At 41.7% G+C, this 124,567-nt stretch overlaps 1 protein-coding gene and 1 non-coding gene across 2 annotated transcripts; one reads left to right on the top strand and one right to left on the bottom strand.

The window, feature by feature from the left end:
* Positions 1-20,892: 20,892 nt before the first annotated feature.
* Positions 20,893-20,965, top strand: Trnat-agu (transfer RNA threonine (anticodon AGU)). The gene has a single exon. It is a non-coding gene; the product is annotated as a tRNA-Thr (tRNA).
* Positions 20,966-30,323: 9,358 nt separating this feature from the next.
* LOC126268286 (5-formyltetrahydrofolate cyclo-ligase) lies at positions 30,324-104,605 on the bottom strand. The gene is made up of 4 exons (XM_049973898.1): positions 104,357-104,605; positions 35,928-36,055; positions 35,718-35,851; positions 30,324-30,663 (listed from the first exon to the last, which is right to left on the bottom strand). Exons 1-4 carry the CDS (start codon positions 104,471-104,473, stop codon positions 30,440-30,442), a joined length of 603 nt encoding a protein of 200 aa, XP_049829855.1. The 5' UTR covers positions 104,474-104,605; the 3' UTR covers positions 30,324-30,439.
* Between the last annotated feature and the right edge of the window lie 19,962 nt (positions 104,606-124,567).

The following is a 124,567-nucleotide window of genomic DNA, read 5'->3' as shown; positions in this document are numbered from 1 at the left end:
GAGCAACTTCAGTTGTGCCTACATGACACAAATTGCCTGTGTTTGAGAACTGAGGCAGTTCTGTCCAGTTAAAGCTGCTGACAAGAGATGCCTTGAGCCCCATGCTGAAACTGCTAGCAAATAAATGCCATTGATTTTAGTCAATAGCGTATGTGGGATACAGGTCGTGTGGGCACTGGAGGATTCTGGAGTGCAGAACACAGTTGTTTCTCTCTCTCTCTCTCTCTCTCTCTCTCTCTCTCTCTCTCTCTCTCTCTCTCTCTCTCTCTCTCTCTGTCTCTTGCGATTCAGACCTCGAGCAGAACAGAAGTATTCCTTGGGGAGCAGAGCCTCTGGCTGTGTGTTCCATGATCGGCCACCAACATAAGTTAACATGAACCGCCTCGCCATCCATTGCCCACTTATTTAGTTGTGTATCCTCCTAGACTGGCCTACACGTGGTAACTTCTGTCCTTAGGTGCACTCTTCATATACCATACAATGAAATATATACTATTTATTTTACCTAATTTCCTGTTCTGTCATTTAACGGCAGGCCTGGATGTCCACTTACAAGTCCTGACTGCTCAACCTCCTGTTCATTGTCGTAATAGGCTGGTTGCCACAACCTTCTTCCCTCTCCTTGCCCATGTACAAATGTTAAGTTGCCGACATCTAACCTAATATAAAAAAAGAGTGTTAGAAATAAACAGTACCAACTGTCTCTTTGAGCCAGTATTTTCTTGTGTAGTAAAAACGAATGTACAAACCTTGGGAGTTTTATTTATTTTAATGTTAACTAAATATCATTTGTCAGTTTAAAAGTAGGTGTGTCTTTTTTGTCACTCCACAGGTGTCATTTTATAACAACCAACGTCAAGTTTTGCAATTTTATTTCAGTGTGACTAGCATTTGTGATGCAACAGACACCACACTGGTAAATCAGTTTCTTCCTACACTTGTTGCAGCAGTGTAGATTCAATTTTTCAGGTCAGCTAAATACTTTGATAGGGGAGTAACATGCACACTGTCTTTAACAAAACCTCAGAGAAAGAAATCCAGTTGTGTCAAGTTTCGGGAGTGAAGTGGCCATGCATTTGGCCCTTCGTGGAACCAAGGAAGCAATTATCGAAGAAACCTTGAACTTCCGTAAGTGAATGTATTAATGCACTACATGAACCAAACCTGAAGTTGTTTGTAAGTTATCTCTATAAGCTTCAATATGATTCCAAAGTTGTAAAGACGTTTTTGGCTCAACCTGTATAGTTTGTTTGTAACTCATTTACTGATGTCTAGCTTGCTGTTTCTATTCTAAATTTGGATCACTGCAGTCACTAAATACGGTTCGAAGAACGATGTTATGAAACCAGTAACACTAACATAATGCTGATATAATTTTCTTTTTGAGACTGGTTTTCGCCTTAGAGATTACCATCTGGTAAATATATTGATAGACAGCAAATATTTAGACGCACGCACGCACACGCACGCATGCACGCGCGCACACACACACACACACACACACACACACACAGTACAGGCAATCTTCTTCTTCATTTTGATTGTTCAGCTTTCTTCCCTGTTATTCAGGGGCTCTAATAAGGTGAGATGGAGCAGGGATTGGGGATGGGCGGGAAGGTGCTTAAGCCCAGCTCTCCCTCCCAACTTTTTAATGAAAATTAATAGTATCAAAATAACTCTGACACATGTAGATGTTGACATGACTGTACATAACCCAGATCCTCTGAAGGACAGCATAGAACTGACTGAACAGCCGCAGCAGGGCTGGGGACCTTTTGTGTTCGAGAGTTTAAATGTTTAGTGGTTGTTTTCATTGTGCTTCTCTGTGACTCAACGGTTCCTGTATAGGTTTAGTGGCAATCTGTCCTTTTCCTACTGTTGTTATTCCATCCTGGGGTTTCTTTTGTTTTATTTTTGCTATAATCCATCATTTATAGTTTGAAGAGTCTTAATCATACTAGTAATCTTACGTTGAACAGGGAAACCAGTGGCGGCCTCATGATTCTATGAAATTTCTCCTGTTGTCATTCAGTACATGATGTTCCTTTGTTTGGCTATGTGATTTGTTGTGTACCCAATTTTTGCAGTCTGTGGATGCAGTTAAACAAACACTGCTCTTCATATTGTAAAGTAGCAGAATGGGATGACTCTCAACGAAAACTGTGATTCTAACTGTATTGAAGTACCTCATGCTATACCGCGATGTTTACACAAAGTAGTACAAACACTTGAGCATCCATTATTACACTGTAAACTTAATATATTAATGTGATTGGACTGTGCAACAGATGTAAACAAATGTAAAAGCCTGCACTTACAAAATTAGTACTCAGAAACAGAATGTAATTATTGTTCAGCTAAGTTTAAAGGTGCAGGATTCTTGTTAGTATCTACATGAAGTCTGGGAACACATTCAGTTATTTATTGCATAAGAACTAAACATCATACAGATGTCATACAATTGCATTTTGAAGAGAAGTTTTGAACGTTGTTTTTATAAACTTTCGATATGCGATCCATGAGTGACCTGGTAGACGTCAATACAGTAATCGAACTTGTGCTATACCTGTCCCAGCATGGAATCGTCGACTGTGGCAGTCGCTTCCCGTATTCTCTCCCAAAGCTGTGCTACATCATGTGGTAGAGGCGGTACATACACAATATCTTTAATGTAGCCCCACAGAAAAAAGTCACACGGGGTTAGATCTGGTGATCGGGGAGGCCGTTTCATGAAACAGCTCTCCCCTTCAGTAGCTCAGCCAGACCATTGCTGCGGCAGCTCCGTCTTCAGGTACCCATGAACTTCACGATGGAAATGGGGTGGAACCCCGTCCTGCTGAAAGATGAATGGAGAGTTTGATTGCAGTTGAGGCATCAGCCATTGCTGCAACATGTCCAAGTAGGAATATCCAGAGGCAGTGCACTCAGCAAAGAAGAATGGCCCATACAGTTTTCGACGTACCTTTGGTGAATCACACTCAAATTCAATGCATTGGTGTGGATGCTTTGTACCCCAGATTCGACAATTATGCCTGTTCACTTTCCCATTAGTGTGAAAAGTGTCTTCATTACAAAAAATTAAGCGATCAGCAATGCCATCCTCATCCTCATTCAATTGTTGCAACTGCGAACAAAACTCAAATTGCTTGCCGTTGTCATCATCATTGTGCTTCTGCACTAGCTCTAATTTGAATGGTTTCATAGACAGCTTCTGTCGCAGAGCTTTCCAAACTGTCATTGGAGCCATTTTGATTTCATGGGATGCATGAGGCATGACGGGGCACAGCCACCATTTCTTTGGACTCCTTGTGAATGTCTCTCGCACGCGCTTCACATTCACTTCATTCACACAGGGACGTCTGCTTCTCTTTGCCGGGCAAAATCAACCCGTTGTTGTGAATTTGTTGTGCTAGTGGTAAATGGCCTTCCTTGTTGGAGCTTCTTACCGTACTTGGTTCTAAACATCCATTGAACAGCTGTAGCACACTTGTTGTTGTCGAACTCCAACACCCAGAAAGCTCGCTCTGCACCTGAACTCAACACCCAGAAAGCTCGTTCTGTACCTGAAGTCACCATGTTTGCGACTAGCACAGACTATTGGCAAATTACCAAACTACGCTATGGCGGTATACATGGGAAAAAAAAAAAAAAAAAAAAAAAAAAAAAAAAAATTTGTACAATGTTTGGTTCTTGTGCAATAAATAATTAAAAGTGTTCCTGGACTTTATGTACATTATTTTGGTGATAATAACTGTATTATTTTGGCATGTTAACCATTTTAGAAAGATTGTGACAGTTTTAAGTATAAATTCTGTAAGTTGTTTTAGAAACCCAATCGACTTTTAATTGTAAACTTCAAAATTACTGTTTGAAACAATAAAGCCATGATGTGGCTTATATTGTCTCAGACTTTGTAAGGTCAATGTCAGTTTATTAGGCTAAGACAGCAGCTCTTCTGGGATTTGTGAAGAGTAATCTGCTTTTACAAAAGGTGGGTGTATATGAAATTCCATGTAAGTGTGGTAAAAGGTGCATAAGACAAATGATACACACTGTAAAAGAAAACTGCAGTGAACACAAGTAATACACCCATCTTCTACAGCTGTGGCTGAATATTGTATTTCAACTTTAATTCCATGGATTATGGGTAAATTAAGATACTGGTCACAGCCTCCTCGTACTGAGATTCAGTGGCCAAGAAAGCCATGGAAATACAATTAGCAGACAACTGGCTCACCTGAGACAAGGTTTTCCAAATCGACAAATCATGGTAAGCATTTTTTCATGTCTGTCTCTCAAACAAAATATTGAAAGTCTTCATGCCATCTATAATTATCAACATCACTTTAAAAGTGCTGTGGATTCACTGAATCTACACTTGCTTTGTTTTACTTTTATATCCATCAAGTTTTATCTATGACATGATGCCAAGTGCGTTTACTGCACAGTGTGTAAAGAGATTTTTTAAAGAAAATGATCGTGCAGCATTGGTGGCTGGAACGCCATATCCAAGGGAGTTCGGCCACCTGAGTTGCAAGTCTTATTTCAGGTGACACCACATTAGACGACTTGCATGTCGGTGATGATGAAAAGATGGTGATGGTGGTGATGATTTTGATGATTATGATAACACAAAACCAGTCCACATACGGAGGAACTCTCAACCGTGGCCAAGAATTGATTGTGGGCCTGCTGCGTGGTAGGCAAACGTGTTTTCACTCAGCTAAGCAGGCAGACAGAGATTTAAAAACTTCCAAGTGAATCACCTTGAGAATATTTGAAAGATTCTCAGCCAGAACATCGGAACATCAGTTGAAAATATCTCGGATACATGTCCAAAAGAATGAGGAGAGATTCAAAATTATTGTTTGAAACAATGAATGCTCTCCTGTTTCAGTTGTTAAAACACATACAAGGTACAGTGGGAGCATCCATGGTAAGGGTACTGTTGGCTCAAGATTTTGTATAGTCAGTGTTAAGTCATCTTTATGGCGCAAATAAACAAATTATTAAGTTCATTTACGTTTTGGCTATTTCAGTTACTAGATTTGATAACCTGACATGTTGATCCCGACATTACAAAGAGCCCAGACTTACTTTAAGGTGGAGACAGTTTACAGCAGCCTACACATCTCGAAATATGATCATCAAGAAATAGCGAGTTAATTATCCAGTTTGGATGCCATTAAAGGGGACTATATTTTAACACCTCAAAAACAAGCATTAATCTGTTTCTTGTTACAAACTAAATATTTTCATAAGTTAAATCTTATGTATGCTATTCAGTTGACCATTCTCAAATTAATCGACTTAGATATTTTGTTGAACATTTTCTCTTGACAGACATAAAATTATGGAGAATAACTAGCACTCCAGCTGTGACAATATCGGTTCTGCATGACAGAAACAAACAAACAAGCAGTGTGGCATGCACCAATAAAACAAATATGGCAAGCCATTCAAGGATCATGTAAGTAACATATGTTTAGTTACCAGATATTTTCACAGAAGAGTCTGGTATTTCATTTTCCATTGTCTTAACATAGCAATATCTCTTGTGTTGTGCTATGCTTCAGAATGAAACAAACAATAAAAACCAGGGCCCTGTAGCACTATTGTGTTGGCAACCATTTGCTCACCACATCTTCCTTCTTTAGCATTACCGTCAGCTTATTCCAAAACCATGGCTGCGTTTCCCATGTCAGCTAATAGGACCATGAAGAGAGGCTCACTGCATAGCATGCAATGACCGTTGTGCTCAGCCCTAATTAACTCATTTTGGGTGGGTGCAGTTTCGATTTTGAAAAGACAGACTCATTTCATTCACAGTCATCATGAACACCTGCATTGTAGAGAGGGTGATCTGATGGTCAGTCTTATTGTCATCTAATTATTTGTGTGTACTCCAGTCAAAGACTCTGTACACATGTTCTCCCAATTCTTTGTCAGCATAGGTTTAAACAATTGAAATTCAGTTAAATGGAACATGCAGAATATGACTCCATCTGAAACAGTTTAATGTTGACTCAATTACCACTAAATTGTAAACAAGATCTCAGTTCAGGAACGATAGTTATCTCCAGAAGACTTTGCAGTGATTTAAAGACTTGTTGACCAGAAAATAATGACTTCACAATTATGAATCTGCAGAACTGGAGTCTGAGTGATCTAAAATGTGTTAGATGACCATTATAAAATAAATAATTTCTGGATAAATTTCTCTCCCCCCATAACAGAAACTTCCCAATGAAAAATACGAAGTGTGCCAACAATATAAAATTATATATACTAAGGGAAATGGAACTATAAATAACGACTAGGACAAGTATAGATCACATAATATTGAAAAATACAGCTCATTTTGTTCTATGGCAACAGCTTCATGGAAAAGTTGTTTTCTTAATTTCTTCAAAATACTAACAACAAATGTATAGTTGATAATATTTCAAGCAAAATTCTAAAAGCTTGTTCTGACATAATTGTTACATTCTGTTATATATGTAATGATAAATTTCAGAAGGAGTTTTTCAAGAAAGATTTGTTTGTTGCTTTTGAACATGTGGCAATACAGTCAAGCCAATAGCCTGGTCATGAGCTTGAACCACAGACTTTACCTTTTGTTGTTGAACACAGCTGTGAAAACTGAAGTAATGCAGATATGAATAATTATTGACTCGTTTCATAGTTAATACATCCGTGTTCCAAAAAAAAACAGAACACCTTGAATGACTAAAGATAGGAAGTTCATATTCACAGGACATGTACATTAGTATGTCCTGCAGGAATGATCAGCGTTTCTGTCACCTCAGTTCAGCATGTGTCCTTTTGCCTAGTAGGCACAGGGTCCGCCATGGATCCTGATAACTTGTTCCATGCGTGATGGTATCAGTGCATATAAGGCGCAAATGGAGTCCTGTTGTGTAGCAATCTGTGCTGCATTCACCTAGTTCCGAAGTTCATCTGTGGTGGTTGAGAGTGTGTCACAGTGCTGCACCCCTCATTTCACCATATCCCACAAATTTTCAATTGATGATGAGTCTGGTTATCTGGCAGGTCAGGGCAAAAGGCTGATATTCTGTGACACTAAGAAGGCACATGTTAATGCAGCAGCACGTGGTCATGCATTGTGTTGCTGAAAACTGGCGTCTCGGATGATGTGCAAAATGGGTTTGACTACGGGTTGCAGGATGTCATTCACGTAAGTCACACTGGTCACAGTACCTTGGACACACAGCAACTGTGATTTGTGGTTTTACCCAATAGCACCACACATCATAAGGCCTTGAGTTGGCGCTGTATGTCTGGTGAGAATGCAGTTACTGTGATGCTGATCCTCCTGTCTGCAATGAACAAAAACGTGGCCATCATTTTCAAACAACAGAATGTGCATTCATCCGAAAACGCTATATGAGGCCTTTCCTGTCCCCACTGACATCGTTCCATACACCATTGCCATTTAGAATGTTTCTGCAGATTCGTCAAAAGTAGGCAGGTAAGTGGATGACTCGCACATAATCCATGCTGTAACCAACAGTGACGGACTGTCACCCCCCGATAGTGTACGGTGTGTTCAACTGTTGCACCATAACCGAGGAGGACGCAGATCTGTTCTGCAATGCCATTCAGATGTGGTGTCGCTCTTCTTGGGTGGGGGGTGGGGAGGGGGGGGGTAGGGGCTGGGTGATACGACCTGACCCATCTTGTGTTCTATGACCTTCGGCGAATCATTCTGCACACATTGGTTGCACTACCGAGATAATTCATCCCACATGAGCATTAGTTTGCCCCGATGGATGCATCACATTATCTCAGACCAATGATGCCCCCTCTCTCAAACTCACTGATTTGGTGGTACCGTTCACGCATACATCTGCGAGGCATCCTGCATTTCTACTCATGTCGCACTGATCCATTACCTCCAGCTGCAGACACATTTTCCTCAATGGTGCTGTGCTGCAATATTGATGTTGACCTTGAACCTGTGGGCCGACGTGATCCATATACTAATCATTTCTGCAGAGTATACTAATGTACGTGTCCTGTGAATAAGAACATCCTATTTCTAGTCATTCAAGGCATTCTGTTTTTTCTAAACATGGGAGTATATTTTTCACAACTTTTTAAAAAGGTAATTTATCCAAGATTGCTTGAGCGTTTCTACATTGCATAGTAATACAGGGTGTTTAAAAAAGAATGTATGTATTACAAATTATTATATTGTCAAAACTATTGATTGCTGTGCCATGGCTCAGTTATTGGAAAACCAAATTCATTGTCTAGTCCATATTCATTGCCACAATCAAACTAGGGAAAATGTAGGATGGAATAATGGCAGTGTTAATGTAAAGGACAGACTTTTGTTCATCATATATAGATGTTGAGCCACAGATAGGCACAACAAAAAACTGCTAAACATGTGAGCTTTTGCCTGAGAGGCATCCTTCTAAAGTAGACAACATGTGTTATCTAATTTAGAACAGTGTTCATATTCATTGCTGCTAGATGACAGTTGTCTTCTGTTTACTTGGTTACCATCACCTGTTGCAAAATGGCTTCCCCATGCAGAAATCATTGTGTGTTCTCGAATTTGGAAAGTCATTTCAAGTTGGGGTACCAAACTGACCCTCCAAATGGATGGAACATTCACAGATGATATCAACAGATTTTAATTATCTTGTGTATGTAAAGGGAAGAGTCTTTTGTGTTCCCAACAAAAATATCTTACAAATTCAGACTGCTTTTCAGCATAGTACTACAAAAGTCAAATATCATGCCAGTGGGAGTTACAACTGCCTACAACTTCAGTTAGTGTGTTTTGAGATGTCAGTGGGTTCTGAAGTTTCAAAAGTTCAGCTGTTACAGTATCTTTGTCATGGCAACAAACTGAAGTGTGTGGCGTTTTCTGACAAACTTCAGAATGCTATTGTTAATGATAAAACTTTTGCACAATCCACTGTGTTCAGTGATGAGGCAACAATCCACTTTAGTAGAAAAGTAAACAAATATGATGATTGAATTTGGAGCCTACAGAACTCGCATGCACACAGTAAACGCATACGAAATTCACCCAAAGTCAATGTGTTTTGTGCGATAACCCATTCATTTGTTTACAGCCTATTCTTCTTAGATGGAAGCACAGTTAACAGTTAGCAGTATCTTGCTATGGTGCAAAACTGGTTGTTTCTGATGCTGAATGAGGACAACTTAATTTTTCAACAATATTGGGTAAATCCCACCCTCTCACCACTGAAGTCACCAAGTGTGTGAATATCTGAATGAAACTCTACCCCATGCCCGGGTTCCTGGGTTCAATTCCCGGTGGGGTCAGGGATTTTCTCTGCCTCATGATGGCTGGGTGTTGTGTGATGTCCTTAGGTTAGTTAGGTTTAAGTAGTTCTAAGTTCTAGGGGACTGATGACCATAGATGTTAAGTCCCATAGTGCTCAGAGCCACTTGAACCATTTTTGAAACTCTTGGATTGGTTGTCAAAAAGCCAGCGACTTGGCGCTTAGCTGGCCTCTGTGGTCACCAAATTTGACATCCTGCAACTTGTTACTGTGAGGTTTCATTAAAAACGTTTCTACACCATCACAACCACAGAACCCAGAAGAGTTGAAGAACTTGATCCATACAGCCTTAACATCAGTGACCGAGCGAGGTGGCGCAGTGATTAGCACACTGGACTAGCATTCAGGAGGACGACGGTTCAATCCCGTCTCCAGCCATCCTGATTTAGGTTTTCCGTGATTTCCCTAAATCGTATCAGGCGAATGCCGGGAAGTTTCCTTTGAACGGGCGCGGCCAATTTCCTTCCCAATCCTTCCCTAACCCGAGCTTGCGCTCCGTCTCTAATGACTTCATTGTCGACGGGATGTTAAACACTAACCACCACCACTTAACATCAGTGATGATGGACATGTTTATCTGAGTACGGGAGGAATTCAGGTATCAATGTAATATTGATTGTCTTACTGGTGGAGGACATATTGAATGTCTGTAATCTAAACTTGAGAGATTCAAAATATGTATCCCAAGTTTCATAGTTGTACGACTTACACTTTAATAAATACATGCATTTGAAATATGTATATTCTATTTGAAACATCCTGTATATTTCATTAGTTGTATTCCACAGATCCAATGGAAGGAGGTCTCTGTGATGTAAATAGATGGCAAGAATGTATGTGCAGTTCAATGAAATGACATAACATTATAAAATATCATTGTATCACAGTACTAATTTAACTATAAAATAACACAAAACATTAATTTTAGTAGTTTCCGTAAAGATAATGTTCAGCCATGTAGAAAGAATTGTCTGACACAAAAGAACAGAGCTGGTCCCACTGGCATGGTAGCAGAATCATCAAAGGCATTTTTTTCCTCAGGATTCATGGTGAAGGACTAGTTATCCACTTCCTGCCACAACTCAATTACTTTTCCCAACTCAAATTTACCTGGTCATTTTCCATATCCTGGACATTTACCTCCACGTCACTGAAAATGACATCGCCAAACCACTGTTCGTACATGATGGTTCCTACCTGTGCAATAGCAATAGTTTCCACTGTAAAGCCTGCCCAATGCAACCTCCCCTCCCCCTCCTGCCCCACTACCACCTCTCCACCCCCACCACTGGTAACTCCTACAGTATCCAAGACAGAGTAACTTGTGGAACCACACATACTGTTTATCAACTAACTTTTTTTCCACTATACAGTTAGTGCTGGGTGGGATGGTTTGTGTGCATCAGTGACTCTGAGGGTTACGCCATATTTCATATGAACCCGAAATCTTTGAGAGGCTGTTACCAACAGACCTGGAACTTCAAACCACATACAGCTGTACACCATCAGAAGACCACTATGCCATCCTCTTTACCAATGTGAGCAACTGTTCACATAAGTTAGGAAAAACAGTACACAGAAAGTTGTTCCAAGTCAAAGAAAGTGGTAACTAATGAGCCTTTTCCCTTTCTGATGGTTATTTTACTGTCGAGAATATTAAGATCCACGTGGAGGAACCAGAGAGCCGGGCACCGCCTTATGTTCCCCCCTGACCTCTCGGATAAATTACCTCCACCGAGGAAGGAGGACAAAGACAATCATTGCTAATCAATGGCTCCCATAGGGACTTCTGTGTTGCATGGAACTTAAGTGATTTCCAGTCATATTTGGAAGAAATATAGCTCCCAGCCCAGCAGAGACCATTCGGCATCTCTTACAAGAAACTCCTTTTAAAGTCATTGATACACTTGCATTAAGAGGCTATCACCACTACAAGAAGCATTTATGTTGATGAGACAGGACTAAGGGTAGTGTGTGCGTTTTTTGTCGATGTCAGAGCCATTCCTCTCCTGTCCTTGTGCCAGGGCCACACAAGCAGTTGCAGTGGAAGTTCTCACAACAGTTAAAATCATAGTGTGTTCTCCATATCTTCGGCCTCATTATTTGTTGGATGCAGGTACACTGATAGAACTCTTCTGGGCACTTCTCTGCCCATTCCTCCTTGTGGTTGATTTCAATGCACACAATGTACTGGGTGACTTGGCTACCACTTGCTCCAGGGTTCGAATTACCGAGTGTCTCATCCATTCAGAGAATATCTGCCTTCTGAACTAAGAGGAACTCCTGGAAGGAATTTGTGAATTCCATTAAGTGGATCATTTCCACTGCTCTAGTTTGAGACTCAGTAAGATGAATTCCAGGCAAAGGCAGCTTACATCCCCTTACGGCCTTGTTGAGAAATAGGGTTTTGTAGACACACCCAGAAGACATGGCTCAGCTTTGCACTGATCATTTTTTTACTGTCACTGTGTCATTGAGATGAACCAGAGTATTCCAGGTGTTTCGTAGGACTGTGGAGATGAGGAGGCTCCAGTACATTTTATGTAATGAGCAGGTATGCAGTCTTAGAACTGGAATCAGCTGTGTCCACAGCTGGAGACAGTGTTCCAGAACATGTAGTCAACCACAGCCTCATCTGTCTCCTTGAATATCCGCTATCAACAGGGGATCTCAAGTTGATTCCGTATTTCTAGATTTCCGGAAAGCTTTTGACACTGTTCCTCACAAGCGACTTCTAATCAAACTGCGGGCCTATGGGGTATCGTCTCAGTTGTGCGACTGGGTTCGTGATTTCCTGTCAGGAAGGTCACAGTTCGTAGTAATAGACGGCAAATCATCGAGTAAAACAGAAGTGATATCAGGTGTTCCCCAGGGAAGTGTCCTGGGACCTCTATAAATCTATATAAATGACCTGGGTGACAATCTGAGCAGTTCTCTTAGGTTGTTCGCAGATGATGCTGTAATTTACCATCTAGTAAGGTCATCCGAAGACCAGTATCAGTTGCAAAGCAATTTAGAAAAGATTGCTGTATGGTGTGGCAGGTGACGCTAAATAATGAAAAGTGTGAGGTGATCCACATGAGTTCCAATTCGATTACTCGATAAATAGGACAATTCTCAAGGTTGTCAATTCAACTAAGTACCTGGGTGTTAAAATTACGAGTAACTTCAGTTGGAAAGACCACATAGATAATATTGTGGGGAAGGCGAGCCAAAGGTCGCGTTTCATCGGCAGGACACTTAGAAGATGCAACAAGTCCACTAAAAGAGACAGCTTACACTACACTCGTTCGTCCTCTGTTAGAATATTGCTGTGCGGTGTGGGATCCTTACCAGGTGGGATTGACGGAGGACATCGAAAGGGTGCAAAAAAGGGCAGCTCATTTTGTATTATCACGTAATAGGGGAGAGAGTGTGGCAGATATGATACGCGAATTGGGATGGAAGTCGTTACAGCAAAGACGTTTTTCGTCGCGGCGAGATCTTTTTACGAAATTTCAGTCACCAACTTTCTCTTCCGAATGCGAAAATATTTTGTTGAGCCCAACCTACATAGGTAGGAATGATCATCAAAATAAAATAAGAGAAATCAGAGCTCGAACAGAAAGGTTTAGGTGTTCGTTTTTCCCGCGCTCTGTTAGGGAGTGGAATAGTAGAGAGATAGTATGATTGTGGTTCGATTAACCCTCTGCCAAGCACTTAAATGTGAATTGCAGAGTAGTCATGTAGATGTAGATGAATGCAGAGGTCATCTGTGCTGCTCCAAATACGGTTTCAGGTGCTTCAGTTCTGCTCTTGACAACTTAATTGTACTGCAGACAACACCACCTGGTTGGTGCTTCTTTTTACCTTGAATAACTGTACAAAATCACTTGGAGGTACAATATTCTTCATGGATGGGGTCCACCTGCTTCTTATTCAATCTTTTCAGTGCTTTCAATGTTGCACTGGTGATCCCTTGTCTGATTGCTGTGTTAAGGAGAGTGGGGTTCCCAAAGGAAGTGTACTCACTGTCGCATTGTTTGCAGTCACTATCAGTAACACCACCTCTACAGGTGATAGTCCTATTAAATGCTCATTGTTTGTGGATGACTTTGCAGTCTTCTACTCTGTCTCAGATCTTACAATGACAATGAGGTAATTACAGTTGACCACCAGGAGGCTGGAAGCTTGGGCCAGTAAAACTTGTTTTAGGTTTTCATTAGAGAAGACTACATGTATCAGTTTTAACTGTGCTCGTTGAAGTTTAAGCAACCAGAGCTCACAGTGGGAGACAATATTTTCATTTTAAGGACAATGTGCACTTTTTGGCCCTACTGCTTGATTCTAAATTAACTTGGCTACCACACCTCAAAGACCTGTGGACAAAGGGCTTCAAATCATTGGATATTTTAAAATGCCTCGGCAGAAAATGTCGGGAGCTGGCAGGTCCCTCTTCTTTCAGTTTTACAGGGCAGTTGTCAGTCCACAGTTACTTTATGGCAGCATGGTTTATGGATCAGTCCTTATTTCCTACCTCAAGATGTTAGACTCTCTCCAACAAGAAGGTATTTGATTATCGACTGGAAGCTGCCGGACCAGCTCAGTTTAGAGTATGTGGGTGTCTGGACCCCACCCCCAATGAAATTACAAGTGACCTAATTGCCATGTAGTGAAACTGAAAAAAGATATTTTAATTTTCAGTCATATAATTAGAAAGGGGTATGCACTGTTGATAAGCCACCAAGACCATCAATACATTTAAACTGTTGATATATCAATAACCCCATCAGCTATCGTTAATCCCTACTTTAGCAAGATAAACTACTGTACATTGTTGGCCTTGCTTGAGGTCAGTTATTGTTTTGTTGATCAGTTTGGTTCTTACTTGCTGTTGAATTTAATGTAAGTGCTGCAATTTATTGTTTTCGTGCTGTGTGCTGTTATGATAGTTTCTAATTATGCATAAGTTCATGACAAGAAAGAAGAGGAAAACCAATTGTGATTCATCTGCTAGCATTATGGTAGATTAAAAATATGTATGCCCTGCTATAATAGCCTAACTCCTTGAGTGTTGCAGTTTAAAGTTAGCACTGGAGTCATAATTAGGAGACTGGTAGAACTTTTGGGTTGAAATATTTCAGTATTTCATGAGGCAGCATAGTGGTAAACATCATTACAAATAGCATTAAACTAGTCAGTGCACAAAAATACACTCCAATTTGCCTGTGTTGCCCAAAAATCACACTGAACAACAAAAATATCACCCAAATGACATAGTTACATTTATTTTAAAAAAAGTTGCTCAGAATTTCATCATTAGTGGCCCAAATAGATAAATGTCACCCAGTCTGCTCACCTGTGTGGCACTCTGTTATGAAAAGCAGTTCTGGTTTGGATCATTGGGGTTTTTGGAGACTGGAAGAGGTATGTGATGATAGCACATTCTATAATTTTTTTTGTTACAAAAATACAACAGCCTGTGGTCGGGGGGGGGGGGGGGGGGGCAAGCGTCTTTGATTAATAATCAAAATGTCCTTGATCCTGCGTTCGAAACCTGCCTCTGCTTAAATTTAGATAAATAATCAGCATTGGCAGATGAAGACTTCTGGCATAAGAAGTCAGTCTCATCCTGCCAACGGCCTTGTCAAAGAGTTGGAGGAGTGCAGAGGTCCTTGGGGTGGAAACTGCCCCTAAAGCTGGAGGAATCAGCAATGATCAATGGCACGACGTTGCAGAAGGCAATGGAAACCACTGCATTAAAGACACATAACGTATATCCACAGAACATGTGACCTGTAATTGAAAAATTGTCATGACAACCTCTCCATTCTGGAATGGTCCCCCATTCAGATCTCCAGGAGGGGACTGCCAGGGTGGAGGTGACCAAGAGAAAAAGATGGAATAACCAAAAAAATATTACGTTCCATGAGTCAGGTTGTGGAATGTCGGAAGTTTGAATGTGGTAGGGAAGCTAGAAAATCTGAAAAGGGAAATTCAAAGGCTCAATCTAGATATAGTAGGGATCAGCGAAGAGAAATGGGAAGAAGACAAGGGTTTCTGGTCAGATGTGTATCAACAGCAGCAGAAAACAGTATAACAGGAGTAGGATTTGTTATGTCTAGGAAGGTAGGGCAGAGTGTGTGTTACTGTGAACAGTTCAGTGATAGGGTTGTTCCTGTCAGAATTGACAGCCAACTAACACCGATAATAATAGTTCAGGTATACATGCTGATGTTGCGAGCTGAAGATAAGAGATGGAGAAAGTGTGTGAGGATATTGAAACGGCAAATAAAAATATGTAAAAGGAGATGAAAATCTAATAGTCATGGGGGACTGGAATGCAGTTGTAAGAGAAGGAGTGGAAGAAAAGGTTACTTGAGAATTTGGGCCAGGGACAAGCAATGAGAGAGGAGTAAGATTAGTTGAGTTCTGTAATAAATTTCGGCTTGTAATAATGAATACTCTGTTCAAGAATCACAAGAGGAGGAAGTACACTTGGAAAAGGCCAGGTGAGATGGGAAGATTACAGTTAGATTACATCATGGTCAAACAGAGATTATGAAATCAGATACTGGATTGTAAGGCATACCCAGGAGCAGATATAGACTCAGATCACAATGTATTAGTGATGAAGAGTAGGCTGAAGCTTAAGAGATTAGTCAGGAAGAATCAATATGCAAAGAAGTGGGATATGGCAGTGCTAAGGAATGACAGGATATGCTCAAAGGATATAGATACAGCAATAATCAATAGCTCAGTAGGCAGTACAGTTGAAGAGGAATTGATATTTCTAAAAAAGACAAATACAGAAGTTGGAAAGAAAAACATAAGTACAAAGAGGGTAACTGTGAAGAAACTGTGGGTAACAGAAGAAATACTTCAGTTGATCGTTGAAAGAAGGAAGTATAAAAATGTTAAGGGAAATTCAGGAATACAGAAATGCAAGTAACTGAGGATTGAAATAAACAGGAAGTGCAGGGAAGCTAATATGAAATGGCTGCATGAAAAAATATGAAGAAATAAAAAAAGAAATAATTGTTGGAAGGACTGACTCAGCAAATAGGAAAGTCAAAACAACCTTCGGTGAAATTAAAAGCAGGGGTGGTAACATTAAGAGTGCAATGGGAATTCCACTGTTAAATGCAAAGGAGAGAGCAGATAGGTGGAAAGATTACATTGAAGGCCTCTGAGAGGGGAAGATTTGTCTGATGTGATAGAAGAAGAAACAGGTGTTGGTTTAGAAGAGATAGGGGATCCAGTACAAGAATTGGAATTTCAGAGAACCTTGAAGGACATAAGATCAAATAAGGCAGAAGGGATAGATAACATTCCATTACAATTTCTAAATTCATTTGGAGGAGTGACAACAAAACAATTATTCATGTTGGTGTGTAGAATGTAGGAGTCTGGTGACATACCATCTGACTTTTGGAAAAATATCACCCATACAATTCTGAAGACTGCAGGAGCTGACAAATGTGGGAACTATCACACAATCAGCTTAACAGCTCGTGCATCAAAGTGACTTACAAGAATAATATGCATAAGAATGAAAAATAAAATTGAGGATGTGCTACATGATGAACAGTTTGGCTTTAGGAAAGATAAAAGTGCCAGAGAGGCAGTTCTGATGTTGCAGTTGATAATAGATGCAAGACTAAAGAAAGATCAAGACACCTTCATATAATTTGTCGACCTGGAAAAAGTGCTTGACTATGTAAAATGGTACAGGGTGTTCAAAATTCGGAGAAAAATAGGAGTAAGCTATAGTGAGAGACGGGTAATATACAATATATATAAGAACCAAGAGGGAATAATAAGAGTGAACGAACAAGAACGAAGTGCTCTGATTAAAAAGGGTATTCAATCTGTACATTGAACAAGGAATGGTGGAGATAAAAGAAAGATTCAAGAGTGGAATTAATATTCAAGGTGAAAGGATATCAACGATACAATTCGTTGATGACATTGCTGTCCTGAGTGAAAGTGAAGAAGAATCACATAATCTCCTAGATGGAATGAACAGTCTAATGAGTACGGAATATGGACTGAGAGTAAATTGAAGAAAGACAAAAGTAATGAGAAGTAGCAGAAATGAGAACACCAAGGAACTTATCAGGATTGATGGTCATGTGTAGATGGAGTTCAGTGATTCTACTACCTAGGCAGCAAAGTAACCAATGATGGATGACCAAGGAGGACATTAAAAGCAGACTAGCACTGGCAAAAAGGGCATTCCTGGCCGAGAGAAGTCTACTAGTACCAAACACAGGCCTTAATTTGAGGAAGAAATTTCTGACAATAAGTTTTTGGTGCACAACATTGTATGGTAGTGAAACATAGACTGTGGAAAACCGGAACAGAAGAGAATTGGAGCATTTGAGATGTGGTGCTGCAGATGAATGTTGAAAATTAGGTGGGCTGATAAGGTAAGGAATCAACAATAGAGGAAGACAGAGATTGGAATACATCCAGTAGATAATTCAGGAGGTATTTTGCATTTGCTACTCTTAGATGAAGAGGTTGGCACAGGAAAGGAATTCTTGGTGGGCCGCATCAAACCAGTCAGAAGACTGATGACTCAAAAAAAAGTTTTTTAGTTGGATGCTTGAATTCATCTTAGCCGTCTGTGGCCTGCATGTTTTTATGATACTAATTATGAAAGTTTTTTGAAATTTGTTACTGTTTGTTGGACAATTAACTCATAAAGGCACTGAAACAATGATAATGCTTCACTGATTATCAATTAATTGTTGTACATGGTGAAGAAAGGGACTGATTGCGTAAAGAAGAGGAGACACTCATTATGATCGAAACTCAGGGTTGAAATATCACCATATTAGGAAAAGGATAGATTGTACTCACCATAATGATAACAAGTGACAGTCTGACTTTCATGTATCTTGAAATAGTTTCTAATTTGTTTGAAGACCTGAAAGTGTTAATAGATGTGTTTCTTATATGTTAAGTTTGTGATATAAACTGTATGCTTGTATATTTTGAATGGTTTGTTCCATACGAAAAAATTGTGTGTCATTCTGTGACATGGCAGAGGTTACAGAACACCAAAAAGTAGTGGCCACACCTACTGGATGCCATTTTTCCCTGTCTGGCCTATTTCTGCTCTGGCAGATGGCACCCTATCATGACCATATGTCTCTTGTCTGGAAACTCCATGAACTCCATGTTACTCCATGTAAAAGTTGTCACAATGTATGTACGAGGGGGCACTCCTTAAAGGTTTATGCTATTTTCATTTGTGAACAAACTTAAACAAAAAGATAACAGTTTGTTTAATAAGACAAGATGTTGTTATGATTTAAAACCAGAATGCTCAGAGTAGTGTACAGCTTATTATATCAATATTTATAAGTTTATTTTTGAAACTCTGTTGATATTCTGATGTTACTAGTAACTCATCATGTAGGAGCATTTAATTTTTTAGGACAACAGTGTTATTTGCGTCATTCCAGTCTGTGTTTTGTAAATACTTCTTTAATTCCTCAGTCTGCAGCTTGTGGTTGTGTGGTAGCGTTCTCACTTCCGCGCCCGGGTTCAATTCCCGGCTGGGTCAGGGATTTTCTCTGCCTCGTGATGACTGGGTGTTGTGTGACGTCCTTAGGTTAGTTAGGTTTAAGTAGTTCTAAGTTCTAGGGGACTGATGACCATAGATGTTAAGTCCCATAGTGCTCAGAGCCATTTGAACCATTTGAATCTCAATTTCTTTTTATTTATTTCTCTCACATTTTCCCAGCTCTTTTAACGTCTTCATGGAGCCTCTTGGGTATTGTTTGTGTATTTTCTCTGATGCATTACCAAATCTAATGAGGTGGATGGTGCAGACCTGCTTAATTGCCAGGCTGGCTACCCCTTAACACAGGATGGCACATGCAGGGCAAAGGGCCATAAAACAGCAACAACTCGACTGTCATGAAATAAATTGAGCTCAGTTAGAAAATATATTTTCATATTTAATAAGATGTTCATATAGTGATTGAAGGTGGTGACTTGATGCTGTGTGGTGGTCTCGAGGCAACAGTGACTACCTCAGCATAATTGAAGGCGATATGTTTGACTGCAGCAGTTCACGGTCACCAGGTAGGAGTGCTGACTCTGCGAAGTGGCAGTGTTAACATGCACATTGTGGACCTGGGGCAAACATCAGGTGTTGATAGCTAGCAATGACGTTTGTGTGGAGAGGACAGACAGCTGCTCAAGCAGTCAGTCTAGCTTGCCCTGCACCGACACACAGGCTCCAACCCCAAGATCTTTTGGAAACACTCAGACTGGATGAAGTCACACTGGAGGTGGTCCCTCTTGGTAGCTCTGACTGTAGGCTTGTACTCATCAGGTTTAACAGCAGCTTACAGATTGGCAGCTAGTGGATGTAGTGGCTTGACTTAGATGAAGGTGGTTGACCCACTTGGGTCCGTCGGTTGGCACGTAACATGGCTTGGCGTCAGTACTAGTCGGAAGACAAAATGATACTGGGGTCTGAGCTGTGAGTATTTCTGGTGGCTGTGCCAAACTTTGTTGTGACAGGGACCCCCTTGGCCATGTACAGGATCAGTGCACTGCAACATTAGCTCACTACTTCAGCAGACTGCTGTTTACAGCATGCTGCCTCAGCAGTGTTCCAGCCCTGGCACTAGGATTTAGCTAGCTTGCCTGCCTTGATGCAGTTTATGAAGTCTGCATGGAGGAATGTTGTCACAATGCAAGGGTGTGAATGGATAATATCCCACTGAGTCCAATAATCAGCAGGTCTGTTACCTCAGTTTACCAGACAGCACTTTGCCCCTGTTTGAGGAAGGCTGCTACCACAGATGCAACTTGATGGTCAACATCCAGTACTTTAATGAATTATGCATTGGTGCTGCTGATGGAATGGTAAGATTTAATTTAGTTTACCTGTTCATCTTGAGAGATATGATCTGAGAAACCATCAGTTATAGAATAATTTGTCTTGATACTTCCATAAAAATGTTATCAATAGTGATGCTGTTGGCTCAAGTAACTCCTGCTGCAGATTGGGTGAGAGGAATTTGATTACAGTATGTGGAATGACAAAGGACTCAAGTATAATTCTAAAATATTTAAATTGAAAAATTTACTATTTATTACTATACCTCTTTTTGTGTGGAAGTTAAAAAGTTCAGTTACACATAAAGTTGTTTCATGAATAACTAGGGTATATGACTTGGGTAGTTTATGCAGCTCTGTTGACCATAATGCTGCGATGGTGTAATGGTCAGCATATCTGCCTAGTAAGTAAGAAGACCCAGGTTCGAGGCCCGGTCAAAGCACAAATTTTAATTCACTTCTTCAGCTTCCACTGCTATTGAAGACAAATTAGAGATTTAAATGTCTCAGGGAAAATTTAATTGAAGATCTTTATGACCACATGTAGTACTGCACTTTTCCATTACTTCCAATGCTGGGGTGCTATGCCAATGTCAGAGAGCCTTGGTAATAGTGACAATATAAGGGGAGCTGTGAATTGGAGTTTGTGGTGGAGAGGGTATTTGACTTGGGTAGTTCGTGCAGCTATGTTGACCATAATGCTGTGGTGGTATAGTGGTCAGCATATCTGCCTAGTAAGCAAGAAGACCTGGGTTTGAGTCCCAGCCACAGCACAAATTTTAATTAACTTCTTCAGCTTCCAATGTTACAAAATTATTTACTGGTGTCCTAAATATTATGAGTTTTGCTGTCAACTTTACATGCATTTCTTGCTCTGTGCACAAGCTTCAAAACACTGTTCAAAGGAAAATCTAAGAATAACAGTGTTTCTATTTTTATGTTCACCTCCCTCTTTTAATGAAAGTGGCAAATCCTTTCTCCATATGCTACCTGCAGTAACTGGATAATGAGTTATATCCATTCATATTCAGCTTTCTTGTTTTAGTGGTCAATCTGGATTCTGGAAAGGTCCTTTCACTGAAAGTGTCATTTATCAATTTACAAACAATATAATAAAGTATTTAAATGATAAAATATCACCTATTAGTATATTCTGTGAGCCATCTAAGATACTTTTTTACACATATTAAAACATTCTTTTCGCAAAATGTAGTTTTATTGGCACTATAGGCATATGTAATAATTGGTTTTCTTCAGATTTAACTAGTAAAGATCCAGGGACTCATGTAGGGCAGGTCATATTTGGACGGGGAAGGGGGAATCTACTTTCAAAGAGTTTGATACTGGTCAGTGTGTTATATTTAGACAACCTGCTGCATTGTACCACTGAAACAGAAATAATTGTCTTTATTGATGTAGGTGCAGTAATCAGGGCCACTAAAGATGCACTGCCCAAAGAGAAAGTGAATTTTTCAGCATGATAGGTTAGTAACAGGACAGCAACTTATGTTAACCAGTTTGATATAGAAACAGCCAAAGGTGCAGAATTAAGTGTTTTTTATTTACTTGATGACTAGTTTCGGGTTACGTTGAACCAATTATCAAATCATCCACACAGGGAAAACAATATTTTTCTGTAATAGCATGCAAACCATGTTGAGATTGTACCTACAAGTATATCAGTGTCAGGTAATTCTATGAACAGTGGGAATTGCCTTGCAATAGTTAATAGAAAAACTTCATTTTCATATACATGTACATGCAATTTTAACATGGTTTGCATGCTATTATGGAAAAAAAACACTGTTTTGTCTACCTGGATTGTTGAAAGTGGTTTCAGGTAAGTTGAAGCTAGTTGTCAAGTAAATTTTAAAAAAAAGTGAGTTTTGCAACTTTGGCTGTTAGTATATTAAACAAAGGAAAACTATATTAAATTTGCTCTAAAATAATTGCATGACTTCTGTAAGTGGACTGTCATTTAATTTAGAAAAAACACAGTTCTGCATGCAGCAGGTTGCAACCTTCACAGCAGGTAGTAGAATACAGGATGACAGAAAATGTAAATTGGAATGTTCAAAGTTTCTTGATACGCATATTCATAAGAACTTTCTCTGGAAACGACTTGCATTTGTAATTTAATTAACTTTGCCATTGCGAGTTAATGCTGATTTTGTTATCAGAAGTTAAAAATTTTGTTTCCTTTTCAAATATACTTTCTTTAATGTCACTTGGAACAATACTCTTAGGTAATTCTATTGATATGGTATTACATGTCTCCACAGCCTTGAGTCTCCTGGAGATAATTCTTGCAAACAACTCAGGAGACTGACAACTCTATAACACTTTTAGCCCTTTGTAATGTTTGTGTGACGTGGACAACTTTTTCACGTCACACAACTATCGAGTCAGGTATTTGCAGTATCTCCTTTTGTAGACAAATTGTGATCAGCAGTTCATGAAACAAAGACCAATATGTTTTTACAACTTAATTGACTACTACGAACAGGAATACATTTTTAAAGTTGAACTATGATTTCTTTTGCATCAGAATAGCAGATTTCTATGAGACAAATTCTGCAATATAACTTTTTAGTAAGTACGAAAAAAGATTTCAGAATAAAAATGCATTTAATATGGGGATTTTTGTGCTGTTGTTGAAGCCATTTGAATGGTGTGCTGCCTGATAAAACATTATGCTCCTTTCCATATAAACTTGGGTGATTTTGCTAAATGGAGACTAATGCAGGAAATGATCCCTGAGAGGATGAGGAGAGAAACTGGTTATATGGACACTATACCAGAAATGCTTTCCAAGGGAGACGCACCTACTCGAGGGTGGAGATAAATGATCTTCGACAGTGTAGATTTCAAATATTGACAGCACAAATAAGAACACACCAGGCAAGTGAAAATTTTCTTTCAGTACTAGTGTTTTAGCTACACTCTCAAGATGGCTGTGTGTTGTAGCAACAACATGTAGCAATTGCATTACCCTTTGCACCAGTAAAGGCAGCTCTTCAGTGGGGAGGCAGTCACCCACATGTAGTGCAGATATTTCTCACCTGTGAGATGTTGTGGAAGGACAACTGGTCCCACGAGACAAGTCACTAGTGATCCCTGCTCACACAAAAACATCCAGGAAACATGGGCTCTAAAATGCGTACCTTACAAGCTATGAGCACTTGTTCATTTTCACTACTGTGAAACACATTTCATTTACTGTGCCCACTGAGCTAATAGCTCTATGGTCCATTGGCTGCACTCTTTGGGCAGGGGTGATCAAGCAGCTTGATGAACTGCAGAATGCGCACAAAAGTGCCACATGGTGGGTAGCCCACATTACCTGTGCTTACCGGCTAACACAGCTATGGGCACCTAAAGATGCCTTTGCCCTGTGAAGCAGCATTGGAATAACTGGTGTAGTAAACAAAATTCCACAGTGGTACAGAGCAAACTGAGAATGACTGCATGAAGGCCAGAAATGATATACATATGGTTCACACATTCATGGTTTGCCTAGAGATAGACATCCACCACCATCTTTAAAGGTAGGCATGGGAGACAAGTTATTGGTACCAATATAAGAACGAAGGGAAAATGAAGTTTCTGGATCACCGCAGCAGTCTGAAGAACCTGAACAGCAAGAAACTGTTGGTCAAATAGTTTATTATTCACTAAGTAGTAGCAGTAGTGACAAATGAATACAGCTATTAGAGAAGACACAGTGACATCAGTACCAGACAAAATGCCAAGCACTTCTTGTGGAGGTGCAGGACATCAAATAATAATGAGTCCTGACAGTGATGGTGGTCCATCTGAAAAGAGCTAAAATAAGTGGACCTTTTAAACTTGCTGTTAAGGTGGCAATCAAATTAGTAATTCCTCAAATACCAGAGACTATCCATTACCTGCACCCCCATATCCTCCTATTGTAAGTGGTGACTTTGTAGTAATGGTGGTTTCGTATTAATGGTGACCACTAGCTGAAATACTTTTGCTCGACCATTTTTGTATATGTCATCTTCTCCATTTGATTTATTACCAGTGGTGTGCCAGTAGAGGGGATGCTAGGGCAGATAACTCACATATAGCATTCCCCACAAATTCCTCATTTTGAAATCTTGCAACACTGGATCAAAATAAAAATTTGGTAACAGACATTGGTTTGAATTTACAAATGCCAAGGATTAGTCTTCAGCCTGTTGCATTTGAAGCTACTAATATTGTTGTAACAACTGTTACTAGTAAAGCATGAGGTACGGCATTAGTAGGTTATATGTGAATACTTGGTATGGATTTAATAATACACACAACAGCTTCTCAGCAAAAGTTGAAAAGTATAAAACGGGTCTTTATTTTAATAGAAAATTTTATTATGCTTTCATTAATATGCTGGAACTAATAACATACACACACATGGTGTTGGAGATGATTACAGAGTTGTCTCAGAAATTGACACTGATGTAATGACATATAGTTCTATTATTCATTCTGAGTACTCTCCATAACCTGATTTAGTATGTAATCCATACCCATTGCTTAATGTTATTTTTCCAGCTGTATTAGAAAGTCATATACATATTACATACTTGAATAAACAAGGACCTTATATTAATCCACATGTGGGTAAGTTAAATTTTGGTATAAACCTAGCGTCTGTATTAACTGCTACAGAATCTGCCTTAGCAACTGAAACGTTACAAGTGTTGGAAGTTACACTGATCTCACAGGGAAAGCTGACATATAAAATCTAGGAAATAGAAATAACAGTGACCCATCTTTGCAGTCGAGTGTATATGTTGGCATAAATCCTACGTACTCCTTATCCACATTAACTGCTCCAAATGAAACTTCATTTACAGATACTATGATGTTGTTGAAACAACTGCAGAATGTACTGTGTACTGTGACTGACAAGGAACACTAGCCAAGAGCATATTAGTAGTGTGAATAGCTCAGAAACAGTACTTGGTCCAGTCAGAGGCAGTCATTCAACTATGTTCAGTAACCAGTATGATATATATAATATACCATTCCAAAAACAAATAACTAATTTTTATAACATTTATTGTAAATATGGATTGGGACTGATAAATAAAACAAGGTTTTAATAAATGCGTTTTTTTATTTATAATTCCAAAATCGCCTATTACCACATCAGTATTAAGTAAGAGACTGAAGAAGCAACACCTTTAAAATCCTCTATAGAACCATCTTCCACTGCAATTTCATTATCGAGTATAATCCTTCTGTTTACAGCATCTCAGAGCACAAACTGATTTGTTTATTATTGTACTGGTTAATATGTCCATATTGTTAGTCCAATGATAATTAAAGTATCTAACTTTCTGTTGAATCTGTTATCAGAAACTCCACTTTTGACATCCATTTATTCCAAGCATTTTTATTGAACCACAGAACTAAATTATTAAGAAACATCAGTGTTATCTTTAAACTGAAAAAGAAGAATTTTATTCAACTATGTTAAGCTATCAAAAAGAGTATAGTAATAGTTCCAAATTTCATTTAACCCTTTAACTGCTCTGAACGTGTTTACGCGTGCCACCAGTCCTTCTACCTACACGTAGACACGTTCAGAGTACCAGGTAGAAGGATTGGTGGCGCGTGTAAACACGTTCAGAGCACACAGGGACAGGTACAAAGGCGCGCGCATTAACACATCCAGAACAGTTAAAGGGTTAAACTACTATAAAAAGCATTACTTTCACCAGCTGATGTTAACAGTTCTTCAATACCTTTTAAGTCAAGTTCATTAATTTTGCATATATATAGTTCTAAACTAACATCCCACCATTTGTCATATCTTGGATTTATAAGTATCTCAAAGGTAGATTGATTCATTGGAACAATTATATTGAGATTTTCTGGTGGCATACAGTTGTACTAAATTAGTATGGCCAGAAGGGTCACCTTGATCCCTGATGCTTCACACCATTTTCTTTTAAGGTCCAAGTACTATAGACTGTCAGTTCCATGATGTGCTGGAAGTGTCTATTAGCCATAAGAAAATGTCCACCTCTTTCCCCTTCCATTCATTCATGTACTGCAAGAGACCATGGAACCACTCTAAGACTTCAGCCCTTCTAGGTGTTCCGTGGGAGACAGTTCGATATTGTACTTGCTTGTGGTGGTGTTGGGTTGTGTGTTCACATAGGAGCTATAACATTCAACTGGCTGTTTCAGGTCTTGGGTGACAAAGATGTCTGAGATATAATAGTAGGGACTATTTTTAACTTCTAATTAAACTGCTATTTTTTTAACTTCTAACTAAACTTAGCAGCTTACCAGAACTGAAGCATCTTCTGTATACTCCTCATGAAGTTAAGATATCTGAATCTTCATTTGGCCACAATAGTATCCTACTCAACACCAACAACTTAGAGAGATCCACTTGCTTGACCTGACACATTTCATCCAAATAGTTGGTGGGAACATGTGTCATGTAGTACTGTAGTGTACTGTACAGGTGGCCCAGTACACTAGTCAGGAACAGGTCAATCAGGTCTTTACATATGGACATGTAAATGGCAGCAAGACTGAAGTATCCCTGCTAACAGCAACCATATCATAAACTGTTTGCAGCAATTGTTTGTGTGAGGCAGGCTCCTTTATGAGAATGGGTAACCATCAGAGGAAGTGCCTGGACGTACGCAAGCTTTGTAGGAATAGGCATTGAACATTATAGAATATGGCACAAGTATGAGCACAAGGCTGATGGCCCACCAGCTTGGGGTAAGATGGCCAGCCATATAGAACATTCTGCATGACAGTTGCCACTATCTATATCACTTAAATGTGTGCATGCTTTCTTATCTGTGGACTTGCCTTCACAGTGACTGTTTTGTTGTCAGTTCACTACACAGACTGTCATCCACACTATTCACAAATGAGGCGACTTTATGAGAGGCAGTGTTGGCAACCTACACATCACCTGTGGGCTATGGAAAACCCAGTGGTATAGTGACAGTGAACCATTAGAACCCGTTCACTCTGAATGTGTGGGTGGGGATTGTTGGTGACTGTCTCGTAGGACCAATCATTCTTCCACAATGCCTCACAGATGAGGCGTACTTGCACTACCTACCAGTGACACTGCCTCCGCTGCTAGAAGACTTGCCTTTGATGGTACAAAAGGCAATATGGCTACTACGTGATAGTGCCCCAACTCACTTCCACATTTCCATGCAGAGACATCTTGGCAACATCTAGTGTCGCTGATGGAATGGGTGAGCTAGTCTAGTTGCATGGCCTGCCCTATCACTGGTTCTCAGCCTTTTAGATCTCTTCCTGTGGGGGTACCTGGAAGAAGTTGTGTACGCAGAACAATCCTGGACCAGTCACTGCGGAATTGTGTTCACACGTGCTTAATAGGCCTATGGATATCACATTGAACAGTTTGTGTAATGGTGGTCTCATCACAGTATGGTGTGCACTGTTTTGCACTGAACAGGCATGAAGAATTAATTTTTGGCTGTATGTCCATGTAAGTCCACAGCTCGTGGTAGTGTTCTCGCTTCCCAAGCACGGGGTCCTGGGTTTGATTCCTGGCGGGGTCAGGGATTTTCATCTGCCCCGAGGTAATTGGGTGTTGTGTCATCTTCATCATCATCATTCATCCCCATTAGGGTTGGAGGAAGGCAATGGCAAACCACCTCCATTAGGACCTTGCCTAGTACAGTGGTGCGAGTCTCCCGCATCGTTCCCCTACACTCTGTCAAGCAGTATGGGACTTCATTTCCATGTACATGTATCCTTTCTTGCTTCTTATCTTCTAAGGGGCTGTTTTGTGCAGTTTGCCCCCATCAAGAAAAATCACCCATTATATTTTGCATAATAGGTATTCTTATTGACCGAACTCACTTAGCTGGTATTAAAAGTGAGACAGTTGTCTTTTTACCTCCTATAATGTTCAACAAATGGTCAGATATCTGTCATGACATCTGATGCTTGCACTGAATTGTTGTTCATGACAGAGTTCCAGAATTTGATGGTAAATTATATTATTTTACTTGAACATCAAGTGAGTTCATCTTGTTAACGTTTTTACAGAATGGTGCCACATTTGCATGCAGGTAAAATATCGTACATTAAATAATACATGTAAAGAAAACTAAATATTGTTCACAAAAAACCAGACATGATTTTTCTGACACACAAATATTAACTCAGTTTAAAAAAAATTGCAAATCAGAAGTATTTGACGCATTTCTATTTGTAACATTATGTCACTACCTGTCAATCTAATGTACTGCATGTATCAAAAAGAATCATCCAAATTGGATGATTCTTTTTGATACACCCGGTATGCCGATTTGGCATGTCTGTATTTCTGAAACTAATAAACATATACAATGAATTTTGTTTTTTTGATGAATGGGAAACTCAAAAAAGTTTTTTTCATGCCTTTTCATAGGTGTTTAATATGCCCACCTTGGGAGGCACAGCATATGTCAGTGCAATATTCAAGTTGTTCCCACACTGCAGCGAGTGTCTTGAGTTACAGCTTCAACAGTGCTGTTATCCGATGTCTCAGTTCATTTGCTGTTGTTGGTAATGGAGGCACATAAACAGTCTTTTATAAACCCCCACAAGATATAATCACATACAGCCAGGTCTGGTAACCTTGGAGTCCAGTAATGTAAGGCTGAATCATTTGGTCCAGTGCAACCGGTCCATTGACCAGTTATCCTTTGATTTAAAAATTCCCGCACTTCCAGATGCCAGTGAGGCAGAGCCCCATCCTGTTGGTAGATGGAGTTGTTTGAAGCAGTCTCCAACTGTGGGAAGAGAAAGTTCTCAACCATATCAAGATATGTGCTTCCTGTAACAGTGTGCTCAGCAAAGAAAAATGGACCATACACCCTTATCCTGTGAAGCTGCACAAAACACAGTAAATTTTGGAGAGTCCCTCTCATGTTATACAACTTCATGTGGAACCATGGAAAACTTGAGAGTTTGCTCTTTCCAACAGTACAGTGTTCACGCCCATATCTCAAACAACATAATAATTATGATTTTTTAAAATTGGGTGGTAATTTTTGACACACCCTGTATTACTGGTGTGATTTTGGATGACTCCATTCCACTTCCTAATATTCTGAAAAATTGCACTCATGAACTGGATTTTGGCTTCTTAGATCAGCTTCACGTTGTCACCAAAAGCAAGTTTATTACCAAATAAATATAATTTTTCAAAATATTAGGAAGTGTTTCCTTATCTAATGTTATCACGTTTTACAAAGCACTGATGGAAAATGTAGTTCATGTTATTGCCAGTTGATGTTTATCTCAAGATCTTTAACTGATGTTTGTTTCTATAGTTAAAGTGTCAGAAAAATCATTAAGAGAATGTCAACTGGGGATCCTGTGATGAAAGTTAAAAAGAAGGTCTTCAACAAGTTTCCAAACAAATCTCAATTTTGTAATAACCATAACATTGGAGTATTATTATTGTGTACTGACTTGAAATTTCTTGGTAGATTAAAACTGTGTGCCAGAACAGGAATCAAACATAGTTTCCATGTCTTTGAAGAGCAATGCTCTTTCTGGGTCAGTTATCGAGGCATGTCTCTCATTTAAAAAAAGTTGACCAACATAAAAATTTTATTAGTGGCAAGCAGATGCAGCTTATTGATTGAAACAGAGTATTTTTCCTTAATGGAAAAAGAGATCTATGGAGACAGCTGTCTTGGGATTTTGATAAATATGTATTTTCCATCTGTAAAGGGTATTGACTCACTTGTTTGTATATATAATTTCTGGTGATGATGTGTGTCGAAAGCAGGCTGCAGTAGCTATTTAAAGTTTCAAAATTATAAGAAGTAAGAAAGAATGGTAAGATCATTGTTGTCCTTCACTTTAACCCTTTAAATAACACTTGTAAATATATATATACCACTGAAACTACCATGCAATAATTTTTTCTCCTTGTGCATTGGTATGAATATTTACCACCTGATTACTCATGTATTTCTAAATACATTATAAATTGACCAGTTTTGCCACTTACTGGGAGAAAAATCCTTGCTTAAATTGACACATATTATAAGTAAGCAACCATTATAGTGGGCTTTTCACATCTGTATCCAGTAATAATGTAAAGAGAGAATATTTTCTTTGGAAAAATAATAAAACGTGTGTTTATTGCAGTATGGAAACATTAGTTGCATCACATTATTCTACATCTTCCTTATAAGAGTATAAAAGTACTGTTGAGACGGAAAATATCATTTGTCTTCAAAGAGAACTTCATCAAGAGCAACATCAGTCTCAGTCTGTGGAATTTCAGGTACAATTTGTTCTTTAAATGCTAGTCCTAATATTGTAGGGCGTTTCTCCAGTTTCTTGAAACACTTGGCTAAAAACTTATCATAATAGCCTTTTCCTCTTCCTAATCTGACTCCATCTTTGGTGAACGCCTGCCCAGGAGCCAGAACTAAGTCCAAAGTACCTGTAATCATATTTTGTTAATTTCAGTGACTGAATAAGGAAAATGTAGTAGAAATCAAGAATTATTTCAGTATGATATATCTATACTGAGCTTATCTATTGGAGTAAACAACTTTACACTTGTAAACTTTCCAGTATGACAGAAAAAACTTGGGCACTTTAATGCTAGCAATATGACAGAACAAATTTATCCAACTGGATGTTGCCAATGTACAAGGATGGCTGAACTCTGACAATGTGGATACCAATTAAGAATCACCTACCTCTTACACTCTCACTTTGTTTTATTCACGAGGACTGTTTTTTAAATTCTCACAAAATCAATGAAATAAAAATATATTTACGCTAGATTTCATTTTCCCGTTTCTTAAAATAAACACCTTCAAAATTTATATATTTTTGGATGTGTTTGAACAAATTATGCTCAACATTTATTTCATTCTGATGTTGGAAACATTCATGCTTGAGGTGATGAAACTTGTGTCCACAGTTTTTGTTTGATGTATAAGAACAAAAAGGAGTAAAGAATAAGTCAGGTGAATACAGGCAATGAGACATTATTTGGTGGAGAAAAACATCAAATTAATCAATTAGTTTATGTGCTGTGTGCCAACTGGCAGTGTCATGTTGAAGAGTAGAGGAATTTTCTCAGCATATTCTTGGTATCTTCAAGGACTTCTGTGATATGCCTAAGGATGTCTGTATCTGAGAATATGTCACACACTGATCCTCATCAGTCATGTTGCGAACATCAACTAGGTTTGGTTGGCCTCCATAAAATTTGTTGCGTATCGATTGTAAATCTTGCTTGAAGATAACTGATGACTCTAAGTTGAATGAAGATTTCTTGAGATATTGGTATGACAAAAACTGTAAAAAATCTTCCAACAAAGATCTTCCTTACATGAAATATCCATTTTACTAACAGAACCATTTCTTTAAGCACTCGTGGTAAACAGATTACTCCACCAGTTTCTGAGCTACCACTGTTTTAACAATATCAAATGACCAAAATGTAAAACAATGGTAATGTCACATGTCAATAGCCTTGTATTATATCTGTTTATGTGTTTCTGAGAGTATAGGAATGAATTTGTTTTCACTATTTAATATCTTAATTGGAACTTTATAACACATGTTTTGAGTAAAGAGTTGATGTTGTATATGGGTTCAGATATTTTTGGCTAACAAAATCAGTCTGTGGTTTGCAGATGCATTCATGTGCCCACTTACTCAATATTTTTGATCAGTACATCTCCATGTCATGATTGTCTATTATTCAGCTTCTGTAGAGTTGGAGGGAAATGATATTCTTGCTCCTTTATCATTACCATTTGTGTTACACTAACCTCAGTGTTTTATCCTGTGCTCCTGTCACTTGTCACTATCATACTGGCCCAATAAAGGGTTGTTGAAGAATATAAAAACTGGATACTTATTGTGAAACGGTCCACAACTTTTGACAATTTGACTGTTCTTGCACAGTAAGATCTTTGATGATCATGCTTATGGATTCTCCCTGTTATTGTATATCTGACAGATAAATGTGTTCACTTTACTGGTATTGTGTAAAAGCTGTTGTATAAGGTATGCTTTTTAATTAAGGACTTTATATATACCTGGAACCCAATAGTTGAACCTACTTTTCCAACATAATATCCACCAATATGAATACACCATAAGAAACAACATACATCTGAATTCTATTCTCATAAAAATGTGCTATTTGGTGTGCAGACACAAATGTCAGTTTCTGAGCATGCCACACCTTTTGTTTTTGATTGTTTTACACAATTTGGTTGCAGTCTCACAATGTGCATCAGAATTGATTGTGTTTCCTAGACACAAAAAAAGTTACTCCTCCCCTTAGCCCCCTCCCCATCTCTCCCTGTACGCCTATTCCAGGACCTATATCTGGATCAGAATAATGTGATCAGCAGTTGGACATGGAAGGGTGAAATGTTGGTTTACTGTTTCATGCAAGGGCAATATGGCTCCCATAACATCAGCTGTGAGGCTCCATACTGACTACATTCCTATGTTCCCCATTAAAGTAAAGTGTTGAGTTTGCTTTGTAGAGTAAAAATAATCTTAACACTTTCTTACGCAACTTCATAGTTATCTTCACACATTCTGAAAAACAAACATACTGGACAGACAAATGAAGCATATAAGAACAAGTCACAACAATCATCCTATAAACAACTAACTGTCAGTTACTTTGTTATTTTGACCCAAGTATAGTGAAAGCCTAAGGTGTATCACAACAAGCCTCATAGTCTTCAATAACTGCAGAAGAACATTTTGGATGAGGCTGTAGAAATTACAGCAGTCCAGCTTCGACTTTTTAGGGAGCGGTTCCTCTCTTTGCATATGATCTCTACACCTATCGATAACAGTGGTCATGTTTTATCTGCAAACTGCTGCCCTTGGCTGGTCATGAGTCACTGTCATTGTGTGTGAGGTCCACACAGTCCAGACACTTCTTTATAAGACTGTTTTTCCAGCCCTGTACCACTGCATTGAAATATGTGATCTGTATGAGATCCATACCCATCCTTTGCAGAGTCACAAATAATTTGTATTCTGTGTACAGCATGTAGAGCCGCTGAAGCATTGACAGATTTTTTTTGAGATGACAACATCTATGTTGTTGCTCTTTCAATGAATTTGGATCAGGATTCCATGTCCCTTTTGATTAGGTTTTCATACAGCTTAATTTTACTACTTCCTTGCTGACTATATCTTAATGCCTGAGAGTCTCACCACATTTGCTTGCACTCCGGACTGTGGCCCAGCTGGACTTACTTATTGTATTAGCATAATGTGGTGTGGATGTTCCACAGAATGAGTCTCCACTGTTTTATGTTTTTGTCCAGCATATGACAGATTACATTTAATGGTCATGTAATTGGATAGATAAAAAAATCGACTCACCAAGCAGCAGCAGGAAGAATTACTTTATTCAGTTACATTTAAATGGACTCTATAGATTCCTAGCGTTTTGTAAGTGTAAGTCATCTTTAACATAGCCAAGTAGATTGTTTCTTTTGATCAGTGACCATGCCACACATTTGCCACTGCAACTTTTGAGGATTTTGTTGTCTTTTTGTGGGAACTATCCTATGTAATATAGGTACACTTAAGTCTTTGGCTTTTCTCTTACTTACTGGGTGCAGTTAGTCAGACAAGTTCAACATGATAATGAAATAACTCCTTAGATATTGGAACTCAGAGACTATCTTAATATGGCAGGATGTGTGTTCTGTGAATGGGTCTTCACCTCAACATTCTGCTGTACAGAATGGTGAAAATAAATTGTGTGGCTCTACAAGTTAGTATGTGTTGGATTTTGGTAGTTGCTGTGTTTGTGTGACCCACCTGATGCCTCTTACTGAATCATCTGTCCATTCTTTCCTACTGTTATTTTATAGATGATAGTAGAATGGCATGAGCAGAGATGTTGAAGGAACTTGTTGAGTTCATCTAGTCTGTTGTGCTAATTACAAAACTGTTATCCACTTATCATATCAATAGAGACAGGTTAGCTTGTGAGTGAATGATTCCAAGGCCACTCCCTCACAGTGTGTTATAAACAGCAACAATTCTAGAGAACACACTGTGCACGGCCACAACTTCTGTTTGTTAATAATATTCTGATGGATGTTAATGTGCCTGAGCATGTTAAATATTGTGGAGTCAAGAAACCTTTAACTAATCAGTTCTAATGTGTCTAAAGACATTCACATGAATGGGAAAACTCTATCTAAATGACAGTAGCACTGAAATTCAGTCCATTAAGGTTTTGGAGTAATTCATTCAAGCTGCATCTTCAAACATGGGGCAAGCACAGACTTGGAGAATTTTGTGGCTGGGCAAACTGAAGTACCTGTGTATAAGGGAGAAAAGTCTCCCTCCTCATCTAGAATTAATTTGATTTTTGTAGGAAGGATTTTACTGCTCTTTTCTTCAAAACAATTGACAAAATATGTAAATCTTTGTGTTTCCCTTATTAACATTGCAGGTACCCATGCAGTATTGGGGATGTTTTTGGCTATTAAGTGCTCTCTATTTAAATATGAAGTGTTGAATATACCAGATTCAAATAAACACCATATAAAGGCAACAAATGGTAGGTATATTCTGCTGAATTATTCAAAAAATCATTCATCACAAAACATTATCTTACGTAGGACCATGGAACTAAACACAAATTTTCTAAAGAAAACTAATCCTAATTTCTAGAACAGCTTGGAAAAGTGAACCATTAAAATGTGAGTTATTGCCAAGCCAAGGTGGTTTCCAGATCAACGGAGTGGGAGAACCTGCCTTCATTTAGCTGAAAGAACAGTATGCATCAAAGACAGAAGCTGTATTATGGGAGTGAGTTCTCTGTTTACCTGTGATGGGAAGAGGGTTTTGGTCTATAAATGGACTGCCTTGATCCAAAACAAAGGCCAGGAGGCAAATGCAGACTGTAAACTTTTTACTACTCTACAAAATTTGAAGTGGGGAAACTTGGCCAGTTAGGACAGAAAAAGTGTTCTGATCGCTCTGTGCCACAATCCAGTTTATACTGGCACTGGAGGAGGAGGAGGAGGAGGAGGAGGTTATTAGAGACAGAGCACAAGCCTGGATTAGGGAGGGATGGAGAAGGAAAGCATCCATGCCCATTTGAAGGAGCCATCCTGGCATTTGCCTTAAGTGATTTATAGAAATCATGGAAGACCTAAATCAGGGTGGCCAGATGCAGGCTTGAACCATCATTCTCCCGAATTCACGTCCAGTGTGCTAACCACTGTGCTACCCCACTCACACTGTCACTGGAGATTGACAACTAAAATAATGTTGTCATCTAGTACTGTTCTCATGCTTTTTTAGCTATTTCAAAATATGTCATTATACATATGTAGCATCATATTTTACAAATACACAAACTAAACAAAGGAGAAAGCACTACTTATGTTTGAATTAACCATTATGCAATGGAATTTGATTCCTCACAGTATACATAATTGTATATGACAAATTACAGGTAACTGCACTAAAACATACCATTATCAAAAACACTCTCTCTTTGGTCATCAGGTGAGGGTTGTTTTATGTTCCATTTATTTACTGGTAGACTGTTGTAGTCTTGCAGTGAGCGAAGTATAATCATCTCCATTTCAGGAATGCCTTTCTGAAATCTTTTAAGGAATTACTTTTAAATTCTTGTTTCTAAGCAAATAATTCTTTTTTAGAAACAAACTCATTTGCACTTACCTGGGTATGTAACATGTCTTTCCATTCTTGAGTATGTCTTCAACTAAAGTTCCTGTTTGCACTTCCTTATCAAAACTTAGGTATATTGAAACAGAGTTTGCTTTTTGATATGCTGGGTGCTTCAGGACCTTAAAAATTAAGAACAACATTTTATTACACAAAGTTTCATCTGAATAATATGAAAGTAAGTGCACTATTCACCAAATAGTATAGGCAGGCACATAAACAAGACTTAAAACTTAACTAGCTTTTGGACAAATATTGTACTTTTTAAAGCTAGAGAACACTGTGCTAGCTGAATATACAGTGCCAGGACTACAGTTCTGCAGGTGGACTGGGGTGAGGGTTGAAGAGGGGTGGGAAGCAGGAGACTGGATTTGGGAAGGCTGACTGACTGTTTGAAGGGAGGCAGCATGTGTATGGGGTAAGTATGTGTCAGGGAGGAGCAGCAGGTGCACTGGATAGGAATGCCACACACACTGAGTGCAACATGCTCAATTTCAATGGGTGCTTCACAATGCGGGCCACCTGCATCTGTTTCTGAGCTATACAGTTGGGTGTTACCATTGCAACTCATTCTTTGTTTCTAACGTCTTCCTGTCCTCAATCCCCAATTACTCTTGCCCCCCAACCATTCCTCTATTCTGTTATTCCCTCCCTGTCCACTCCTCCAGGTCACTAACATTGTACACAGCATGAACTCCCCAATCCCTCCTGCGTCCACCTCCTTTCTTCCCTCACCCACCCCACCAAACGCAACCCATCACCCCGCTCTACTACCTGCAGAACTGCAGTTCTGTTATTGTGTATTCAGCCAGTGTTCTATGTATCTGTATGTGTAAAGTTAGTGAAATTCTCGAGTGGGGTATGGGGGGGGGGGGGGGGGTTAGGGGGCCTGCTCTAGCTCAAAAACAGATATGTCCAAACACTAACAAGGTTTTCACTCTTATTTATGGGTCTGTCAACAAATCAGTGCGGCTACTGTACTTTACCCCTAAGTTATTTACAATTTACCACAACTTTTAATACTGTATTTGTAAGGTTTTATTTTAGCTATGTTTAAGGGGTGTTTCATGAAAAAAAATCAAAACATGTGCACACAGGGAGTGTGTCATTGATAAATTGTCATATATTGGTGTGTTACTGTTGTGAGGTTCCATCTTGTTGAAGAGTGAAACTATTAGTGTGCTTTTGCCATTATAGAAGAAAACGCTAGTAGTTCATTCGAGTTACTGAGTTGTCCTCAAAAGAGAATGGGCCATACACTTTTTTGTAACAAATGGCACAAAACACATTCTCTTTATGTGAATCTCTTTCATACTCAATGATTTCCTGATAAGTACACTTTATGTCAGTTAAATTTACCGAAAATTAATCATGGTAAAAATCTGTTGCCTTCTATGTCCTCTAAGAGAATGTTGCTGACATCATTGTGCTTTCCTTTAGCACCAAAATTTGAAGAGCATGCACTAATTTTAGTTAGCACACCAAACATCACCTTAACACTCTACATACATTTGTATGGAGAACTGCAACTTCTCTGCTTGCATGAGGAGTGTACTTTCATGGGCTCTGCCCAAAAGCCTGCTTAAAGCTCTTCACTCTTTCCTCGGAAGTTTAATGTCAACCTGGACTCTTATCTTTGCACAGATATCCTGTCTCTTCATTTTACTGATACCAATGACAAATGTTTTTGATGACAGATTGAATCATCTCAGGATACCAATGAAAATTAGGCTAGATCGCAATCACTGTCTCGAAATTAGACTGACAAAGATACTTGTATTCAGAGAAGTACATTTGTACATAATAATGTCATAATAAATAATTGTCTAAACCAGGAATATAAAGCAGATTTAATGTATAATTCATTTATTAATGAGAAATAATATAATTTTAACAAAAGGTCATAACGTTACCAATCATGAACTAATACACTGGGTATTTAGCATCTGACAGAAACTGCAAAATTGGTACTGTAGATTAAAATTAATTGAACTTGTTCTTTTAATAACACAATGAATTTAGTCAGTTGTTAAAAACATAAATAACCCACTGTGGAGAGTGCATGGTTCTTGGCTGTTTAGTTTTGTCAAAGTTGGTCACTCTGTTACTGCACAGGTCTTGCACCTATGCAAAATATTTTGAGACATACCAAACAAATGCACTGATGTTGTTGTTGTGGTTGCAGTTGTGGTCGTGATGGTCTTCCATTGTGAAGAGTAGTTTGATACAGCTCTCCATGCTAGTCTATCCTGTACAAGCCTCTTAATCTCTGCATAACTATCCTAATCTACATCCTTTTGAATTTGCTTCCTGTATTCATACTTTTGTCTCCTACTACAGTTTCTACCTCTTCCCCTCTACACACATGCACATCTTACCTTTCATCCGTTGATGCCTCATGGTGTGTCCTATCAAACGTTCTCTTCTTTTAGTTGAGCTGTGCCACAAATTTCTTTTCATTAGTCAATCCACTCATATAATCTTCTTCTATAGAAACACACGTCAAAAGCTTCTGTCTTCTTGTCTGAACTACCTACCATTCATGTTTTACTTCTGCACAAGGCTACACTGCAAACACCCTCAGAAAAGACGTCTCAACACTTAAATTTATATTAAACAGTAACAAAATCTTTTTTTTCAGAAATGCTTTTCTTAATACTGCCAGTCTGCATTTTATATGTTCTCTACTTCAGCCATCATCAGTCATTTTGCTTCTCAAATAATAAAACTCATCTTCTATTTTTGGTGTCTCATTTCCTAATGTACTTACTTAACATCACCTGGTTTATTACAGTTACATTCCATTACATTTTTTTTTTACTTTTGTTGATGCTCATCTTATAATCTCTTTTCAAGACACTATCCACTCTGTTCAACTGCTCTCCCATGTCCTTAGCTATCTCTGACAAAAATACTTTGTCATCGTCATACCGCAAAGCTTTTATTCCTTCTTCATGAACTTCAGTTCCCTTTCCAAATTACTGTTTGGTTTCCTTCCAATGTTCCTAATGTTCTGATTGAATAATATCAGGTATAGGCTACAATCCTGTCTCACATTTTTCTCAACTATCGCTTCTGTTTCAAGTCCTTTGACTGTTATAAATGCAGTCTGATTTTTGTACAAGTTATAAATAATGATTCGCTCCGTGTATTTTTCTTCAAAAAATGTATCCAGTCCACATTGTCAAAAGCTTTCTCTGTGTGTACAGAGGATATAAACATAGGTTTGCTTCCCACCCCCTTCCCCCAACATATCTTCTAAGTTAAGTATTACAGTTAGTATTGCCTTGCGTATTCTTATTTTCCTACAGAACCCAAACTGATCTTTCCCAAGTTGGGCTCCATCAATATTTTTGTAAATAATTTGTGTCAAAATGTTTTGCAACAATGACATAAACTGATGGTTCAGCAGTATTCCCACTTGTCAGCACCTGCCTCCTTTGGGATTGGAACTGTTACATTCTTCCTGACACCTGTCTCATATATGTCGCACACCAGATGGAATTATCCATGAGTGCAGGCTCTCTAAAGTATCTCAATAATTCTGAGAGAATATCATCTACTCCAGGGACCTGGTTTCTACTTTTAAGTCTTTCAGTGCTCTGTCGAATCCTCTTTACAGTATCTTATTTCTCATCTCATGTTCATCTATCACCTGTTTCTATAATATTGTTTTTAAAATTTTTACCTTAATATAGACCTCTATACATTCCTTCCAACTTTCAGCTTTGCCTTCTGTACTTTGTACTGGCTTGTCATCTGAGCTCGTGATATTCATACAGTTGCTTCTCTTTTCTTCAAAGATATCTTTAATTTTCCATTGGGTAACATTTAAATTTCCCCTAGTTATGCATTCTTCTGCAGCCTTGAATTTGTCTTCAGCCATTTCTGCTTAGCCATTTTGCACTTTTTGTCAATTTCATTTTTAGGTGTTTGTGCTTCACTTTGGCTGCTTCATCTGCTGCATTTTTATATTTCCTCTTTTCATCAATTATATTCAATATCTCCTGAGTCGTTCAGTAATTTCTACTAGGCCTTGTCTGTATGCCTATGCAATCCTCTGCTACCTTTCCTGTCTGACCTCTCAAAGCTACCCATTCATTTCATTCAATATTCCTTTCCTTTGTTTCACTCCTGCATTGCCTAATGCTCCCTCTGAAACTCTCACCAGTCTCTGGTTCCTTCAGTTCACCCATGTCCCATCTCCTTCATTTCCCACCTTTTCACAATCTCCTCTATTTTACTCTGCAGTTCATAATGAATAAATTATGATCAGAGTCCACACCTATCCCTGGAAATGTTTTACAGTTTAAAAATTGGTTTCAAAATTTCGTCTTACCATTATGTATTCAATCTGACACCTTCCAGTGTTTCCACGTCTCTTCCGTATATACAGCGTTCTTTCACAATTTGCAGACCAAGTATAAATGATGATTAAATTATGCTCTGTGCAAAATTCTACCAGGCAGCTTTCTCTTTCATTCCTTTTACACTGTCCAGATTCTCCTAATATTTTTCCCTCTCTTCCTTTTCATTCTGCTGAATTACAGACATTCATTACAATAATCTTCCATCTCCTTTAACTACATGAATAACTTTCCTTATCTCATTAAACATTCTTTCAGTATCTTCATCATCTGTAAAACTAATTAGCATAGAAACTTGTACTACTGTGTTGGGTGTTTGCTTTGTATCTGTGTTGGCTATGGTAATGTGTTAATTATGTTGTTCTGAGTAGTTTACATGCATTCCTATTTTCTTTTTCATTACCAGGCCCACTCCTGTATTACCCCTATCTGATTTTGTTTTGATAACTCAATAACAGAACGAAAATGGAAATTCCTAGATGGAATAACATGTAAAATGAAGGAAAGGCAGGCACTTGACTACAGCTGACTGGTGTGTGTCATATAGAAACACTCTACTTGCTCTTCTTCTACACACATTCATACACACCACCACACAGACACATAAATGCACACACCTGTGGCTGTGGTGAGATTTGGTCTGTGTCAGTGAAGTATTGTGAATCTGTGTACTTTTACTAGAGGAAGAGCAAGTGCTTGAGATGATGATGTTTTCCTGAGTAGTCCCTGGACTATTCCTGACAACTACATGAAAGTTCTAAATCATAAATGGGCACTTACCTTCCACACATAATTTGGAGACCTAATTACCTTACACTCAAATGGGGAACTACCTTACATCTGCAATATTTTACCTAAGCATTACCATTACATACAGTAGATGTGCTTGTCATTGTGGTGGAGGGGGAGGGGGGGGGAGGGGAATAACAGCTACAGTTTCCTTTGCTTTCAGAGATTCGCAACACCAGTACAGCATGGCCATGTAGGCAAATGTTGCAACCTAGATCAATCATTCATCTGTAACTACTGAAAAGGCTGATTCTCCTCTTCAGCAACTATAGGTTAGTCTGGCCTCTCCACAGATACCCATCAGCTGTGGTTGCACATGTCTTATCTATATCATTGAGGAAGAAGAGGCCCCCATCTCTGCATGGCCCATGTTTCATAGATGGAATGCACTGTTATTAAAAGTAAAGACCTAAGCCTGTAAATTATGATTTAGAACTACAAATCTTTAATTTCCTTTCTACACTGATTGCATGTAGTTGTCTGGTATCAGTTATTAGCCAAACTAATGCCCACAGAGTTTTATTTGATGTAAGAAAATTTTTTCTGTAAATTTTGATTGGAAGGAAATGTTAATGACTCACCCTTGTTCAATTGCCTACAGTTGGGCAGAGGGCACAGTGTTTCAAACTAATGCTGTATAGGACCTACACAATAAATGCATAGACTAGAATCTAGCAGCATTTTTCTAAAACCCTGTGCTACCCATATTCTATTGACATACATTTCCTTTCCTGTATACCCGAAGAGTCATAAATCAGAAAATTTTATAATTTGATAGAGAGCAATTCCAGTAACAAAACAAAACAAAAAAAACTTTAAGGTATACTGAGTTTTTTCTAAATGATAGCTGTTTATAGTATATGTCCATCAACAAATTTTAAATGTTAAATTCAAATATCAAAAAACCTGTATTTGACCGTTTGCCTGATTTTGATACCAGGATTATAAAAAGTACAGTATCACAAGTTTGGACAGGCAGATAAATCGGCTCGTTTGCCATCAGCTATTTAGGGTGAACCTTGGCATTGCCAGTCACCATTGCTGGTGAAACACCAGAAAAATTCCTAAACACACACTAGCTGATGATCAATTCTGTAAATTTGTATCTCTTCTTAATAGCTGCCTTTGACTTTAATACCATATTTTCATTCAGCCACACATTAATTCCATAGATCCAATTTTCAGGGTAACCTCTTAACAGATGTGAAGTCAGGAAAAAATGTCACCACATTGATGCAGTTGTGATGAAATGCTTTTGTACACTACAGTGGATATGGTAACCATTATTAAAGACAGACTGCTGAAGTTATTTATGAAGGCTACTTTTTACACTTAACGTACACTGAGAAGACTACAAATTATTGTCTTAAATAACTGAGAGAAAATATATAATTTAAAAAAATGCTGTTGCTTTTTATGAGCACATTATTAGCAGCAATCCATCTACTACTATCTACACAACAGTAATGCAAGTGTAAAGTCTCATTGATGTTAAATATTAACAATTAATATGTACTGTATGACTGAAGCATTTCTTATGATGAACATTGAAAACCAGGATTTGTAAACTCAGAAGTTAAAAATGTAGATAGTTCACAGAACAAGTTGTTAATGGAAGTTTAGTTTTATGTCAATAGGCAAAATGTAAAATTTTTTCACCAGAATAAAGATCTCCACATAGTAAAGCTATTTGAGCAGTCCACATATTACGCCAATATCCTAGATCTCCTGGTAACTAAAGGACTTCATTGTTTCAACTCATCAACACAGTGGAAGAAATCAGTAACTGTAGGATACTGTAGCATCAAGTTACTTGTGTTGAAAGAAATGTTAAGAGAAAAGTGTGCAATATTTTTGTTCAGCAGCAGCCACAAAAACTGTTCATTAATAACTTGTGTAGGTTAGCAGTAAGTATTTACTTCTTAAATTAAATAAACATTAAGATGTGTGCTCTGTGCAAGACAATGGGGATGGAAAATAACTCTGTCAAATTTTTTTTAATTGGATGGATAGAAAAAATCTTCTCACCAAGTGGCAACAGAACACACACATAAAAGAGGGCTGTAATTAGCCAAGTTTTCAGAACCAGTGGCTCCTTCTTCAGGCAGACGGGCTGAAGGGGAAGGAAGAGGGGTGAAGGAAAAGGACTGGAGAGGTCTAGGAAAAGAGGTAGGTTTCAGGAAAGTTCTGGGTGACTTTCTGGAAATCTACCCCTTTTCCTGGACCTCTCTAGTCCTATTCATGCATCCCTCTTCCTTGCCCTTCAACCCTTCTGCCATTAGACAGAGCCACTGACTCTGAAAGCTTGCCTAATTACAATCATCTTTTATGTATGTGTCCTGCTGATGCTTGGTGAGTTAATTTTTTTTATCTATCTAAATCAATTACAAAATTGATTGAGGCAGTGCATGAATGATTATCATCATGCCAGAAATAGTCATTGAAACTCAACTCACCATGCCATTTGTTTTCTCTGTTCACTATTGAATTCATTCCTATGTGTGTTTCTGTATAAACTGAACTAGCAGTTCTATGTCCAGTTCATATTATCTTTTGAAAAACTGTCTAGTTTTATTTCACAAGTTTCCATGGTAAAATGGTGTGACACTATTCCATAGGCTATAGTTTTGTCTTGATGTTTGCTTATGGATCTCATATGTCATTACCTATAGTGATGTGATCAATAACAAAATTATCTTCACATGCAAGCCAAAAAAGAGACATCACAACATATCCTCTTCTCTGGATGTTTTGGTCATCAGAAATAAATTTTAGGCATTTTATGAGCACCAAACTTGCAGTAGCATAAGCTGTTAATTACCACTGCAAATGGACGTATCTGTGAAACACGAGGAAGCAGGCTGATAATTATTTAATAATGAATTGTCAGTTTACACCTGTTGTTTCAACTACATTTCTTGTGTAGGTTTTGTTGGTGCCTACAGATAATTTTTTATTCCTCGCCTGATCATGCTCATTACATCATCCAGCCTAAAACATACAGCACTGTTATCTTACAACACTGTCAGTTATAACATTCTTTCTATAAACTGCACATATTTTATTATGGATGTCAGCAGTTTTTTTTTATTTTTTGCTCACAGAAAATGAATCAATGTACATACTTTACAGTCAGTGGGAATTAAAGCACTGCCTTTAGTAGATTGCTAGAGAAGACAGGGACATAAATAAAATAATGTCAAATTATGTGAAAACTGACAGTGATTCAACTGCAACCTGATGAGAGGGAGACTTACAGTCAGCATGGTTTAAGGTGAGAAAAATGAGAATAAAAAAGGATCTCAAAACTTATGTATACAACAATGGAGAATTAAAAAAGGTATTACATTCTTTGTTGTGGCACTCCAGCCTTGTTACTCAGGCAGTCATGACTGACATAAAGCTTACTTGTTCATCTAGCATCTTTTGACCCAACATCTAGGTGGGCTCATTTTGTTCCTTCCTCAACTGTTTAACCTACTTTTTCACTTTCTTTCTTTTGGACAAAGACTACTGTTGCTCCAAAAAGAATGTAGTGTGGTCTGTGTTGTATAGTCCTAGTTTCTCACACTTCCATTTCTTAGGAGTGTTTTGCAATTTGTGTCTTATTTCAGTAGTGCTTGCATACAGTCCAGTCACATGAATGTGACTACCGCCTATGTTTGACATCAGTGTGCAATAGCCAGTCACCTATGGTAGGTGGCTGCACTAGCAGTGCCGGGTGTATAAAGTGTACTGGGGGGGGGGGGGGGGGGGGAGGCAGCAGTTGAAAACAGTGCAGTTGCTACCATAATGCAGAAATGGAGCAATTTATCGGTCATTCAAAAGTTAATGATCACTGACTATTGGACCAAGGAAGCATTTCTGAAATGGCTAAGATCATAAAGATCATGGTGCCTTGGTTGACATATACCAAACATGGCAAAATGTCATTATCCTAAAACCAGTGCCAAGGCAACTGCAGAGCACCACAGGCCATAGATGGCAGATGTGAATGACAACTGTGGAGATTTGTATAGCCGAATACATTTGCAACTGTTGAGTAACTGACTGCCCAGGTAAATCAAGAGGATACAAATAGTGTGTTTTCAGTGACCATTTGGTGAATGTTGCTGCATGTGTGCTTCACAGCAGATGTCTGGTTCATTCGCCCATGCTGACTGTTGTTCATCAGCAATGAAGGCTGGAATTTGCATGCCATTACCAAAACTGGACGTCCACTGAATGATCACAGGTGGCTCTTTCAGATGAATCTCATATTATGCTCCATCAGATAGATGGCTATTGGTGTGCACAGCATGAAATGTCTGAAAGCAAACACCCTGTAGCAATTGCCAGAGTGTTAAAGTCTGGGGAATGTTTTTGTGCCATTCTGTTGGTGATCTCCTGATTCTGGAAGACACGATAACAGAAGTAGGCATCTACACTTGGGGACCGTGCCACCCCTACATGCAGTTTGTTTTTCCTCAGTGTGCCATCTACCAGCAGGGCAATGCAACATGTAACACTGCTTACAGTGTATGTGTTGTATGTGTGTGGTTCAAAGGGCTCCAGGATTAGTTTACGATGCTCCCCTGGCCACCAAACTCTCCAGATTTAAATCCAGTAGAGAATCTGAGAGACCAGTTTGATTGATTGTTTGCCCAGTGGATCCTCAGCAGAGACAGTTAGTGCAGCTGACCACTGCACTGGAGTCAATATGGCTCCACATCCCTGTCAAAACCATCCAGAACCTCACTGATACTCTTTCGGCGTGTTTCACTGTGCTCTGTGTCGCAAAAGGTGATTATTCAGGCTTTTGACAGGTGGCCGCATTAATATGGCTGAACAGTATATTCATAGAAGTCACAGACTAGGCTTACTGCCTTAGATAAACACAGTAACTGTCGTGTAAAATTTTTAATTATATGGGACATGTTGAGAAAGTAAGTGTACTGGCATTTATATATTTCTTTTTAGAAAAAATGCATTTGAAAAAAATTATGGTATATTGCTGATAAACTTGTTGACTTTTTTTATTTTTACATAATCGCCATCCCGCTCAGTGCACATGATTTCTTATGCCCTTCTCCAAGATCTCTTCAGATAGCTCCTTTCCCCACTTCAAACCGCTTTCTGCACCTGCTTGTCGGTGAAATTTAATACCGCTCGTATGATTTCATGGAAGTGAAAAGATGATAACCTGAAGGCGCCAAGTCAGGGGAATATGGGGTGTGGTTCAAAACATCCCAACCAAATGAGTTCAAGAACGATGTGGTGGCTAAGGTAGTGTGAGGACGGAGCGTTGTCGTGCAACAAGCACATTCCTCTCCTTAGCATTCCCCTCCTTTTGTTCTGAATGCTCCTTTTGAGTTTTTTTAGGGTCTCAGAATATCGTTGTACATTTATGATCTCCCACTGAGGCGCAAATTCAATCAGAATAATGCCTCTTCGGTGCCAAAACTCTGTAGCCATGACTTCTTTTTGCCCGAAATTGTGGTTTTGAATTTTTTTCGCACATAAGGAACTGGTATGACACTACTGTGACGACTGTCTTTTTGACTCAGGCAGCGATCCATGTTGCATCTCGAGTCACAACAGTCCTCGGAAAATTCTCACCTTCCAATTCGAGTCGCTCAAGCAACTCGAATGGGTGCTACTGTCCCAATTTATCTTATGCTTCTGTTTTGGGACCCATCTTGCGCAGTTTCCGGCATCCCAGCGTTTCTGTGAGAGTTTCGTATAACAGTGATCTGGAGAGTTGTGGTAACATCGCAGAAATTTCATCCACTGCCAATCGACGGTCTTCGGGAACAGTTTCCTCGATTTTTTACACCAACTCATCAGTCAGAATGGAAGGTCTTCCACTCCTCTGTTTGCTATGAACATTTGTTCTGCATCCACTGCACTTCCTACAACACTTAAACACACTCGTTCTGTTCATAATACTTTCGCTGTAAATCGCTTTGATCCTAAAAAAAAAAAAAAATCGGTTGGTGTTATTCCTTCCGCGAATCGGATCACACCACGTGGCTCTTGCTGACGATGTTCGCACGACTGGACGCTCAAACGTTAGTTTACGTGCTACCCTGTTCCTGCGCTGCTCGCTCTGGTAAGGGAATCCCCCCTCTCCTATTTAGTACTGCCAATCCTCAAAACACCACACAGTACACTTGCTTTCTGACCATTCTTCGTGTATTTCAGCATTGGTCACATATGTGGTATCATAACCAGTTTTGACTTATTACCAAGTCATCATAAACTCGTAGTGTCTGCTATGTAATAACACCTTTAACTTTTGCATGTGCGGGGTATCATTGTTCACCCAATCAAAAGCCTTTCGTAAGTCATAAAATATCCCCAATGTCAGTATTTTCTGACTGATTGATTCTAGCATATCTATCATGGTAAATAGAGTTCTTCTTAGAATCCCAACTCTTTGGTACTGAGTATGTTTTTCTGTACTAGTCTATTGTACATACTCTTCTCGATCTTTAAAAAAAAATACTGGCAGTTATGAGATGCGCTGGTAATTTTTTACCAATGTTGTCTCCTTGTCTTCAAAAGGCTTGGCAAATTTCTCTAGGAAAGCACAACTGTGAAAAGATTTGTTACATAAGGAACTCAATATCAAAAAATGGTTCAAATGGCTCTCAGCATTATAGGACTTCACATCTAAGGTCATCAGTCCCCTAGAACTTAGAACTACTTAAACCTAACTAACATAAGGACATCACACACATCCATGCCCGAGACAGGATTCGAACCTGCGACCGTAGCGGTCGCGCGTTCCAGACTGAAGCGCCTAGAACCGCTCGACCACACCGGCCGGCTGAACTCAATATCAGTTGTACAACATATTTACATCTACATCTACATGGGTACTCTGCAAACCACAATGAAGTGCCTGGCAGAGGGTTCATCGAAACACCTACACAATTCTCTATTATTACAATCTCGTATATCGCGCGGAAAGAACGAACACCCATATCTTTCCGTACGAGCTCTGATTTCCCTTATTTTACTGTGGTGATCGTTTCTTCCTATGTAGGTCGGTGTCAACAAAATATTGTCGCTTTCGGAGGAGAAAGTTAGTGACTGGAATTTCGTAAGAAGATCCGTCGCAGCCCAAATCCTGTTTCATTTCAGTGACACTCTCTTCCATATTTCGCGATAATACAACACGTGCTGCCCTTCTTTGTACTTTTTCGATGTACTCTGTCAATCCTATCTGGTAAGGATCCCACACCGTGCAGCAGTATTCTAAAAGAGGACGGACAAGTGTAGCGTAGGCAGTCTCCTTAGTAGATCTGTTACATTCTCTAAGTGTCCTGCCAATAAAACGCAGTCTTTGGTTAGCCTTCCTCACAACATTTTCTATGTGTTCCTTCCGATTTAAGTTGTTCGTAATTGTAATTCCTAGGTATTTAGTTGAATTTACGGCCTTTAGATTTCACTGATTTATCGTGTAACCGAAGTTTAACGAATTCCTTTCAGCACTCATGTGGATGACCTGATACTTTTCGTTGTTAAGGGTCAACTGCCAATTTTCGCACCGTTCAGATATCATTTCTAAGTTGTTTTGCAATTTGTTTTGATCCTCTGATGACTTTATTAGTCGATAAACGACGAGGTCATCTGCAAACAAACTTAGACGGCTGCTCAGATTGTCTCACAAATCATTTATACAGGGTGTTTAAAAAATGACCGGTATATTTGAAACGGCAATACAAACTAAACGAGCAGCGATAGAAATACATCGTTTGTTGCAATATGCTTGGGACAACAGTACATTTTCAGGCAGACAAACTTTCGAAATTACAGTAGTTACAATTGTCAACAACAGATGGCGCTGCGGTCTGGGAAACTCTATAGTACGATATTTTCCAAATATCCACCATGCATAGCAATAATATGGCGTAGTCTCTGAATGAAATTACCCGAAACCTTTGACAACGTGTCTGGCGGAATGGCTTCACATGCAGATGAGATATACTGCTTCAGCTGTTCAATTGTTTCTGGATTCTGGCGGTACACCTGGTCTTTCAAGTGTCCCCACAGAAAGAAGTCACAGGGGTTCATGTCTGGCGAATATGGAGGCCAATCCACGCCGCCTCCTGTATGTTTCGGATAGCCCAAAGCAATCACACGATCATTGAAATATTCATTCAGGAAATTAAAGACATTGGCCGTGCGATGTGGCCGGGCACCATTTTGCATAAACCACGAGGTGTTCGCAGTGTCGTCTAAGGCAGTTTGTACCGCCACAAATTCACGAAGAATGTCCAGATAGCGTGATGCAGTAATCGTTTCGGATCTGAAAAATGGGCCAATGATTCCTTTGGAAGAAATGGCAGCCCAGACCAGTACTTTTTGAGGATGCAGGGACGATGGGACTGCAACATAGGGCTTTTCGGTTCCCCATATGCGCCAGTTCTGTTTATTGACGAAGCCGTCCAGGTAAAAATAAGCTTCGTCAGTAAACCAAATGCTGCCCACATGCATATCGCCGTCATCAATCCTGTGCACTATATCGTTAGCGAATGTCTCTCGTGCAGCAATGGTAGTGGCGCTGAAGGGTTACCTCGTTTGAATTTTGTATGGATAGAGGTATAAACTCTGGCGCATGAGACGATACGTGGACGTTGGCGTCATTTGGACCGCAGCTGCAACACGGCGAATGGAAACCCCAATGCCGCTGTTGGATCACCTGCTGCAGTAGCTGCGCGTTGCCCTCTGTGGTTGCTGTACGCGGTCGCCCTACCTTTCCAGCACGTTCATCCGTCACGTTCCCAGTCCGTCGAAATTTTTCAAACAGATCCTTTATTGTTTCGCTTTTCGGTCCTTTGGTTACATTAAACCTCCGTTGAAAACTTCGTCTTGTTGCAACAACACTGTGTTCTAGGCGGTGGAATTCCAACACCAGAAAAATCCTCTGTTCTAAGGAATAAACCATGTTGTCCACAGCACACTTGCACGTTGTGAACAGCACACGCTTACAGCAGAAAGACGACGTACAGAATGGCGCACCCACAGACTGCGTTGTCTTCTATATCTTTCACATCACTTGTAGCGCCATCTGTTGTTGAAAATTGTAACTACTGAAATTTCGAAAGTTTGTCCGCCTGAAAATGTACTGTTGTCCCAAGCATATTGCAAACAAACGGTGTATTTCTATCGCTGCTCGTTTAGTTTTTATTGCCGTTTCAAATATACCGGTCATTTTTGAAACACCCTGTATATAGATAAGGAACAGCAAAGGACCTACTTTGGGGAACGCCATAAATCACTTTTATTTTACTCGATGACTTTCGTCAATTACTACGAACTGTGACTTCTCTGACAGGAAATCACAAACCCAATCACATAACTGAGACGATATTCCATAAGCACGCGATTTCACTACAAGTCGCTTGTGTGGTACAGTGTCAAAAGCCTTCCGGAAATCCAGAAATACGGAATCGATCTGAAATCCCTTGTCAATAGCACTCGACACTTCGTGCGAATAAAGAGCTAGTTGTGTTTCACAAGGACGATGTTTTCTAAACCCATGTTGACTGTGTGTCAATAGACAGTTTTCTTCGATGTAATTTATAATGTTCGAACACAATATATGTTCCGGAATCCTACTGCATATCGACGTTAATGATATGGGCCTGTAATTTAGTGGATTACTCCTACTACCTTTCTTGAATATTGGTGTTCCCGTGCAACTTTCCAGTCTTTGGATACGGATCTTTCGTCGAGCGGACGGTTGTATATGCGAATGTTAAGTGTGGAGCTAATGCATCAGCATACCCTGAAAGGAACCCATATGGTACACAGTCTGGACCAGAAGACTTGTTTTTATTAAGTGATTTAAGTTGCTTCACTACTCTAAGGATATTTACTTCTACGTTAGTCATGTTGGCAGCAATTCTTGACTCGAATTCTGGAATATTTACTTCGCCTTCTTTTGTGAAGGCATGTCGGAAGTCTGTGTTTAGTAACTCAGCTTTGGCAGCACTGTCTTCGATAGTATCTCCGTTGCTATCACTCGGAGAAGGTATTGATTGTTATTTTGCCGCTAACATACTTCAGATACGACCAGAATCTCTTTGGCTTCTCTGGCAGGTTTCGAGATAAAGTTTCGTTGTGGAAACTATTATAAGCATCTCGCATTGAAGCTACATTTCGAGCTCCGGTAAAAGACCGCCAATCCTTGGAGTTTTGCGTCTGTTTAAATTTGGCATGGTTTTTTTCGTTGTTTCTGCAACAGTGTTCTGACCCGTTTTGTGCACCAAGGGGGATCAGTTCCGTCGTTTGTTAATTTATTTGGTATAAATTTCTCAATTGCTGCCGATACTATTTCTTTGAATTCAAGCCACATCTTGTCTACACTTATATTATTAAATTGGAAGGAGTGGAGATTTTCTCTCAGGAAGGCGTCAAGTGAGTTTTTATCAAAAAAAGTTTTATTTAAAAAATTGTGTGTTACAGTCATATGTGATGCGCTCGTCACCAAAAACGTACGTATTTTCATATGGATGAAAAAAAAAGATCAATTAACTGCCTCAAAATTTTTTTTTTATCAAAATGATGCATTGCATATGTATGCACGGAATTTCAAAAATACTTTTTTTTACAAAAAAGATGGAATTATAATAAAATTTTCTCAAAAGATCATATTTGTTTCTTTGCACAGATATACATTAAAGTTCGAATCACAGATTAGATAAAAACAGCTACCTGAAGTTACTTTGCAGTATTAGGGTAGATTTTTCGGACATGCTCAATGAAATTGTGGAATGGATTTTCCCCAAAACGTCGACGCCAGAGAAATTCCGCCAGTAGTTATTCAGCATAGCACGGTGAGTCCCGAAATGCCTTTAATGTTTTCTTTAGCTTTTTGCCAGACTGACTCCACGTGATTTGTGGTTGCATTTGTAAAGGGATCGACAAAATAAAGCGAATGATTAACAGTCTCTGTGAAGAAATGTATTTAAGTGTCTGCAGCATATTGGTATAGCAACATGAATAAGTTGGTAAAAGCAAACAGTTAATTGATCTTTTTTTTTGCATCCATATGAAAGTAAGTACTTTTTTGGTATTCCGTACATGTTGTTGTTGTTGTTGTGGTCTTCAGTCCTTGGACTGGTTTGATGCAGCTCTCCATGCTACTCTATCGTGTGCCAGCTGCTTCATCTCCCAGTACCTACTGCAACCTACATCCTTCTGAATCGGCTTAGTGTATTTATCTCTCGGTCTCCCTCTACGATTTTTACCCCCCACGCTGCCCTCCAATACTAAATTGGTGATCCCTTGATGCCTCAGAACATGTCCTACCAACCGATCCCTTCTTCTGGTCAAGTTGTGCCACAAACTTCTCTTCTCCCCAATCCTATTCAATACCTCCTCGTTAGTTATGTGATCTACCCATCTAATCTTCAGCATTCTTCTGTAGCACCACATTTCAAAAGCTTCTATTCTCTTCTTCTCCAAATTATTTATCGTCCATGTTTCACTTCCATACATGGCTACACTCCATACAAATACTTTCAGAAATGACTTCCTGACACTTAAATCTATACTCGATGTTAACAAATTTCTCTTCTTCAGAAACGCTTTCCTTGCCATTACCAGTCTACATTTTATATCCTTTCTACTTCGACCATCATCAGTTATTTTGCTCCCCAAATAGCAAAACTCCTTTACTACTTTAAGTGTCTCATTTCCTAATCTAATTCCCTCAGCATCACCCGACTTAATTCGTCTACATTCCATTATCCTCGTTTTGCTTTTGTTGATGTTCATCTTATACCCTACTTTCAAGACACTATCCATTCCATTCAACTGCTCTTCCAAGTCCTTTGCTGTCTCTGACAGAATTACGATGTCATCGGCGAACCTCAAATTTTTTATTTCTTCTCCATGGATTTTAATACCTACTCCGAATTTTCTTTTGTTTCCTTTACTGCTTGCTCAATATAGAGATTGAATAACATCGGGGAGATGCTACAACCCTGTTTCATTCTCTTCCCAACCACCTTTCATGTCCCTTGACTCTTATAACTGCCATCTGGTTTCTGTACATATTGTAAATAGCCTTTCGCTCCCTGTATTTTACACCTGCCACCTTCAGAATTTGAAAAAGAGTATTCCAGTCAACATTGTCAAAAGCTTTCTCTAAGTCTACAAATTCTAGAAACGTAGGTTTGCCTTTTCTTAATCTTTCTTCTAAGATAAGTCGTAAGGTCAGTATTGCCTCACGTGTTCCAACATTTCTACGGAATCCAAACTGATCTTCCCCGAGGTCGGCTTCTACTAGTTTTTCCATTCGTCTGTAAAGAATTCGCGTTAGTATTTTGCAGCTGTGAATTATTAAACTGATGGTTCGGTAATTTTCACAATTGTCAACAACTGCTTTCTTTGCGATTGGAATTATTATATTCTTCTTGAAGTCTGAAGGTATTTCGCCTGTCTCATACATCTTGCTCGCCAGATGGTAGAGTTTTGCCATGACTGGCTCTCCAAAGGCCGTCAGTAGTTCCAATGGAATGTTGTCTACTCCGGGTGCCTTGTTTCGACTCAGGTCTTTCAGTGCTCTGTCGAACTCTTCACGCAGTATCGTATCTTCCATTTCATCTTCATCTACATCCTTCCATTTCCATAATATTGTCCTCATTCCGTGCATATATATGCTTATATCTTCAGAAATACACGTTTCCTTCAAAAATAGGTACTTTTCTCGTGATCAGCGCATGTACCCCCTAAACTGCTTAAGTGCCTAATATTCAATCTCGCTACGACAACCCTGTGTTCACTAATCACTGTGCCCGTTTTGATGCTGGTTATTAACTCAGGATTATTTGTCAGTATTTTACTACTGATTTCGTCATAACCTTTTGAACAATTGTTTCCGAGAGAGTTTATAATGGTGGAACCTTGTTTTGGTCGTGGTGAATGAAGTTGTATTTTATCGAACAAGTTTTGGAAGGCTTTACTTAGAAACTGAAGGCTTCCTATTAAGGAAGTGCTCAGACGTAATTACTTATTGTCACTGACAGTAACAGTTATTAAACGTTTCTGCCATTTTAGGGTTATCTTTGATGAGTCCATTATCAATGGTGCTATTTTCGTGATTTGTTTTTCATGTTTCGTTTTATACTAAGCTGCAGGTGGCTCTTATTTTGTTGCTTGAGGAGCTTATTCTATAAAACACACACACACACACACACACACACACACACACACACACACACACACACACACACACACACACACACGCATACACACATTTTTATCCTGAATACACGGCTTACCGTACCTATTTTATGACGGGCCGCACAGGGTGTCGAAGGTAAGTCCGATAAATATGAAGCAAACATTTGTTTTGTACGCTTGATGAGACATTAGTTGAGGTTTTGACTGGAAACTACGGGTGCATTGGAACCGACCTCATTAGTGTTAACCTGTTCTTCAGACGGAGAAAAATCGCTACTCACCGAAAACATGAGGCTTTCGTTAAACGCGTATGCCTGGAGCGACTGAATGAGCGATTCACGTAAACATAATTTCAGAACCGTATGGCGAGTATTATCGTGTCATACAAAACACAGTTGGCGCCAGTCGTATTGAGCAAGTGCAACTACTCGTACATCATTGGTTGTGTCGACAAAGGCAATGCATCACGCGAGGCACTGACGCCACACTTGCGACAAATTATATCAAGCACGTCTGCATCGGCAGTAATTTATCAAACGTTAGACATCAGCATGTGATGAACGTGAAGGCATATAGGTTCTATTTAATTAAGAAATTTGTTGACTTTTCTTGCTAATTGTCTGAAACAATCAGCATATTAGAATTGTTTAATCTTCGCCAATGTCCGCTACTGAACTACGGTACTCGGCGCTAAATAATAGACACGGTCACATAGACATAATAAACACTGGTTTAATGTACTCCTTACTTCCTATGACTTAATTAATTTAATGTTCAAAACGCTTCTAGCTTTTTGCCTGTGTTCGGATGATTATACAGGATGAAAGCGACTAACATGTATAATTATGGATGTAGGCACCCGCAGATTTTTTTTAAGAGGGGGTAGGAATAAAAAATTGCTAGTTCTGGTATTACGCCTAGTGATTTGGCGAGTTTGAGATCGTATTGTCTCAAGAGGTAAATTTGGTGAGAAGTATCGTAGACAGTAATTTTAATACCTCAAACTCTTGATAGTTATCCACTTAATATAGGTAGATAACTTCGATATCTAAATCTACATCTACATTTATACTCCGCAAGCCACCCAACGGTGTGTGGCGGAGGGCAATTTACGTGCCACTGTCATTACCTCCCTTTTCTGTTCCAGTCGCGTATGGTTCGCGGGAAGGACGACTGCCGGAAAGCCTCCGTGTGCGCTCGGATCTCTAATTTTACATTCGTGATCTCCTCGGGAGGTATAAGTAGGAGGAAGCAATATATTCGATACCTCAATCAGAAACGCACCCTCCCGAAACCTGGACAGCAAGCTACACCGCGATGCAGAGCGCCTCTCTTGCAGAGTCTGCCACTTGAATTTGCTAAACATCTCCGTAACGCTATCACGCTTACCAAATAACCCTGTGACGAAATGCGCCGCTCTTCTTTGGATCTTCTCTATCTTCTCCATCAACCCGACATGTTACGGATCCAACACTGATGATCAATACTCAAGTATAGGTGGAACGAGTGTTTTGAAAGCCACCTCCTTTGTTGATGGACTACATTTTCTAAGGACTCTCCCAATGAATCTCAACCTGACACCCACCTTACCAACAATTAATTTTATATGATCATTCCACTTCAAATCGTTCCGTACGCATACTGCCAGATATTATACAGAAGTAACTGCTACCTGTGTTTGTCCCGCTATCATATAATCATACAATAACGGATCCTTCTTTCTATGTATTCGCAATAAATTACATTTGTCTATATTAAGTGGCAGTTGCCACTTCCTGCGACAAGTGCCTATCCGCTGCAGATCTTCCTGCAATTCGCTGCAATTTTCTAATGCTGCAACTTCTCTGTATACTACAGCATCATCCCCGAAAAGCCGCATGGAACTTCCGACACTATCTACTAGGTCATTTATATATGCTGTGAAAAGCAATGGTCCCATAACATTCCCCTGTGGCACGCCAGAGGTTACTTTAATGTCTGTAGACGTCTCTCCATTGAGAACAACATACTGTGTTTTGTTTGCTAAAAAGTCTTCAATCCAGCCACACAGCTGGTCTGATATTCCGTAGGCACTTACTTTATCAGGCGACAGTGCGGAACTGTATCGTACGCCTTCCGGAAGTCAAGGAAAATGACATCTACCTGGGAGCCTGTGTCTAATATTTTCTTGGTCTCATGAACAAATAAAGCGAGTTGGGTCTCACACGATCGCTGTTTCCGGAATCCATGTTGATTCCTACAGAGTAGATTCTGAGTTTCCAGAAATGACATGATACGCGAGCAAAAAACATGTTCTAAAATTCTACAGTTCTAAATGGTACGCATGTTTCAATATGATATGTAAAGTCCATTGTAATGTAAAGGTGGATTAATTAAGATGAACAGGGATGACAGGTTTTTATTCAACGATCTGAAATTACATCGTCATATGATTAAAACCAGGGCGAAATAAAGCTAGAAAATATGCTCACAAAGTACTAATGTTTCCATGCTGTTTCATTGCAATTGAAAATTATAAATCTGAAACAGGAAAATGTCAAAATGGCCGAGAGTATCCTGTTGAATGTCTACAAATATAACAAAACAAATTTTATTTCATCTACAACACTTCGTTTGCTTATAAAACTTTACATTTTAATGGGTTTATTGCATTCCTTTCATGCTTTCTGCTTTTTTCTGTGTTGACTAGCATAACTAACATTGAAGAAAACATGTTCTGAATGCTACACTTTTTGGGATGGTTGGCTGAAGTGTACGCGGGTCTGTATAGGATTACATGAACGAGGGAACACTGCTAGATGCAGCCTCTGATTGGCCGGTAGACTCGATTTTTAGCAGGTCCACGTCTCTGCAATTCGTCACGTTAATTGTGCACCCAAGCGCACTGGCCTGAAGAATTTGCAGCTCTGTGACGGTTTGAGGTTCTGCGTTACACTCATGTAGTTTGAGCACGTACCAATTCCTAAAGAGGTAATCTTTTCGACCACGAAATTTCGCCTTATTTGCCTCTGTTCTAGCACAGAAACTGGTATTTCCTTTTTTCAGGTGATACATTTGAGCCAATGGATTCAATACAGATGTTCGCAGCTACAATGTAACATGTCATGATCTACTGTAACAGCTTTGCAGTGTAAAACTGAATGTAGAAAGCACACATGTGCCTCGTTTGTCCATATACAAACCAGCGGAAAAAAGTTCCTGTTTGAGCACAAAAAAGGTTAATATCCTGCTCTTTAAAAGAGCCTGACAGAAAAGTGGGGAATCAGCTACCTCAGTCCTCGCCAAAAAGTTTCGACATGCGAACATATTCGCGCTTTTCTTAACAAAGAACGTTCTACCGGGTGATGAAAAAGTCAGTATAAATTTGAAAACTGCATAAATCACGGAATAAGAGCCTGACAGAAAAGTGGGGAATCAGCTACCTCAGTCCTCGCCAAAAAGTTTCGACATGCGAACATATTCGCGCTTTTCTTTAACAAAGAACGTTCTACCGGGTGATGAAAAAGTCAGTATAAATTTGAAAACTGCATAAATCACAGAATAATGTAGATACAGAGGTACAAATTGAAACACATGCTTGGAATGACATGGGGTTTTATTAGACCCACTGTCACTGTCTTCACACCTTTCTCTCACTCCTCCTTACCACTGTCTTCTTCTCTGCCACTTTCACTCTCTCTGCCCCACTGCCATAGTCTTTGTCCCATGCTTTATCTCTTCTATTTCCACTACCATTTTATTTCTCGCTCTGTAAAGTTCTGACGCCGCCAGGTGGCACCATAGAATAATGTCCGGATGTAGACAGCCTGTACAGGCGTGAAGTGGCTATTACACAGAGGCAGCGGGTCATAAAGTTTTATTGGTGACAAATCGGCTACTAAAAACATAGTTTCTTAACCTTAGAATCCTTCATATGATTCCAGAATACTTGTCATGTGTTCACTAAGTCAGTTAAAACTACATTTACGCCTCAGATGGGATATTACATACGTATTTTACGTGGACAAGTACAGTAACTTTTACCCTCTGGTTCAAGTGGACGTCCTCACAATCCTGGTACCGCAATATCCGGTTTTTCGGAGCTTTCTCTTGAACCGCCCATGAACAAATGGTGCTTTACACGCCGTCTAAAGCCCACCCTGGACCATACCTAATCCAAGAGAACCAAGGATTTGTTCAATTTATATGGGCTGGACGAAGCGTGTAATGCTTAAATTTTGACCCCGTACTGCAGGATCCTTACAGTAAACCCGTTCTTCCGATAGGAACACAAATGATCGCTAGGCCAAGGGCTATCCAAGACACTTGACCCCTTATCTCTGTAACCAATAGAACCCGAGATATAGCCCCCTTGATATTCTAATTTTTGCGCGCGGCTTTTTGAATATATTGGTACGGTGCACAGGCCAATGGTGGACTACAGTTGTGTGACTGTTATGCAGCAAGGAGGGGTAGGGAAAGCGTCTCTGGAGGATGAACAGCACGCACGGTACTGCTGCCATGTAGTTACGATGTGCTGGGAATCTGCGTGCCAGGGTACCGGACCGATGCTTTTCTGTAGTTCGATAAGAGCTGTACGAGAAAGGGGCAGAAGAAATATTGAGAACACTATTTCAACGATGTTCTATAAATATTCGCATCCATCTTGACCGCAGAACAGCGCTGAAATTGCCGTCGAAATAGCAATCAGCATAATTTACCGTGAGCAATGTGACAACCATGAAAAAAAAAAAAAGATATGTAGCGGTTGCTAAAATATTAGTAATTCCCATCGCGCTCGGCGACGTTAAAATGCATTTAGTGACGTGCCAACAATCATTGGCAGAAATGCGTGAGAATACTGAAATAATTGAGAAATTTATATCCTAGATCGGAGGGCAAGTAGCCCCTCTTACACTTCCCCACTCCCCTCCCTTTGCGGACGGCAGTCCGTCCCCGTTAGCTGAGTCTGAGTGCTCAGTGCGGTTGAATGCCACGGCAAGGGGCCTGGGTTCGATTCCCAGCTGGGGCAGGAGATTTTCTCCGCTCAGGGATTGGGTGTTGTGTTGTCCTCATCATCATTTCATCCCCATCTCAGACGCGCAAGTCGTTCAATCGGCGTCGAATGCAATAAGTACTCGACCTCGGCGGCCGAACTTGCCCGAATGGGAGACTCCTTGTCCACAAGACCGTACGCTCATTTCCATTTTTTTACGCGGACGGCTGTGATATGGATGCTAATTATGCGATCTCCCAGAAAGCACGCTATTAACTGATGTTAGTTATGTTTCTTTTGTCACCTTTCCGAGAAGATACGATGAGCATTGGGGAACAACATTCGAAAAATATACCTTGGCTCATTTGATTCATTCTGGCTGTCCGAGGCAAACAGCAACTAATTTCACAATTGCTTTTCCTGTCTTGACACTTTAACTTTTAGTAATGTTTCATCACAAGTTTTGTTATACTTTTCGTAATACGTAACGCTAGACGTACCCTCACTTCGCGAGAAGTGGGAACATGTAATGCACTCAGGAACATTTTTGAATATGATAGTTGTGGTTCCTGGTTTTACGGTGCGAGGAGGCATAGCGTAGCTTGGATGGACTGCCACCCGAATCTTTGAACAAGGCACACTCACCGGTCAACCTTGCTGTGACGCTGTACTACATCTCCATGTGCGTCTTGCCATGGGTGCATTCGACCCTGAGTTCATTTTTAAAGAGGACTGCGCGGCCGCATCGAACAGCGCAGGTTGGGGAGCTCTTGGAACTATAAGGTATTAGGCGAATGAATTGGCCTGCCTATTCCCTCGATGTAAAAATACCATCGAGCACTTGTTCGATACGCGCGTGTGTGTAGGAGGAGGGGGGGGGGGGGAGGGAGAGAGATATTGCAGCACATATACACTACTGGCCATTAAAATTGCTACACCACGAAGATGACGTGCAACAGACGCGAAATTTAACAGACAGGAAGAAGATGCTGTGATATGCAAATGATTAGCTTTTCAGAGCATTCACATAAGGCTGGCGCCGGTGGCAACACCTACAACGTGCTGACATGAGGAAAGTTTCCAACCGATTTCTCATACACAAACAGCAGTTGACCGGCGTTGCCTCGTGAAACGTTGTTGTGATGCCTCGTGTAAGGAGGAGAAATGCGTACCATCACGTTTCCGACTTTGATAAAGGTCGGATTGTAGCCTATCGCGATTGCGGTTTATCGTTTCGCGACATTGCTGCTCGCGTTGGTCGGGATCCAATGACTGTTAGCAGAATATGGAATCGGTGGGTTCAGGAGGGTAATACGGAACGACGTGCTGGATCCCAACGGCCTCCTATCACTAGCAGTCGAGATGACAGGTATCTTATCCGCATGGCTGTACCGGATCGTGCAGCCACGTCTCGATATCTGAGTTAACAGATGGGGACGTTTGCAAGACAACAACCATCTGCACGAACAGTTCGACGACGTTTGCAGCAGCATGGACTATCAGCTCGAAGACATGGCTGCGGTTACCCTTGACGCTGCATCACAGACAGGAGCACCTGCGATGGTGTACTCAACGACGAACCTGGGTGCACGAATGGCAATACGTCATTTTTTCGGAAGAATCCAGGTTCTGTTTACAGCATCATGATGGTCGCATCCGCGTTTGGCGACATCGCGGTGAACGCACATTGGAAGCGTGTATTCATCATCGCCATACTGGCGTATCACCCGGCGTGATGGTATGGGGTGCCACTGGTTATACGACTCGGTCACCTCTTGTTCGCATTGACGGCACTTTGAACAGTGGACGTTACATTTCACACGTGTTACGACCCGTGGCTGTACCCTTCGTTCGATCCCTGCGAAACCCTACATTTCAGCAGGATAGCGCACGACCGCATATTGTAGGTCCTGTTTTCTGGATACAGAAACTGTTCGACTGCTCCCCTGGCCAGCACATTCTCCAGATCTCTCACCAATTGAAAACGTCTGGTCAATGGTGGCCGAGCAACTGGCTCGTCACAATACGCCAGTTACTACTCTTGATGAACTGTGGTATCGTGTTGAAGCTGCATGGGCAGCTGTACTTGCACACGCCATCCAAGCTCTGTTTGACTCAATGCCCAGGCGTATCAAGGCCGTTATTACGGGCAGAGGTGGTTGTTCTGGGTACTGATTTCTCAGGGTCTATGCACCCAAAAGTGCGGCCGCCCAGCAGTTGTCGACAGTGCTGCCACAACTACTTACCACCATTGCGACCAGCACGAGAGCGCGTTGCAGAGCAGCACGCACTGCCGTCCACGGTGACCGCACACCCAGTTAAGAACCATGTCTCGCCTATTATAATGTCCAGGAGACCGTTATGCATCGCTGTGAACTCAGTGCAGTTAGAGTTAAAGTGTCATTTCTGTTCGCTGCATTGCGTATTTCTTTCAGTTGCCTTTTGTACTATAATGAAGCAGTTATTCCCCTGTATGGTCCAAGTTTCATGGAGCTATGTTGCGAAAGTCGTTTTCGTCCTGAAGTTTTGCACACCGTTGTAGAATGCATGTGCTTTTTATATTTAAAACACTTTCTGCATAACCCTGAAATTGCAAAAGGTCCAAAACGTGACGAAACGCCACTCAATAGAAATTATTGCAGGAGCGGATGGAATGTTGCTAATGAACGTATTACTGTAATTAAACTGGTTTAGCCATCTGAAGATGGACATGATACCCTGAAACCGGTAACGCCTTTTACAAGTATTTGTGGCTCGTTCCGCTCGCCACGAACAATCCGTAACTGAATAACAAACACGGAGTTCAACAAGATCCTTCATGACTAAAATAACATGGACACATGTTTCTCGCTCGTAGGAAGATAGACTGAAGAGACTGGGATGTGTCCTGAAGGGTTTCTTCCAACCAAATTTTCAGCCTTGTTCTCTGCAGTGTAGGTCTTTATCAAAGAAGGGATGCTAGAGATTGAGTGATAAGAAGCCAACCCCTCAAACTGCCATCGATCGTCTTGTGAAGAGGACGGAAGAAGCGGCAGAAGCTCGCGGCACCTTTTTAGTCTTCGGATGGAAAACTGGCCCTGGGGCCAGATAAGCTGCATTCTACTACGCAAGACAAAACAAACCGTGATGTTAAAGGCGTATGAGCTATCTAAACAATTTGTGTGTTTTTTATTTGCTTAACAAGAAAGTCGTTCTGAGAGAAAAATGCTCAAGGCAATCCAATTTTCTGGCCAGATGTTATTGGGGATAGCCAAAAGAAAAACAAACAAATGTTATTTCATGAATGAGGGCGTTTTATGTTACAAGTCTCGAAGTGATACTCGAATCTACATCTACATGATTACTCTGCAACCACAATTAAGTGCCAGGCAGAGGGTTCACCGAGATACCTCCAAGCAATTTCTCTACCGTCCCACTATCGAAAACTGCACGGGAAAAAATAACACCTAAATCTTTCCGTTCAATTTCTGACTTCTGTTACTTTATTATTGACGCTCATTTCTCCTTATGTAGCTTGGGGCCAACAAAATATTTTCACTCTCTGAGGAGAAAGATGGTGACTGAAACTTCATAAGGAGGTCCTTGCAACCCCAATTTGGGTATCATCCGTGGCACTCTCTCCCCTTTCCGCGATAATACAAAATGAACTGCACTTCTATGGACTTTTTCGATGTCCTCCGTCAATCCTATATGATGTGGATCCCAAACCGCACAGCAATACACTAGAAGAATGGAAAACTGTAATGTAAGCAGTATCTTTACTAGATCTGTTGCATTTTCTAAGTGTTCTGCCAATAAATGGCACCTTTCGTTTGCTTTCCCCACAACATCATCTATGTGATCGTTCCAATTTAAATTATTCGCAATTGCAATCTTTAAGTATTCAGTTGAATTGCCTTTAGATTTGTGTGATTTATTGTGTAACCGAAATTTAGCGGATTTTTTTTTTTGTACTCATGTGAATGACTTCACGTTTTTCATTATTTAGAGTCAATTGTTACTTTTCGCACCATAGTTATATCTTGTCTAAATCATTTTGACATTGGTTTTGATCATCTGATGATTTTAAAATGCGGTCAAAACAACAGGATCATCTGCAGATAATCTTATGGGGATGGTGAGATAGTCTCCTAAGTCGTTTATGAACAGCGGAGGGCCTGTAACACTTCCTTGGTGAGGAACGACAGATATTACTTCAGTTTTGCTCGACGACTTGCCATCAGTTACTACGAAAGGAACTGGAAAAACTTAAAGGTTGCTATGTGTAAACGGAAATGTCTAAAGGACTACAATCACATGATGTAGCTTTTAGTCATATATGCTATAATTTTATTGTGCGGGGGGGAAAGGGGTATGAATTGCTAGTGACAAATGAAAGCGAAGAAAGTTTCAGGTTCATTAGTTGAGCAAAACAAAACTCATTTGAAAATTGCGAGAGGTAAAGATATAGGTCTACTACGAAGACAAAGTGAGGACCAGAGAGGAACGCAGGAATAAGATTTTGGACTACTAGGCATCCAGTGTGCTGATCTTTCAGATCATTATCTAGTAACGGCGGTTAATTTTTTGAAATTCATTAAAACATGCTATGAAAAGAAACCAGAGGTTCCACAATGAAAGTGAACATTTAAACCGGTTCCAATCATCGAAAAGATTAAGAAACAGTGTGTTAGGATATCACACTATTAGTCATATAGTCAACTACCGGGAGACAGATAAGCACTGTGCAACGCTGAAGTTATTTACAGGAAGGGGAGTACGATGTTCGCATGATAAACAGACTTGGGTCAATCTGGTACCTGAAGCCGAAGTTATTTATAGAAATACTACTAAGGTGAGTATGATATTCTTATTATGAACAAACTTGTGTCACTGTGATACCTGTCACTTTTAGGCGCCAAATTTCGGCTTAGGGTCCACAAAGTGACAATGCGGGGGACTTGTGATGGAGGGGTAAGACCCTTCTAGGAGTGCAGTCTTTGTAATGAATGAAGAAAAACTCAATGACAAAATAAGAAATATCCATAAAAAGCTTCAATAAACAGAGAAGTTCTGTTCCTATTAAATATTTGAACGCAGTGCTATGACAGCTTCTTTTATCAAAATCATACTTATGTTTACAAAAAGAAGTACAAAGTTTATTACAAGGACTCGCACAATTGATTTCCAGACTATAAAGGCTGTTAGGGTATAAGTGAGGATATTCCTGTTGATGACTGAGGACGATGTACTGAGCAACATAAATCGGTATGCACTTTATTTGCAGGCTAGTCATTATAGCTACTACGAGTAGTCTCTTTTGAGGTTGGTTAGAACTTCCATTTATGTATGGCATAAGCCAGCCATTGACGTTTACTGTATTTTCCTCTGGGCAGTAGGACAGGTATTTAAGTGTGGACTCAAGTACACAATACAGGTAATCCATACTGATACGCGTAGTCCACTTCGCGGCAGAGTTATGACTGTACAGAAAACATCGGGTAGTAAATAATGTGATATTTTTCGGGGATTCTGCTGAGCACAGAGGAGGAGGAGGAAAATAAATAAATAAATAAAACACTGAAGTGGGTACATATTGAGGTACCACTTATCACAATATCTGTATCTATACCCAAAATATCCTGTGCCTTAAAAATCGAGTGCATCCTACTGATTTGCATCAGTGCCCTTCGTACTTGATTTTTGAGGCACGGCACAGAGTAATGACCTAATTATGATTTATTTCATGACAGTTTTTTTTTTTTTTTGAGTTCATGCTTGTTGGCTCAGAGGAAATAATTCTGTTTAAAGGTAACTCATTGTGTTTCAATATGTTCTAAAATTCTACAACAGACGAACGTCATTAAATGAAACTGTGTTTCGTGTATCACTTCTGCTTTCCTTTTTGTCGATGGGTGTAACTTTTGATTGCTTCCAGTCACTGGAAGAAGGACGTGTTGTCATCCATATCATTTATAGAACTGTGACTACACGAGTCGATTCTTGGCTAATTAAACTCTCCTTCAATGATGACAGTGATGGGAGAAATTACGTATTAGCAACCTGTTGGTATTTTGGGTGACATCTTGGCGTTAGTCTGGTGGTCGATAGGAGGATCCAATTATAAGCTTATGCTCACCGTTCGAAATCTTGCCCAAACAATCTCGCATGCACCTTCAGTTTCTATCTCACCACGTTTGAGTTTCTTGTCTACTGTAACAAATACACCACCTCTAATGCAGGAGTAGGTTTAATAATGAATAGGAAAATAGGAATGCGGGTAAGCTACTACAAACAGCATAGTGAACGCATTATTGTGGCCAAGATAGATACGAAGCCCACACCTACTACAGTAGTACAAGTTTATATGCCAACTAGCTCTACAGATGATGAAGAAATTGAAGAAATGTACGATGAAATAAAAGAAATTATTCAGGTAGTGAAGGGAGACGAAAATTTAATAGTAATGGGTGACTGGAATTCGAGTGTAGGAAAAGGGAGAGAAGGGAACATAGTAGGTGAATATGGATTGGGGCTAAGAAATGAAAGAGGAAGCCGCCTAGTAGAATTTTGCACAGAGCACAACTTAATCATAGCTAACACTTGGTTTAAGAATCATGAAAGAAGGTTGTATACGTGGAAGAACCCTGGAGATACTAAAAGGTATCAGATCGATTATATAATGGTGAGACACAGATTTAGGAACCAGGTTTTAAGTTGCAAGACATTTCCAGGGGCAGATGTGGACTCTGACCACAATCTATTGGTTATGACCTGTAGATTAAAACTGAAGAAACTGCAAAAATGTGGGAAATTAAGGAGATGGGACCTGGATAAACTGAAAGAACCAGAGGTTGTACAGAGTTTCAGGGAGAGCATAAGGGAACAATTGACAGGAATAGGGGAAAGAAATACAGTAGAAGAAGAATGGGTAGCTCTGAGGGATGTAGTAGTGAAGGCAGCAGAGGATAAAGTAGGTACAAAGACGAGGGCTGCTAGAAATCCTTGGGTAACAGAAGAAATATTGAAATTAATTGATGAAAGGAGAAAATATAAAAATGCAGTAAATGAAGCAGGCAAAAAGGAATACAAACGTCTCAAAAATGAGATCGACAGGAAGTGCAAAATGGCTAAACAGGGATGGCTAGAGGACAAATGTAAGGATGTAGAAGCTTATCTGACTAGGGGTAAGATAGATACTGCCTACAGGAAAATTAAAGAGACCTTTGGAGAGAAGAGAACCTCGTGTATGAATATCAAGAGCTCAGATGGCAGCCCAGTTCTAAGCAAAGAAGGGAAGGCAGAAAGGTGGAAGGAGTATATAGAAGGTTTATACAAGGGTGATGTACTTGAGGACAATATTATGGAAATGGAAGAGGATGTAGATGAAGACGAAATGGGAGATACGATACTGCGTGAAGAGTTTGACAGAGCACTGAAAGACCTGAGTCGAAACAAGGCCCCCGGAGTAGACAACATTCCATTAGAACTACTGACGGCCTTGGGACAACCAGTCCTGACAAAACTCTACCAGCTGGTGAGCAAGATGTATGAGACAGGCGAAATACCCTCAGACTTCAAGAAGAATATAATAATTCCAATCCCAAAGAAAGCAGGTGCTGACAGATGTGAAAATTACCGAACTATCAGTTTAATAAGCCACGGCTGCAAAATACTAACGCGAATTCTTTACAGACGAATGGAAAAACTGGTAGATGCAGACCTCGGGGAGGATCAGTTTGGATTCCGTCGAAATGTTGGAACACGTGAGGCAATACTGACCTTACGACTTATCTTAGAAGAAAGATTAAGAAAAGGCAAACCTACGTTTCTAGCATTTGTAGACTTAGAGAAAGCTTTTGACAATGTTGACTGGAATACACTCTTTCAAATTCTAAAGGTGGCAGGGGTAAAATACAGGGAGCGAAAGGCTATTTATAATTTGTACAGAAACCAGATGGCAGTCATAAGAGTCGAGGGGCATGAAAGGGAAGCAGTGGTTGGGAAAGGAGTGAGACAGGGTTGTAGCCTCTCCCCGATGTTATTCAATCTGTATATTGAGCAAGCAGTAAAGGAAACAAAAGAAAAATTTGGAGTAGGTATTAAAATTCATGGAGACGAAGTAAAAACTTTGAGGTTCGCCGATGACATCGTAATTCTGTCAGAGACGGCAAAGGACTTGGAAGAGCAGTTGAACGGAATGGACAGTGTCTTGAAAGGAGGATATAAGATGAACATTAACAAAAGCAAAACGAGGATAATGGAATGTAGTCAAATTAAATCGGGTGATGCTGAGGGAATTAGATTAGGAAATGAGACACTTAAAGTAGTAAAGGAGTTTTGCTATTTAGGAAGTAAAATAACTGATGATGGTCGAAGTAGAGAGGATATAAAATGTAGACTGGCAATGGCAAGGAAAGCGTTTCTGAAGAAGAGAAATTTGTTAACATCGAATTTAGATTTATGTATCAGGAAGTCGTTTCTGAAAGTATTTGTTTGGAGTGTAGCCATGTATGGAAGTGAAACATGGACGATAACTAGTTCGGACAAGAAGAGAATAGAAGCTTTCGAAATGTGGTGCTACAGAAGAATACTGAAGATAAGGTGGATAGATCACGTAACTAATGAGGAGGTATTGAATAGGATTGGGGAGAAGAGAAGTTTGTGGCACAACTTGACTAGAAGAAGGGATCGGTTGGTAGGACATGTTTTGAGGCATCAAGGGATCACAAATTTAGCATTGGAGGGCAGCGTGGAGGGTAAAAATCGTAGAGGGAGACCGAGAGATGAGTACACTAAGCAGATTCAGAAGGATGTAGGTTGCAGTAGGTACTGGGAGATGAAGCAGCTTGCACAGGATAGAGTAGCATGGAGAGCTGCATCAAACCAGTCTCAGGACTGAAGACAACAACAACTACTTCTTAGTAGCCTGTTCTTCCGATGTAGATTCGTCACAAAAATGTCACTGCTGTCAATGTAGTGTTTTAGGCAGTTTTCAGTATTGGCTGTTACATGAGTTTAATTACTTTTTACGACCGCTTCAAATTATGACTCTGTGTTGCGGATGCTTTGGCAGATCTTCGCAGCAATTTTTAGGTCTTGCACTAATACTTTTAGGTTTCCTACAGCTGTCATAGTGTCGCCTCAGTTTTTTTTTTTTTTTTTTTTTTTTTTTTTTTTTTTTTTTTTTTTTAAGAACTTGTGTACTTGTACTCCGCGTGCAGTCAGCCGCTGGGTAGCAGAGTAGCACCTCTGATGTGTAGTGCGCTCCTGACTCATTTGGGTGAACCGTACAATTCTCAGACCCAATGGCGCAAGTCTAGGAAGTCGAAGCCTAGCTTGTCGCAGAACCTTCCTATTCTCCAATTCAATTATTCTACAGGGATCAGTACCAAGGGCCTACGATCTGTTCTGGGAGAAATGCTGCAGAGTTAGAGCTTTGCTGAAACTCGATGTGCAAAGCTGGTTTTGTCCACTTTCTCTGCCAGTCGCTGGAATGTACCACGTAGGGGCAAGGCCTCATACACCTTTCGGCTCATATTTGGCACGTCACTTGTATACAACCCAAAATGAAAGTATCTGATATATTCAGGCGCAACAGCCACTTGTATACAACCCAAAATGAAAATATCTGAGATATTCAGGCGCAACAGCTCTCCGGTTTTGAGAAAACCGCCCCTAAAGTTAATCACGCGCAAACGACTCAAAATTGAAATGATCGATAGATAATTAAAAATTGGTCATTTTTTCATCATCATACGTGGAATCCACAAATGCATATTCTCCCAAAAATCGAGGAAAGGAACTATTGCGACTGCTGCTTATGTACCAATAACGTAAAGGCTGTTAAATGAAAACGCCGCTGGTGTAACGACCAAGGCTTGTGACTGAGGAGCAGAGAATCTCTGTCGGATTCCCAAATGCATTCTGCATTTTTATTGGCATTTTTTCGCCTCGAAATTGGTAGAATAGGGGTGTTAATAAGATACTTGTAATCAATAGGAATAATAAAATGGTAGACAAATAAATTTCGCAAACGACGTTGATTATTTATTTATTATTGCTAATAATTTCGGCACCCGCCACGTGGAATCCAGTGAAGGTTGTTCACTGCAAGAAGTCTAATTTAATGGTTGCGAAAAAAATAATAAAGCGTCTTCATACAGCTACCGGCTTTTGGAAACACCTCATCATTCTTGACTTCTTATTGTTGTTATTTTTATGATAATTTGAACGGTTATTGAGTATTGTTATCGTTATTCATAATGGCTCTGCGCTGTGGTTGCCCTCCCCAGAAAGTTGTCTGAACCCAACAGTGTGGTTTGGTTTTTAATGTAGATAATTCCTCGAAAGTTGGGACTCCGTAACTGTCCATTTACAGTATGGAAATATAACCATTATAAGCCAGAAGATGCGTCTATATTGACGTGAAACCGGTAGTTGCTAATAAAGCACCTTCGTACAGATATGCGGCTTTTGGAAACACCTCATCATTCTTGACTTTTTAATTGTTGTAATTTTTATAATTTGAACTGTTATTGAGTATTGAGTGTTGTTACTGTTGTTCATAATTTAAGGATTTTCATTAACTGTTGTTGTTGTTCTTGCGGTCTTCAGTCCGAAGACTGGTTTGATGCAGCTCTCCAAGCTACTCTGACCTCTGCAAGCCTCATTATCTCCGATCTACATCCTTCTGAGTCTGCTTACTATGTTCATCTCTTGGTCTCCCTCTGCGTTTTCTATCTCTCATAGTCCCCTCCAATAGTAGACTGGTGATCGCTTGATGTCTCAGAATGTATCCTGCCTAACGATCCGTTCTTTTAGTCAGTTTATGCTACATATTTCTTGTCTCCCCAATTCTATTCCGTTCCTCCTCATTAGTTGCGCGATCTATCCATTTAATCTTTAGCATTCTTCTGTAGCACCACATCTCAAAAGTTTCTATTCTCTTTTTGCCTGAACTGTTTATGACTCGTGTTTCTCTTCCATACATGGCTATTCTCCGTTAACTAGTGAAATTAATTATAAGAAAAATAGAAAATTTGTAAAATGTTAAGTGAAAAGGAAGAAGACCCAAAACTCTTAAACCATTGTACCACATTTGCTAATCATCTACACTATCTTCGTAGCAGTTGGATTACTGCCAGTTCTAATCTTAACTATTGGTAAACATCAAGGTTAGTAAAGAATTAAAATTTTAAGCCTCATTTTATGAAAACACTTTTCGACTAATAGTGCAGAGAGTTCTTCACGAGGGAGCACGGATGGCCGACTTTATTTGGAGATTTCAGAACTGTAATGTGCTTCTGCAAAGCCAGCAGCAACTGCACAATCGCGCGGATGCATCAACGATTCTTAGCATAATTCATTATCAACTTCAGCACCTATTTTTCAGCCGATGTATGCGCGATATTAGTTCCCGAAAAAGAAGTTTTTTAATGTAACCCATGTCTGTTTCAGGCCAAATATTCTGAAGAAACGAAGACTGCAATCATTAGATGTTCCTGGAGCCGCGAGTATATTTGTTTCGAATGTTTATATGACAGGTATTATCCATGTAGTTGTTCGAACGGAAGTGAGGATATATAACAGAGTGAGTGAAAGAGCCATTGCAAGGCAATCAGGATTAACATTTTAATTCTGTGCTAATCCAAGTAGTCTGAAAACCTTGTTTTTCTTGCTTATTGATTATCTTCTTAACCCTAGTGCTTCTACCAATTTCGATACTGAAAAAATACAAATACACCAAAAAAAACTGCATGATGCACTTGGGAATCGAACACTGATATTCCTCCTCCCCAGTCTGAAGCCCTCATCGCTACACCAGCAGCGTTTATATTTGACAGCGTTTAGCTTATGTGTACATTAGCGGCGGTCGTAACAGTTTACTCATGTCCTCGATTTCTAGAAAAATACTTGTTTACAGACCCCATATATGATGATGAAAAATGCTCAGTTATCAATTCTCCGCGTTCCCGCCAATTCTGAATCGATTAATTGTCATTAACTTTACGTGCGTACTTCGGAAGCCACCGTACGGTGCGTGGCGGAGGGTACTCTGTACCACCACTTATTTCCTATCCTGTTTCACTCGCAGATAGAGCGAGTGAAAAACGACTGTGTATATGCCTCCGTATGAACCATCATTTCTCGCATCTTATTTTCGTGACCCTTACGCGAAGTGTATGTTGGCAGTGGTATGATCGTTCTGCAGTGCTTCAAATACCGGTTTTGTAAATATTCTCAATGGTGTTCCTTGAAAAGAAATTCGCCTTTCCTCCACGGATTCCCATTTGAGTCCTCAAAGCATCTCCGTAACACTTGCGTGTTGGTCGAACTTGCCGGTAACAGATCTAGAAGCCCACCTCTGAATTACTTCGATGACTTCCTTTAACCCGAGCTGGTGCGGATCCCAAACAGTCGAGCAGTACTCAGGAATCAGTCGCACCAGCGTCCTATATGCGTTCCCCTTTACCGATGAACTAAACTTCCGTAAAATTCTCCCAATACACCGAAGTCGACCACTCGCCTTCCCTACCACAATCATCACATGCCCGTTCCATTTCATATCGCTTTGCAGCGTTACACATAGACATTTAAACGGCGTGACTGTGCCAAGCAGGACACTACTAATGCTATGTCCGAAAATTAACTTTCATTTTTGTACATTTAGAGCCAGCTGCTATTCATCGCACCTACTAGAAATTTTGTGTAAGTCGTCCTGTATCATCCTACGGTCACTCGTCTTCCACACCGTTCCTTACACCCGGTATTATCCGCAAACAACTGCAGATTCCTGCCCACCCTGTCCCCCAGATCATTTATGTATACAGAAAATAAAAGCGGTCCCATCACACTTTCCTGGGCCACTTCTGATGGTACCCTTGACTCTGATGAACACTCGCCATCGAGGAGAACTTGCTGGGTTCTATTACTGACGAGTTCTTCGAGTCACTCACATATCTGGTAGCCTGTTCCGTATGCTCCTATCTTCGTTAACAGTCTACGGTGGGGTACACTGTCAAATGCTTTTCTTGAAGTATGAAATCTGCCTGTTGCCCTTCATCAATAGTTCTCAGTACATCATGTGAGAAAAAGGTAAGCTGAGTTTCATACGAGCGATGCTTTCTAAAACCTTGCTGGTTCATGAACATAAGCCTTCTGTCGCTAGGGAATTTATTATATTCGAACACAGAATTCTGCAACCAAATCGGTATTTTTGCGGGTCCGTTCTTTTACCCTTCTTAGGGGTCGTTTACTCAGGGACAGGTGGCTGTTGAACCAAAAATCTTCCAGACTTCCATTTTAGGTTGCACACACGCGACATACCAAATAAGGTATGAGCCTATACGGTTGGTCATGTGTAACGTCTTCCCCTTGTGAGCCCTGGCGACAGGCATCGTTTGGCAAAGTGCGTCTCATTCTGCAACTGTTTGCACCCTGATCGCTCACTGGCTTCCAGAACACTTGCCTTGACGTATCGAATGAGGTCCCCAGACATATACATTTAGTGCACGAGGCGATTATTGTTATGCGTTTGTGCCATTTCCTCTAGGGCAACCATTATTCGCCGCACATTGCGGCTGCCTACGATTAACGGTCCCCCACCATTACCCTTTTGTGTTTGCTTCCCAGTCACGCGGGACACACGAGACTTCCCAACGGGCGCAGCGTGTCACACTGGCTCAATTTAGGCATCTGTCCATCAAAACGTTGAATTTACGATGGATCTACAAAAGAGCATTCCTTTCCTTAGGTCGATGGCGTGCTAGGCCACACATTTTACAGGAAAAAGTTCCACACAGACTTGTACCTGCACTTAACGATGTGCCAGCATCGGGCGCAAACGCATGCATACGTTGTTAATCACCCCGGTACATAGGGCGCGTGTCATCTACGACGAAGAAAACGAACCAGCCGAGTTTTAACACCTGAAAGAAGTCTCCGTCTATATGGGTAAAGTGAAGTCCATAAAAGAAAAGTGTTTTAAGGAAAGAAAAGATGCAGCAAAAGTGGCAGAAGAGGCACTAAACAAGAAGAAAAGAACGAAGAAGGGAGGTTAGTGGTTAACGTCCCATTGACAATGAGGTCATTAGAGACGGAACATAAGCTGAATTAGGGAAGCATAAGGCAGGAAATCGGCCCGGCATTTAATTTGAGCTATTTGGGTAAAGGAAAGCTCCGCATTCTGGCCTAATGGGCTATTCGGGAGCGACCGACCGCCTTGTCATCATCTGCCAATGACACTACTGGATGCGGTATGGAGTGGTATGGGCTCAGCACACCGCTCTCTAGGGCGTCGTCGGTTTGCTTGACCTTGGAGCCGCTACTCCTCACTCAAGTAGCTCCTCAGTTGGAATTACTAGGCTGAGTGCAGTCCGCTCCAGTCCTCCCACTATGGAAAAATCCCTACGAGAATCTAATCTTGGTCGATGGCGTAGCAGCCAGACACGATGCCCCTCAGTTTAAGAGGCGAACTACGGAAATCACGGGAAACCTAAATCTGGATATCAGAGCGGTTCGAGCAGTCGTCCTTCTAAATGCTAGTCCAGTGTGCTAAGCTATGCGGCAGCTAGCTCGGTGCAGGAACCACTCTCGGCCGTCGGCTTATAGACAAATGCAACATCAAAATCGTCTTTCTTCCCCGAAGGACTCAGTGAAGCTTCACGTATCAAGAATACATGTGACTCAAAACAAGGGAACAAAATAACAATACCGGTACTGTTTCGTAACTTTGTGAGGTGCAGATCCACACTGACTGTGGCAACGGTGGTTGTGAACTTGGGACCAGCGATCTCTATGCTACCTGAGGTATCAACGTAAGAACTGTACATACCTGTATACCGTGCCGTACCAACTGTATACCGCACATCTCCGCGTTAAAAAGAGCGAAAGGAAACAAAAAATGAAATCCGATAAACCAGAAATCCGGATTAATGAGAGCCAGATGAACAAGGTCTTTGTGTATTCCTGTCCCAGCCGACTCCACGAATAATCTCATTTCTTATTTTATTAGTCTATTTAATTTTCAACATCTTTCTAAGCACACATCTCAAACTCTTCTATTCTCTTCTTTTTCGGTTTTCCCACACCACATGGTTCACTTCCAAAAAATGCCGTGTTCCAAATCTTCATTGAAATAAACTGAAAGACCAATACACTCAGTTTTAATTTTTTCAGTCATTTTCAGTTCATATTCAATTTTTATTTTCTATGGAGTTTGTTATACTAAACACCCAGATTTGAAGACAAAGATTTTGAGCAATAATCAAAAATTTAACAATAACAATGATGGCTAAATTGAAAAAGTTTTAAGCTCAATATTTTTTCGATAATGAATATGTCAATGTTTTTTGTAAGTACCAAAAATAGAAAACGTATAAAAAGACTCTTAATTTGGCTTTTTTAGGTACTTCATACTGTGATATGACAAGGTACGAATCATGCTCGATGAGGAGGTCCTCGAGGAAATTTTGTTGGGAACCCCTGCATTAGACTATCCGAGCATGACTCAGGTCCAGACCCAAACTTCCATATGTCGTCAAGTATGTGTCTACAACCTGTACTCGTACACCCATTATGTATATTCTCGCACGGGGGAGACATTTTAATTGACAGTTGCTTGCCCTTTGTCTGCGTATAAATACGATATTACAGTGCATGCATGTCTGACGGAACATTGCATCGTACTTCAGAACAACACAGGCACTGCAATATCGTATCCATGAATAATTTACATCGTATTATAAGGAGCTATATTAAAGAGACCTTTGGAGAAAAGAGAACCACTTGTACGAACATCAAGAGCTCAGATGGAAACCCAGTTCTAAGCAAATAAGGGAAAGCAGAAAGGTGGAAGGAGTATATAGAGGGGTCTATACAAGGGCGATGTACTTGAGGGCAATGTTATGGAAATGGAAGAGGATGTAGATGAAGAGGAAATGGGAGATATGATACTGCGTGAAGAGTTTGCCAGAGCACTGAGAGACCTGAGTCGAAACAAGGCCCCGGGAGTAGACAACATTCCACTGGAACTACTGACGGCCTTGGGAGAGCCAGTCCCGACAAAACTCTACCATCTGGTGAGCAAAAGGTATGAGAAGGTGAAATACCCTCAGACTTCAAGAAGAATATGATAATTCCAATCCCAAAGAAAGCAGGTGTTGACAGATGTGAAAATTACCGAGCTATCAGTTTAATAAGCCACGGCTGCAAAATACTAATGCGAATTCTTTACAGACGAATGGAAAAACTGGCAGAGCTGACCTCGGGGAAGATCAGTTTGGATTCCGTAGAAATGGAACACGTGAGGCAATACTGACTCTACGACTTATCTTAGAAAATAGATTAAGGAAAGGCAAACCTGCGTTTCTAGTATTTGTAGACTTAGAGAAAACTTTTGACAATGTTGACTGGAATACTCTCTTTCAAATTCTGAAGGTGTCAGGGGTAAAATACAGGGAGCGAAAGGCTATTTACAATTTGTACAGAAACCAGATGGGAGCTATAAGAGTCGAGGGACATGAAAGGGATGCACTGGTTGGGAAGGGAGTGAGACAGAGTTGTAGTGTCTCCCCGATGTTATTCAATCTGTGTATTGAGCAAGCAGCAAGATTTAAGTGTCAGGAAGTCGTTTCTGGAAGTATTTGTATAAAGTGTCGCCATGTATGGAAGTGAAACATGGACGATAAATAGTTTAGACAAGAAGAGAATAGAAGCTTTCGAAATGTGGTGCTACAATAGAATGCTGAAGATTAAATGGGTAGATCAAATAACTAATGAGGAGGAATTGGAGAGAAGAGAAGTTTGTGGCACAACTTGGCTACAATAAGGGATCGGTTGGTAGGACATGTTCTGAGGCATCAAGGGATCACCAGTTTAGTATTGGAGGGCAGTGTGGAGGGTAAAAATCGTAGAGGGAGACCAAGAGACGAATACACTAAGCAGATTCAGAAGGATGTAGGCTGCAGTACGTACTGGGGGATGAAGCAGCTTGCACAGGATAGAGTAGCATGGAGAGCTGCATCAAACCAGTCTCAGGACTGAAGACCACAACAACAACAAATGTTCAAATGTGTGTGAAATATTATGGAACGTAACTGCTAAGATCATCAGCCCCGAAGCTTAACCTAAATTATCCTAAGGACAAACACACACACCCATGCCCGAGGGAGGACTCGAACCTCCGCCGGAACCAGCCTCACAGTCCATGACTGCAGCGCCTTAGACCGCTCGGCTAATCCAGCGCGGCACCACAACAACAACATAGAAGGTAACACTTTAGGAGAAGACAGAGCGGAAAAATCTAACAAATAGTCAAGGACGCTGGGCGGAAGTTCTTCAACGGTGAAGAGGTTGGGCCGCGCGGGATTAACCGAGCGGTCTAGGTGTGCTGTAGTCATGGACTGTGCGGCTGGTCCCGGCGGAGGTTCGATTCCTCCCTCGGGCATGGATGTGTGTATTTTTCCATAGGATAATTTAGGTTAAGTAGTGTGTAAGCTTAGGAACTGATGACCTTAGCAGTTAAGTCACATAAAATTTCACATACATTTGAACATTTTCTAGAAGAGGTTGGGACATGAGAGGAATTCACGATGGAATGTAAGAAACCAGTCACAAGACTGATGACACCCCTTCCCCCACTCCCCTCCCCCTTCCCCTAGAAAAAAGGAGAGAAATGTAAGTACGCACAATAGTAGCTGCGGATTGCTTTAAGCTTCTTTTCTGGCAGGTACACCGGTCCAAGGACCAACGAACGGCGCACATTTCTACCTCACGACGCTGCCTCCAGTACGTAGTTTTTCCCGGGACATGTTACGTAAGCGACAGCGCTGCTCGGCGGGCTTGTTCTGGTGCGCGTGCGTGCGACGCGAGCAACAGGATCCGAGTGTCGTTTCGTCCCGTGGCCTACGCGACAGACCCATGCCTCGCCGCTGCTATGCTCTCGAGCAAATACACCCGCGGTTGGGCCTCTCTCTGGCAACTGATGCATTAGCGTTACCCACGTAACAGAACATAATGGTTCCTTTGGGCTACAACTGGTATCAAGCGGTCATGTGACCTTCCGCCTCAGACGTAACCCCTGAAAATAAATGCGTGCGCGCGCGCGCGCGCGTTTGTGTGAGTGTTGTAAGTAGGCTGTTTAGGTTTTTATGTTGGTAACGCCACGTAGCGCTCTGTGTGAAAATCACTGGCTGTGCTGTGTGCAGTCTGTGGCTGTAGGGATTTTTGAATGTCAGATTGCGTTGCGTTAAAAATATTGTGTGTCAGTTTAAGCACAGTCTTTTATAATTTTTCTTAGGGGACGTTTCATTGTGTGTGTGTGTGTGTGTGTGTGTGTGTGTCCATCGGTTGTATAGTATGAGGACAGTGAGTTGGGTCGACGTGGCCGTAAGGAGCTATCGTATTTGTACATTTCCATGACCACGCCGTGAATAAAGTTTCTCGATTTTTTGGTGTATCAATGCCGACTGTCCAGTGAACTTACAAGCAATGGTATACCACTCGCAGCCATGTAACGTGGCCTATGAAGAGTAGCTGTAAAAAATTCCTAACCGACAGAAGCCGGGGACGAGTGTTACGCCTTGCCAATGGCAACCAGTGTCAAACTCGATAGGAACTGCTGCTGTCACTGAATGCAGGTCCTTCACAACCAATTTCCGACCGAAAATTGCACATCGCAAAAGAATTGCATACAGTGGACACCTGGATTGGTGTACCTCGCGAAAGGCCACCGCTCACAGCCTCACAGAAAGCTGCACATATGCCGTGGCGAAATAATGCAAAAAACTGGGCAGTAACTGACGGGATCCGTGTAGTGGAATCCAAGGAGCTGCGATTTGTCTCTTTTCAAATCGCGCAAGCCCAGTTTTGAATTTATTTCAACTGAACATGATCATGTACCTGTAAGTTATGCATGACAGAGCAAATTGCAGTACATGATAAGACAAAGTAATTTTTCTTCAACCATAAAATTTAGTGACGAAAATAACAAAATAATTTACTGCTATTCAAGCCTCGGTTAAAGTACTCATTTCTTCTACTATTTTCTTGTAACTTTTTTGTGTGACTTCCACCAGTGTGTTTCCTTTTACGATAGTCCCACTCCATCTTATATGTTTCTTTATTTTTGTATCATCAACAGTCTTTTGGTGTTTCTTTCACCCGTTTTTTCCTGTTCATTGCTGAACTCTACTACTGTTAAACGATTTTTATCATCACCACTATCTTCCCCCATTACAGATCAGTTTCACATCTTTTCCTGTTTTATACATACACTGTTCAAACTAATTAGGGGAACATGTGTGTCAACGTCCATTGTGCTAATCTATTTTGATACAGGCGCCAACGGCTTTGCCGCAGTGGTAACACCGGTTCCCGTCAGATCAGCGAAGTTAAGCGCTGTCGGGCTAGGCTGACACTTGGATGGGTGACCACCCGCTCTGCCGAGCACTGTTGGCAAGCGGGGAGCACTCAGCCCTTGTGAGGCAAACTGAGGAGCTACTTGATAAAGAAGTAGCGGCTCCGGTCTCGGAAACTGACATACGGCTGGGAGAGTGGTGTACTGACCACATGCCCCTCCGTATCTGCATCAAGTGACGCCTCTGGGCTGACGATGACACGTCAGTCGGTCGGTGCACAGGGCCTTCGAGGCCTGTTCAGGCGGAGTTTAGTTTAGTTTTCTGATACAGGCGATACCGGTGGTCTTAATGTATGAGTTGAGATCTTTGCTTTCAAAAAAATGGTTCAAATGGCTCTGAGCACTATGGGACTTAACTTATGAGATTATCAGTCCCCTAGAACTTAGAACTACTTAAACCTAACTAACCTCAGGACATCACACACTTCCATGCCCGAGGCAGGATTCGAACCTGCGACCGTAGCGGTCGCGCGGTTCCAGACTGTAGCGCCTAGAACCGCTCGGCCAATCCGGCCGGCTTTGCTTTCAGAACAGACAATTATGGCTGTTATGCATTACACTGTCAGTTGACCCCTCAGAAGGAAATGAATACCGGTGTCACAGTGTTTTCTAGTGAGGCACACAGACGACAGTTGTCATCTGTGGACGTTGTATTCAACCAAGAGCATTTAATGTGACGTCTTAACGCAGTGCAAGTTGCAACAGCGTTCTATTTGACCCAAAAAGGACGGACTTTCGATTCCGTTGCTGCACACGTCAATGCCTCTCCAAGTGTCATCCGTAAGTTGTGGACACGCTTCAGGGCAACAGGTCAGTACATCACTGCACGAGGTGAGCTGGACAAGGTCGCCGACGCATTACTACCCCACGTGAAGGCTGGTATTTCGCCATCTCTGTACTGTGGCGTCGTACAACTACCGCCACAGCACTGCAAGACGATATCAGAAGGGCCACTGGAGCCCTTGTGTCCAATAAGGCTGTAATGAACAGGTTAGGAGAAAAGACCTAATGACCCAGACGTTCTCTTCCGAGTACCGTTGACACGACAACATCTTGCAGCGAGTCTTCAGTTGTGCCGTTGCCATGTCAACTGGCAACTTCGTCACTGGCGGAAAGTGTTATTCACAAACGAGTCCAGATATTCTCCGACGCAAGGTGATGACAATGTTCGCGTGCGGAGACCCGTGGTGCGCGGTTTCTGCCAACTCTTGTCCAGAGAATTGACAATTTCCAATGTTGTTGGGAGACTTCAGTGTTGACAGCTATTCCGATCTTGTCGTTGTCCATTGTCGCCTTACCGACAGATAGTACATCGAACAGGTTCTACACGGATCCTGGGTTCGATTCCCGGCCGGGTTGGGAATTTTCTCCGCCCAGGGACTGGGTGTTTGTGTTGTTCTCATCATTTCATCACAATTCATAAAAGTGGCGAGAATGGACTGAGTAAAGATTGGGAATTTGTATGGGCGCTGATAACCGCGAAGTTGAGCACCCCACAAAACAAACATCATCATCATCATCATCATCATCATCATCAACAACAACAACAACAACAACAACAGATCCTAATGGACCACGTGGTGGCTGCTGCATCCGGTGGTGGCCCCGAATTTCTTCTAAAAACAGGCCCTGGCCTATGTGGCTGACCTCAGGAGGGATGTCTTGCGAAGTCTGGAAATTGAAGTAATGAAATTGTCAGGTGTGAGACCCGAGCTAAAACCCATGGGGCTTGTTTGGGTTGTACTGGACATGCGGTTCCTTGTCGTGCTGCTCCAGCGCGGACTCTCCAAGAACTCTTTTGGGCTCTCATTGATGCACACGCTGACCTCCATAGACTTAGAAGGAGCATGCCACTTGGGCGTCATGCAGTGATAAATCCTCACGGAGGGCACATACATTACTGAAGCTCTCAAAGTCCAATGACAAACACCCAGGATGACGGCATGAATGATTGTTTCCGACATTTGACTGACATTTCAGCTCTTTTTATGTAAACGACCAAAGACGAAATAATGTTTTGTAGTGTACTTAATTTTTTGAAGGATAAAGGTATAATTTGGTACAATACCTAGTCTTCAATTATTGCTCTGTGGGGTTTCCTTACTTACTTTGAGCAGTATATATATATATGGTGTTCCTCCTAAGAAGTTTTGGCACATTTCTGTAATTTAGTCTTTGCGATGTTGAGCTGGAATCAGCCCAAACAAATGCTGCTCGTCACGTTCTTCATGCGATGTCCAGTGTCGACGGAAAGCATCGTTTGTTTTCTTCTTACAAAAAAAATTATTTTTAAAGGGGAATATTCGATAGATCGGCCTCAAATTAGTCTAGTGCAGGGACCGTAAAACACGAAGAATGACAAGTACTCCAGCAACCATTGAACAGCACTGCTGCTTGGCAGTAGAGGTCAGCACAGGCCTGGGCGGCACAAGAGTCTCTGCTGGAGTACTCGTTACTCTTCGCGTTGTACCGACTTGCCAGAAAAGTCCCAAGCGTCAACAAACGGAAATTTGAATTGATCCATTATCCAGGAATTTTTCCAAATTGCGTTTCAAAAATGGCTCAAATGGCTCTGAGCACTATGGGACTCAACTGCTGTGGTCATCAGTCCCTTAGAACTTAGAACTACTTAAACCTAACTAACCTAAGGACATCACACACATCCATGCCCGAGGCAGGATTCGAACCTGCAACCGTAGCAAAACTGCGTTTATTTTGCCACAAAACAATATAAACAGGTGATAGTAGAGAATGCAGAACGTAATCCACTGCAACATGCATAACAGTAGACAAAAATATTCTTCGTTTTTTTCCAACTTGACGGATTTGCATACACATTCCGGCAACTGTTTAATGTGCTCAGTATGAGGTGTGACCACCTCTGGCACCAATATAGGTCTGACAATGACGGGACAAGCTGTGAATGATGTCATCAGTCTCCAACACCACCTCACGGTATCTGACAGCAGTTAAATCTTGCTGATTCACCCGTTCAATTTCATGAAGAAGTGTTCGGGTGGTCAACATAGTCCCTGGGGAGCCACACCATTAGGGATCCTCCTCGATATCGGTCTCCTTCCACTTTTGGGTCCCGAAATCGTGTTCCATGCTGAAGCCTTTTGTACACTATTTGCCTGGACGCAACATGTCCAGGGGATGCTGCGAGATCAGATGGCAGTTGCAGTGCAGTAGTAAGGCGGTACCGTCGTGCCCTTACAGCCAAATAACTACCCACCCTTTCTGACGTCACGCATGGTCGGCCCTGTCCTGCTCTCCGGGATTCAGTTTCGGTCTCTATAAACTGTAACCTCATCCGAGAAACAACACAACGATTCAAATTAAGCCATCGGGGCACATCAGTTTGTGACTCTCCTGCTTACATTCTTCCTGTGGCCCTCCACAGCAGACAGTCAGTAGGCGTCTTCTCCGTGCCATACTGCACATCTGCGAGTGTGTACACTGCGATTGTGGATGTGAGACTACCCTGCACACACTACTCGACAAAAATGTCCAATAGTTACAAGCGACCCACAGAATGCAATAAACAAATCAGAACATCTTATTCTGTTACGGTGAAACAACAGACCTTGTAATGTAATTTACTTGTTATTGCATACGACCTACGCTTTGAGCCATCGCTAAAAATCATCTCTACCATTTCCTACGTCGAATAATAAGCTTTTATTGTGCTGGTAAATGCAAAGATAAAACTACAATGTAAAAGCATTTCATTTACTCATATCAAAAAACAAATTGGTCCCCTGAGAACTAGTATATGCATTGCCATTACCCAGAACTGTGAACATAGTTTATAGTAATAGCACAACAGATGTTTACTGCATACTGCATCCATTGACAAGAAGAGAGGAATGTGTCGTCACTTGTTTACTGCATTCTGTAGGTCGTCCGTAATAGCAAGGAGCTTACAATAGAATAGATAAGTTTCAGACTTGCGAAGATGAACAACTACTCGTAGCTCATGCTTTTTAGAGCCTTTGTCTACGGTATATTTTTCTGTTGTTTTGGTCCATACTATCACTTCTCAGAATACGGAATGCTTCTGCTGTGTGTGTGTGTAACTGTTGCTTCAGCCTAAAAATGCCGTTTTTTATTATTTATAGCCTAATTTTATTAATATCAACTTGTAACTCCTACGATCGCTTAAAGATTTACGGTAACTCTCATCACTTCTGTTTGTCAGTATCTTTTGTACTTTTTCATTTCACAAAGTCCATAGCGGCGTAAGTACACTCCTGGAAATTGAAATAAGAACACCGTGAATTCATTGTCCCAGGAAGGGGAAACTTTATTGACACATTCCTGGGGTCAGATATATCACATGATCACACTGCCAGAACCACAGGCACATCCACACAGGCAACAGAGCATGCACAATGTCGGCACTAGTACAGTGTATATCCACCTTTCGCAGCAATGCAGGCTGCTATTCTCCCATGGAGACGATCGTAGAGATGCTGGATGTAGTCCTGTGGAACAGCTTGCCACGCCATTTCCACCTGGCGCCTCAGTTGGACCGGCGTTCGTGCTGGACGTGCAGACCGTGTGAGACGACGCTTCATCCAGTCCCAAACATGCTCAATGGGGGACAGATCCGGAGATCTTGCTGGCGAGGGTAGTTGACTTACACCTTCTAGAGCACGTTGGGCGGGATACATGCGGACGTGCATTGTCCTGTTGGAACAGCAAGTTCCCTTGCAGGTCTACGAATGGTAGAACGATGGGTTCGATGACGGTTTGGATGTACCGTGCACTATTATGTGTCCCCTCGACGATCACCAGAGGTGTACGGCCAGTGTACGAGATCGCTCCCCACACCATGATGCCGGGTGTTGGCCCTGTGTGCCTCGGTCGTATGCAGTCCTGATTGTGGCGCTCACCTGCACGGCGCCAAACACGCATACGACCATCATTGGCACCAAGGCAGAAGCGACTCTCATCGCTGAAGACGACACGTCTCCATTCGTCCCTCCATTCACGCTTGTCGCGACACCACTGGAGGCGGGCTGCACGATGTTGGGGCGTGAGCGGAAGACGGCCTAACGGTGCGGGACCGTAGCCCAGCTTCATGGAGACGGTTGCGAATGGTCCTCGCCGATACCCCAGGAGCAACAGTGTCCCTAATTTGCTGGGAAGTGGCGGTGCCGTCCCCTACGGCACTGCGTAGGATCCTACGGTCTTGGCGTGCATCCGTGCGTCGCTGCGGTCCGGTCCCAGGTCGACGGGCACGTGCACCTTCCGCCGACTACTGGCGACAACATCGATGTACTGTGGAGACCTCACGCCCCACGTGTTGAGCAATTCGGCGGTACGTCCACCCGGCCTCCCGCATGCCCACTATACGCCCTCGCTCAAAGTCCGTCAACTGCACATACGGTTCACGTCCACGCTGTCGCGGCATGCTACCAGTGTTAAAGACTGCGATGGAGCTCCGTATGCCACGGCAAACTGGCTGACACTGACGGCGGCGGTGCACAAATGCTGCGCAGCTAGCGCCAGTCGACGGCCAACACCGCGGTTCCTGGTGTGTCCGCTGTGCCGTGCGTGTGATCATTGCTTGTACAGCCCTCTCGCAGTGTCCGGAGCAAGTATGGTGGGTTTGACACACCGGTGTCAATGTGTTCTTTTTTCCATTTCCAGCAGTGTATATGCATTAAGAAAGTAATGTCGCGTGAAGACTTTCTGTATACTCAGTAATAAACTCCACTCCGCTGAAGTTTCTAGTTATTATTTCTTTTTAAAAGTGACGCCTGAATAAGAGCAACATAGAAACATGTAACTTCTCTGAAATGAGGAACGAATCAGGAGAAACAGTCCTTCGTAGCGACTTAGTCGGCAGTAAACAAGTGAGACTAAACAGAGATTCCCAACGTCACCGTTACTGTCTTCACGTCAACATTTAGATAGTTCAAAAATTACAACGGCCATTATAAGCGCGACTGCGTCTGTAGTACAAATGGCTCTGCGCACTACGGGACTTAACATCTGAGGTCATCAGTTCCCTAGAACTTAGAACTACTTAAACCTAACTAACCTAAGGACATCACACACATCCATGCCCGAGGCAGGATTCGAACCTGCGACCATAGCAGTCGCGCGGTTCCAGACTGAAGCGCCCAGAACCGCTTGGCTACCGCGGCCGGCGTCTGTAGTACCCCGCTTGGGTCATGGGCGGAAACAAATAGCAACAGAAACACGGCCGTCCCACGGCAGAGCACCGCCAAGCTGGCGGTCACCGTGCGCTTTCGGCAGGGCCACCTGTTGCTTTCGCAGCAGACAGGACTCTGCTGTTTACACACGGTCCATGTTCCTTGGCGCGGTTCATGTTGCCCGGACGCTGCGAAAACAGAGACACGTCTCCGCTCGGCGGTTACGCAGCGCTACAAGTCAGTCCAAAGGTCGGAGGAAGACAACGGCAAAAGACGTCCAGTACAACTCTGTTTTGTACAGCACTAAAAGCAAAATTTTGCCAGCCAATCTGACTGAAAACCCTAAGAAGTTATGGTCTTACGTCGCCTAATGACCATACTCGCAGCGAATAGGAGACGATAGAGAGATGGTCGAAATACTGATTTCAGCCTCCCGAAACTGTTTTCGCGGATGCTAGTAATCAGTTTCTTCTTTTCAATCGTTGCACGAACCCCGAAATGGCGGGCGTTGAGATAAGTGATCGCGGAATAGGAAAGCAACTACCGTCGCTCATCGGTGGAAAGGCAACTGGACTGGAGGAAATACCTGTACGATTCTACAAAGTTTATGCAAAAGAACTTACTACCTCCCTGGCAACAGTTTGTCGTAGGACTCTGGAGCAACGAAGGGTAGGTAACTACACTCACGCTCATAAATTAAGGATAATTGCAAAGTGTGGTGCCACACAACGAGGTACTACACAAAACTGACGCTAATAGCATAGGCACATAGGAAAAAAATGTTCAAATGTGTGTGAAATCTTATAGGACTCAACTGCTAAGGTCATCGGTCCCTAAGCTTACACACTACTTAACCTAAATTATCCTAAGGACAAACACACACACCCATGCCCGTGGGAGGACTCGAACCTCCCCGGGGCCAGCCGCACAGTCTGCAGATAGGGAACACACGCGACACAGATCTGCAAATCAACGGTATTGGTGATAAGTTGAGAAAACCGTCCCGAAACACATGTGCTACAAAACGCCACTGTTTCCTGCGCGTGTACCCCGACACCAGTATGGGATATGATCACCATGCGCACGTACATAGACCGCAAAAAGGGTTAGCATACTCTGGATCAGGTGGTCGAGCACCTGCTGGATTTTAGCCTACCATTCTTTCTCCAGTGCCTGTTGGAGCTCCTGAAGTGTCGAAGGGGTTTGAAGACGTGCAGCGATACGTCGACCAGGAGCATCCTAGACGTGCTCGATGAGGTTTAGGTCTGGAGAACAGGCAGGCCACTCCATTCGCCTGATATATTCTGTTTCAAGGCCCCCCCCCCCCTTCCCCCACGATGGCAGCTCGGTGGGGCCGTGCGTCACATCCATCAGGAGGAAGTTGAGACCCTCTGCACCTCTGAAAAGGGGGACATAATGGTGCAAAATGACGTCCCGAGACCCATGACCTGCACAGTTCGTCTGTCAAAGACATGCAGGGGAGTATGTAAACCAATCTTAATACCATCTCACACCATCAAACCACGACCTCCAAACAGGTCCCCTTAAAGGACATTAAGGAGTTGGTATCTGGTTCCTGGTTCCCGCCAGATGAAAACCCAGTGAGAATTAATGTTCAGACTATGCCTGGACACGTCCGTGAACATAACCTGGGACCACTGTTCCAATGACTATGTACTGTGTTCTTGACACCAGGCTGTATGGGCTCTCCTGTGGCCAGGGTCAGTGGAATGCGCCTTGCAGATCTCCGGGCGAATAAACCATGTCTGTTCAGTCGTCTGTAGACTGTGTGACTGAAGACAACTGTTCCAGTGGCTGCAGTGAGGTACGGAGCAACGCTACCTGCTGTACTCCGTGGCCGTCTGAGGGCATTGATGGTGAGATATCAGTCTTCTTGTGGTGTTGTACACTGTGGACGTCCCGTACTTTAGCGCCTGGACACGTTTCCTGCCTGCTGGAATCGTTGCCATAATCTTGAGATCTCACTTTGGGGCACACGGAGGGCCCGTGCTACGACCTGCTGTGTTTGACCAGCCTCCAGTCGCCCTAGTATTCTACCCCTCACACCGTCATCAGTATGTGTTCTTTGAGCCATTTCAACATGCTGTCACCATTAGCGTCTGAAAACGTCTGCACACTTACTCGCTGCACCGTACTCTGACATGCACCAACACACCTCTGCGTGTGTAGACTGCTGCCAGCGCCACCGTGCGACGAACGCAGGTCAAATGCACCGCATGGTCACACCCCGAGGTGATTTAAACTCGCAAACAGCCCACCAGAGCGTTGTTTCACCATGTATCAGCGTTATCCTTAATTTATGAGCATGAGTGTAGCAACTGCAGAAAAGCGCAAGTCATTTCCGTTTTCAAGAAGGATCTTAGGACAGTTGCATACACATCGCTGGAAAAACTTAGTAAACTCTTTTAGAGGCTTCCAATCCACTCAAAATGTATTGTTGCAAAAGTGCACTGGGAGTACATGAAATGATTACACTTAACAGATCAATAGCACAAGCGGTTCTTAGGTATCGGGTATCGACCCGTGCTGCAACACCCATATCAGTATTCAGTACGCTTCCACAGGTGGCAATGCAGGCGCGGACTCCGGCATCCCTTCGATCGTACAGAAGGCGAATACTGTCCTGGGATACGTTGTGCCACGCATGCTCGACATGTTCACGTAGTTCTGTAAGAGTTGTTGGTTAGCGAGTCGCATCAGCCATTTCTCGTCCCATCACATTCCACATGTGTCGATTGAAGACAAGTTCGGAGATCGTGTTGGCCAGGGAAGTTTCTGCACGTCTCGCAGAGCACGTTGAGTCTCATGGCCAGTGTGTGGGCGAGCATTATCCTGTTGGAAGAACACTTCACCTACCTGTTGCAAGAACGGCAAAAGAACGGGTCTAAAAACATTTTATACGTAACGAGATCTGGTTAGCGTCCACTCCAGAAACACCAAAGGTCTACGAGACTTGTAGCTTATCGCATCCCGGACCATAAGGCATGGGATGGGGCCAGTGTGTCTCGCAGGAAAGCACTCTACGAGACAGCGCTCACCACGTCTACGTCATACGTAGTGAGCACTCCCTATTAAAGGGTACACACAGATGGAGCGCTGGCAACTATGGCAACACGCTGCCTGTTGGTGGAGGACGTTGAAACCATTATTAGCATATCTGTTATCCCCCAGGTGGCATATGCCGTCATCGGATGAAAATCAACATCGTCTTCCCTGGTGCACCAACTTGTTTTCCGACAGCGTTATTACAGGCCTGTATCGCTAAGGCGACTCTGTTGCAGAACTATGGAACATATTTTTGCTCACGTATTGTGATGATTTTCAAGAACGAAAATCTCTACAAAAATCAACATGGATTCTGCATACAGAGGTCTTGCGAAATTCATCTCGCTCTGTTCATCCATGAGATCCTTAGAACTGTAGAAAACGGCGCTCAGACTGATGCCGTGTTCCTTGACTTCAGGAAGACACTTGACACCGCATCGAACAGCCATTTAGCGAAAAAAATACGACCTTACTGAGTATCGTACCAGTTTAGTGCTGGATTCAAGACTTCCTTGCAGATAGAGCTCAACACGTCGCTCTTAACGAAACTAAATCAACAGATGTAAAGGTAATTTCTGGAATACACCGAAGAAGGGTGATAGGATCGTTATTGTATAGACGTAGTGGATGTGGTGTTCTAACCAACGATTGGGTTTGCTTTATATCACGATTGATGTTAGACGCTTGTGACATCACACCCCCATATCCCCGCCCCCCCCCCCCACCCTTCTCCCTCAGTAGGAGGGCCATCCGTTTCGCTTCTACAAAACCAACGAAAGAAAGTAATTTTCTGTGTAATCCCCAAGACATGCTTCTGGAAGGGTTCAGCAACTTCTTAGAGTGATGAAAATCTCTGTCCATGCTTTTTAGTTTGAAATAGGGTGAAAGAAGATAGTGCGGGTAATGGTAATCTAATTCGTTGTTTTTCCTCGTCAAACAATCAATTCTTCGACTTGTTGTGTGACACCCGGGACTGTCATTACGAAGAATTATCGATGTTATCGATTGTTTCTCCTAATTTTTTGTTAACTTACGACAAACAAAATGTTATATGTTAGATCCTCAACAGTAGTGGCCGCTACATATCAAGTGTAAACAAATAAACAAACGAACAACTCTTTTCTTGGAAATGCTTCGCTAACGAACCTCGTTTTGTTGGTTTTTTGGTTAATCTTGGTACACTCGAACAACTATCGACTGCTGCTTATTTTCCGGCTCCTACTACAATACCCAAGTTTCAAGTCTTGTTGCAATGTTAGCGGTTCTAGGCGCTTCAGTCCGGAACCGCACTGCTGCTACGGTCGCAGGTTCGAATCCTGCCTCGGGCATGGGTGTGTGTGTTGTCCTTAGGTTAGTTAGGTTTAAGTAGTTCTAAGTTTAGGGGACTGATGACCTCAGATATTAAGTCCCATAGTGCTCAGAGCCATTTGAACCATTTTTGCGATGTTATATAAAAGGCGATCGGAAAGTTTTCGTTCGAAGGTCGTACAGTCCAGAACCGGTATGCCAATCAGGCTAAATCGCCGTCAACAATGAGGCGCAAGGTTGACCTGTACCCTTCTGGTAAAACACCATGTCCTGCTGCGTCGGTAAGTCCGTAACCGCCGGCTCCACCTCCCCGTGCGACAGGAATCGTCGACCCATCAAGGTCTTTTTTAAGGGATAGAGAAGACGTGATAATTGCATGGAGAAGTTTCAGAGCTATAAGACGGATTCTCGAGTGCCTCCCACTCGAGTTGGCATATCTTATGATTTACGATATTTGTGACCTGGGCCCTGGTAATTCGAGAAAAGGGTAAGCATAATCTTTACAGCAGGTGGCTGACTCCTGAATTCCGAGGGGACGATGTATGACACCACTGCAGAGTCGACAGTTACGACCACGGTTCCCTGCGACAGTGCGCTAAAGGGTCGTGGCGATCCATTCCACAACGGCCTACTAACAGCACAATAGTCCTCGCCCCCTTTCATACTGGTGAGTCCGCCTCTCGTGGCATTTCATTACTATTCCACATTTCTTAATGGTGTCAGGATACTTTACGCCAGATAATTTATGGGGCTACTAGTTGCATTAGTTAATTTTGCCTGGACAAAGGGTTACTCTTACATAAAAGAGTTTGTTTGGTTGTTATTATGTTCAAATGGGTCAAATGGCTCTGAGCACTATGCTAGTTAACTTCTGAGGTCATCAGTCCCCTAGAACTTAGAACTACTTAAACCTAACTAACCTAAGGACAAAACACACATCCATGCCCGAGGCAGGATTCGAACCTGCGACCGAAGCAGTCGCACGGTTCCGGACTGCGCGCCTAGAACCGCGAGACCACCGCGGCCGGCTTTACGCCACAGTATCGACACTTCTTGTCTGCTTTTCTGATGACAGCACTTGGATGCTGACTGCTTTAGATGAACTGAGACGACCGTGATTGATTGGATACTCAGGTGACATCCAAACATCCAATGATTAGCCCACGTTCGAGTTCGCTGAGTCTCCTTAATGACCCACTGTGTTGTTACTCCTTTCTAATGACAACACGATACTCCCCCACCTCGTTTTACACTGGCGGGACCGCCTCTCGTGACATCTAGTGGTCAATTACGCATTACATAGGGGTATTCCCATTATTTTGGTCGGTTGTTTAATTGTTGCCGGCCGTGGTGGTCGAACGGTTCTAGGCGCTACAGTCTGGAACCGCGCGACCGCTACGGTCGCAGGTTCGAATCCTGCCTCGGGCATGCATGTGTGTGATGTCCTTAGGTTAGTTAGGTTTAAGTAGTTCTAAGTTCTAGGGGACTGATGACCTCAGAAGTTAAGTCCCATAGTGCTCAGAGCCATTTGAACCATTTGATTTGTTTAATCGTTGAAGCGAAAATCGAATGTGCTGTAGTTTTCGGAATGTCAAAGGATGCCACCATCTCGCGCTACATTACATGCCGATTCTCTTCAGCCTAGACGTTTTCTGGAACAAAAATTGATTTTGGTAGACCTTCACGCAATTTGTAGCGACGTAAGTACCATCACGACAGAACTCTGCAAAGCAATGGCAAACCGTCTTTTCTGAAGATGACTGATTACCTAAGCTCAATGAAGCGACTCAGTTGTTGTTGTTGTTGGCGTATTCTTTTCATAAAATAGTAAATAAAAAATAAAAGAAAAAAACATTCAGGTGAAACTTCGACTTTTACACAACACTTTCATTAAACGCTGACTGTAAACGAACTACTCGGATAATTTCTGAGCTCTTTTGCTTTAACAAGTACTAGACATGAATTTTGAGATAATAGTAATGTCACGTCTGAACTGCGCCATCCAGTGGTCGATTGTTAAGAGTTTAAAGGTGAGCCTCAAGTCAAGGAGAAAGTCGTGCGTTATCTTTCTGATCTCTTCCGTGCGACCTTTAACGAACAAAGCTAACGACGTTTGACGAACTGTTTCGCGCATAAATTAAACTGGGATGATTACTAAGAAAGAAATGTCGTTCTCCTTATTTAAGTTCATCAGGTATATGTGTAATGCACTGGAGCTTAGATAAAGTGCGCAGCTGTCTCGTCCAGTTTAATGCCCCTGCTGTAGTATGAATTGCTCGCTGCAACACATATCACGTAACGGGGTTCCTTAGCAGATACCCCGCAGTCTTGCGCAATACCTCATTGGAGTCCTTGGCAAGCCAGCGTCTTCCTATCGCTCTTGCCTGTGTAACTTTCTTTTCTTCTGTAGTGATTTGAAGTGGCTGTTTGTAACTGGTGCGGCAGCAGAACCTTAGACTCGGCCTGATGAAATTTGAAATTTGATCCGAATGCTTAAAAACTCTTCAAGCCATTCATTTATCTTAGAAACTATTTCGTATGCCCGGACCTTCGTTAACAGTCTGTAGTGTGGCATTATGTCAAACGCTTTCCGGAAATACAGGAATATGGAATCTGCCTGTTGTTCTTGGGATGGTACGCACGCTATCATACGAGAAAAGGGCAACACGAGTTACGCACGAACAATGTTTTCTAAACCCGTGTCGACTTGTGGCTATAAGCTGTTCTCTCTCAATGTTATTTATGATATTCGAACTTAGAATATGCTCAAGAATTCCATAGCAAACCGACATTAAGAATATTGGTCCGAAACTGTGCGGGGCTGACCTGCGCTTTATTCCAGTTGTTTGGGAATTTCCGCTGGGTTAGAGATTCTCCCAAGTAAGGGCCCACTCTCTGTTAAAACGAATAGGGGTTCCGTCGGATCTGGCGACTTATTCGTTTTCAACTCTTTCAGCTGTCAGTAATTATACTTCCGGACTTAATTACTGAAGACGCCGGCCGTGAAAGCCTACACGCTATGATCTTTCAGCAGTTTTTTTTAACCCCAGGGATGCCTTAGCATCTATCTAGTTTTTAATAACGTCTGGGTAGCGGGGCTCACATCCCTTACAAAATTACTAAGTAGCCGCATGTTTTCAAAAAAAATGGTTCAAATGGCTCTGAGCACTATGGGACTCAACTGCTGTGGTCATCAGTACCCTAGAACTTAGAACTACTAAAACCTAACTAACCAAAGGACATCACACACATCCATGCCCGAGGCAGGATTCGAACCTGCGACCGTAGCAGTCGCACGGTTCCGGACTGCGCGCCTAGAACCTCGAGACCACCGCGGCCGGCGCATGTTTTCTTTATCAGGTTGTAAGCATTGGACATGTGGCTTTATGCCTCACACTTTGAGATGATTTTGGCCACTGTGGACACTTTCAAATGAGGTGTATAGCCTCTTGTGTAATGGTTACATTCTGGTAAAGCAGAAATGATGGAGCCTAATAATATTCTTTCTACTCTTACACGAAATTTTCAGCGGAGCGGGAGAACACGTCTGTGATAAACTGCTCGTCCAGCGGCAGTGAGCTGAAGTGCTTTAATAAAACTTGCCACAGCGTTCAGCATCGGAAAACAGTCGGGTACTGTTACCCTAGAACAAATAGTACCTTAGTAGCGGTACAGTACCAAAACTGTGCGCAGACGCTACTCACGGCGCTCAGGATAGGGACGGGAAAAACGATCGGTTAAAGTCGATAACGGTATTTCAGTTCTGAACAAGCGCTATTTAGTTGGTCTCGGCAATAAAAGGTACTTTTATTTTTTACTAAAAACTGATTAAAAAGTGATATTTCACTTTATCATGGCAATTTTTAGTTTTTTAATTTTTTTTTAAACGAGTCTGGTAGGAAGTTCTGTGGATTCCGAAAGATTTCGTGTTGTCTATCAATAACATTGATTCTGTTTAAAGGAGTCAGCTTACAGATCAACACATTATATAACGAGTAATATGATCAGATTGGGGAATAAATATCGGTCAATGCATTAATTCATTATTAAAATTTTAATTTCAATTTGACATGTAATCGTTTTGGTGGATGGCCTATTTTGTCTATTACCTAATTTATTCATCTGAATTTCTTGAAAGTGCAATTCTCATGTTGTCCTTAAAAAATCAATTGTACTCAAATTCCCATAAAAAAGTAAAGATATGTATTTCAGAAAAACATGAGTTTTTAATTTAAAATAACAAAAGAAAAGTGCAACAAATATTTCAGAAAAGCTTATTCCTTGTCATTTATATGAAATTATAAAATAGAAATGAAGTTGTGGCAACAACAGTAAATTAAAAACTTAACAATTTATGCATAATTTGCAATAAAAATAGAAAATAGCGGATCTGCTGCCTATGCCTACATATATGTTCTTCTCTACTTGTTGTCCTTGGAAACACACAGTTTACCACGAAAAATAGAGTTTTACAACCTCAGTTCTCACTCTTTAGCATTGACTATTCCTATTATTTTTTAGCAGTGATTAAAAAAAGAAAAAATAGAATCAGCAGAGAATACTGGTGAATTTTTTGTAGCGTTCAGTCTCCCTTTATTTTTTGAGCACAGCAAAAAACACTGGACGGGCTAAATTTTCTTTTATTTGCTATTTTGACTGTATGCATCTTGGAATGTATAATAAAGAAATGCGAGGGAACCTTAGAATTATTCAGTTTCTGTTTATGTCCACGTTTATCGCTGAAATAATGGCAACAAAAAGCCGAAAATCGAGTATTTCAGAAATCAGTTATTTTCTCAGGTTAAACTGGAGATGAGAAAAACCTGCACAACCAAAAACCGGTTGTTCCAAAGATAACCGCCATTCCTTTCTCAGGGTGGAGTCAGAACTGTATCCGAATATAAGTGCAGGCAACGTACGACTATCTTATACAGTAATTTTCATAAAATGAGCAAGTGCAGAGACAAAAGCATCGGCTATGAAAGGCATGCACAACCAAGTATTCTGCCGGAGAGATTCCAAAGGCTGGCGCCGGTCCAAAGACGGTGGCATCACGACCTCCCTCCAAAAAATCATTTTCCTGCAAGCGATGATATTTTTATGATATTTTTACGTGTCTCAATTTCAAAATTTCGCGTCTAATTTTCGGAGAATAAAGTTGCACGGAAACTAAGAGTCTCGAAAATGGTAATGAGTTCTAGAAATTACATGCTACTCTTAACACTGAATTCTTTACAATGGCTTACATGAAGGGACCTGCCCACGTAGCTATGCTTGCTGTCTCACCAGTGACATTCCAGCTACCTAAGTGTGCGCATTCGAAGGTTAACTGTACCTGCTGCCAACAAATCCGTTACGGTTCGTCAGTCCACAGGTAGAGCTTGTCTAACCACAGGAAGTCGAGCAGGGCAAGCCAGAAGAGGAATGACGCACCGCTATAGGGGATACGGGGGTGGGGGGGGGGGGGGGGGGGGGGGGGCTGGACTACAATAACAGAAAGGTTGGATACCTGAACGCAACAAAGAACGACTGAAAGGTACAGCATTGCCGTCGTTTACGTGCTCGCACAGCCATGTTTTACAGGACTGATTGCAGAATCGCGCTGCTAATTTCTGATAATGGTGAGTCCACTTCCCAATTTTATATCGGGTTGATTCCGACGTTGAGGAAGTTGCGAGAATTTGTTGCTATCGTTAGTATTGGGTTGGTGCGTAAGTTCGTCGCGTATTTGTTTTGCATGTTGATATTCCGATTGCTATGGGTTAATTTATTGACTGTAATTTTTCATTTGTAAGTCACTGTTACTGTTTGGGTTTATATATTGTCATTTTGTCATATGGAAATAGTGAGTGGAACTGTGGACGCTAGAAAATGCAGTTCCAAGTGGAGAAATAGGAACGTTTTTGACGTACCGTTCTGTTTGAGTTGAAAAGAGGGTGACAGCAGCGGGGATAATGCTATTGGACAAAGCAAGGCGTGAAAATGGTTTTATTGTTTTAAGGAGGATGATTTTGAACTTAGTAACTGTCCACGTTCGGGGAGACCTTAAGTGTTTGATGAAGATCCTTTACACGCATTAATCGACAAAGTTGCACATCATTGTACTCGAGAACTGGCAAGGGTTGGGAAGTCATTCCACACCTACGTTGTTCACATGATTTGTGACCTCAGATTTTTACCTCTACGCTCTCTATCGAACAACCATCAAGGAACTTCCTTTCCAGATGACAATGCGATGCAAACAGGCTTCGACGGCTTTTTCGCCTCACACAAAACTACATGATTTCTACAGTCGCGGAAAGTTACCCCAGCCTTGGCACACTATTGTAAATAGAGAAGGAAAATATACTATTGATGACTAAAGTCTTTGTTGTGTATATCTGTTGTGTTTACTAAACTTATGAAAAAATAGTACGAACTTAAGCACCCACCTAACATTATTATATTATTAAAATATTTTATACATTTTATTATTATTAACTTTATGGGCACCTAGGCCACATTAAAAGTGAGATGCCATAAGGGTTTGTCCGTCTTTGGGGGCTTTCGGGGACGTCCTGGGTGAGGGGTTACGTAAGTGTTTACTGTAAAAACGGACTTAACTGCTTGTTCCCAAAAAGAAGAGCCAAGCCTCCCTAGTTCTGAGTCGTTAAAATTCGGCCCACTTCGGTTCAATCGTGTTTAGCGTCCGGCCGCAGCCAACCTCAGTGATGTTATACGGAACTGTGCGTAGCCATTGTAAAGTAACTGGTGAGCTTCGCTACGTTCCTTAGTGAAGTTTTACACTGCATTTTAAGTGACGAAGAGGTTCCTGACCCATCGCGGGCAATGCCAAATACTGCAACCACTCCTCAGAGAGGAGTCGAGAAAGAGAAATGATTAATAATGTCGCTAAATGGTGCGAAGAAGAGAGCAAAAATTAAAAAAAATTGTTCCACCCTCTTTCGCAGCCAATAACACGAACAGTTATTTATTACAGGGATGAGCGTCAATTCCGTGAACAGAATACGTAGATTTTCCAAAGACAACCATGGAAAATCACCAGAAACTCCCGGCAAAAAAGGTAAATTTCAGTTCAAATTTTTCGGTTCGACATTGCTTTGAATCTGCCTTACCGTTTGTCTGAATTACTGTAGTCGTTTTGTTTGTATGGTGTGAAAGAATTTCTTGTCCTCCAACAGGCATATAAAATTGAGTCTAAAGCTGTAAATTAGTCATATCTACTGTAGCATAACGGTTATTGTGCTTGATTGCTGTACCGAAGGTGACGGGTACAAATCCTGTTACACCGCAATTTTTTTTAAATATTAATAATAGGGACTGTTATAATCATTTTCACTCAATTTAGTTAAATGTGACTGCATAATACGACACCCGGGGCCATAACCTACTACACTAACTAACATTATAAGTGTTTTAAAAAAGTAGATTCTTCACTTGGAAACGTCTCCTTGTTACTTTTAACTACACATTCTTACAGCCTGATTCTCTAACTCTTTTTTAAATTCTGTTTTATTTAGGCCAAGATCTACTGGAAAAATCCAGTTGGATAATTTCGACAGGACGGTCTTAACACAAACAATCGAAGAGTTTTATATCGTGCAGAAGATTGCTCCCAGTCTGAGAACACTTCGTCCTGTACTACAAGATAAGATCGGCTGGACGTGGGGGTATTACTTCACTGCGGAATATTTTGTTATCCATGGGATTCACATGGCAAAAGGTACAAAATAAGCGGTCTTTACTGCTAGAGCGTGGAAGCATTGTTGATTGGCGGTTGCGTTTCTTGTGCATATGAAACATCTAAGGGAAGCAGCCACTAAAATATTCTATTTGGATGAAACGTGGATCGACAGCAATATGGCAGTAGGTAAATATTGCCAGAAGTGTGATATTGTCGGCGTTGTGGGTTGGGGAACGTCCTGATTATTGGAAACGTTGGATCAAAGAAGGGATTTGTCAGGGAAGCCGAACTAAAATTTTGGGCTAAGTCAACTAAAAGTGACTACCATGGTCAGATGAATTCAGGAAATTTTGAAAGGTGGTTTTCAAGCATGGTGCTCCCGAAACTTCCTCCGAAGTCGGTAATTGTGATGGACAACGCGCCATACCCTAACAGACAGGTTGAGAAAACACCCACACGGTATGACACCAAAGGGAGGATGTTGGAATGGCTTCAAAATAGGCGTGTCGCCTGTAATGGGAGTATGAGAAAGCAGGTTCTGTTCGCTTTAATACAAGAGCAGAGACTTGCTAAAAAAAAACATGTTATTGACGAAATGGCGAAAGAGAAAGGCCACATGGTTGTACGCTTGCCTCCCTACAATTGTGATTTGAGTGCGTTAGAACTGGCATGGGCGAAATTAAAACGGTTGTTTAGGGAGCGCAACATTTCAGGGGACATGTCGAAAGTTAACCTTTTTGCGACAGCAAGTGCAGCCCTTTTGTCTGTTAACTGCTAATGACTGGGACGGGCACTTAGGAAGGTCCAACAACTAGAAGAAGAATATTGGAGGCGTGATGGTGCTGTTGAACTATTATAGCAATAGACGATATTATTATTAACACTGCCTAAACGGACAGTAGCGACGAACATGAAGCACACACAGAAGAGGAGTACAATGAAAGTGCTGTATTTGAGGGTACAATACAGCGTAACAACTGTCAATAAATTTTCCAAATTTATTCCTTCTCTTTTTATTACCAAAATGTAAGTTTTTCTACTAGTTCTGTATAATGCCAAATTGTCCAAGACAATTGTTACGAAATTAGTAGCAACAGGCAGTATCATTCAATATGAAACTTTCGATTTCCCTTCACATCGGCCAACCGTCGAAATTGCAATATTGGGTTTTACACATAATTAATTTCACGTATCCTGCAATCTTTTATTATGCCGCTGTCCGCTTTTGCGCAAGTATATGCGCAACATTAACAGGTGCTGCTGCGGCTAATAGATGGCATTGTGTATACCGCTTGGAGCACAACTTTTATGTGGACACCAGTGTGTTGCCAGCACTGCGTAACGTTAGCGCGACATATTACCCCGTCAATACGCTGTGTGCCGGTGGGCGGAGCTTACCTCCTCTATACCCCCCCCCCCCCCCCACAGAATTAGCTCGTCTTTGTGAACAAGCAGTATTTATGTCTAGATAAATTCAATTAATGGAAATAAATAGATTTTAAAAAACCTTAGTTAAATTTCAGCAAATGAAGACTGGCGCGTAGGTAGTTTCGTTCGTATTTTATATTTAAAAAATAACGGCCAGCACACTTAGACGCTTTCCTACGCACGTATTTTCCACACTTCGTTGTTGAGAACAATGTGAAGGCGCCGACAATGGACGATCACATGCCCTGCGCTACTGCCGCTCTGCCCGCCAGACAGTTTTGCTCATGCAAGTGTAGATTTCATTCCACAAGTCCGTGCCGCAAACGTAATATGTCGATACTGCAGTACATCGACTTACATAACTTCGTATCATTTGTATTCGTTAAGATTTATTAACTCGTCTTGGTTTTATTTGCATCTCTTGCTTATTTTTTTAAAACTGTAAGCGTGCTAATAATCACACAATTAATCGCTATGAAATCCGAATAACAAGACCCTATTCCATGTTTCCAGATGCAAAACATCACAACGTGAATGCTTATTTAATAGCGAACTGCAGAACTAATATCCAACTTTAAAATCAGGAAATGATGACGGTATGTGTCCGAGAAAATAAACCGCTTCAAAGTCCGGGATTTTCGAAGTCTTCGTCAACATCTACATGGATACTCTGCAAATCACATTTAAGTGCTTGGTAAAGGGTTCATCGAACCACCTTCACATTTCTCTATTATTGCAATCTCGTATATCGCGCGGGAAGAATGAACACCTATATCTTTCCGTACGAGCTCTGATTTCCCTTATTTTATCTTTTTGATCGTTCCTCCCTATGTATGTCGGTGTCAACAAAATATTTTCGCATTCGGAGGAGAAAGTTGGTGATTGGAATTTTGTGAGAAGATTCCGTCACAACGAAAAACGACCTTTCTTTTAATGATATCCATCCCAAATCCTGTGTTATTTCTGTGACACTCTCGCCCATATTTAGCGATAATACAAAACGTGCTTCCTTTCTTTGAACTTTTTCGATGTAATCGGTCAGTCTTCTCTGGTAAGGATCCCACACCGCCCAACAGTATTCTGAAAGAGGACGGACAAGTGTAGTGTAGGCAGTCTCCTTAGTAGGTCTGTTACATTTTCTAAGCGCCCTGCCAATAAAACGTAGTCTTTGGTTAGCCTTCCCCACAACATTTTCTATGTGTTCCTTCCTATTTAAATTGCTCGTAGTTGTAATACCTAGGTATTTAGTTGAATTTATGGCTTTTAGATTAGACTGATTTATCGTGTAACCGAAGTTAAACGCGTTCCTTTTAGCACTCGTGTCAAGGGTTGGCAATTTAAGTGATGGCAAGCCTAGTAAGACATTACTGTCATATATTTATCGTCGCGTCTCAGACATAGATGTAAACGTCAGAAATACCTGTCGATAAGTAATAGGGCACGATTGTCATAGCCCTGCTGCGCCCAGCAGTAACTGACGACAAGAAATAATGTATGACCAGCCCTAGTGTTGTCGGAACAATGCAGTCATTGGTAAGTGGAGCGGTGGAAGGAGGGCTTACACAGTCGTGAGTCACGGCACAAGGACGTGGTATTCAGACAGATGCGTGTGGACCTGTCCAAACCTGTTTCCCTAAGCGCGGTACGTGGGGAGTGATATTCGTTGGATTTTGTGTAACGACCTGGGGCTGCTTTCCTAGGTTTGGGCTTTCATCAGTAGCTTTACTCGATGACATCGCAGTTCACGCTTCCCGTAATGAGGCAATAATTTCTAAACAAACCTGTTCTGCATACGCAATATTTCCTGCCTGAAAAACAGGGTCCATTGCATCATGGTTGTGGTGGACTGGTCTACTCAGTGTCTCGGCTTGAACTTCACAAAATGCCACTTCCGTGACAGATCAGTGTGCAGAAAAACGCGACATCAACTATTCCTCATCGCGAAGAGCGTAAACAAGTTCTTCTACCACTCAACCAGATATTAGAGGAAAGCCTTCGCTACGTCTACATCCACACTCTCCCCGTGCAACCATTGTGAAGAGCATGGCAGAGAGTACTCCCCAGTGTATCACGTATTATGATTTTAAGATTTCTTCCTTTTTCCTTCGAATGATTAGAAGCGGAGGAGTGTCTACGACAAAGCCTCAATGCTGTGCGTAGTGTAACCTAGTGTAAAATACAAGGTGAAAGGATATCAATGATACGATTCGCTGATGACATTGTTATCCTGAGTGAATGTGAAGAAGAATTAAATGATCTGCTGAACGGTATGAACAGTCTAATGAGTACACAGTATGGTTTGATAGTAAATCGGAGAAAGACGAAGGTAATGAAAAGTAGTAGAAATGAGAACAGCAAGAAACTTAACATCAGGATTGATGGTCACGAAGTCAATGAAGTTAAGGAATTCTGCTACCTAGGCAGTAAAATAACCAATGACGGACAGAGCAAGGAGGACATCAAAAGCAGACTCGCTATGGCAAAAAAGGCATTTCTGGCCAGGAGAAGTCTACCAATATCAAATACCGGCCTTAATTTGAGGAAGAAATTTCTGAGGATGTACGTCTGGAGTACAGCAATGTATGGTAGTGAAACATGGACTGTGGGAAAACCGGAACAGAAGAGAATCGAAGCATTTGAGATGTGGTGTTATAGACGAATGTTGAAAATTAGGTGGACTGATAAGAAAGGAATGAGGAGGTTCTACGCAGAATCGGAGAGGAAAGGAATATGTGGAAAACACTGATAAGGAGAAGGGACAGCACATCTGCTAAGACATGAGGGAATGACTTGCATGGTACTAGAGGGAACTGTAGAGGGCAAAAACTGTAGAGGAAGACAGAGATTGGAATACGTCAAGCAAATAATTGAGGACGTAGGTTGCAAGTGCTACTCTGAGATGAAGAGGTTAGCACAGGAAAGGAATTCGTGGCGGGCCGCATCAAACCAGTCAGTAGCCTGATGACAAAAAAAAAAAAAAAAGTGTAACCTTACCTTCGCAGTCCCTACAGGAGGGACTCGTAGCGTCTTCTTACCAAACTGCATGCTTACGGAGTATCGCCTCAGTTGTGCGACTGGATTGGAGATTGACTGTTAGAAAGGTCACAGTTCGTAGTAACAGACGAAAAATCATCGCGTAAAACAGAAGTAATATCCGGCGTTCCCCAAGGAAGTGTTATAGGCCCTCTATTGTTTCTGATCTATATTAAAGACATAGGAGACAATCTGAGTAGCCGTCTTAGATTGTTTGCAGATGATGCTGTTATTTACCGTCTTGTAAATTCATCAGATGATCAAAACGACTTGGAAAATGATTTACATAAGATGTCTGTATGGTGCGAAAAGTGGCAATTGATCCTGAATAAAGAAAATTGTGAAGTTATTCACATGAGTACTAAAAGAAATCAGCTAAATTTCGATTACACGATAAGTCACACAAATCTGAGGGCTGTAAATTCAACTAAATACTTAGGGATTACAGTTACAAATAACCTAAATTGGAACGATCACATAAATAATATTGCGGGTAGGGCAAACCAAAGACTTCGATTCATTGGCAGAACACTTAGAAGATGCAACAGGTCTACCAAAGAGACTGCTTACACCACGCTTGTCCACCCTGTTCTGGAGCATTGCTGTGTGGGATCTGCATCAGGTGGGACTGACGGATGACATCGAGAAAGTACAAAGAAGGGCACCTCGCTTTGTATTATCGCGAAATAGGGGAGATAGTGCCACAGACATGATACGCGAATCATTCAAACAAAGGCGTTTTTGGTTGCGACGGGATCTTCTCATGAAATTTCATTTACCAGTTTTCTCCTCCGATTGCAAAACATTCTTTTGGTACCCACCTACATTGCGAGAAATGATCATCACGATAAAATAAGAGAAATAAAGGCTCGCACAGTAAAATTTAAGTGCTCGTTTTTCTCGCGTGCCGTTCGAGAGTGGAACGGTAGAGAGACAGCTTGAAGGTGGTTCATTGAACCCTCTGCCAGGCACTTTATTGTGAATAGCAAAGTAATCACGTAGATGTAGATGATTGTAGTACATTGCTAGATTCCTCACTTAATACAGCTTCTCAAAATTTTATAAGCATATTTCTATGACGGTCTCCCATGAGTCAAACAAACATGTGACAATTCGTGGTGTCCTTCTTTGTATACTTTCAGCATCCCTTGTTAGTCCTGTTTGGTGTTAATCGAAGTCTGCCACATGTTTTACGTACTACTAAACCTATGACACCATCGTATTTCATATCCTCATAACTTAATACATTAAAGTATTTTTATGAGTTTATTGATTCCAGTGGTGAAATATTCAGACCTTAGTCGTACGATACCTCGTTTTAGCAATTTGTGAATAGAACAGTTTTACATTTTTGAACATATAGAGCGAGTTAGCAATCCTAGCATCACCTAGAAGTTGTGTCATGATGTGACTCGATAGAAGCAGCTTTTTTTTTCAGATTTTCAACATGTAACTACCTCATCTGCAAAAAGTCTGAGGCTACTTCTACTTCTGTTGACAACTTTGCATCGAAGATATCGTTCTGCGTCCTCTCTCCCAATAAATCTTCCCACTTCTCAAGGACGACCGTAGAAAAGAGGGGGCAAGATCCTAAAATTATAGTTTTCTTATATCTGATCGGTGAATTTGAGTCACATTAATAACCCTGGAAGTGGACTCCAACTCCAAACCAGCCACCGCTCCGAGAAATGTGCCATATCCCTAGAACCGAGTTACAATCAAACAAACACAAGTAGCATAGTGATTGGCTAAATCCATATTACTCCTCAAAGCATTCCGAAATGCTAAAACTGAGATTTGGTAAACTCGCAGACAATCATTGCTAGAAATCTTGTAACGAATAAAACATCTATACTTCTATATTCCTGGAGGGAGAAAGTGCCCCCTCTTGCCTCCATTTACAGACGCCTCTGCTCCCTCCTAAGAAATCCTCAATACAGCCCAAATGATGGTACTTTCGTTCGGTCTAGTACTGCGTCAAAAACATTTCGAAAGTGAAGATGTACTGTATCTACCTGTTTGCCTTAGACCATGTTTTCAAGCTTGTCATATAAGAGGAGTGTCGGGTTCCGCAAGAGCAATGTTTTCGGAGTCCGGAAAGAAACAGCAAACGCAATTAGGCCACTATCGTTAAGGCTGCAGTTTCATGGGTACCTTCTTTGGAAAGAACAACGGGAGTACGGAGACTTAGGCCACTGCAGTGGATTTCACGTATGAAAGCGTTTCAGTTTTGACCGATTTGCACACCCCTTCTATTAAACCTCGGCGGTCATTGAGATTTACTCTTCCTCCAGACGCCTTGCCGGGCGTGGTGGAAGCTGCCTCCTCAGCCATCTTCTGGCTGCAGTATAGCCATACTCCAGCGGCGATGCAATTTTATCCAGAGCCGTCCGCACCAGCACTTTGTAAGGCTTTGCAACATGGAATGTGCTTGCGCCCTCTCTGCAAAACATCCCCGCTTCCTTAATGCTATTCCTCTGCGGCGAGGCACCTTCCATGTCACGTGGCCAATAGTGAACATTGATGTGGTCAAAAAATTTTCAAATATGTGTGAATTAGTAAGGGACCAAATGCTGAGGTCATCGGTCCCTAGACTTATACATTACTTAAACTAACTTATGCTAAGAACAACACACACATCCATGCCCGAGGGAAGACTCGAACTTACGGCGGGAGACATTGACGTGTAAACTGGCCATTAAGTAAGTAGGTTTTGGGCACTGATGTTGTAATGAAATGTTTATGTGTCGATGTTAAAGATCTGATAATGGTGTAACAGAAAATGCACCATGAAAAGGTAAAAATAAAGGGGGAAGATTTTGGCGACCAATAGAACTGTATAATCGTTAGTGCCAATGTGGTCAAAGATGACTTAAAGAGTTGTTGGCTAAGGTGATGGAATAACTAGGTAGATGCAGAAGAGTCTGCGTCGCTAAATGCACACGTCAGGTACAATACGCATGTACGAGGACTGGTCGATTGTTCCGTAAACATAACGTAGTGGAGGTTTTTGCGAGTGTGATACCTTGTCGGTGATGATGCGAGACTGGCGTTGGATCTCGGCGTCGGTGAGTGCGTCGACGGCGGCGGCCACCTGCTTCCGGAGCGCCGCCTTGCGCTGCTGGGTGGTTGCAGAGCTCATGGTGGCCCTGGCGAACTGCCGCTCCGTGCCCAACTGTCCCGCCAGCAGTTCGCGCCAAGCCAACGCGAGCGCTAGCGCCGCACGCCATTGGAGCGCCAGCAGCCTGTGGAGGGGCGAGGAATGCGGCCTGCCGTGCGCCTACTGCTATCGGCATCTCGTTAAGTAGCTGGAAGGCCGCTTTCTTGATCGTGGTTCACTCGCTTACGACAAATACGTAGTATTTTCCTTTTTTCAGAATGACTGTGCGTCCGAAACAGGAAGGTCGACACATACCCGCGCGCCAAGGCGACGGATGGGTCTTATCTGAGAGATAACGGCCTACACTGCAGTATATTGACAAAGCTTTGTTGACGGCCGGTACGAAGAAACCGAGCGCCGCTTGTCTTTCTGACTCTGCGCGTCTTTATGCTCCACAAGACAATGATTCACTTTGCACGAAGTCAATTAAAACAACCTTCGGTGAAATTAAAAGCATGCAATAGAAATTTCACTGTTAAATGGTAAGGAGAGAGATGATTGGTGGAAAGACCCCCCTACGAGGGGGGACGACTTATCTCATGACGTGGAAGAAGAAGAAACAGCAGTCGACAGGGAAGAGATATGGGATCCAGTATTAGAATCAGAATTTAGAACAGCTTTCGAAGATTTAAAATTAAATAAGGCAGAAGGAATAGATAACATACTGTCGGCATTTCTAAAATTAATAGGGTAAGAGGCAACAAAATGATTAAACACTTTGGTGTGTAGAATCTTTGAGTCTGGTGTATGAGTCTGGCGATAAGCCATCTGACTTTTCGGAAAAACATTATCCGCACAATTCCGAAAGATAGCAAAGAACCGACAAGTGAAAGAATTATCGCACAATCAGTTTAACAGCTCACGCATCCAAGTTGCTGACAAGAATAATATACAGAAGAATGGAAAAGAAAATTGAGAATCTGTCATATGACTATCAGTATGGCTTCAGGAAAAGCAAAGGCAGCAGAGAGGCTGGCTCTTAGCACTACGGGACTTAACTTCTGAGGTCATCAGTCCCCTAGAACTTAGAACTACTTAAACCTAATTAACCTAAGGACATCACACTCATCCATGCCCGATGCAGGATTCGAACCTGCGACCGCAGCGGTCGCGGGGTTCCACACTGTAGCCCCCAGAACCGCCGGCCACTCCGGCCGGCCAGCAGAGAGACACTTCTGACGTTGCGGTTGATAAAGGAAGCACGAGTGAAGAAAAATCAAGACACATTCATAGGACTTTTCGACCTGGAAATTGTGTAAGATGTTCGAAATCCTGAGAAAAACAGGGACAAGTCATAGGTAAAGACAGGTAGTATACATTATGTTCAAGAACCAAGGTGGAACAATAAGAGTGGAAGACCAAGAACGAACTGAAGAGATCAAAAATAGTGTAAGTCAAGGATGTAGTACTTCGCCCCTGCTGTTCAAGCTACACGTTGAAGCAATAACGGAAATAAAAGAAAGGTAAAAGGCTATCGATGTTATGAATCGTGATGACATCATTATCCACAGTCAAAGTGAAGAAGAATTACAGGAGTTATTGAGTGGAATAAACAGTCTAATGAGAACAGATATGGAGTAAGTCGAAGAAAGTCGAAAGTAATGAGAAGTAGTAGAAATGAGAATGGCGAGAAAATTAGCATAAAAATTGGTGATCTCGAAGTAGATGAAGCTGAGGGATTCCGGTAGCTAGACAGCAAAATAACCCATGTCGGCCGGAGCAAGGAGGACATAACAAGCACACCACCACTATCCAAGAGAAGTCTACTAGTATCAAACACAGACCTCAATTTGAGGAAGAAGTGTATGAGAACGTACGTTTGGTGCACAGAGTTGCATGGCAGTGAGACGTGGACTGTGGGAAAACCGGAACAGAAGGCAGTAGAAGCATTTGAGATGTGGGTACTACAAAAGAATGTTAAAAATTGGGTAGACTGATAGAGTAAGGAATGAGGAGAATCACCGGAGAGTCGACGAGGAAAGGAATATGTGGAAAACACTGACATGAAGAAAGTACAGGCTGAAGGGACATCTGTTACGGCATAAGTGAATAACTTCCATAGCACTACAGGGTGCAATACAGAGTAAAAACAATAGAGGAAGACAGAGATTAGGATACATTCAACAAACAATTGAATGTACGATGCAAGTGCTACTCTGTGATGAAGAGGTTGGCACAGGAGAGGAATTCGTGGCGGGCCGCTTCAAACCAATCACAAGACTGAAAACAGCTCGGGAGTGGAGGTTTAATGGCAAAGACGAGGAGAGAAAACGCCCTGCGTCCAGTCAATGAAAGCTTCATTATTTCCGCATGCTACTCATATAGCTCAAACTATTGAATTGGTGCTTAAGATTGTAGCGTTCTTCCAAAAGCTTAATAAACACAACAGATATACGTAACAAAGACTTTAGCCATCAATAATATCTTCTCCTTTACTATTTACAACAGTGTGCCACTGTAGGGCTAACTCTCCGATTCCGCTACTGTAGAAATCACGTGGTTTTGAGGCGACGAACTCGTCGAGTCATGTTTGGAGCGCATTTCCCTCCGTAAAGAAAGATCTGTGGAGGCTGTTCGATAGAGAGAGGGCCGGCCGAGGTGGCCTAGCGGTTCTAGGCGCTACAGTCTTGAACCACGCGACCGCTGCGGTCGCACGTTCGAACCCTGTTTCGGGCATGGGTGTGTGTGATGTCCTTAGGTTAGTTAGGTTTAAGTAGTTCTAAGTTCTAGGGGACTGATGACCTCAGAAGTTAAGGCCCATAGTGCTCAGAGCCATTTGAACCATTTGATAGAGAGAGGGAAATGTGAAAATCTGAGGGTGCAAGGTCAGGTGAATAAGTTGGGTGCGGAATGACTTCCCAAACCAATTCCTGTATAGTGTTTTTTGTGAATATAATAGAATGCGGGCGGGCCGGGGAGGGGGTGGGGGGTCTTATCGCAAAGTAGCATCACTTCACGAAGCCGTCCTGGTCGTTAGGCTTTGATGGCGTTTCAGTTATTGACAATAAATATCGTCAGCAATTCGTTGTACACCATACCGTCACTGTTCCACCGGATGCATAATGTTATCTTTTATGAGTGCGCGCAGGTCTTTGTACCGGAGTTACTGATTTCCTTGGGCTGAATGAGTTACCATATGTTAGCATAAAGAGACCATTTCTCATCACCAGTAACGATACACCAGAGCATTACAACCGATTTTTGAACCTTTCCCACTGCATGAAAGTGTCGCACGGTGGTGGAATGATTACAGTTCATCACATTTGCGTTCCCCAGTACACTGAAGTGGATTATTATGGGTTAAAGCGTTTAAACGATCTTCATCAAATCCCGAAGGTCTTTCTGAAAGTGGAGAATCACTAATGTCAAAACGATCTTCCTTAAGACGAGAAAACAATTTTCTTGCCGTGCTGTGTTCAACACCATTATCCTCATACGTTACAGGCTGCATCCAATGCTGTCATCCGCCTACCGAACGCAAACAGAAGAATATGTCGGCAGTGTTCCAATCGCTCCACTTGGCACTCCAATTTCTAGCGCTGACTGTCTCTAAATGACAATATGTGAACTCAAACAGCAATAGTGTACCACAAATGATTGGTTTGTGAGATTAAAGGGACCAGACTGCGATGGTCATCGGTCCCTGTACCACAAATAAACATAACATTCGATAAATAAACACATAGCAACCGGAATACCAACATTCAAAATAAATACGGTACGAACTTATGCAGCAACATAATACTGTGTATTGTCGAGGCATCACACCGAACGACAGACACGTTGTTGTTGTGGTCTTCAGTCCTGAGACTGGTTTGATGCAGCTCTCCATGCTACTCTATCCTGTGCAAACTTCTTCATCTCCCAGTACTTACTGCAATCTACATCCTTCTGAATCTGCTTAGTGTATTCATCTCTTGGCCTCCCTCTACGATTTTTACCCTCCACGCTGCCCTCCAGTACCAAATTAGTGATCCCTTGATGCCTCAGAACATGTCCTACCAACCGATCCCTTCTTCTAGACAAGTTGTGCCACAAGCTCCTCTTCTCTCCAATTCCTCCTCATTAGTTATTTGATCTACCCATTTAATCTTCAGCATTCTATTGTAGCACCACATTTCAAAAGCTTCTATTCTCTTCTTGTCTAAACTATTTATCGTCCACGTTTCACTTCCATACATGGCTACACTCCACACAAACACTTGCAGAAATGACTTCCTCACAATTAAATCTATACTCGAGGTTAACAAATTTCTCTTCTTCAGAAACGCTTTCCTTGACATTACCACTCAACATTTTATATCGTCTCTACTTCGACCATCATCAGTTATTTTGCTCCTGAAATAACAAAACTCATTTACTACTTTAAGCGTCTCATTTCCTAATCTAATTCCCGCAGCATCACCCGATTTATACGACTACAATCCATTATCCTCGTTTTGCTTTTGTTGATGTTCATCTTATAACCTCCTTTCAAGACACTGTACATTCCGCTCAGCTGCTCTTCCAGGTCCTTTGCTGTCTCTGACAGAATTACAATGTCATAGGCGAACCTCAAAGTTTTTATTTCTTCTCCATGGATTTTAATTCCTATTCCGAATTTTTCTTTTGTTTCCTTTACAGCTTGCTCAATATACAGATTGAATAACATCGGGGACAGGCTACAACCCTGTCTCATTCCCTTCCCAATCACTGCTTCCCTTTCATGCCCTTCGACACTTATAGCTGCCATCTGGTTTCTGTACAAATTGTAAATAGCCTTTCACTCCCTGTATTTTACCCCTGCCACCTTTAGAATTTGAATGAGAGTATTCCAGTCAACATTGTCAAAAGCTTTCTCTAAGTCTACAAATGCTAGAAACGTAGGTTTGCCTTTCCTTAATCTTTCTTCAAAGATAAGTCGTAGGGTCAGTATTGCCTCACGTGTTCCATTTCTACGGAATCCAAACTGATCTTCCCCGAGGTCGGCTTCTACCAGTTTTTTCATTCGTCTGTAAAGAATTCGTGTTAGTATTTTGCAGCCGTGGCTTATTAAACTGATAGTTCTGTAATTTTCACATCTGTCAACACCTGCTTTCTTTGGGATTGGGATTATTATATTCTTCTTGAAGTCTGAGGGCATGTCTCTGTCTCATACATCTTGCTCACTAGATGGTAGAATTTTGTTAGGCCTGCTTCTCCCAAGGCTTTCAGTAGTTCTAACGGAATGTTGTCTACCTCCGGGGCCTTGTTTCGACTCAGGTCTTTCAGTGCTCTTTCAAACTCTTCACGCAGTATCATATCTCCTATTTCATCTTCATGAACACTCTCTTCCATTTCTATAGTATTGTCCTCTAGTACATCGCCCTTGTATAGACCCTCTATAAACTCCTTCCACCTTTGTGCTTTCCCTTATTTGCTTAATACTGGGCTCCCATCTGAGCTCTTGGTACTCAAGCAAGTGGTTCACTTTTCTCCAAAGATCTATTTAATTTTCCTATAGGCACTCACTGTCGATCTCATTTTTGAGTTTTTGTATTCCTTTTTGCCTGCTTCATTTACTGCATTTTTATATCTTCTCTGTTCAGCAATTAAATTCAATGTATCTTCTGTTACCCAAGGATTTCTATTAGACCTCGTTTTTTTACCTACTTGATCAACTGCTACCTTCACTATTTCATCTCTCAATGCTACCCACTCTTCTTCTACTGTATTTATTTCCCCCATTCTTGTCATTCGTTCCCTAATGCACTCCCTGAAGCTCTCTACAACATCTGGTTATTTCAGTTTATCCAGGTCCCATCTCCTCAAATCCGCACCTTTATGCAGTTTCTTCAGTTTTAATCTACAGTTCATAACCAATGTCTTACAATTTACAACTTGGTTCCCGAATCTCTGTCTTACCATTGTATAATCTATCTGAGACCTTCCAGTATCTCCAGGCTTCTTCCATGTAAACAACCTTCTTTTATGATTCTTGAACCAAGTGTTAGCAATGATTAAGTTATGCTCTGTGCAAAATTCTACCAGGCGGCTTCCTCTTTCGTTCCTTAGCCCCATTCCATATTCATCTACTACGTTTCCTTCTCTTCCTTCTCCTACTACCGAGTTCCAGTCACCCATGACTATTAAATTTTCGTCTCCCTTCACTATCTGAATAATTTCCTTTATCTCATCATACATTTCATCAATCTCTTCGTCATCTGGTGGAGCTCGTTGACATATAAACTTGTACTACTGTGGTAAACATGGGCTTCGTATCTATCTTGGCCACAATAATGCGTTCACTGTGCTGTTTGTAGTAGCTTACCCGCATTCCTATTTTCCTATTCATTAGTAAACCTACTCCTGCACTACCCCTATTTGATTTTGTATTTATAATCGTGTATTCACCTGACCAGAAGTATTGTTCCACCTGCCACCAAACTTCACTAATTCCCACTATATCTAACTTCAACCTATCCATTCCCCTTTTTAAATTTTCTAACCTACCTGCCCGATTAAGGGATCTGACATTCCACGCTCCGATCCATAGAACGCCAGTTTTCTTTCTCTTGATAACAACGTCCTCCTGAGTAGTCCCCGCCCGGAGATCCGAATGGTGGACTATTTTAACTCCGGAGTATTGTACGCAAGAGGACGCCATCATCATTTAACCATACTGTAAAGCTGCATGCCCTCGGGAAAAAATTACGGCTGTAGTTTCACCTTGCTTTCAGCCTTTTTCAGTACCAGCACAGCAAGGCCGTTTTGGTTAGTGTTACAAGGCCAGGTCAGTCAATCATCCAGACTGTTGCCTCTGTAACTACTGAAAAGGCTGCTGACCCTCTTCAGGAACCACACGTTTGTCTGGCCTATCAACAGATACCCCTCGGCTGTGGTTGCTCCTACGGTACGGCTATCTATATCGCTGAGGCACGCAAGGCTCCCCACCAACGGCAAGGTCCATGGTTGATGGGAGCTTGGGGGGGGGGGGGGGGGGGGCGGTGGACGATAGAGACTGGACTCATATTTATGACGGCGACTGTTGATATCTCCCTCCGACCACCCAGATCTATATTTTCTCTACATTGCTTAAAGCGAATGTCGGGATCGTTGCTTTCGAAGGCCACGGCAGATTTACATTCCCACTCTTTTCCAAGTGCGAAATGCTGTTGTCAACATGTAGCATTAATCTATCACAATAATATTGCACCCGGGAGTGAGCGAGCTTCTGTCGACTTATCGTGAGTCAGCGCGTAATCAGTGTCGTGGGGGGAGGGAAGGCTGGTATAACTACAGTTATGCACTGAAAACTGCACCAACCTTAGAGATTAGAGTTATGAAGTGGATGGTCCATCATATGAGTTCTTCGCCTACTGTATCTGTTTCACTGGAATCCGTTCCAATTTCATGCGTCGTGTCAGATTCCACTGTCATCGTCATGTGCTGCATATTCATCCTCACTCTTCAGACCAATATTGATTATTATATTCTCTATTGCTTCTTCCGTTAACCCATGTCCACGCCAATATTCATCTTCATTTCATTTCAATGTTCAAAAGCTTTTAACCAATCACGTTGGATAATATTTCATAGCCGGCTCGTGTGGCCGTGCGGTTCTAGGTGCTTCAGTCTGGAACCGCGTGGCCGCTACGGTCGCAGGTTCGAATCCTGCCTCGGGCATGGATATGTGTGATGTCCTTAGGTTATTAGGGTTTAAGTAGTTCTAGGGGACTGATGACCATAGATGTGAACTCCCATAGTTCTCAGAGCCAATCTTACATAAGGACTCTCTGATTATTTGTTTTAGGGTTATGAAATTAATGGAGGAAACATTTATTTTCTGCAGTTTTTTATAAAATTTATTCCAGATTAGCTGTATAGGGTTCAAACCATAGTGGTAGCAGTGGGAAGCTCAGAACAGTATATCCTTTACGCTTTTAAACTGCAATATATTTAAAAACGGGTTTGGCTTATTGCAATGCACAGATTGTAAAGCTCATGTCTGGTTAATCACTGTTCAAAACTAATTTTGTTCTAAATGATCAATACTGTTAGGTACTTATTGCGAGTTGAAGTAGTGGCGGGCTTCATTTGTCTCTATCATTACTGACGGCTGCAAGGTTGTTTTCTGTAGAGGTATCATTAACTGTTTGTGCATTTTTTCTTCCTGGCAGAACTGTAGAACTCTGGGTATAAATTCTTTTACACTGCACTATCGCGACATCTTCTGTTTTCTACTATGGGGTATTCGTGAGCATGAATAACATCGCACTGCACTACCGTCGAGTTTTTAGGAGGACACACTGAACCACTTGACAGTATGTGCACAACTGACCTGAAACACTGAAAGTGCGAGCAGTTTCCTGAGTCACCACTACACTACCTTCCTGTGATATTATTACATTCTGTCTCGCGTGGCCTTGACGGAAATACACGTTGACGTTACAGCAGACAAATGTTGTGGTGACTAAGGACAACGCATAGCACTGTGAAAGATTTGTGGACAGTTGTGAATATATCAAACGTTTTAGCGTTTCCTAGTGAAATATCACGATGAAAACTCACGATAAGCTGACCGAAGTGTCCCAGGTGCAATAATATTGTGGTCGACTAACACTTGTTTGTTCTAACGTCACCGTATGTTTTCGGTAATGACCATGGTAGGTCAAGTGCAATAATATTGTGATTGAGAGTTACCATATACTACAGTGAGTGAAAGGAACAAATTTGCTTGCAAACACAGGCTTGGTGGCCGAGCGGTTCTAGGCGCTTCAGTCCGGAACCGCGCGACCGCTACGGTCGCAGGTTCGAATTCTGCCTCGGGCATGGATGTGTGTGATGTCCTTAGGTTAGTTAGGTTTAAGTAGTTCTAACTTCTAGGGGACTGATGACCTCAGATGTTAAGTCCCATAGTGCTCAGAGCTATTTAAACCATTTGCTTCCAAACAAGGCACAACGAGCACACCGTCGACATTGCACTGCAGTGCAGTTGCACTTATGGTCGGAAAAAACGGAACATCTTGAACGATTAGAGACAGGACGATCATATTCATAGAACATGTACATTAGTATGTTCTGCAGAAATGATTAGCATTTTAGTCACCTCATTTCAGCATGTGTCCTGTTGCCCAGTAGGCACAAAATACGCAATGGGACCTGCTAATTTGTTCCATGCGTTATGGTATTGACGCATATAAGGCGCGAAAGGTGTCCTGTGGTATAACCATCCACGCTGCATTCACCTGGTTCCAAAGCTCATCTGTGGTGGTTGGCATTGGTCACAGCACTGCACCTGTCGTTTCACCATATCCCACACATTTTCGATTGGTGATAAGTCTGTTGATCTAGTGGGCCAGAGCGAAAGGTTAACATCCTGTGACACCAAGAAGGCTCGTGTCCGTGCAGCAACATCTGGTCGCGCTTTGTCTTGCTGGAAACTGTCATCTGGAGTGTTGCGCAGAAAGGGTATGGCTACGGGTCTCAGGATGCCATTCACATAGATCGGACAGGTCACAGTGCCCTGGACACTAACCAACTGTGATTCGTGGTTGTCCCCAAAAGTACTCCACATTATAAAGCCTTGAGTTGACTCTGTATGTCTCGTGCGAATGCAGTCACTGTGATGCCGCTCCACCCTGTCTGCGGCGAACCAAAATGCTGCCACCACTTTCAAACAAACTGAACCTGGATTCGTCCTAAAACACTATCTGATGCCATTCCTGTTCCCGGTGACGCCCTTCCACACACCATATCCGTCTAGCATATTTCTGCACATTCGTCAAAAGTAGGCTGAGAAGTGGAAGAAACGCACGTAACCCATGCCATAATAAACGGCGCTGGACTGTTATCCCTGACTGTGTACGAGGTGTCACACTGCTGCTCCGAGCTGAGGAGGGCGCAGATCTGTTTTGCAGTGCCATTCGAATGAGGTGTTGATCTTTCCTGGGGGATGGTCTGTATGGAGTGAGCTGACTCATCTCATCGTGTTCTACTTACTATGTTCCATGAACCATTCTGCACGCACCCGTTGCACTGCCGGAACACTTCGTCCCACACGAGCAGCAATTTCCGAATGGATGCATCACATTCTCTCAAAACAATAATGCGCATGCCATTGATTTGGTTTGCTCACACATCGGTGACACACCCTGCACGTCTGCTCAGGTCACACTGATCAGTTTATTTACTACAACGAAAGCCGCAGTCACGTTTTACCGGTAGGTGGTGTTGCTCCGCAATATCATTGTTGACCTTGAACTCGCAGTCCAACATGGTTCAAATACATATCATTTCTGCAGAACATACTAATGTACATGTCACGTGAATATGTACGTTCTATCTCTAGTCGTTAAACGTGTTCTGTTCTTTTTTTTTTTTTTTAACATCAGTGTATTTTCAGTAGAATACAAACAGAAAAAAATGGGGGGGGGGGGGGGGGGGGAATCGAGTGAAATAGAATTACTCTGTATCGATCCTCGGCTGTCCACGAGTCTCTTACACTAAAATACTCAGAAAAAATCCCTGAACAACCTCCGAAATTTTGTCGGTGAAGTTTCGGTTCTCCCTGTACGAGACGAAGTTCGATGAGTGGCCATGGCAGTAAATTCTACAAAATCGAAATGGAGAATCACACGAATAACACTGATTTCGTTGTGGAAACAAAAAAGATAGAATTAACACATTCAAAAAATTCCACAAGTCGGAACACACAGCAATTGCAGTTTGGGACTTGCTGCACTCTATTGTGATCCCATGAAAGAATACAGTTAATATCCAAGTGATGTCATCGGAAAGATGGTTGTTGCATATTCCACGGATCATTTTGCACGATAAATCGTAATGGTGTAGAACGAGTCATATTACATTCACATTGCTAATTAATTTGTAAATCCAGGTACCTGATGAACATATATAAGGCTTTCCTTTAATATACGTAAATCAGTTAGTAATTTCTATCCACCAGTTTTTGGACATTGATGATGATGAGGTTGCATGCTTCTTGACAGAGCGGAACGATGCGGGAGACCCGCACCGCCGTACTAGCCAAGGTCCTGATAGTGGTGGTTTTGCCGTTGCCTGCCGCCGACCGTAGTGGGACCGGCCGGAGTGGCCGAGCGGTTCTAGGCGCTACAGTCTGGAACCGCGCGACCGCTACGGTCTCAGGTTCGAATTCTGCCTCGGGCATGGATGTGTGTGTTGTCCTTAGGTTAGTTAGGTTTAAGTAGTTCTAAGTTCTAGGGGACTGATGACCTCAGCAGTTAAGTCCCACAGTGCTCAGAGCCATTTGAACCATTTTTGACCGTAAAGGGGGCGAGTGATGATGATGAAGACGACACCCAGTCATCTCGAGGCGGTGAAAATCCCCGACCCCGCCGGGAATCGAACCCGGGACCCTGTGCTCGGAAAGCGAGAATGCTAACGCGAGACCACGAGCGGCGGACCTTTTGGACATTACAACAGTAGAAATTCTTCTAGGGAACAGAGCAAGTCATCAAGGAGAATCTTTTTCAGCGGGAGCGGCTGAAAGAAAAATAGAACGTAAGCAAGTGTTGCAACGGAAATACACTCCTGGAAATTGAAATAAGAACACCGTGAATTCATTGTCCCAGGAAGGGGAAACTTTATTGACACATTCCTGGGGTCAGATACATCACATGATCACACTGACAGAACCACAGGCACATAGACACAGGCAACAGAGCATGCACAATGTCGGCACTAGTACAGTGTATATCCACCTTTCGCAGCAATGCAGGCTCCCATGGAGACGATCGTAGAGATGCTGGATGTAGTCCTGTGGAACGGCTTGCCATGCCATTTGCACCTGGCGCCTCAGTTGGACCAGCGTTCGTGCTGGACGTGCAGACCGTGTGAGACGACGCTTCATCCAGTCCCAAACATGCTCAATGGGGGACAGATCCGGAGATCTTGCTGGCCAGGGTAGTTGACTTACACCCTCTAGAGCACGTTGGGTGGCACGGGATACATGCGGACGTGCATTGTCCTGTTGGAACAGCAAGTTCCCTTGCCGGTCTAGGAATGGTAGAGCGATGGGTTCGATGACGGTTTGGATGTCAGTGTCCCCTCGACGATCACCAGAGGTGTACGGCCAGTGTAGGAGATCGCTCCCCACACCATGATGCCGGGTGTTGGCCCTGTGTGCCTCGGTCGTATGCAGTCCTGATTGTGGCGCTCACCTGCACGGCGCCAAACACGCATACGACCATCATTGGCACCAAGGCAGAAGCGATTCTCATCGCTGAAGACGACACGTCTCCATTCGTCCCTCCATTCACGCCTGTCGCGACACCACTGGAGGCGGGCTGCACGATGTCGGGGCGTGAGCGGAAGACGGCCTAACGGTGTGCGGGACCGTAGCCCACTCTACGCCCTCGCTCAAAGTCCGTCAACTGCACATACGGTTCACGTCCACGCTCTCGCGGCATGCTACCAGTGTTAAAGACTGCGATGGAGCTCCGTATGCCACGGCAAACTAGCTGACACTGACGGCGGCGGTGCACAAATGCTGCGCAGCTAGCGCCATTCGACGGCCAACACCGCGGTTCCTGGTGTGTCCGCTGTGCCGTGCGTGTGATCATTGCTTGTACAGCCCTCTCGCAGTGTCCGGAGCAAGTATGGTGGGTCTGACACACCGGTGTCAATGTGTTCTTTTTTCCATTTCCAGGAGTGTATGAGCAAGTGACTGTGATTAAAAAACGTCTCTCGTATTATAACAACCAAACAAACTCTTTTATTTAAGAGTAGCCCTTCAATCTGTGGGGCAAAATCAACTAATGCAGCTAGTAGACCTAAACACTATTTGCTCAAAAGTATTCTGGCACGCCAATGTAATGTGGAATTCACCACCAGATGGCACGAGAGCCAGGCGCGCCAGTGTGAAAGGAGGCAAGGAGTATTATCAATAGAGTAGCAGTAAGAGCAGAAATGGTCGCTCACGAGAACTCCGTGACTTCCGAAGGCGGAGTAGTCATTGAATGGCAACTGAGAAACATTTCAACCCTTCTAAACATGCGCAAGTTGACTGTTGGTGATGTGATTTCGAAAAGAAAACGCGAATGAACAACCACAGCCGAGGCAGACCTCATATACTGACGGCACTTACCGTCGAGCACTGCGGAGAGAAATCATAAAAAATAGCATGAAACGAATGAAAGGAGTCATTGGCGATTTCCAAAGTGTTACCAGCAGTCCAGTTAGCACAATGGCTGTACGTAATGTGTTAAAAATAACAGGATATAATAGTCGAGCATCTCCTCGTAAGTCACACACCGCTAAGCGACGGTTGAGCTGGAATAAAGAACGACACCACTGGACTGTGGATGACTGGAAAGGAGTGATTTGAAGTGATGAATCACGTATACTCTGCGGCAATCCGATGAAAGGATTTGCGTATGCCTTGCTGGAGAAAGTTATCTGCCGTCATGTTTAGTACCAACCGTGAAATGCGGACGAGGAGGTGTTACGATATGGGGGCGCATTTCGTGGTTAGGGTGGGGGCCCCGTTGGTCTTAGGAAAACCCTGAATGCTTCAGGATATGAACACACTTTTCAGCATTGTGTCCTGTCCACAGTGGAGGAACATGTCGCAGACAATGACTGTCTCAGCATAACAATGCACCCTGTCATAAAGCAGCACATGTGAGGAAATGGATTGTGGGCAAAAACATTCCTGAAATTGACTGGCCTGTCAAGAATCCGGAGAAGATTTGAGATGAGATGAGTTAGAACGTTGACTTCGCTCCAGAGTCGAACATTACCTTTTCTGGTTTTGGCTCTTGAAGAAGAATGGGTTGCCATTCTCCCCAGACATTCGGGCACGTCACTGAAAGTGTCCCCAGGAAAGTTGCCATATAGGTGAAGGATGGACACTTTCCATACTAATGTCTAATAATAAGTGTACGAATACGTTTGATCGGAGAGTGCAATGCATAATCATCCTGCGGGTCAGGAAAGAACGCGCTGTGTTATTGGAAGTGTGCTTTGCTGCTGCTGTGGGTAAATGTCAAACTAAACATGTAAAAAAAAAAAAAAGTTTTGCATCACGCTGGTTCCCAGAACTCCTGATGATAGACGTTGACTGTGGATACTGTATCACAGACAGTCCCTTTGACTGTTCGGAAATGTCACTAAACCCGTCCACAGATGTAAACAACCATGCATGAGCAGCGCCTAGTAGACGGAGGGGGTCCGACAGCCGATCAGTTCCAGTCATTCCACCAGGAAGGAGGTACAGGTCTCGGGTTGTCTGTAGTTCAACCATGCGTAGACGATTCGATCGCGTTGATGTTGTTCGGCCATGAAGGAGATACAGAGAGACAGGAACTGTCGATAACATGCCTCGCTCTTTCCACCCAAGGGCCAGTGGATGACCGCTACAACGGATTATGGCTCGGAGGAACCCTGCCAGCAACGCCACCATGTTGAATAATGCAGCCACAGGACGTCCTGTTACGACTCAAACTGTGCGCAATAGACTACAACTTCACTCCCGACGCCCATGGCGATATACATTTTCGCAACCACGACACATGCAGTGTGGTACAGATGGGCCCAACAACATGCCGAATGGACCGCTCAGGATTGGCATCACGTTCTCTTCAGTGTCGCATATGCCTTCAACCAGACAATCGTCAGAGACGTGTTTGGAGACAACCCGGTCAGGCCGAACGCCTTAGACACACTGTCCAGCTGGTGCAACAAGGTGGAGCTTCCATGCTGCTTTGGGGCCGACGTACGCCACTGGTGGTCATGGAAGGAGCCGTGACAGCTGTACGATACGTGAATACCATCCTCGGACCGATAGTGCAACCATATCGGCAGCATATTGACGAAGCATTCGTCTTCATGGACGACAATTCCCACCCCCATCGTGTTCATCTTGTGAATGACTTCCTTCAGGATAACGACATCGATCGACTAGAGTGGCCAGCATGTTCTCCAGACATGAACCCTATCGAACATGCCTGGGATAGATTGAAAAGGGCTGCTTATGGATGACGTGACCCACCAACAACTCTGAGGGATCTACGCGGAATCGCCGTTGAGGAGTGGGACATTCTGGACCAACAGTGCCTTGATGAACTTGAGGATAGTATGCCACGACGAATACAGGCATGCATCAATGCAAGAGGACGTGCTACTTATTATTAGAGGAACCGCTGTGTACTGCAATCTGGACCACCACCTGTGAAGTTCTCTCTGTATGGTGATTGTTGTTGTTGTTGTCTTCAGTCCTGAGACTGGTTTGATGCAGCTCTCCATGCTACTCTATCTTGTGCAAGCTTCTTCATCTCCCAGTACTTACTGCAACCTACATACTTCTGAATCTGATTAATGTATTCATCTCTTGGTCTCCCTCTACGATTTTTACCCTCCACGCTGCCCTCCAATGCTAAATTTGTGATCCCTTGATGCCTCAGAACATGTCCTACCAACCGGTCCCTTCTTCTTGTCAAGTTGTGCCACAAACTCCTCTTCACCCCAATTCTATTCAATACCTCCTCATTAGTTATGTGATCTACCCATCTAATCTTCAGCATTCTTCTATAGCACCACATTTCGAAAGCTTCTATTCTCTTCTTGTCTAAACTATTTATCGTCCACGTTTCACTTCCATACATGGCTACACTCCATACAAACACTTTCATAAATGACTTCCTGAAACTTAAATCTATACTCGATGTTAACAAATTTCTTCAGAAACGCTTTCCTTGCCATTGCCAGTCTACAGTTTATATCCTCTCTACTTCGACCATCATCAGTTATTTTGTCCCCAGATAGCAAAACTCCTTTACTACTTTAAGTGTCTCATTTTCTAATCTAATTCCCTCAGCATCACCTGACTTAATTCTACTACATTCCATTATCCTCGATTTGCTTTTGTTGATGTTCATCTTATATCCTCCTTTCAAGACACTGTCCATTCCTTTCAACTACTCTTCCAAGTCCTTTGCTGTCTCTGACAGAATTACAATGTCATCGGCGAACCCCAACGTTTTTATTTCTTCTCCATGGACTTTAATACCTATTCCGAATTTTTCTTTTGTTTCCTTTACTGCTTGCTCAATATACAGATTGAATAACATCGGGGACAGGCTACAACCCTGTTTCACTCCCTTCCCAACCTCTGCTTCCCTTTCATACCCCTCGACTCTTATAACTGCCATCTGGTTTCTGTACAAATTGCAAATAGCCCTCCGCTCCCTGTATTTTACCCCTGCCACCTTTAGAATTTGAAAGAGAGTATTGCAGTCAACATTGTCAAAAGCTTTCTCTAATTTTACAAATGCTAGAAATGTAGATTTGCCTTTTCTTAATCTATTTTCTAAGATAAGTCGTAGGGTCAGTATTGCCTCACGTGTTCCAACATTTCTTCGGAATCCAAACTGATCTTCGCCGAGATCGGCCTCTACTAGTTTTTCCATTCGACTGTAAAGAATTCGCGTTAGTATTTTGCAGCTGTGACTTATGAAACTGATAGTTCGGTAATTTTCACATCTGTCAGCACCTGCTTTCTTTGAGATTGAAATTATTATATTCTTCTTGAAGTCTGAGGGTATTTCACCTGTCTCATACATTTTGCTCACCAGATGGTAGAGTTTTGTCAGGACTGGCTCTCCCAAGGCTAAGAGTAGTTCCAATGGAATGTTGTCTACTCCGGGGCCCTTGTTTCGACTCAGGTCTTTCAGTGCTCTGTCAAACTCTTCACGCAGTATCGTATCTCCCATTTCATCTTCATCTACATTCTCTTCCATTTCCATAATATTGTCCTCAAGTACACCGCCCTTGTATAGACCCTCTAAATACTCCTTCCACCTTTCTACTTTCCCTTGTTTTCTTAGAACTGGGTTTCCATCTGAGCTCTTGATATTCATACAAGTGGTGCTCTTTTCTCCAAATGTCTCTTTAATTTTCCTGTAGGCAGTATCTATCTTACCCCTAGTGAGATAAGCCTCTACATCCTTACATTTGTCTTCTAGCCATCCCTGCTTAGCCATTTTGCAATTCCTGTCGATCTCATTTTTGAGACATTTGTATTCCCTTTTGCCTGCTTCATTTACTGCGTTTTTATGTTTTCTCCTTTCATCAATTAAATTCAATATTTCTTCTGTTACCCAAGGATTTCTACTAGCCCTCGTCTTTTTACCTACTTGATCCTCTGCTGCCTTCACTACTTCTTCCCTCAGAGCTACCCATTCTTCTTCTACTGTATTTCTTTCCCCCATTCCTGTCAATTGTTCCCTTATGTTCTCCCTGAAACTCTGTATAACCTCTGGTTCTTTCAGTTTATCCAGGTCCCATCTCCTTAATTTCCCACCTTTTTGCAGTTTCTTCACTTTTAATCTACTGTTCATAAGCAACAGATTATGGTCAGAGTCCACATCTGCCCCTGGAAATGTCTTACAATTTAGAACCTGGTTCCTAAATCTCTGTCTTACCATTATATAATCTATCTGATACCTTTTAGTATCTCCAGGATTCTTCCATGGTGATACAACATGCAATGTGTGGTTTTCATGAGCAATAAAATTGGCGGAAGTGATGTTTATGTTGATCTCTATTCCAATTTTCTGTACACGTTCCGGAACTCTCGGAACTGAGGTGTTACAAAACGTTTTTTGATGTGTGTATAAACTAGTACACATGTCATATAAAGGCAACGGCATACCATCTCTGATGGGAAGGAGCGTAGTACAAATCGATCCGTGCCAATACTTTACTTACTGAGCTATCGAGGCCCGATCGGAATTTCTATCGCCACCAGTGGCGCGTAGGATGGTATTGCGACGTACACATTGTGTGGAAAAATGGAGATCGGATTACTTAAAGCGGACAGCAGCAATGCAGCCGCCACTGCAATTGACGGATTGTTTAGTGTCCCTCGAAATGGTGGCCTACGTCGCTAAATGCGGGGTTATACACACATCGTCCAGTCTGCCGCCAACCGCTGATGTGTACGCGTCGAGAGTGGCGTAGTGGTGTGATTTTATCATGGTCTAAGTGATTGTAATTGACAATCAGTTAGCAATGCATTCTGTAAAAGAAAAGCCTGTGCTCTGTGGCAAAACCTTAGGGATTTTTAAAGATAGGAACACCACAAGGAATGCGTGGCATGAAGTTTGTCTTCAACTTAGGAATGATTTTGATAAGCTGGAAGACAGCAAAAAGAATGACTTTGGTAAGTTCAAATAATTTTATCTATTTATTTTATAATGCTATTTAATTGACCTTAAATGTCTTAAATGTATTTATTTTGTTTATTTCCAATTTTTAATTTACTAACAAATGCAAAGGTTCAAAATTAAAAAAAATCCACCGTACGGTACACAAAAAGCAAAGTAGGCACTAAAGCATTATTACAAAGCAACACAGATTTTATAATAACGCCAGCAGGTAAGGGAACGGTCATAATAGTAATGAATAAATTAGATTATCATCATCGTTTTTTTTTAAAAAGCTTAATAAAAAATTCTCAATTTCGAAACATAGCCGAAGCAAAAGTAATTGAAGTAAATGAAAAAATCTATTAAGGTTAATTAAATAGCATTGTAACTAATAATTAATTATTTTTCAACATCATTGTATTTATTTTACATTTTTAAAGTTTCATTATACATGGTACCTGTTATATGTTGTACGTCGAATTGTACTAATCAGATTGGAGTTATTTTTGTGCTAAACAGTGTCAAATCTGTCCACAGTGTACGTGGTTACCTTTATATTTCCTGGTTTCACTTACCTAGGCCATCACATCTTTGAGATCTTCCAGGGAATGCTTCCAATGCTTGACAAGAAGTACTCGCAGAGAATATTTCTCACGTTGTTGGCTTTCAAATCACTTCTTGTATAGGACGCTAGGATTTATGGCAGTTCTGTACAAATATAGAAAATATTTCTCGAATCGCTATTATCTTGTCTAATCGTCTTCTTTCATCGCGAGCTGCAAGATTTCCAAGTCTAAGACTCCGCATAATTAATTTGAAACGTTTTATGTTCATTACGAGGCGAAATTTCTCAATTCCATTCCAAATGTTCCGCACAAATCCTCTAAGCTCTGACTGTTACTTTTGTTTACTCCAGTTAAAAATAAGAGGCCAATGAAGGCTTTTAATTAAATAATGTCTATTTGTTTTATGTCTCTCTCTCATGCTGGAATGATGCCTTGACGCTCTCAATACACTGATTTGTACACAAACTATAATAGACAAAATTTCGTCATCTATGATGAAATTCCAGGCTTCCAAAGGCGTTCTCACTGATTTTGCCACACCTATAGCTCCAGGTAACTTCCGAATAATATTGAGAGCCCTGAATCGTACTCTCTGCGATGGTGGAAAGTAATTCCATTTTGTCTCTTTGCCCCTTCCAGTATTGTAATGGCCGTTTTCCTCAAGTACTTCCTCATCATCTTCACTGTCGTCTTCCTCTGTTTCTCAATCTTCCGGCAGGACTTCAGCTACGTCATCACCATCTGTGTCCATTTCTTCTTCAAAATCCTCTTGAATTTCATTATTATCCTCTTTGAATAGCACCTTTTAGATTTCTGCAACATGATTTGGATCGAGGAGGTTATATGTCTTACTGTAGCCTTTCACCATGAAACATATCCCACCTAAAATCATAAAATTTATATAAAAAACGCAATCGGGTGCGATGTATCAATTTGATACTTGATATTCAGACAACTATAAAGGAAGAGTAAACGCTCCAAAAAGCATATAAGTGCATTTGGACTGCAGAATTAATGAAACGTTTCCATATCAGCCGTTCCATTGGTTCTCCTGATGTGACTCGGGTTTTAGGACATTTCTTGGCACTTCTGATGGGCGGTGCGTCTGTGCTTTAAACTGGGGAGAAAGATGAACAGCAAAGTGCTTTATTCGACAGTCCCCGCTGTGGCTGTCGAATTCAATATTCAAGTCTGGTGATTTTTCAATTTATGTTTTCTGTTTCACGCACCTGTATGTCTATTAAGTGCTTATATACTTCTGTAGCCATGTTTGTTATGTATCCATAGTACATTTCTGTGTTCCTTTTCCTACACCTTCCCTCATCTGCTAGAGAGGGTGCGTTAGTGTCTGCGTGTGGTGC

Source organism: Schistocerca gregaria, chromosome 1 (genome assembly GCF_023897955.1).
Source record: "Schistocerca gregaria isolate iqSchGreg1 chromosome 1, iqSchGreg1.2, whole genome shotgun sequence".
NCBI lineage: Eukaryota > Metazoa > Arthropoda > Insecta > Orthoptera > Acrididae > Schistocerca > Schistocerca gregaria.
Note: the sequence above shows the minus strand (reverse complement) of the source record. Positions and strands in the feature narration are given on the sequence as shown.

Bases quoted from the DNA above. Each gene is read 5' to 3' on its own strand.
- LOC126268286 (XM_049973898.1), bottom strand. From the start codon at position 104,473: ATGAGCTCTGCAACCACCCAGCAGCGCAAGGCGGCGCTCCGGAAGCAG. The intron at 36,056-104,356 runs GTATCACACTCG...TTAATTTTTAAG, and splicing joins CTCGCATCATCACCGACAAG to GTCCTGAAGCACCCAGCATA. The intron at 35,852-35,927 runs GTAAGTGCAAAT...ATTCCTTAAAAG, and splicing joins AAGACATGTTACATACCCAG to ATTTCAGAAAGGCATTCCTG.